The sequence below is a fragment of the Trachemys scripta genome, chromosome 1 (genome assembly GCF_013100865.1).
Source record: "Trachemys scripta elegans isolate TJP31775 chromosome 1, CAS_Tse_1.0, whole genome shotgun sequence".
Classification (NCBI taxonomy): domain Eukaryota; kingdom Metazoa; phylum Chordata; order Testudines; family Emydidae; genus Trachemys; species Trachemys scripta.
Window position 1 is genome coordinate 87,340,798 of NC_048298.1, and position 144,179 is coordinate 87,484,976.

A 144,179-nucleotide genomic window follows, 5' to 3' on the forward strand; every position below is an offset into this window, starting at 1 on the left:
ACTGTGTTTAGCTTGCCTTACCCAACAGAGGTATTATGTTGAGGCTTTATTAGTTATTTGTAGAGTATACTGAAATCTTCACATGGAAGATTGTATTTAAGTGTGATGTATTAAATAACTCCTTTCATTCCTTGATTTTAGACAGTGAACCTCTTACTTAAAATGGTGAGCAGTTAGTGAGTAGTCCCATTGACTTAATTCTATTTGTTTAACTGCTCACCAGTGTAAGAGCTTCAACAGGAGAGATTAAGGGAGGCCTACATCAGAATATCCCTTAGATCAGGGGTTCTCAAAATGGGGGTCATGACCCATTAAGGGTCCTGAGGTTATTATGTGGGGGTCATGAGCCACCCAACTCTGAAGGCAGTGCTGCCACCAGCAGCAGCGCAGAAGTAAGAGTGGCTGTCTGCTGTGAAAAGTGATATCGAGTTTCTTTGCACTCCCAGTATTAAACATTAACTATTTAAAAAAAAAAAAAAACCTTTTCTGCCTTTTCTGCTTATAACAATAATTCAATAAAAATGTGTTTTAGTCTTTATTTGAAAGTGGTGAGAAAAAGGTAAATTCATTTTAAACAACAGGGTTATAAATTTAGCATTTAAAATAATGTTAAATATAAAAATATGTTTTTAATTTCTAAGGGGTGGGGATCACATAGAGAGGCTTGCTTTGTGAAAGGGGTCACCAATATAACAAGTTTGAGAACCACTGCCATAGATCAGCAGTTAGAGCATTGTCCTGAGAAGTGAGAGACCCCAATTCAAATAATTTCTCCCCCACTGCCTAAGGCTTGAACCTAGGTCTCCCACATCCCAGGTTAGTATTCTGAACACGGGGCTAAAAGTTTTTGAGGTGGACATCGCCATCTTGTCCAGTGGCCAGATTTTGAATGGGACACAATTCAGTGGGCAGCCTCTGAGTACACCTACCAGGTTGGGCCCCACATGAAAGTTAAGCAGACAAACACTTATTTTCCACTGGTTCATGGATTGTGCTGGAGCTTAGGCATGAGATAGGCACCTGATCAGCTAGAGTTGGGCAGCAGTGTACCTGCTCACTGGCAGAAATTTAGGTGCCCAGGCATCGGTGCTGGAAGGGGGGGGGGCAGGAGGCCATAGCCCTCCCACTTTTTGCCATGGGCCCTCCCGCTCCCACCCGTCCTCTATCCTCTGGCCAGGCTGGCAGCTGGAGCCTGGCCTGGAAGCCCGGGGCAGTTGTTAAAGCTGTGCAGACCCTCCACCTGCCTGGGGGCGGGGGGTGCTGAGAGCAGCCCCTGGCCCACATCCCTGCCCCTGGGCCCCTGGCCCAAAGCAGGTGGAAGGTCCGCAGCTCCTCACAGCTGCCTGGCTCATACCATGGCTGGGCAGCAGCTCTGAGGCCCCAGCCAGAGTCAGGTCCGGGTCAGAGCCACATGGGGAGCCGTGAATCATCCACACACCCTGGGCAGGGGGCCCGCAGGGCCGATACACGGGCTGGGGACTACTCTTGGCCACCCCCATCCTGGGCAAGTGGAGGGTCCATGGCTCCTGGCCCGCTCCGGCTTCCGGCTTGGCCAAGGGCCATGACCCCCCTACTTTTGGGAAGGCTCTGCTGAGGCTGTGCCCAGGGAACTTTTACTGCAAAAATTAGGTGATGAGTCAACTAAGTGCCTGCAAGGTTAGGTGGCAGCCAAGTGGCAGTTATGTGGATCGCACTGGAGCCTAAACAGGGATTTAGGCATCCAAGTATCTTTGTGGATCTGGACATTATGAAATGTCCATCATTTAAGTAACTCAAAGCATTTTGCAAATCACTGTGAGAAAGGCATGAAAGAACTGTTTAAGAAGTTGGTAAACAGAGGCAAAAAGCAGTTGAGTGATTTTCCTAAAATCCCACAGCAAGTTGGTGTAGAGCTGGGAAAACAACTCAGCAGTTGAGTCCCGATTTCCTGCTCCATTTGCTCCCCAAAAGGTTGATTTGGATCCACTAATCTTTCTGGTTCTCATGGAGACAGCTTACAAATATTCACCTGAGCTTGTCCTTTCTCTGGGGGAGAACACTGCTCAATGCTTGTTCCTGCCCTAATAGCCCTCCTTATCTTGTTACCTGTTCAGTAGTTTGAATTGCTTTGGGGAATTAATGAAGTACTGGTAACAATTAAAGATGACATTGAAGAGGAAATAGCTAGCTCCTTAATAAGCAGTCTGTTCTGGTCTGAATGTGCCCAATTTTATTCTCATCTAGTTTCAAAAGCAGGATTGTGCCCGCTCACTACCTGCATAAGATCCCTGAAAGGGAAAACATCTATAATATAAATATATATTTTGTACAATGTGTTACTTACAGGCTTCAAGCAAGAATGTTAACAGCTTCTCTTTTAGAACTATTGCCTTTGTATTCAGAAGTTCCCATTTTCAAGTCTTTGCTGAAAAGGATTCCTCATCAAGGATAAACTCCTTATTCATGTTATAAATGGGTGTGGTGGCTACTTAAAACAAAACTGTGACTCATGAAAGTTTTGTTTAAAGCTTGACTGTGAATATAAATAAGACACAATAACCTGGCTTCAACATTTCGAAGACAGATCTGCAACCTAAGACTGCCTCCAGATGTGCTGGTCTGATAGAACAGCTTTTTATATCAGTCAGGCATCCCCTTCAGGCAAACTTCTTTAAAGAAACAGCGCAAATAAACAAAACAGCATTTAAGACAAAACTCCAGGGGACACAATCACTCCTGTCCCTGAAAATGACCTGGCATTTCTAAACTGCAAAATGACCAACTCTGACTCACCAATATGTAGATAGACAGCTCAGCTGCATTTTAGCACCACAGTAGTCACAATCAGCATTTTACAGGCATGTGTTGCTCAATGTAAATGTCTCTTTCAGCTAACCCAGCAGTTCTCAACAAGGAGTCTGGAGCTCCCTGGCTCAGGGGGACCATGAGCAGGTTTCAGAGGGTCCACCGAGCAGGGCCGGCATTAGACTCACGGTGTCCCAGGGCAGAAAGATGAAGCACCACCACCCAGGGCTGAAGCCTGGGTCCCTGAGCCTTGCCACCCAAGGCTGAAGCTGAAGCCTGAGCAACTTAGTTTCGCAGGGCCCCCTGTGGCACGGGTCCCCGGGCAATTGTCCTGCTTACTGCCCCATAACCCCGGCCCTGGCTTTTATATGCAGAAAAACAGTTGGTGAGGCCCAAGTCGGCCATGGAGTTTTTACAACATGTTGGGAGGCCTCAGAAAGAAAGAGAACCCCTAAGCTAGCCTGTTCATTGGAGGCTTTTTTTTAAAAACAATGTTTATCTTCTATGTTTTCAGGTTAGTGGGGTCTTCTCTTCAAAATCTTTTCTGTATTTTTCTTCTATGTCTTTCTTTTTGATTTTCCAAGTGATCTGTTCATAACCCTCAAAAGGAAACAACAAGCACCTTAATTAACAGGCCTGTTACATATCTTCAGTGATCTACAGTTCCCAGAAACAACAACCAAAAAAACCCCAACCCAACCGGTCATCACTTTTTACCATAGAGAGTTGTTTTGGTCTCCTGGAACTTATCCTTCATCAGTGGGAGAAATCCAACAGCAATAGTTACTTCTGTCACAGGCTTACCGTTTACCAGCAGGTTTGCCTCATATTTTGGGTGTTCCAAGACCATCAATGTGCAGTGCCTTCCCTGACTTCAGCAAAATGAAGCAGCTAAACATAAATACACTTCTAAAGGTAAAATGTGTTCTATAGCTACAGTACCTGTCTATGTATGAAAACTGCTGTTACTTGCAAAACTTCTCGTTGGTCACTGAAGATTTGAGCTCTAACCAGAAGCTGCCAAGTGGCTTCTGACCTTAGCCCAATGAGCCATAGGTCCAAACTTCCTCCTTCAAACAGTAAGGCTGTAACCAGATTACAGAATGCAAACCTTGTATGGGGGAGAGGGCTATGTTTCACAGCCACTGCCCTGAAATAGTGATTTTATTTGGACCAATACCCTCATTAAGTATATCTTTATTATACATGGCTAAATGCAGGTTTTCTGCACCTCCTCACTGTCGGGTATCTCTGCATCTATCTAGAATCCTTCTGAATTATTTTACTTCACCTTCATCAAAGAAATACCAGACAACTTTATATATTCATCTCAAAATTACTGTTCTTCTGAGGGCTGGTAAACTCTCTTCCTTCCTTATAATTTAACAGATGCCTCCTTCAAGAAGAGAACTTCAAACTCCCTCCAGAAGGTTTGCTCACTGCATTGGGTATTTAAGGCAAGGTCTACACTACCCGCCTGAATCGGCGGGTAGAAATCGACCTCTTGGGGATCGATTTATCACGTCCCATCGGGACGCAACAATCGATCCCCGAATCGGCGCTCTTACTCCACCAGCGGAGGTGGGAGTAAGCGCCGCCGACAGAAAGCTGCAGAAGTCGATTTTGCCGCCGTCCTCACAGCGGGGTAAGTCGGCTGCGATACGTCGAATTCAGCTACGCTATTCACGTAGCTGAATTTGCGTATCTTAAATCGACTCCCCCCTGTAGTGTAGATGTACCCTCAGTCTCTAAGTCTTATGCAGACAGGAAACCTTCAAAATAAAGAAGCAAAAAAGGGAATCTGTATTCTGTACTGGATCACTTAAACGTTGGTCTGAATGGTTGCATCCTGAGGAGAAAAAAAATAAATGGTCATGACATGTACATTTACTACACTTGTCTTTTAAAGTTTATGACCCTACAATGAATGTTTATCTTGAAACTTGCAAAGATAATGTATCCCGCAACAGGACTTTGACTCCAAAGAATAGAGTGGATGACAAAGCAGAAAACTCATAACTCACTTTGAGAGAGGCTTCTGATTCCTCTTTCCAAACTACTTTGTTGTATGGTAAACCGCCAGAATATCCTGCTGGTGCATTCAGACAAATCTCTGAAGACCAACAACAGCAAAAATGTTTGAATTGCCTTAAAGAATTGTGTTCTGTTTATATTTCATGCAACAACTGATTCCAATGACCACTCTTATTGCATCTGCTGCCATGTGTCTTCTTTTCAATCTCTGATCTAGATATACTATCCCTCAGCACTTCTGGGCTCTCTGATGATGCAATATTCTTAGGAAATTCTCTGGATAAATCCATTAATGAAACTATTAATCTGAAAAACCTTCAGATAATCTGAAAGACAAGAGAAGAACTTTCACTGTAGGCTTATACATAAGGTTCTGGCTTTAAGTTTGCACCATAAAACAATCCAGATTAAAAAAGAAATTGGTTTTTATCCAATAAACTCTGGAAATGGTGCACTTTGGAGGTGTGATTTCTAATGTGCACTAATGTGTTGCACATTAATTGGTCTACATAGACTCTGCTGGTATGCACTAAAGCACTACATTAAAGTGCACTAGGGAACATCTCAAAGAGATTACTCATTACAGTATATGATGCTGAAATAAGTAATAATATACATTACTCATTACCATATGTATAAAGAGAGCCCCACAAAACCCCAATTTTTGGACATCTATATAAAACTCAAAAATTGATAAAAAATAAATCCTGAAAAATGAAATGACTAAACCCCCCAAAACAGAAGTCCTATTTATACAAAAAGAGACCACTTTCCTTATCAGATAAGTTGACTTGTTCTTGGTAACTGCAATTTAAATCCAAAGAAAGATCCAGACCTAAGATTACAATTATCTAGTGCCAAAGGAATAAGGAAATATGTTGCTGCAATCTCACAATTTAAATTAGACATATACAACAAATAACAGTAAGCTTATCATGTAACGCAAGTCAAGAGGAGGAAAAATATAACCATGAAGACTGTGGCATAGGTGCTGACTCTGTGGGTGTTCCAGCGCCGGAGTACCAACGGAAAAAAACAAGTGGGTGCTCAGGACCCACCGATCAGCTACTCCCCTTTCCCTGCAGTGCCTCCCGCCTACCGGCAGGCCCTGCTAATCAACTCCTCCCCTATCTCGCCCAGGACCTCCCGCCTGCTGGTGATCAGCTGTTCAGCAGCACGCAGGAGACACTGGGGGAGGAGCGGGAGCAGGAAGAGGCAGGGTGGGGGTGGGGCTTGGGGAAGGGGCAGAGCAGGGGCGGGTCGAGCACCACCTGGGAACTCAGGAAGTCGCTGCCTCTGCCTGCCAGAACCTCGCAGGTAGAAGACTGCTACTTTCATTAAGGTCTGGGATGGCATAATTCAGAACAAGTGGTTGTTTGAGAATATTTACAAGAAGTAACTTCCTCTAACTAACTTTTCTGTAGTCCAATCACTTACCATTAACACTATTTCCTGTTTTCTCCTGTCAAAGAAACAAACATTCAGACACTGTACGCAAAATCTGGCCAGGGTGTATATGCAAATATGACTCTTTATACCCAACCTCCACATTGAACGCAAATTCAAGGTAGTTTTCCAGCTACTATGTATTGCTTAAAAATTTGAGCTGGTCTGCATTTATCATTTCTCTGAATGTCGAGAATCTAGATAGCCAGTTTACCAGTGATTTTTCTGCCTTCCGACCAACAACTTAGTTTTACAGTAGATAGCCTCCTAAGGGTTGTCTTCAAATTTGCAATACAAGTTGTGCCCATGCTCAACCTAGAGGATAGTATCCAAGTGTTCCTTTTTCTAAATAAAAATAATCTTCTGTTGGCTCTCACATCCTTGTCAAATTGAAAACAAGTATTCAGCAAAAGGGGTTCACAGCAGCTGGCTCAAAGTTCCATGGATCCCACACAAGACCTGTTACCTGAGCACCAAGTTCCTCCCTCAATAAGCTTCAGTGAAATATGGAGTTTAATCTCACAGAACCTAACCTACCCCTAAAATTTCAATCTGTCAGGGTCAGTAAATCTTGATTTGATGGTTTCCTATGCCCGTCCAGAGAGTAGAGCAGGGGTTCTCAAACTTCATTGCACAGTGCCCCCTTGCTGAGAACAATAATTGCTACACAACCCCTGGAGGGGGGACCAAAGCCTGAGCCCACCCAAGCCCTGCCATTCTGGGAGGGGGGGCCAAAACCAAAGCCCCACCCCTCTTGTGGGGGTGGGAGGAGGAAGGAGAAAGAGTCGAATCCCAAGGGCTTCAGCCCCAGGTGGGAGGCCTGTTACCTGAGGGGCCCCCCACACATACTCAGGGCTCAAGCCCTCGGGCTTCAGTCCTGGACCCCAGCAAGGCTAATGCCAGCCCTTGCCAACCCCATTAAAATGGGGTTGTGACCCACTTTGGGGTCCCGACCCACAGTTTGGGAACCACTGGAATAGAGCAATGCCATTTGACCCCATCAGATACAAGTTTCAAGAAAACAATAGAGGAAAAGTGATTTTACAAATCATATGTTTTATTCATTGTGGTGCCGGAGTCCAAACACAACTTGCTTTTATGAAAACCTGGACGAAAGCTGCAAGTTTTCAGGGCTGAGAAGTCCTCTTGGATAGCAACACTTGCCAAAGACTGCCAGGCTTCAAAGGGAAATCCTACATTTCTCAGAGTTACAGTCCATCAGCAGTGTTTTTCCTATTGCTTCTTTCTACTCAGAAACAAAGCAATGGCTTACACTTTCAAGTAAAAAAGTATGATTTGCACTATCTTTGCCAAGGCTATTTGAATTCAGATGAGAGAAAAAACAGTGGCTAATCTATGCAACTGAAAGACTATGAGGTGGGCTGAGCAGGAGGACAAGGGAAACTGAGAATTAAGTTCATCCTACACAACATCTTCAAAACATAGGACAAGCCACCCTGGCCCCATTTATCCAGAATAAGAACACATCATATGTTGTTCCACCCTGAAAAAGTGTATGGCTGATTGCCTCTTAAAAATCTACATTCAAGGCCTGGTCCACACTAATCCCCCACTTCGGACTAAGGTACGCAAATTCAGCTACGTTAATAACGTAGCTGAATTCTGAGTATCTTAGTCCGAACTTACCGCGGGTCCAGACGCGGCAGGCAGGCTCCCCTGTCGATGCCACGTACTCCTCTCACTGAGCTGAAGTACCGGCGTCGACGGCAAGCACTTCCGGGATCGATCCGGGATAGATTTATCGCGTCTAGACAAAACGCGATAAATCGATCCCAGAAAATCGATCGCTTACATCCGGACCAGGAAGTAAGTATAGACGTACCCTTAGACTCCTACTCCCCTTTCTCGGATTGCCAACATGGCAAACTTTTAAAACTTATTCTTAGTACAACTCTGTACCTATCTCCTGGGCCCTGGCTTTCCCTTTCCAGGATATGTCTATATCTAAGTGATGGTGACAATGAAGCTACAAAAAGTTCTTGGCAGGAATTGTATGGACACAAGATATTTTCATGCTTTGTTCCCTGTTAGTGATTTGAAAGGATTTGTGGGATTTAGCTTGTTTTTGTTTTGGCATACTTTTATGTCCCCACCAGGGCTGTCAGGATGCCCCCCACCCCACCCTGTAATAAGTGACTCTCTCTTTTCCTTGCTTTATTTCCATACTATCCCATGCTCTTGCTTACCCCCTTATACCAGCAGAGCTCAACGGCTATCAGGATCACAGAAATACAAAGCTGCAGGAAACCTTGAGAGGTCATCCACTCCATCCCAACACACTGAGGCAAGACCAATTATGCCTAGACCATCCCTAACAGATGTTTGTCTAACCTGTTCTTAAAAACCTCCAATAATGGGGATTCTACAACCTCCCTTGATAAGCTAGTCCAATACTTAACTAGTCTTATAGTTAGAATGTTTTTCCTAATATCTAAAATAAGAGTCCCATGCTGCAGGCTAAGCACATTAGTTCTTGCCCTACCTTCAGTGGACATGGAGAATAATTGATCACCATCTTCTCTATAATAGCCCTTAACATATTTGAAGACTTATCAGGTTCCTGCCCCCCAGTCTTCGTTTCTCAAGACTAAACATATCCCATTTTTTAAACCTTTCCTCATAGGTCAAGAGTTTTATCTTTTTTGTTGCTCTCCTCTGGACTCTCTCCAGTTTGTCTACAACTTTTCTAAAGTGTGGTACCCCAAACTGGACACAATCCTCCACCTGGGCCATCACCAATGCCACATAAAGTGGAACAATTACCTCCCATGTTTTACATACAACAGTCCTCTTAATACACAAGATATAGAATATTTGCTTTTTCTGAAACTGCATCACATTGTTACTCATAATCAATTTATGAGCTACTATAACTATGAGATTTCCTGCAGTGTTGCTGCTTACCCAATTATTTCCCATTCTGTATTTGTGCATTTTGATTTTTTCCTTCCTAAGTGTAGAACTTTGCACTTGTCTTTACTGAATTTTATCTTGTTGATTTCAGATCAATTCCCCAATATATCTAGGTCCTTTTGAATTCTAATTCTGTCCTCCAAAGTGCTTGGAATCCCTCCCAGTTGGGTGTCATTTGAAAATTTTATAAGCATATTCTCCACTCCATCATCTCAGTCATTAATAAACATATTGATTAGTTCTAGACACAGGACAGACTCCTGTGGAATCCTAGTAGATAGATATGTCTCTCCCATTTGACAGCAAACCACTGATAACTACTCTGAGTTCAGTTTTGCAAAGAATTTTGCACCCACTTTATAGTAATTTCATCTAGATCACATTTTCTTAGTTTGTTTATTAGAATGTCATGTACAATTGTGTCAAAAGCCTTACAAAAATCAAAATATATTTACACATAGTACTCCTGTCCCCCCCCCCATCCACTAGGCAAATAACCATGTCAAAGAAGGAAATTAAGTAGGTTTGGCATGATTTGTTCTTAATAAATCCATGTTAACTAGTATTTATCAACATTATAAATTAATCAATTTGTTCCAGTATCTTTCTGAGTATCAAAGACAGGCTGACTAGTTTATAATTCCCTGGGTTCTCTTTAGTCCTTTTTTAAATATAGGTACTTTGTTTGCTCTTCTCCAGTCCTCTAGCCTCTCATGCATGCTCCATGAATTTTCATAGATTCCAAGGCCAGAAGGGAACATTGTGATAATCTGGTCTGCCCTTATGTATAACACAGGCCACAGAACTTCCCCAAAATAATTCCTAGAACAGATCTTTTAGAAAAAATCCAATCTTGATTTTAAAATTGCCAGTGATGGAGAATCCATCATGAACCTTGCTAAATTGTTCCAATGGTTAATTACTCTGTTAAAAAATGTCCTATTTGAATTTGGCTGGCTTCAACTTCCAGCCATTGGATCTTGTTATACCTTTCTCTGCAAGACTGAAGAGCCCATTATTAAAAATTTGTTCCTCATGCAAGGAGATTTTAGTACTGGCACTATGAGACTGCTAGTACTCAAACTGAAGTATCCCAGGGTCACATAGCTTTTTTCCTACTCACTATCGAGAGGTGCATCAGGAGCTAGTCATCTTATTCCCTAGTGTTAACTGGTAGTCTGTAGCAGGCACCATTGTGTGCTTTATCTGTTTGGACATCAAGCCACAAGCATTTAAGATAATGTTCTTTAAAGTTATCAGAACCAGGCAATGCCCAGAGTGCCACTCCTGTTCCCCTTTTGCCCACTTGATCCCTAAATAGGTAATAGTCATTGATTTTTATCATTCCAGTTGTGCAAGTCATACCATCAAGTTTCAGTAATATTAACTATCTCAAACTTACCCTCATAAATGAGGAATTCCAAGTCTATTTATTTTACCCACGATCCTGGCATTGGTATATAGCCAACGAAAGAATTTATTTTCTTCATGCCCTCTGGTTCCTTGATTAATGTTCTCAACATTGTGATTCTGTGCTAAATAAGTGGGCATATTTTCCCTCTTTTTACCCTCCCCTTTTGTTATTAGTTTACAAAAGAGGAGGACAAAAAGGAGAAAGATATGAGTACTCATTCAGTTCTTGAAGGTAACTAATAGTCCCAAGATTGCTTCACATAGTTCCTTAAGTAAATCTGAGGTGGATTTCATCAGGGCCAGACCATTTGAATACATCTAATTTATCATAATATTTTAATCTGTTATTTCCCTCTTCTGGCTTGTGTTCCTTTTGTCTTATTGTTAACATTGTGTTAAACATCTAGTCATAACCTTTTTAGTGAAGACTGGGAAAAAAAATGGTATTAAACACATCAGCTTTCTTGGTGATGGTGTCATCCATTATTCACTCGCCTCTCCAGTGAAGTAAAGGCCTTACACTTTCCTTCCTCTTTCTCCTACTGTATTTTAGACTCACTTCTTATTGCCTTTTGTCCCTTGCTAGCTGTAACTGTCCCTTGCTGTGTCTTAGCCTTTCTGATTTTATCACTAAATCCATGTGCTAATCTTTTGTACTCCTGGCAATCTGTCCATGTTTCCACTTTTTGTAAGATTCTTTTTTGATTTTCCGGTTAATAAAGAGCTTCTGCTGCAGCCATATTGGTCTCATTCTCTCCTGTCTTTCCTCTACAGCGGGATACTTTCCTGTTTTGCCTTCAAAGATGACAGCTGAGCCCCCCTGGCTGGCTTGCGCCACGGGTAGGACTGGGCCCGGCACTCCTGGAGCAGGAGAAGGATTTTACTAAACCAAAATGTGCCGTCCCCAACGGGGCCGGGGCTCGCTGGGAGACCTCTGCTGGTGGCGCCGTGAGGAAGGCCCAATCCGGGCAGCTGAGTGAAGCGGGTCAGGACTCAGGAGCCAGCCCCTCCCCAACCGCGTCACACGCACCCGCACCGGACGGGCCCAGCCGCTGGGGTGGGCCCCGCTGCTCCCTGGGGAAGGGGGGGCGCCTCTGGCGGCCCGCCCGGCAGCTGGGCCCTGCGTTTCGCGCTGCAGCCCCGCCATGGGGGTCACGGCGCGGCCCAAGTCCGTGCCCCGCGCAGGCCTCGCGGTGAGGCGCCCCCGCCGTCCAGCTTGGCTCTGTGCAAAACCCCCACGCCGTGACCTCCGCACTCGTGGCCCTTTAAGAGCCTTACCGCAGGCAGCGTGCATATTTCCAAGGCAACTGTGGGCGGGAGCAGGCGTCAGCAGTGGGTGGGCGCTGGGGCTGCCGTGACGTAGCAGTCGATGAGCAATAACAACAGCGACGTGGGGCGGTTCGCCCGTGGCCCACGTCGTCTTGCGCATGCGCGGCCTAGCGGCCTGCTTCTATTTATGTGGGGGGGTTCCAAAATGGCGGCTGTGGTAGCAGCGAGGAGAACGTAGGGGGCAGCTCCGATCGGGTGGGGAGGGAGGGAGAGGGAGGAGGAGCCGGCGAGGGAGTGTCGCCGTACGGGTGAGGCGGGGGACCGGTGAGTGGGGGGGTGGGGGTCGGAGGATGGCGGAGCCGCGCCGGGTGCCGTTCATTAGTCTGGCACCCGTGAGGCGACGCGAGGCCGAGAGCCCGTCCCTGGAGCGCGAGCCCGGGGGCCGCGAGCCGGAGCAGCCGCTATTGCTAGGGCGCGAGGTGGTGCCGCCGCCGCCCGACCAACAGCACGAGCTCTCCCGGCCGGAGCCACAGGCTCAGTTGCCGCGCGAGACCAGCCCCCGGCCGGAACCACCGCGTGAGACCAGCCGGCCTGAGCAGCAGCGTGAGCCCCCCCGGCCGGAGCCGCCGCCGGCGCAACAGCAACAGCGCGAGAGCAGCCGGCAGGAGCCGCCGCCGCCGCAGGAGGCGCCACCGCCACGCCAGACGGTCCGCCTGGAGGTGGTGCTGAAGGACCCAACCGAGGAGAGCTGCGTGGAGTTCAGCTACCCCGAGCTGCTGCTGTGCGGGGAGCCGCGGGTACGGGACCCCAACTCCTCCCCGGGGAGCTGCGCACAGCGCCCGCCCCACAGACGCCCTCGGAGCGGGACCTGCTCCATCTCCCCGTCTGGCTCACAGCCGGCCGCGCCCGCAGCCTCTCGGCTCCGGCGGCGCAGATAAGGCGCTTGTTACTGAGCGACTTTTAGACGGGGCTGGGCTCCGCCGGAGTTGGATCGGGCAGCGCGCTGCTGAGGAGCCCAGTTGCCCTGCTCCTCTGCCGTGTGCCCTGTGCAGAGGACGGGGCTCCATCTCCGCACTTGCTGGCTGGTGTCTCAAGCACAAGTCCCCTCCTTAGGCTCCAATATGCTACCCCAGTGCGTGGGGGAAGCCTTGCTATTATTACGTGCCTCTCCCAGGTCTTTCTCCTTTGTGAGCGGGTCAAGTGTTGCCTTTCCTGCTGTTTTAAGCTCTGCCAAACAGCTGCAGAGTGAAACTGACAGCTCCTGTCAGGTCACAGTTGTCTGCAAGGTTTTCATCAGCAGGATGAAACTGAGTCAGGGCTGTGTGAAGTTCTTGGCTTGGCAAAAGTACAGTGTTAGCAGTAGCAGTGCTGGAGGCATGTGTCTGTAGACTCCGGCTTATTGGGAATGTTAGAACTGCTGAAAACTTCACTTAATGGGGGGAAAACCCTGAATTCTGGGGAAGGGGGGTCAAAACTGGTGGGGTAGACCCCTGAACTCCCCAAGAAAAGCTACTCATTTGGCACTGGTGAGTGGATTACAACAAAAGCTTTTGGATACAACTTTATGGGAAATAGGCAGCACCTGCTGCTCATCAGAGACCAGCATGTGGAGCAATGCTAAAGTAGATACTCTAGGCCTATCCTATTCTTTTCAGTTCTTGAGTGTTGAATGCTGCCCATCACCATAATATCTGAGCATTTTTTTGTATAATATGCTGGCAGTAGTGAAGTCGCTAGAGGACTCATAATTGTTGCTTTTCTTTTAGTATATAGAAAATTCTTGGGTATGTTTTCTCTTTTTTGGAGGGGGGGTGAGGAAAGGGGGTGGCTGACATCTTTCTGGTTATGGTGGATATATTGATTACAAAAGGCTTAAATGCCATTGTCCGTAGCACCATGAGACTTGAACATCCAGAGCATTGGATAGATAAGCCCCGTGCTCTCATTCAAAGCCTTTCAAGAAGGTCGTACTACAACCTTATATTCTACCTTCTTTGACCTTCTCCTCTGGAAGGAATAGCATCACTTTATCCTTGAAATATAGAGGGATTACAGAAAATCAACAATTTCACTCTTAATTATTTCTTTGGGATCTACTTCCCATAGTGAGATCCCTTCCTACAGCTACTTTGAGCATCCAGTGCCAGTTCAGGCTACTTAAATGGCTGGTCTGCCCATTGGTGGAAACCTGTATATTGCTTATGGGGCTGTATGGAATATTACAATACCAAATTGTTCACTGTTCCTGTATGAACCTTAAGGAGTGTTAGGAGAGGCAGTTGAAAATTGCTGTTAAATGTTTATAGGTTTTGTGTTTGTGGAGGTTGACTTCTTCCCAACTTTTCTTTAGTCCAGTTTTCCCTGAAGGTCTTAATATATTTAATTCTGGTAACATATAATATTCATATTTGGCTAGTAGGTAGTAATCTGATATACTTCATTTCCACATCTCTTTTCCCCTCTTCGGAAGCAAGAGAAGATGAAATATGAGTTTTGACCATTGTTAGTGGTTGTGCTGACAAGGGCCTTGCCTACACTAAAACCGTCGTATTGCTTTAACTATGCCAGTATAGTTAAAGTGTAAACTTCTGTTTGTATGCATATGGATATACTGGTTTTTAAAGCTTTCATCAGTATAGCTATTCCTCTAAGGGAATGGGAATAAGCTATACTAGTCTGAGTTCACCCTGGGGTAGAACTGGTATACCTAGACTCGTTTAAAAAACACATGCCCCCTCAGTGATAGTTATACCAGTACAACTTTCACATATAGACCAGTTAAAAAAATATTGGCAGGTTAGTGGATTTTAGTACCACTGGGATGAGAGGGAACATGTTTCACATTAGGTATTGGAAAAAACAAGAATTATACATGCTCTCATGTTTATCAATTCCCTGCAGAGTCCTACTTTATAATAACAGTCTTCATGACTTTCATGATGTCTTCTCTCCCCTGAACAGTGTGAAACCATCAAATGGTGAGATTTTTTCCATAAAGAGCCTCCATCCTTTTGAAGTATCAGAGGGGTAGCCGTGTTAGTCTGAATCTGTAAAAAGCAACAGAGGGTCCTGTGGCATCTGAAGAAGTGAGGTTCTTACCCACGAAAGCTTATGCTCCCAGTACTTCTGTTAGTCTCAAAGGTGCCACACATCCTTTTGAAGTGGTCCTTTGAATTTTCATTCCTCCCTTTCTCTTTTGAAATTGTTGAACAGTAGAGGCTTAAAAAAGAAGTGTTAAGGTAAAGACAGGAGTGAAAGTCTACTCCATTAAATGAGGATATCAAGAAAGGGAGAAAACACTTAATCCAGCCATATTATAGAGGCACAATTGTGAATCCGTAGCTACTAGTATTGAATTTTTCACTTAAAGCAGGGAGATATGAGACGAGAGGGTAGCCCTGCGAGATACAGGGGCCGTAGGCCTTGGGGTGGTGGTGATCTCTTTTGGCCCTGCTGTTTTTCAGTCTACTTCCCACTTTTCTGGATATGTTACAGATGCAATTTTTCAAAGCAAACTAAAATAACAGGGAAATGGCTTTCATGGTGTTTAAATGAGCGCCAAGTTTAAATGAGAACTGATGACATTTGTCGTGTGGAAGAACCACACTAACGTTTTGCCAGTTAATGCAATGAGGAAAATATCCTTATTAAATGAGCCTTAAGAACTAACACTCTTATCCTTTATGGCTCTTTCAATAGAATCTCTTTGGGTCTATTTCTTCCTTTCCAGCAGAGATTGAAAGTGTTATTGGCACTGTTGGCTTTTTTTTTTTTAAGTAGTAGTTTTAGCTTTTAGAATTTAGCATAATTTTTAGCAATACACCTCTACCTCGATATAACGCTGTCCTCGGGAGCCAAAAAATCTTACCGCGTTATAGGTGAAACCGCATTATATTGAACTTGCTTTGATCCACCGGAGTGCGCAGCCCCGCCCCTCAGAGCACTGCTTTACCGTGTTATATCCGAATTTGTGTTGTATCGGGTCGCATTATATTGAGGTAGAGGTGTATACCAGATTTTAAAATAAGGTCTTTATATAAACTTGTTGACTTTTACATGTTACTATTGCACAAAAGAAGATTTGTTTTTGAAAGCTTTTGTTTGCTCCCAACTTGCTTATAAGGAGTTGCTGAACAGTTTGGTGTTTTGTAACGAGATAGGGAGTATACCTTTCCATCTTACAGTATCTGATAGAACTGGAATAGCCTGAGAGGAATCCCCAAGAGACAGATAATTACTGCAAGAAGTGGAAGGATATTTCACAGTTTTGTCATACATATTTCCAAAGGAAGTTTTAGAACTTTTAAATGTCACTATAATAATTGACCCCTTGTTGGCAGACTCAGTGAAGAGCCCAAAAATTTAACGGCCATGAAGAATGAATTCCTCTTTCCAGCCTAAAGATGGGTTTCCCACCCCAAGTCAGAAACAGATGGCGGGTTTACATGGAAGAAATTTATGCTGCCCTTGCTCTGTTTTTCCCCTGGATAGATGGAGAAATTCATTTGTCAAGGCTTTTAGTTTGGGGCTGACAAGATGTGCTCTACTAACTCTTAAGTATGAAAGATTGTGGCATGTGATTAGCAGGATGTCTTGGTAAATTGCAGTAGTAATAGTTGTCCTTAAATGTTAAGAAGCCTGGGTATTAATAAACAAAAGTGATATTACAATCTAGTGTGGCTTTTAGGGTCCCAACAGGAGGAAGATTAACCTAGAAATAAAGGGCTGATGTATGCCAGTGTAAGATTGTGCTTGTTAAGTTGTTACCTCTGCTGCCAATGTTTTGTCTTCATGTAACATTTAAAGTATAAGATATATTCTCTAACTTAAGTATAGACCAGGATTTTTCCATTTAGGAATGAAAGTGACCAAGGGGTTAAATTTAGTTAATCCTGCAGTAAATTTTAGATACCATTACAGAATTTCTTAGATAAGTAATTTCTTCTACCCCTTCTCTAAGCACTTGGTTCAAAAGCCCTCTGAACTTTAGAAATGTGGGCCTTGCAGACCCACTTCACTGTGGCCCCATCACACTGAATTAGAGAATAGTTCACAATCCTTCATTGGGCTAGAATTGCAACTAGTTGGTCCTAGATTGGTCTTCCATGTCCTAATTAGAGTAGGTACTTATCCTTCTGTAAGTTTAGATTGTCACTAATTTTCTTATCCTGAAGTGCTAAAGTAAAACTAGAATAGAAAGGCCAGGCTCAGCAAAATTAGTTGGCATCCATTAAGGACTGCATTAGCCTGAAAAAACATTCTGTGGACCATTTTAGTATTTTTTGTTACAACTCCCCTATTCTATAGATGAAATCTTGTCTGAGGAAAGTAATCCGGCTTCCTTTGCTACCCCTTACTCCCGAACAAAAATCCTTATGTTCTTGTCTACAGGTCCCCCCTCGTCCCCCTCCCAGTCCTTACGTCAGTTTATCCATAGCTGGGTGAAAATGGCTTTTTTGAAACCAGTACCTCTTTCCTGCTTATTTGTACAGTGAGGTCATAATCTCTAGTTTGCATCATCCCTATGGCTGCCATAGCAGCAGATGTGGACAGTATGTACTGTGACTCCTTATTGTTTGAAGGAGCCAGGAGGAGCTGGTGAGAGAATGCAAAGGGAATTACCCTCTTTTCCATTTTGGCTACACTTTATTGAGCGTCATAGTTCTTTTGCATTGCTTCCATGCTGAAAACATACCAAATTCATCTTTTTATCATCACAAAATATCACATCCAAATGGTGTTGATAAACAATAAGAGAGTACATTTGGTTGGAGGTAATTCTTCCTTTTGTTGCTCCTCAAACAGCAGTTCTCCCATGTCTGCCAAATGCTGAGGTTTGCCAGGTAGGATAACTATTTGGGCAAATGGGTATACTGTACCTTGGAATATGCCTGATTTCAGATATGCCAGCAAAAGAGTTATGAACTGAAATATAGGATAGATGAGTAAAAGGGCAATTGTGTAGCTCTGACTGATCTGAATAGTTCTAACTCCTTTTTAATAGCTATTGGAATCAGAAAAGTTCATCTGTGTATATTGCTATTAGAACACAATTTGATATTAAATAAGGCTTCATTTCATCATGTCTTTCTGTGAAACAGAATGAATGTGTAATTTCCACCTCTCTTCTCTCAGAAGAAACCTACCCACTCAGAAGATCCATTTAATGATGAACAACGTGAGCGGTATGAGGTGGAAATGCTGGCCAAGAAATTTGAGGCAAAATATGTGAGTATTTTAGCAGAGCTACTGTAACATCCCATTTTTTAGTAATAACATTGGTTGCTAACATTTTCAGGGGTTTTTTGGGTATGGTTGCTACTCTGACTTCGCAGCTGCTTCTTATACCTATATCAGTCAAGTTTCTCATCTTATTTAATTTGCTCAGTTTGTAATGGACACACTTTGTCTGATAAGGCTACACTAATGAAAAAAACTCAACTAGCTATTATCTGTGCCTTGGAACATTCTTAGGTGAGTTCCCTAAGCAAATACCTGCACCTGTTATACAGTGGTTTGTACTCATGATAGATCTCTCAAGGGAAGAAGTCAGTTGCACTTCTTCAGTACTGGATGGGAAATCTCAGAGAAAAAACGTATGTGCTGCAGAATACAAGGATGGTGACAATAGATGGTACTCTTCTCTCTATATTTGTACCAGTGATGCAGACCGCTCTGCAAGAAGATTCTTTTCCCCATGCTATCATCACAGTCCACTTCTCCTAGTCTTCAGATGTGTCCGTCATTATTTAAAACCCCCCAAAAAACAAAAATTCGGATGGTGCAGTTTTTTGGATGAAAGATAAAAATGTAGGTACTGACCACTCTGGTTATCGTGATTAAGACCATGATTTTGCCACAGGTATTTGTATTAAAAGTCACTGACAGGATGCGGGCAATAAACAGTAAATCACAGAAATGTACACATACTAGTTCAGTTTTCACTAAATCAATACAGAAGCTTTTAAATTGTCTATTAAACATATAACTTTGACAAGATCTACTGACAAGATTAATTGTTAGAGGGTTCAAATGGTCATTTACTAACAGAGCTTTCCATGATTCTGAAAGCCGAAGCCTGTATCCTGCCGCTCTGGGCTAAAGCTAAAGCCTGAGCCCCGCTGCCTGTAACTTAGCTTGTTACCCAGTAATGCCCTGCTTGTTACTCACTAACGTTGGTCTCAGCAACAACAGTGCACAAACCGTTATTTTCAACACTTGTACTGCAGATGTTAAAGGAAATAAGTGATTTCTCCTCAAATCTAATGCTTTTATTGGAATTTTCAAGAACTCGTGGACATCTCTTAAAATCACCAAATCCGTGACCTCTGTGACAGAATCATAGCCTTACTCGTGATCTTTTTTCCTAACACTAGTTGTGTAAGCCCTATTTGATACCATATTCTTTTTTTTCCTGAATTGTTGTGTAGTAGTATTGGGCACTGTTAAATAGTTGGTACATTCTACTTCAAATGTAGATGCAGCAAGATAGAGCCATACTTGTTTTGGGATGCCTCTATTGGAATGTATAAAAGAAATTTCAGTCTTGAATGAGTTTTATCTGGCAGCTGCCACATCACAAAAAACTTGCAGGCTGCTGGGGACAAACACTAAAATAGTACTGAGAGTAATTTGAACAACACTGTGTAGTAATGTAAACAAGCCAGGGTGGATATCACCAAATCAGTGATTTAAAAAAAAATAAATTGAAATTGAAATCAAAATAATTTTTTTTACATAGGTTGTCATAATTTCACATCTGTAAAGGCCTAAATTTACTATAATCTATTAAAATCCCTTAAAAATATTAAGTAGTATATTTGGTGCTGAAATTTTCAAAGAAAGTCAAACCACTGAACTGGGGGAAGTCATGGGCTAAGCACCTGGAACCAGAGTTTGACGGCAGTAACTGCCGGTGCAGAGAATATTTTTCATTTCAGTTAATTCAATTAGTTTAGTTCAATGAGTAGTTCATTCAGAGTTGAAAAACTGATTGGGAATGAAAAACAAGGAAAGCTTGTTTCTTCTTCAAATGTGTGAATAAAAAGTAGGCATGAGAGGATGAGATCTGCTAGTTTCTAAAATCTTGAAGGATATGGTGACCAGAAACAATCACTAATTGCACTAATTTACTAATTGCAGATATTTTCTTTGTTTAATAAATCAGTGAGTTTTAAATGCAAAAGTTCTTTTGATTAAACTTGTTTCTTGTGTCTAGCACCTTTTAAGGTAATTATATTAACTAATAAAAAAACTAAATGCTGTTGTGCATTTTTTTATTTATTTCCAATTTCAATCCATAGCGAACTTGACAGAAATCATAAGTAAAAATTAATCATCTAGTAAATAAGAAATCGCCATTTACTAACATTAAAAAAAATTCAGAATCCAAATAAATATGTTAAGCTATGTAATCGCTTAAATAAATGTGTATAGAGTTTAGCCTCCTGGTTAATAAAAAAATTACTGAATTTAGTGTAAAAACTACATTTAGTTGCAAATAAGCATGTTTGAAATGGTCACCAATGAATGAGATGCAGCTTTTTCCTTAAGAAAATAGCTAAAAAGTACAAATGCGAAGCATGATTAAAATCAGTTTGTTTAAATCAATGTTCCCTGCTTGGTAATTCAAATCTTGATTGATTTATTTGAATTGCTTTGATTTTTAAATAGTCCACCGTGAAAAAAGCTTCCACTAATAAATGTCAAAGTAGAAACCAAGAGATGTTAGATAAGACCACACCCAGCCAGCTCCTTAAATTCACATGGATAGTCTTAGATGATACATTATGAGCTGGCAATAAAAACAAGTTAATCGAATTTAGAAGACTAACAGCCCTGGATATTGAAGTGTGGTGCCTTTCACTAACAAAAAGACTTTTGATATTAATGTCCCTATGTAAACTGATTTCTGACTTCTCTGGAATTTTTCCCATCCTATTAAGGAAACTTGCCTTTTTGATAGGAAAAATTCAGTCTATGATATCAATATATTATACAGAGATAATTGTGTTTTAGACACAATGCCTTAGACGTGTTATGGGGGATGAGATTGCTAATGAGGAGAGATGACATAGGTACGTAAAATGTCTGGTATAGAAAAAGGCAGTTGAATACTATTGTTTACCCTGTCTAATAATAAAAGAGCAAGATGGCACTTACTGAACTTGAGAAAAATTTAAAGTGTTAACAATATTTGTATACAGTATATCATTATCTTATGAAATGCATTTCCTTGGTAATGTCTTAAAATTTTTCGGAGAGACAATTTTTTTGTATTTAAAGGTGCAACTAAACTCCTATTCTAAGGTCAGTTTTCACCTCCCATTTCCCTTGTAACTTAAAAAAAAAAAAAAAAAAAAAAAAAAAAAGTTCACTCACAGTGAAGTAGAACTTTTTTCTGGTTTGTAGAGATTTAAAAACTAATTCTTTTTGGAAAATGAACTGGTTAATGTTTGTATATATTGAGAATGGAATTAAATGCTCTAATTGAGTGTTTATAGTGTCAGTCACTAAAGTATCCAGATCAGAGTTCCCCAAACTGTGGGACATGCTCCCCTAGGGGGCATGAAGGAATGTTCAGGGTGGGCACAGCGGGGCCTGGGCCAGCCCGTACAGGGAGTGGGGATGGAGCACCACCCAGCCCTGCTCTGCCCCCAGCTCTGCTCCAGCACCAGTCTGGGTCCGTGGCCCCAAACTGCAGCTTGGCCCCCGACCATGGCTCTGATAGATTCCATTACTGGTAAGAGGGGGCATGACAGAAAAAGTTTGGGGACCACTCATCTGGATGCTGTGTTTCACCGGAACACCCTGTTGATTCAGCTGGTAAATAGCCAGCATCAGAACCTTATGCATAGGCTAGTTTTCAAGCAGACTTGTGTGTGTAATATATATAAATAAATAAAAATCAGGCATAAGTCTCATTGAACCAAATGAAAAAGGGGAAGGGAAAAAGCATGCCAGTAGAAATTTTTTCCATAAATGTAGATGCATACTGTGAGCATTTGAACAGGGACACCTTTACATAGCTGCTCATTTGGTCAGGCAGAATTTTCTAGGTGGATTGACTCCTGCAAACATTAGACTTCAACACAAAAAGTATGCTCTGAATGGCCCCATTCTCCACTTGATCCATGCAGCCACTTCCCTTCCCTGACTAAATCAAGTCTATGGTCCGTGCTTCACATTACTATCTAAATGACCAATCCATGTAATTTTTCTAAGATCACGCTGAGCTTTCAAACACCACATAGATTACAGATGCTAGGAGGGAGAGTGGACCCAGAACCTTATTCTTTCTTCTGGATGTAGAGGCTTAAGTCACTTAAAAGGATGGAATCATCAGGCACAGTTCAACTCATTAAGTTTTGGGTGCATATTGTGCAATGAAGTATTTTCATTGTCTTTGTGTTCAAAATAATTCAATACATGGTTTTCTGCACATCACGTTTAATATGATGAAAAGACACAATTACACAGTGCATACTTTACTATGAAAAAAAGTAATGAACTGAAAGGTACTTGGTCCTTCCTCTTCAACTGCCACTGGTATCTGCAACTAAAACTGAATAGGCTTCTGATTCTGAAACTTACCTAAGCACTGTCTCTGTGCATCTTAAAAGCACCACGTTTATTTCCACATTGGTAGGTGGGGTCTCTTGAATAACTTCGATAAGAGACATAGACAATACCTTGAGTGATGTATATATCAGATTGAATTAGCTGAAATGGATGTAATCTTTGACTTTTTCAGTGAATGGCTTTGATTTGACTAGGGATTTTCTTTGACGTTGTTACTTGATTATTTTTGAAATGCAGCGGATTGTAATATGTTGCTACATCTTGTCTTTATTCGTACAGGTACAGATGATAAAGTTGCATGTGAAAAGGTGGAAGCTTTGATGTTTTTTTGGAAGTTTGGATGGCCAGCACCAATAATAGTCTTGGGGTACTAAGAGTTTTGGTTAGTGGCTCAGTGTTAGGACACTTCACTTCATTCCAACCCAAGAATCCACTTTCTGACAACTTAAGCCCAGGTTCACCTGGTTTGGATACATATGGTATCCACAAGCAGGTCTCAGACTCCAGTATCTCAGGTGGTGTCTACAAGTGGGTATTACAGTTGTGACTGCAGACCATCTGCAGCAGAGTGCGAGCATGCCCACGAGAAGCACTCTTTCCCTGGTAATATTGCTAGAGGACCATATTAAAATTACTGCCTGATAGCATTTCTCAGTGCAGTGATATAGCTGGCCTGGGTCTTAAGGAAAATGTTAGAGTTCTGTTAGTCCTTAACCAAGGCAGCTTCTATTTTCTCCTGTAAAAAGATATTTAAATTATGGGGACACACAAAGTAGTCATTCAAGCCCTGCTCCATATGTTTATCTATTGGCCTTGCTCCTGTTCGTTCTGTCAAGGGGGATGTTTATTTTATCATTGTTAGGGCATCCCTCAATCTACTTCCTTTCCAAAAGCAGAATTCTTCCATGAGAGTATTTTAGGGAAGGAAATGGTTGTCTACATGTATCAAATATAAATATTTAATCTGGAGACCTGAGTTCTGTTCCATACTCTGCCACAGACTTCCTGTGAGACCTTAGGTGAATCATTTAGTTCCTTTGTGCCTCAGTTTCCCATCCATAAAATGGTGGTAATACTTCCCTACCTCCGATGTTTTGTGAATATAAATATATTAAAGATTGTGAAGTGTTCCCATACTAGGGTAATTGGCTATATAGATATATACTAGGGTAATGAGCTATATAGATGTATATAATTCACGTGTAGTGACATGAAGTTATTCCAAGTTTGACCTGCTCTTTGAATGAAGGAGGTGTTGGGGAAGGTGTTACAAAATTAAACCAGGAAGCTCAAACCAAAAGCTAAATTTGCCCTTGTATATTTTTTCCTTAGTTGCCATTTGCTATTGAAAGGGATATGCTCAAGTCATCTTATTAAAAAAAAAAATTTTTTTAAAGACAAGAGGCTTTGTTCTTCACATTTGTGTTTGTCTGCCTGCAGCTATAATACTTTATGATGAGGGCTGTCAAGTGATTAAAAAAATTAATCTCGATTAATTGCGCTGTTGTTAATAGAATACCATTTATTTAAATATTTTGAATGTTTTCTACATTTTCAAATATATTGATTTCAATTACAACACAAAATGCAAAGTGTTCTCACTTTATATTTTTGATTACAAATATTTACTCTGTAAAAAACAAGAGATAGTATTTTTCAGTTCACCTACTACAAGTACTGTAGTGCAATCTCTTTATCATGAAAGTTGAGCTTACAGATGTAGAATTATGTTTAAAAACAAACAAACAAACCCAAAACTGCATTCAAAAAATAAAACAATGTAAAACTTTAAGGTCTAAAAGTCCACTCAGTCCTACTTCTTGGTCAGCCAATTGCTCAGACAAACAATTTTTTTACATTTGGAGGAGATAATGCTGCCCGCTTCTTGTTTACAATGTCACCTGAAAGTGAGAACAGGCAATCACATGGCACTGTTGTAGCCGGCATCGCAAGATATTTACGTGCCAGATGCGATAAAGATTCATATGTCCCTTCCTGCATAAACCACCATTTGGTCAATCTGATGTAAACTTTGTTCGTGGTTTCTGGTGTGGATGTTATAAAGAATTGCACGTCCAGCCAACTAATTTTTTGCATAAGTTAAAATGTAGCCATTGGATATTAATGGCTTTTTGGTTTCTATATTCACTAGTTCAGAGTTGTCCCAAGTGTCCAAGAGGTGAAAAACTCTATCTGATTAGTAGTCTCCTAAATTGAGCCATCCTTCCAGGGTTCCTGTTCCTGTTTCGCAGACTTCATTTGATACCAGAACAGTGTGATTCCCAGACTGGCTTACCACAGTTTTGTTTTCTTTGCAGGGTGGGAAGTGTCACAAGCATCGAAAGGATCGCTTGCAGGATCTGATCGATATAGGTTATGGCTACGATGAAACAGACCCTTTCATCGATAACTCTGAAGCTGTGAGTAAATCTCAGTTAAGCAGCAATAAAGATGTGATGCAGTACTTATTTCTAAGGAGGGTGAGGGGAACGTACTTTTTACTCTCTGCTGTGTGCATGGTATAAATCCAAAAGACAAATGACTTCAGGCACCCAAGAAACTATTATTATATTAATTTTATGGTCATTCACAGGCATCATTGCATCAGAAGATCAAAGGTTCACTGTAAATTAAAATAAGTTGTTTGCCTTGTTACTATCCCATAAATGATTAAAACCAGCGATTTTAAAAATCAAATTGACTTCCTTATTGATGCAATAGTTCACTTTATCATACTTCACTCAGCTTTGTTAGTGAAATTAGACTAGTTTTGTTTGACTAGGTCTCCCGTTCTGGCAAAGTGCTGGTATGTTTGGGTTTCCAACACTTCAGAAGAATGTTTAGGTTCTCCTCCAAAAACAATCACCTTGTTTTCATTAACTTTAAACATTTTGTTATTGAAATACAGTAACTCCTCACTTAAAGTCATCCCGGTTAATGTTTTTTCGTTGTTAGTTGCTGATCAGTTAGGGAACATGCTTGTTTAAAGTTGTGTAATGCTCCCTTATAACATTGTTTGGCAGCCGCCTGCTTTGTCCACTGCTTGTAGGAGGAGCAACCCGTTGGAGGTAGCTAGTGGGGGCTTGGAACCAGGGTGGACCGGCAGTCCCCCGTCAGCTCCTCTAAGTTCCCTGTGCAGCAGCTGCCCAGCAGGCTACCAATTGCCAGGCAGTTCAGCTGTCCCTCCCCCCACTGCCATGTGCTGCTCTTGCCTTCTGCCTTGGAGCTGCTCCCAGGAGCCTCCTGCTTGCTGTGCAGGGAAGCAGGATAGAGGGGGGGCTAATGTCAGGGTTTCCGCCTCCCCCTACCCTTGCTCCCCCCACCCCCCGCTTACTCCTTCTCCATATAGAGCAGGGTTGGGGACAGGACAAGGCTCAGGATGGAGAGAGCTTGCTGGCCACAGCTGCTGTCTCAACTTCCTGATTTTTTTTAAAGGCAATGTACTTAAAGTGGGGTCAGCATACTTAAAGGGGCAATGTGCATCTTTCTCCCACACACACAGGGTGTCTCTCTCTCTCTGTCTGCAATGCTGTCTCCCCTCCCTCCATTCGTGCTGCCTTGTAGAGTGTGAGGCTACATTAACAACAATGTGTTAACTCTTGAGGGCTCAGCCCAATGCTTGCTCATCATTTAGCAGTAAGGCATTCTCCAGGAAATATCCCACCCTCTTCCACCCTCTAACTTCACCACCTCAACCAAGCTTCACAATCATCATTGCTGTGTACAGTATTAGTACAGTATTAAATTTTTTGTTTAAAACTTATACTGTGTGTGTCCCTGGAACCTAACCCCTCCCCCCATTTACATTAATTCTTACGGGGAAATTGGATTTGCTTAACATCGTTTTGCTTAAAATTGCATTTTTTCAGGAACATAACTACAACGTTAAGTTACTGTAAGTACATAAGGAGTACTGGTGATAAGCAAATATGGTTTAACAGCAAGATTCAATAGCTTATTTAACCCAAACTTCAAAAACTGGACATCCAGTTGAAATGAAGTAAATAGAAGCATTAACTTAGTCCAGGTAAAATCTTAGATGGAAATTAGGCTATGGCCTAGTCTAGACCTAAAACTTAAGTCAGTCTAACTATGTTGCTCACAGTGTGTGAAAAATTCACACCATTGAGCCAACCTAAGCCCCGCTATACACACTGCTAGGTCAATGGAAGAATTTTTCTATCAACCTAGCTACTGCCTTTCGAGGGGGTGGATTTACTACAGTGACAGAAAAAACCCTTCTGTCACTGAAACAAGTGTCCATGCTGCTGTGTAGCACTTGTAGGGTAGACCTATCCTAAGAGGGTATTTGAAGAGAAGTTAGTCAGATATAAAAACAAATAGCAGGAAATTCTTTAACTATATCAGAAGCAGTAAACTTGTGCAGAATTCATTGAATATCAGGCAATTAAGGGAGCAAACACGCTGAGGGAAATTCTATTGCTTGGGATAAGTGAAGTGCTATCCAGGCAAGTAAAAATGTAGGGCTTCCTGCCTGTAGGACCAGGGCAATAGCAGTCGTCTGGGTGTAGGCTGGGTCGTATCAAGCCCAGCAGTATTGAGCTGCTATTCCTAGAGGAGGGTGGCCAGAAGGCTTGAGAGAGGATGGAGCAAAGAGAACTGAAGTGAGTCATAGCCAGAGGGAAGGAGAAGGAAATTGGACCCAAGAGAAGTGCATTGGTTGGCATATGTCATGCAAAGCCTCATTTGAATGTGATGTTGGTTAGTACTTTAATCAGAGGCAGAAATTATGTCTGGGCTTTTTAGTGATAGTTATGTGCTCAATGCAATTAGAATAGCTAGAAAGAAAAGGAACAATTGATTTTTTTTGTTTGAGGGCCATTGTGCATTCTCACTGAGCTGTGGAACTGCCTCGAATAGCAGTGTCTGTTGTAGGGTGCTCAGGAGATCTCATATGAGGATGACTTCATTGCCCTATTTAAAGGAGATCAGCCAGATCTCACCCACCTCTGTTCATTTGCTGCCACTACAGAGAGCAAACTGAACTCGCTTTCATTTCCTCAGGCTAGAACTTCCCTTAGTCTAGCTTGATATTTACAAGAAAATTGTTAATTTAGAGTAGCATAGAACAGTTTAGTGAAGACACCCTTCCCATGTCTTGGGAACCTGCCAGGTCCCAAACCAGGCTAAACTAAAAGTGACATGGAAGACCAAATCAGCATCATCTATTCAGATCCCAGTAACCTTGATGGTGATGCAGGCAGCCTACATTTTGGTGCCTACCCTCACTCAGCACCACTGCCCCTCTTCTCTGACACCAAACCTATCCTCCATTGCCCCTGTCTTGGCACTGAGATCCACTCAGAGGTCCATCTGGCTAAAAGGAAGGAGAAGAGGAAGCACATCTCCCCACAAGAGACATAAGCAGAAGAAAAGGAGGAAGTACTCTCTCTTGACTCCTGAGGGCCTGGAAGACACTTAAACAGTACTTAAACTGTCACCTCTTCTCCACATGCCACATCTCAGCACCGACTGGACTCCTCATTGCTTCAGATCCTAATAAAACTTTGACCTCTCTGTGCCCGAGTTGGGAATCCACCATGGAGGCTACTAGCTGCCCCACCGCATGGTTTGCTGCCTGACTTTGCTGACTTCTCCAATCTCAATCTGGAACTGCTGCAGGGTACCTTAGACTCCTTCAGAATTAAAACCAGAGGGTCCCCCAACTTGATCTCAAGATTCTGGTCCTCTTCCCTTGCCTCAGATCCAGACAGTCTTCACCTCGTCTTGTGGCCCTACATATGGGACTCCATGAAAGACCTGCTGGAGGCTGCAAGATCAACGCCGGCATAGACCTTCACACTGACATCAGTGCCAATACTTCTTTCAGCACTGTGTCCTCCTCTAGCATCAGTGCTTTTACTAGCTTCTCTCTTCCTCACTTGATGTCAATGCAATCTTCCTTGCTTTCAGCAGATTCCTCAGATCTGCAGGTAATCTGCCTATAATCTGAGAAATACAATGAGATTTCTTCAGAGGAAGCATATAAATTCTCTTTAGAGAAACATACAGCTGGCACCTCACTAGAGGATCAGATTAATGCTTCATCTCTTTTTCCCTTCTGACTAATAAATGTTCCAGAAACTATTGGGCAATGGCAAATATTACTCCAGCTAGCTGCAAGAAGGGGTCACAGCACTGGAGAAATCCTGTGATTTTCCCCCTGTTCAACATATTACAGATGCAGATTGGGGAGAAACTACCTCTCCCATTGGCTTCAGCCTTCTCAGTTCAGCCAAAAATACTTTTTTTATTTTTTTTTCTATTTTTTTTGTTTGGCCCTGCCTGTATCCAAGATAGCGATAGGATATACCCTGTACTAAAAGGTTTCAAAGTAGCAGCCGTGTTAATCTGTATCCACAAAAAGAACAGGAGTACTTGTGGCACCTTAGAGACTAACAAATGTATTTAAGCATAAGCTTTCGTGGGCTACAGCCCACTTCTTCAGATGCATAGAGTGGAACACACAGACAGAAGATATTTATACATAGAGAACATGAAAAGGTGGAAGTAGCCATACCAACTGTAAGAGGCCAATCAATTGAGATGAGCTATCAGTAGCAGCAGAAGAAAAAACTTTGAAGTGATAATCGAGATGACCCATAGAAGGTGTGAGGAGAACTTAACATGGGGGTGGTGAGGAAATTAAATTAGTGTAATGACCCAACCATTCCCAGTCTCTGTTTAGGCCTAAATTAATTGTCTAATTTGCATATTAATTCGAGTTCAGCAGTCTCTTTTTGGAGTCTGTTTTTTGAAGTTTTTTTGTTGCAAAACTGACACCTTCAAGTCTGTCACTGAGTGATTAGAGAGGTTGAAGTGTACTAAAAGACACTAGTTCCTGCTGCAGCATCCTTTGGCAAATTCCTTGATTGTATCTGCAATATAGGAGATTTAAGGGCAACAAGGCATCTTATAGGACACTTAAGTGCAAAACTCTGTCAGAGAGAGATGACATGGATGTTTTGGCAGGAGAGCTTACTTACCTGGTTAAATAGGCCTTTGAGTGGCCACCTATAAAGCTGTGTTGTCCCACTACAGTTTTATTTTGTTTGATGTCATAAGCCCCAGCCTTGAATCCTTGTTCAAGGAACAGAAGGAAGTGGCCCTACTCTGGTCCCCAATAGTTGTATGCTTGCTTGAAGAGCAGCCTAGGTTGCCTCAGATGCCAGTGCAAGAAAAATGACCATAGGAATGGCTCTTGGGAGGTACTTCTGGCTGAGGGCTTCTGGTCTCGTATCTGAATCCTGGGGTGGGGCTGGGGAATTCCCTTTTGAGGGCACTGCCACTTTTAGTGACAAAATGATGAAGACCCAGAGATGATCATGGCCACTCTCCACTCCCTGCAATTAACGCAGTCCTCTTCCTCAACTCTGAGGTTTTTCTAGCTGTCATTTTGCTTCCAAAGACAAGCTCCCAGGCAACACCAAGGGATACATCCCCAGAAGTGATATCAACCACCTCTTAAACCTGTTACTGACAAATAACCTCAGCAGTATAGAAGTAGGCTTCCTCCCTGTGCACCCTCACAACCATCAACATCAGCTTCTAAACAGCAATTTTGACTGTATGTTTGAGTCATGTACCGTGCCTCCAGTCTGCATCTCCTCTCCATATATTCACACTTTTGGACTTTGTCTTTCTGCAGCACCTGTTGCATGATTACTTCTGATTGCTGGTTACTGGACACCATTTATGACAGATTCCATCTAGTTACACACATGACCACCTTGCCACCCTCACCTTTCTCTTCAAACACCCATCCTATAAGAGAATCCTGGTGGAAGAAGTGGATTTCCTTTTCAAGAATTGAGTCAGAGAGGTGGGACACTGTGAACAGTGTCTGCAGGAAAACTCAGGGAAAGTGAGAATAAATCCTATTTCCTGATCCCCAACAAGAGCAACTTTCTGAGACCCATCCTTGACCTCAGAATCCAAAACGGATCTATAAAAGCATTCAAGTTCAGGATGCTCTCTAGGGGACATCTCTTCCTTATACCAGAGAATAGGTGTGCAGCCCTCAATTTAAAGGATGCCTGCTTTCATCTGGCAATCAAACATGCTCACATCAAGTATGAGAGATGGGTCACAAGATGCTAACAATTCAGAGGCCTGCCTTTTGACTTGTATACAGCCCCAACAAGTGCCTCGCAGTGGCTGGTGCACACCTCAGAAACCAAGGAATATTTGTCTACCCGTACTTCGATGACCGGCTCCTGAGGGCTAACTCACCGAAGGACCTCTCCTCAGAGATCACTACATGTGCAACTCCATCGAGTCTTTGGGACTGTTAACTGGAAGAAATTGACACTTCAACCTGTACGAAGAATCATTTTAATCAGAATGGTCTTGGACACCACTCAGGCCAGTGCCTTTCTTCCACAAGACAGTTTTCAAATTCTAGACACTTTGGCAATTCTCAGGGAATAACAAGTACGTAATACGTAAACTTTTTTCCCCTAACACTACTAGGCCTGATGGTTTCATCACTCTGTCACACCCTTTGCTTGTCTGAACATGAGACTTTTACACCACTGGCCATGCCAAATGTACAGTCTTCAAAGGAGACTATTCTCAAGTGCTCCAGTAGCTTCATTAGTGGGAACAGACAATACTGCAATACAAATAATTCACAGGGACTACTGTCCTTCAGGGGATACCTTTTGCTCTCCCCTCCCTTAACATCATAATCCTCACCAATTCCTCCAATCTGGTCTGGGGTGTGCATTACCAAAACTGCCAAGGACATAGGCCAGGAAACACTTGAGTCTACACTTCTTATCAAGATACTGGAACTTAGGTCAGCTTGGTGGGCCCTCAAAGCCTTTCAGCTATCTCTGCAGCACTGTGTAGTATGCGTGCTTACAGACAATACAACTGTCCTGTATCACAGCAGCAAATAGGGAGGAGTATATTTGTAGCTCTCTTCTTGCTTCCACAAATATCTTTGGCTGTGGTGTATCCAAAGCCATTCAGTAGCTCTTTGCCTTGCAGGCGAGGCGAACGTGTGGGCAGACTTGCTTAGCAGGAAGTCTCAGGACACTGGCTCTGCTGCATTCAAGGATGGCTTGTATTGATGATCCTGAGACTGGGCTACACCCCGCTGGAGAAGCGGGACCTTGCCGCTGCCCCCAGGCCGGGACTCGCCCAAGCATCGCGGGACAGGATCGCCTCACCTAGGGTCGCACACCCAGCCAGGCATGCTTTTTGAAAAGCTAGAAAGTGCTTTGTTGGAGTTCATATTGGTACTGAAAGACAATCCTGGCCATTATTTTTGAAAACTTATCCTTAGGGGCAGCAAACCTGAAAAGTAAATATTTCTGGATCTTTAGAGCTATAACTGCAGAACAATCAGATCTACGTACTTGAAGCTGCCAGATTACCAGGCTATGGCAACTACCAGTCACATGGTTTCAATTTCTTGACTCCATACAGTGGGCTAATGATTGTGAAGTAGGTCTAAGACTGACAAAAATTACAGATATTGAGAGAGGAGGTAAAGGAGAATGTGCTATATCAGTGGTTAACTCTGTAGTTACACCTGAATATTATCAAGCTTACAACAAATGACATTTCATGTGCATGTTTAATAAAACCTTTTAACCACTAAGCCCACCTGCATCTCAGGATAAGTTGTGCTTGATGGAAATGTGTTCTCATTGTCCTACAGCACTGTAGTGGAAGAACATGGATTTTCCACAATGAGCTTAACAAAAACAAACCCCTGTGTCTATATATACACCAAACCATCTCCAGGACTTAACACAGATGTGACTGTATAATTCAGTGTGAATGTTTCTGCCCTGTCAGTCTTTTTTCTACTGGCTTGAAGCTGGAGTGAGGGATACAAGTAAAATATTTGTGGACACAACAAATGGTAGTATTAGTAAAAGGCTGAATTAGTGTTCCTACCTATGACCAGATCTAGATTTCAAAACCAAATGGACATCCATAATATTTAGGTATTTGAATTTTTATTTAGGCTGCATTAGAATTGAGACTATGGTAGTTCTCTTACATAAAGAGACAAACCTAAATATTTCTGACTGAGATTCAGACATGCTAAACATAAGAACAAAAGTAAGGAGCCCTTCCACAATAGTCCAAAACAGAATGACTAGAGTGCATGATTGTCTAAAGAACTGCCTTTAGACAGTCATAACAGCAATTGATTTCATTTTTAACTTTTGAGAATGAGTCCGCAACCCAAGAGAGGGACAACCTTTCTTAAGGCTGGCCACACTGGGTCAAACCAGTGATCCATCAAGCCCAGTATGTTGTCTTTTGACAGTGGCTGGTGCCAGATGCTTCAGAAGAAGTGAACAGAACAGGGCAATATACCTAGTGATCCATCCCTTCTTGTCCAGTCCCTGTTTCTAGTAGTTAGAGGTTTGGGGACACACAGAGCATAGGGTTGTGTCCCTGATCTTGGGTAATAACCATTAATGGACCTATCCTCCATGAACTTACATAATTCTTTTTTGAACCCAGTTATACTTTAGGCATTCAAAACATTCCCTGGCAATGAGTTTCTACAGGTTGACTGTGCGAAGTATTTCCTTTTGTTTGTTTTAAACCTGCTGCCTATTAATTTCATTGGTTGACCGCTGATTTGTGTGTTATGTGAAGGGGTAAATAATACTTCCTCCACACCATTTATGATTTTATAGACCTCTATCGTGTCCCTCCTACTAGCCATCTCTCTTCTAAACTGAACAGTCCCAATCTTATTAATCTTTCTGCATATGGAAGCTGTTCCATAGCCCTAATAATTTTTGTTGCCATCTCTGTACTTTTTCCAATTCTAATACATCTTTTTTGAGATGGGGCAACCAGAACTACACACAGTATTCAAGATGTGGGCATACCATGGATTTATATAGTGGCATTATATTTTCTGTCTTATCTATCCCTTTCCTAATGGTTCCTAACATTGCTTTTTTGATTGCTGCTGTACATTGAGTAGATATTTTCAGAGAACTATCCTCTATGACTCCAAGATCTTTCTTGAGTGGTAACAGCTGATTTATACTCCCATCATTTTGGAAAACACAATCTCAACTATACATACAATGTGCATTACTTTGCATTTATCAACATTGAATTTCATCTGCCATTTTGTTGCTCTGTCGCTCAGTTTTGTGAGATCTCTTTGCAACTCTTCTCAGTCTTCTTTGGACTTAATTATCTTGAGTAATTTTGTATCATCTGCAAACTTTGCCACCCTACTGTTTACCCTTTTCCAAATAATGTATGAATATGTTGAACCTCACTGGTTCCAGTATTGATCCTTGGGGGACCCTGCTATTTACCTCTTTCCATTTAGAAAATGGACCATGTATTCCTACCCTTTGTTTCTTGTCTTTTCAACCAGTAACTGATCCACGAGAGGACCTTCCCTCTTATCTCATCATTCATTTCTTTGCTTAAGAGCCTTTGATGAGGGATCTTGTCAGAGGCTTTCTGAAAGTCCAGGTACACTATATCCACTGGATCACCCTTGTCCACATGTTTGTTCACCCCCACAAAGAATTCTAATAGATTGGTGAGGCATGATTTCCCTTTACAAGAGCTGTGTTGACTCTTCCCCAACAAATCATGTTCATCTATATAATAATTCTGTTCTTTACTATAGTTTTAACCAGTTTGCCTGGTACTGAATTTAAACTTAACAGCCTGTAATTGCCAGGATCGCCTTTGGAGCATTTTTAAAATTTTGGTGTCACGTTAGCTATCCTCCTGTCATGTGATACATGCTGACTTAAGCAAAAGGTTGCATACCACAGTAGTAGTTCTGCAATTTCATATTTGAGTTCCTTCAGAACTCTTGAGTGAATACCATGAAGTCCTGGTGATTTATTACTGTTCAGTTTATCAATTTTGTTCCAAAACCACTGCTACTGATAGCTCAATCTGGGACAGGGCCTCATATTTCCTCCCTAAAAAGAATGGCTCAGGAGTGGGAATCTCCCTCACATCCTCTGCAGTGAAGATTGATACAAAGAATTCATGTAGCTTCTCTGCAACGGCCTTGTCTTCCTTGAGTGCTTCTTTAGCATCTTGATTGTCCAGTGGCCCCACTGATTTTTGGCAGGCTTCCTGCTTCTGATGTACTTAAAAATTAACGGCTTTTTTTTTTTTTTTTTTAGTATTTTGCTAGTTGCTCTTAATCTTTCTCATCAGTCAGCCATATCTGAAGTTTTAGCTTCTATGGTCCTGTGATAAGAATTTTCCCCCTAGCCTAACAGCAAATAAAGAGGATTAGGACATTTCAAAGAAATCATTCAGCTTCTTTGCATTAGGAACAAGGAGGAACAAATTGATATTATTACTATTTATTCATCCTTCATTGTTCTGTTCTTGATTTATTTCCCCTCCTCATTTTATATCCTTTCATGAAGTGATCTCATATGCTCATATCTTCAGTTGCCATCTCTATCCCAGTGACTCACGTTCACTTGTTTGCTCCATCTGTTCAATTCTGGATCTTGGCCTGTCCCCAACATTTCCTCTTATTGGTGTGTCTCAGCTCAAGCTGACATAGCCAAAGAGCAATTCCTTTTCTTTCTTGAGAGCCATCACTTTCTCCATTTCTTTCATATTTGACAAGCACCAATCTCCCTGTTGCTTAGGCCTGTATCTTTGAGGTCACCTTTGATTTTTCCATCTCCTATGCCTCATACTGCTAAGGCACATCCAAATGCTGTCTCTTGTTCTTTCAAAATAGTTCAATAATCCATTTGTCTCTATCCATACACTGCAGTTGTGATAGTTCTTGTAATCTTTTCTTGTAGGTATTGTAAATGTCTTCTCTCTGGACTCCTAGTCACAGGTGTTGTATAGATTTCCCATTCTTTGACCATTCCCCATAAAAAATGCTGTCACCAGAATCTTATTTCTCACCCCTCAAGCTGACCATTTCATCCCTTCACTCCCTCTTCCGCTTCATCAATCTTAAGATGTTTGTCTCATTTTCATTGTCCTGGATAGCTCAGTGGTTTGAGCATTGGCCTGCTAAACCAAGGGTTGTGAGTTCAATCCTTGAGGGGGCCACTTAGGGATCTGGAGCAAAAATCAGTACTTGGCCCTGCTAGTGAAGGCAGGGGGCTGGACTCGATGACCTTTCAGGGTCCCTTCCTGTTCTGTGAGATAGGTATATCTCCATATATTGTTATATTATTTCATGCTGCGCTCAATGCCCCACTCTTCCAGTCCTCTTGCAAGCACTTCTTTCATGACATTCTGTGGAATGTTGTTCCTGAGTGAATCAACAAGACTGCTGCTACTCTGTGTTCAGAGCCTTCTTGAACGTACACTGCTAGCAAAATATCTACAAGAAATTGACTGAGTGAGGGTAAACAGAGTAGGAATAAATCTATAGTTACCAACATGGCCTGTCAAGGATGGTCTGGGTGTACTTGGTCCTGCCTCAGCTCAGGGAGCTGGACTTGACTCCTCAAGGTTCCTTACAGTCCTACATTTAGATGATTATAGTGCATAAGGTTAATTTTGAGGTGGTATAGTGTTTTATGCTACCATTGGTGGTATGTGACACATTCATGAGCTAGGAATGGTAAGGTGGTAACTTTTGCAGATGACCATTCTGTAGGCTACTTGAGAAGATAGTGAGGCATTTCAGATGCCAGTTGAATGGGCAACATGATGGTAGATGGTATTTAATGTTGACAAAGTAAAGCACGGTGGAAGTAATTATATGAATTATTCAGAGACACTGCTGAGTTCTAATTAAGTGAAATTACACAAGAAGACATCCTGTGTTTCACTGAGCTGTCTGCAATGATACCAACGCTACATTGAGCAGAGGTTCAAAAAAAGCAAATAAAATATTAAAAGTATAATACTGAAAATATTGTAACACTGAATATATTATAAAACCCCTACATAAATTGATTATAAATATTATAAAGCTTATACGTAAATTCATGGACCCCCCTTTACTTGCAATGTTCTGTTCTATCTAGTCACCTTATCTCAAAATATATATCACAAATAAAGGGTCTAGGAAGAGGTGATGAAAATAATTAGAGGCATGGAAAGATAAGGACCATTTAAAGATAAATTGAGAGAGGATCATGTTAGAGGCATGCAAAAAAAAAATGAATGGTATAGAGAAGGTAAATTGGGCATTCTTTCTCATACTAGAAAAATAAGGGTGAATTCTGTGAAATTGAAATGCAAACACATTAAAAATTGATAAATGGAGATATTTTTATTCAACTTACAATAAATCTGTGGAGTCTGTGGCTAGTGGATCTTGGTGAGGCCAAGATCTTAGTAGGATTTTGAAAAAATCCAGGTATATTAAATATTAAACCTGCATACTGCAGCATGTAAGTCACCCAGTAACTGATGGAGTTGTGAAGAAATATTCTATGTTGACCTTTGGGTGATTATTCAGTAACTGTCTGCTACATGGTTTCATGTACCGTCATCTGAACCTTCTGGTAACACTGGTCTACAATTTTTGAGAACTCGTCTGCTTCAGAGATAAAATGTGCTATTTATTATGTATTTTGATGTGCTGTATTCAAATATGACAATTAAAACAACTGGCTACTGTTTCTAAGATATTTAAGTTTTTACATTTTATGTCTATGTATATTGTGTAGATAGTAGTGTTTTAATCATAGGGTGACCAGACGTCCCGATTTTGTCGGGACTGTCCCGATATTTGCTCGTTTGTCCCGCGTCCCGACCAATGTTTGGTCGGGACACTGGACAAACAAGCAATTTTTGCCCTCCGCTCTGGCTCGCGCCCCCTCCCTCGCCCCAACTCCGCCCCCTCCTTCCCCCATTGGATAGCTCCCCAAATCCTCGGCCTGGCCCCACCCCCTCAACTGCCCCATTGGATCCCTCCCCAAATCCCCGCCTCTTTCCGAAGCACGCCGCATTCCTGCTCCCTCCCAGGCAAGCGCTGGAGGGAGGAGGCCCGGGGACAGCGGGGTGAGTCCGGCCTGGCCCTGGCCCAATCGCAGGCAGGAGGGTGGGGGGTATCTGCAGGGGGGCAGCCCCGGGTCCAGCCTGGGGAACCGACTCCCTACGCGCCCATGGGTGGGGGGGCAGCAGCTGTCCGCGTGGGGACTCTGGTTCCTCGGGGCTTCACCTCCGCCACGTGCGCTCCGGCCCCGGAGGGGTGTAGTTGGCGCTGGGTGCCAGGCAGATGCCTCTGCCTGACACGCGGCGAGGGAGAGGCGGAGTAGCAGCTGGAAGGGCCGGTCGGGCTGCGGCTCCGCCGCGGTGCTGGGGATAATTAGAGTCTGTCTGCCTCCGGGGGGCGGGGCGGGGGGAGCAGTGCATGCCTGGCTGGGTGTGCGACCCTAGGTGAGGCGATCCTGTCCCGCGATGCTTGGGCGAGTCCCGGCCTGGGGGCAGCGGCAAGGTCCCGCTTCTCCAGCGGGGTGTAGCCCAGTCTCAGGATCATCAATACAAGCCATCCTTGAATGCAGCAGAGCCAGTGTGCTATTTCACAGATGGGCCCAACCAATAATTATTACCACTCCCTGAAGCCTGCCAGGGAAGGGGCTGCCACACGCTGGTGCGCCCGCGGCCAGCCCAGGACGGTCTCCGCGCAGGGACTTGGCGGGGGTGCTCCCCCTGTCCGTGCCCATCTCCGCGGCATTGGGCTCCGGGCGGGGGTTGTTGCATCCCGGGACCCGGGGGCCGCTGTTTACCAGCACCAGCCTAGGCGCTTCCCGCTTGTTCGTGCTTTTTTTTTTTTTCTCCCTACCGGCTTTTTTATTTTTTGGCTCTGCCCCCTTCTCCCGCCCCCTCCCCCCCACCCCCCCGATATTTCGCCTCTCTGATCTGGTCACCCTATTTAATCATAAATTGTAAACCTAGGTCTTTTCCTGTGTTTGGTTGCTTTATATGATAATATTTCACCTGTCCTGTTTATGTAACACTTTAAAAATCAGCAAAAGGGTTATATAAATAAAATTTATTATGAAACAAAAGGCAAAAAACTATTATGTACATAGTTTAGTCCTATTCAGTGTCTACTCGGCGCTTCTTGGCTTGTCCCTTGTATTCATTAAATAGAGCATCTCTTGTCACTGTCCAGCAATAGTCTGCAAGCATTGATGGGCTCCATTTGCCCTGATAGCGTTTCTCCATTGTTGCAATGTCCCGGTGAAATCGCTCGCAGTGCTCGTCGCTCACTGCTCCGCAGTTTGGTGGAAAAAATCTAAATGAGAGTGCAAAAAATGTATCTTTAGTGACATGTTGCAACCAAGGCTTTTGTATGTCTTGAGGAGGTTTTCCACCAACAACCTGTAGTTGTCTGCCTTGTTGTTTCCGAGAAAATTTATTGCCGCTAACTGGAAGGCTTTCCATGCCGTCTTTTCCTTGCCACGCAGTGCATGGTCAAATGCATCATCTCAAAGAAGCTCACGAATCTGAGGACCAACAAAGACACCTTCCTTTTATCTTAGCTTCACTTAACCTTGGAAATTTTCCACAGAGGTACTTGAAAGCTGCTTGTGTTTGTCAATGGCCTTGACAAAGTTCTTCATCAGACCCAGCTTGATGTGTAAGGGTGGTAACAAAATCTTCCTTGATTCAACAAGGGGTGGATGCTGAACACTTTTCCTCCCAGGCTCCAGTGACTGTCGGAGTGGCCAATCTTTCTTGATGTAGTGGGAATATCTTGCACGACTATCCCATTCGCAGAGAAAACAGCAGTACTTTGTGTATCCAGTCTGCAGACCAAGCAAGAGAGCAACAACCTTCAAATCGCCACAAAGCTGCCACTGATGTTGGTCATAGTTTATGCACCTCAAAAGTTGTTTCATGTTGTCATAGGTTTCCTTCATCTGGACTGCATGACCAACTGGAATTGATGGCAAAACATTGCTATTATGCAGGAAAACAGCTTTAAGACTCGTCTTTGATAAATCAATGAACAGTCTCCACTCACCTGGATCGTGAACGATGTTGAGGGCTGCCATCACACCATTGATGTTGTTGCAGGCTACAAGATCACCTTCCATGAAGAAGAATGGGACAAGATCCTTTTGACGGTCACGGAACATGCCAGGAGATTCCACTGCTGTAGTCTGGAACCCAACAGCTCTACCTTACTCTTGGGTAGTTCCAAATCCATGACAAGGTCATTCAGTTCACCTTGTGTTATGAGGAGTGGTTCAGAGGAGGAGGATGGGAGAAAATGTGGGTCCTGTGACACTGATGGTTCAGGACCAGAAGTTTCATCCCCTTCCTCTTCCTCGTCTGACTCAAGTGAGGAGAATGATTCTGGGGTGCATCAGGAACTGGCAGTCCTTCTCCATGGGGTACTGGGTGTATAGCTGATGGAATGTTTGGATAATGCACAGTCCACTTTTTCTTCTTTGACACACCTTTCCCAACTGGAGGCACCATGCAGAAGTAACAATTGCTGGTATGATCTGTTGGCTCTCTCCAAATCATTGGCACTGCAAAAGGCATAGATTTCCTTTTCCTGTTCAACCACTGGCGAAGATTTATTGCACAAGTGTTGCAGCATATGTGGGGGGGCCCACCTCTTGTCCTGATCTCCAATTTTGCAGCCAAAATAAAGGTGATGCAAAAGTCACTTCACCACAAACATAGCAGAAGTTATCTGCACTGTTCACACAAGTACGAGGCATCTCTGCTCACTTTGGCGAAACAGAAATGTGTCCCTTTGCAAAATCAAACACTGACAAATAAGAGAGCACGACACTGTATGACTTCTAGAGCTGATATAGGGCAATTTGTTCAGCAGAGTGATGTAACTTCGTTATGATTGCATCATCCATGACTTCTAGGAATAACATGATGCAATTCATATCATATGTGACGCAATACCAGCTTCAGATTGCATCATTCATTGTTTTGCCTAAAAAGCAAGTACTGTCCAAACCCAGTCATAGATTTATTCATAGATCCAGTCAAAGATGTATTTTAGTCATTTCTGGTTTAAATTGAGATCCTTTCCCTTTATAACTCACTTATCCTCCGCCATTCCCAAGTCAAGGGTCGTATATACTGACCCAATAGCATATCTTGAAAACTAGAGCCAATCAACAATTTTAAGCATCATTTTCGTTCTCAGTGACCCAGAATTAGTAAAGTTTGACTACATTTATTTCAGAAGCATTTTGGCTGTAGAGCAGTGTAATAGACACTGTCAGTGACAGAATATTGAGCTAGATGGACCACTGTTATTACATCTCCTAACAGGTGGTGTTTTTTGGTGTGCCACTGCTTCCACTCCATGGATAGTGTGTTATCAACAGTGTGGTGACCCTAGCCTTCTCCCAAATATGAATTTTTATTAGTTTGCTTCAAAAGCAGTGGATTGGTACTGTGACACTAGCACTCCACAGCCTTGACAAATAACTTGCTAGATTTCAAATCATAAATATACCAATGCTGCTGAAAAGTTATGTAAGGTGTTTGCGTTTAATACCTCATGTTCAGAGACTGTATTTAAGTAAGTGAATTGTTTCCTATTAATAAGGTGATAGATGTTGGTTAATTACCCGACTCTTCTATTTCCTGCCCAGTATGATGAATTGGTTCCTGCATCTCTGACAACCAAATATGGGGGATTTTACATCAACACAGGAACACTGCAATTCCGCCAGGCATCTGATTCAGAGGATGAAGACTTTGCAGAGGACAAAAAGCACAGGCCACCTAAAGTAAGTGATCTTAGTTTCTCTTCCTCCTGGAATTTATGGCTGATTTGAAAATTAGGAAAGCTTCGTAATCTGGGTACAACAAAATGAGAAGACTGAAAGCTTGCTGATAAAGAGAGATAGGTGATGTAGGGGTGAAAGTGGGCCGGTACGGCACACCGGTAAGAAGCCGGTACCAGCCCGTACCCAGCCGATGTTAAAGCGCTGCTGTGGCAAAGGACTCTCCGACAGGTACTACCAACTGCGGGGGGCAAAAGGGGAAGGTGCCCCGGGGCTGGCGATTTAAAAAGGCCCCTCCCGGCCTTGATCCGCCAAAGTGCGCAGCCCCGCCCCCCCCGGAGCACTGCTTTACTGCATTCTATTCGAATTCGTGTTATATCGGGTCGCATTATATCTGGGTAGAGGTGTATCTTGCTGCTCACGTATAAGGGGCTGGGACGTCACAAGGTTTCCTAACATAAATAACCTGAGATTTCTGCAGGCTATCCAGCCTTCAAAAGCTACACAGCGGTTTAAAGCTGGCAAACAAATTGGACCCTTACCATTTTAAAAAACTTGTTGAAGTCTGCTCGTGTTATTTCGATAAAAACCAATATCGCCATATAAAAGAAAGTTCAATGTGAATTCCTCAAGATAACATTTACAATTTCATGAAATTTTGCAAGATTAAAATTGTTCCTAATGCCTAAAAAAGTCTTGAAAAAGTTCCCAAAATATTTCTCTTGAATATGTTACTTAAATGTAGTTCTGTTCTGAAAAGTGACTGCTTTTTATTAAAATTTACACTGTCTGTTTCTGTCTCTGGCTGGTTATAACTCATTCTAGAATCTGTTTATACTACCCGTTGGACGGGGCCAATGAGATTGCATGAGTTCTGTGTCCTTCCTAGAATTTTCCATCTTCTCTGATGTTGTTGCCTGCTGCTGGAATTTTTCTTTACTTGGCAGAACAGTTGAGGAACCAGACATAATGTCTTTTCCAAGGCTGTTGTTGAATACATTCAATTATGTATCTTTTTAATTTTAAAAAAATACTTTGTTAATATTCAAGTATTGCCATACACTCCAATAGCACAAGGGTGGAACCTTATTCACATAGCTGGAGTAGCGTAACATAGGTCGACTTTACCCATGTAGTGAAGACAAGCCCTTAGTCTAAGAACACTTATGTCTAATTTGTCATCTGACGTGGTGAGAAGCAAAAAGAAAGTACATAAGAAAATATGTAATTGAGGCCTTGAGCTCTTGGTGGGCTAAACAGGTGAAGGAGTGCCCTTCACACTTTTTTTTTTTTTTTAAATACAGTTGCTTAATAGTGATGATGTCAGATCTGAATTGCTAGACATGAGGCTGAAGCACTTATTATTGTATAAAAACATTGTAGAGCAGAGGTAACGCTATCACTTTTTTGGTTCTTTAGGTATCCAAACTAAAAGAAGGAGAGGACCGTGGGATTAAGAAGCGGAAGCGGAAAGAGGAGGGCACAGAGAAGGAGAAAAAGCCTCGGAAAATGAAAGTTCCTAAGCAGCTGGGGTAGGTCGGTCTGTCAGGTTTTTAAAGGCGAGGGCACCTCACTGCAACAAGAGAAGCAATAGCTTAATGTCCCCTCATCCCCTGTTCAGTTCATTTGCCAGTCTTGACTTTTTTGCTGAATATAGTTAAACATAAATAGGGTAGGTAGAATTTGAGTTTTTAATTTTGAGGGATATGGATTTTTTTTAAAAGCTTTTTTTAGATTTTTATCTATTTAAATTTTCACAGCTGTGGAAAATTATGGAAGGGGTCAAACAATTATTTAATGACAGATGGTGAGATTCAAAAAAGTTAATGCTTTATCACTGTTGGGGAAAAAATTGTTAACATCACATGTCAAAATATACAAAGGAAATATCCTTAAATCAGACTTTAATAAGTTCACAAACTTTATTTTTCTTACTTTGCCTATCTGAATTTCCATTATTATAGATAGAAATATTTTTTTGTGGGTTTGTGTATGGAGAAATCGACGTTGGCTGACACTTACCGATAAAAATCTAATCCTTCCAAGCCTAAATGTAAAGTTGTGACATGTGACTTTCAAAAGAACAGTGAGGGAGTGGGATAGAAGTAGGATCAGTCTATTGTACTAAAAATGGATATATGTTGCTGTTTTAAGGCTAGGGTAGTGGTGTGTGTCTGGGTGTTAGTGGTACAGCCTTTATATAAGATTTTTCAGTCCCTATCCGGGGACTTCCAGGCGTTAGCACAATAATGGAGTTTATATCATACTTCCCAATTTAAAACTACTTTTTCAGGGGCTTAAAATAATGTGACCATGAATTTTGTAAAAATTGTTCTGGGCTGCAGTTTTACAAACAATATCTCTGCTCAATTAGTCAAGTTTGATTTATAAATTTTACTTTTACCATTCTTATTTAAAAAAACAAACAAACCAAAAACTTGTGTGGAGAAAGTCAGTTGCCTAAAGTTGGAAGGAAACCCAAGTGTGACAAGATTAAAATGCAAGTTTGAGACTGTTCCTCTCAGTAATAGCTGAAACTTAAGAAAACAGAAATTTGTCATGTAATTAGTCTATAATAGAATATGATGTTGGGTTTATTTTAGTTGCTTGGGTAACTAAATGGGCACTGATCTAGTTTTCTGTCCAAAATTTTATTTTCCTTTTGAAGAAGAGTGGGAGAGAATTTTACAAAATGTAATATGGACAAAAATGTTTTCACTTAAATAAGAAAATTAATGGATATTTTTCCTCTACATTTATACTGCAATATTGTCAACCGAGATAATATTAGTGTATGCGAATCAGAAAGTGAAAACATGCAGGCTAGCGTGTCACTGAACAAACTGAAGCTTCCATCCTGCAAAGACTTATGCATGTTCTTAATTTTACACACTTTGAATAGTCCCATTGATTTCCATGGGACTACTCACTAGTGCATAAAGTTAAGCATGCGCACAAGTCTTTGTTGGTTGGAGGCTTCAGTTTTTAATTTCTGGCCCATCACTCTGCTTCACTTGTGAAAATTTGAATAGCTTTAATTGTTTTAATAATCTAAAGTGGTGATATTAATCAGAAGTACCGTATATACTCATTCATAAGCCAAATTTTTTTTAGTGAAAAAGGGACGCACCAGAGAAGGGGGTCAGCTTATGAACGGGTATAGAGAGGGAGAGGTAGGACACAGCCCCTCCTCCCAACAGAGGGAGCAAGGAGAGGCAGCACAGTCAGCAGAGACAGAAGGGAAGAGGTGGGGCCAGAGTCTCTCCGCTTCTGGCCACCACTCTGCCCTTTCCCCAACCTCCAAAGCAGCTGCAGCTGTGCCACTCGGCCCTGCCCCCCAGAGCAGGCTGTGGCCGCACCACCCGGCCCGGAACGTGCTGCAGCCATGCCGTCCAGTCTGGCCTGCCAGAGCAGGTTGCAGCCGCGCTGCCCAGCCTGCCGGAGCAGCTCCAGCCAGGTCAGAGACATCCTCCCCAGATAAGGTGGGAAGGGATGGGAGGGGAGAGTGTGGGGGTCCTAGGCTAGGGGTGGGGTCATGTGGAGGGTGGTCACAGGGGTTACTCCCCTGACTCCAAGCTTCTTCCCCTCCCTGCTCCCCCCCCCCCCCCCCCCCCCCACACACACACAAATTTTCCCCACCAGTTGCTGTCCTGGCCCGTCAGGGTAAGCAGCTGGTGCGCTGGGACACTTTGTTTACTTAGGTTTACCTCCGTGCCTGCGGACGCTCAAGGTAAACAAACCATCTCGGCCCCCCCAGCAGCTTGTCCTGATGGCTCGGGAGCCAAAGTTTGCTGACCCTTGAATTATAGGGTCGGCTTATGAATGGGTTATAAAAATTTTCCATTTTTACTTATCCATCTTTGTGGGGGTCGGCTTATAAACGAACCGGCTTATGATCGAGTATATACGGTATATGTATTACTCAAGGTATTAAAGGCTTGCAAAATGAGGCCTTTAAGTTCACAGATTTGTTCTTTTTGGATGAAGAACTTTAAGTAGTTATGTAGAATGGAAGTTTTGGACATAGGACATTTTTTAAAATGCCAGTATATTGCTATCATAATTCTACAATTCTCATCTTCAGTATTCTTTCAGCATGATTTTTATCATAAGGAATTTAAGCAGTCTTCTACAAGATGAAATCTTAAATCTGAAGTATCAGAGGGGTAGCCGTGTTAGTCTGAATCTGTAAAAAGCAACAGAGGGTCCTGTGGCACCTTTGAGCCCAACAGAAGTATTGGGAGCATAAGCTATCGTGGGTAAGAACCTCACTTCTTCAGATGCAAGTAATGGAAATCTCCAGAGGCAGGTATAAATCAGTGTGGAGATAACGAGGTTAGTTCAATCAGGGAGGGTGAGGTGCTCTGCTAGCAGTTGAGGTGTGAACACCAAGGGAGGAGAAACTGTTTCTGTAGTTGGATAGCCATTCACAGTCTTTGTTTAATCCTGATCTGATGGTGTCAAATTTGCAAATGAACTGGAGCTCAGCAGTTTCCCTTTGGAGTCTGGTCCTGAAGTTTTTTTGCTGTAAGATGGCTACCTTTACATCTGCTATTGTGTGGCCAAGGAGGTTGAAGTGTTCTCCTACAGGTTTTTGTATATTGCCATTCCTGATATGACTTGTGTCCATTTATCCTCTTGCGTAGTGACTGTCCAGTTTGGCCAATGTACATAGCAGAGGGGCATTGCTGGCATATATAACATTGGTGGACGTGCAGGTGAATGAGCCAGTGATGTTGTAGCTGATCTGGTTAGGTCCTGTGATGGTGTTGCTGGTGTAGATATGTGGGCAGAGTTGGCATCGAGATTTGTTGCATGGGTTGGTTCCTGAGTTAGAGTTGTTATGGTGCGATGCGTGGTTGCTGGTGAGAATATGCTTAAGGTTGGCAGGTTGTCTGTGGGCGAGGACTGGCCTGCCTCCCAAGGTCTGTGAAAGTGAGAGATCATTGTCCTGGATGGGTTGTAGATCACTGATGATGCGTTGGAGAGGTCTAAGCTGAGGACTGTAGGTGATGGCCAGTGGAGTTCTGTTGGTTTCTCTTCTGGGCCTGTCTTGTAGCAGGAGGCTTCTGGGTACACGTCTGGCTCTGTTGATTTGTTTCTTTATTTCCTTGTGTGGGTATCGTAGTTTTGAGAATGCTTGGTGAAGATCTTGTAGGTGTTGGTCTCTTTCTGAGGGGTTGGAGCAGATGCGATTGTACCTCAGTGCTTGGCTGTAGACGATGGATCGTATGGTGTGACCGGGGTGGAAGCTGGAGGCATGAAGGTAGGCGTAGCGGTCGGTGGGTTTTCGGTATAGGGTGGTGTTAATGTGGCCATCGCTTATTTGTACGGTGGTGTCTAGGAAGTGGACCTCCCGTGTAGATTGGTCCAGGCTGAGGTTGACGGTGGGGTGGAAGCTGTTGAAAGCATGGTGGAATTCTTCCAGGGTCTCCTTCCCATGGGACTAGATGATGAAGATGTCATCAATATAGCGTAGGTAGAGAAGGGGCATGAGTGGACGAGAGCTGAGGAAGCGTTGTTCCAGGTCAGCCATAAAAATGTTGGCATATTGTGGGGCCATGCGGGTGCCTATAGCGGTGCCACTGGTCTGGAGGTATATATTGTCACCAAATTTGAAATAATTGTGCGTGAGGATAAAGTCACAGAGCTCAGTAATAAGTTGTGCTGTGTCATCATCAGGGATACTGTTCCTGACAGCTTGTATTCCATCAGTATGTGGGATGTTTGTGTAGAGAGCCTCTACATCCATGGTGGCTAGGATGGTGTTTTCTGGGAGGTCACCAATGCATTGTAGTTTTCTCAGGAAATCTGTGGTGTCACGGAGATAGCTGGGAGTGCTGGTGGCGTAGGGTCTGAGTAGGGAGTCCACATATCCAGACAGTCCTTCAGTGAGAGTGCCAATGCCCGAGATGATGGGGCGTCCAGGATTTCCAGGTTTGTGGATCTTAGGTAGTAGATAGAATAACCCCGGTCGGGGCTCTAAGGGTAGGTTGATTTGTTCCTGTGTTAGTGTATGCTCCCAATACTTCTGTTAGTCTCAAAGGTGCCACAGGACCCTCTGTTGCTTAAATCTGAAGAGTGATGTAAACCTAGGTGGTGTATATACATATACTTGTGTAATTGTCTCATCCATTAATATCTGCTTTTGTATACCATGGTGATAGGGTTTTCAGAGAGCCTAATGTACACAGACAAATATAGAAATAGAGTTATGACACTCTCTGTGCTGTTAGTCCAAAAAGGAGTTTGTTACATGCTATACTAATAGCGCCATCTTTAGCTAAGGTTACACAGCCATTTTGATTATAAAGACCCTGTTTTCAATTGCTTAGTTATAAGTATGCCAAATTTTAGCCATATGGGCTGAAATTTCCCATGCTGGGTGCCTTCCTCCGGCTGGCTTTTTTGTTTGTTTAAGTTTCAGCAAAAATGGTTCAGTAGTTTGTGAAAATAAGATTAGGAAAAAGTAAGTGGTTTTGCCCGTGTTAAAATCAAATCCAAAAACTGTGTCATTGAGAAGTTTAGTGCCACCATGCTTTGGAACAGTGGCTGACAATTTGTCATCCTGGCCTTGGACGTGTCTTTCACTGTTCCTGTGATTAAACCACACACATTTGTCCAAGTTCTAAAGATCTGGAAAAAAAAATCTCAATTCATACATGCTCAATAGAGTCTTGTTGGAGTTTGGCAGCTAAATTCTACAGAGCGGCAGTGACTGAGCAAGACTTACTCTGCAGTTGCTACTTCTGGCTGCAGTGGCACTGAACAGATGACTTCAAAAAAGGGAGACTGTCTCTTTATAGTCTGTGTTCCCATTGTTGGGACTTGAGCAGCAAGGAGGAAAAAGCCTTCTGACTTGAATGCAGAGGGGATGAGAACTGGACCTGGGATGGGTGGCAGTAGAGGGAGTAGATTGGGACAAGAGGCTGGGGGGAGACTGGGGCTGAGATAGAACTGTAGAAGTAAGAGCTTGCCTTGTGGGGGAGGGAGACTGGAATTGGGAGCCAGCTGTGGGGAAGGGAAATGTGGGCATGAGAAAGGATTGGGAACCAGTTTAGGGGGAAGACTAGGATTCAGAGCCATTGCAGCAAGGAAGAGAGATCACATGAGGAGGCAGTGGTAGGTTGGGGGCTAGGACTGGCTAGGTAAGGAAGTAAGGAGACTGGAGTGAAGAGCCTGGGGAGGGAAACTGGGAGTGGGAGCTGAGGTGGAGGAGTGAAGACTCAGACATGCTGTTCAGAGGGGAGGCTAGTACTTGCTAGGTGAGAAGACTGAGACTGTGCTGAGAAGCTAGAGGGAGGATACTTATACAAAGAGCTGGGGGGAGGTCAAAGAGAAGATTGGGATAGGTATAACTTGGAGAGCTTGGGGCAGAAGGAGTGAGGCTTGAGGGGACCATTAGAGTGCACTCCCCTCCAGAACCTGGAATGTAACCCAAAATTCCCAAACCTTCCATTACCTCTGCTGTCAGCAAATATCTGTGAACTGTATTAGCAGTGTTTCTTATCCACTTCTAGTGGCTGGTCCATATACATGATGACAATCTGATAGTGCTATCAGTAACTCTGTTAGCTTAAGTGGCAGAGATGTGTGTTGTGAATCTAAAGCAGGGGTTGGCAACGTTCGGCACGTGGCTCATCAGGGTAAGCACCCTGGCGGGCTGGGCCAGTTTTATTTACCCGCTGACGCGGCAGGTTCGGCCGATCGCGGCCCCCACTGGCCGCGGTTCGCCGTCCCGGGCCAATGGGGGCGGCGAGAAGCCGCGGCCAGCACATCGCTCGCCTGCACTGCATCTTGCATCTGAAAAAGTGAGGTTCTTACCCACGAAAGCTTATGCTCCCAATACTTCTGTTAGTCTTAAAGGTACTACAGGACCCTCTGTTCCTTGTCCATATGTGTTATGCCTTTAGTTACGTGATCACATATTATATGACTTTGTAAATGACTGGAGCATCGCTACTGTGACGCCAATTTTTAAAAAGGGGTCCACAGGTGATCCCGGTAATCACAGGTCAGTAAGCCTGACTTCAGTACCAGGCAGACTGGTTGAAACAATAGTAAAGAACAGAATTGTCAGACACATACATGAACATGATTTGTTGGGGAAGAGTCAACTTGATTTTTATAAAGGAAAATCATGCCTCACCGATCTACTAGAATTCTTTAAGGGGGTCAACAAGCATGTGGACAAGGAGGATCCAGTGGATATAGTGTACTTAGATTTTCAGAAAGCCTTTGACAAGGTCTCTCACCAAGGGTTCTGAAGCAAAGTAAGCTGTCATGGGATAAGAGGGAAGGTCCTCTCATGGATCGGTAACTGGTTAAAAGATAGGAGACAAAGAGTAGGAATAAATTATCAGTTTTCAGAATGGTGAGAAGTAAATAGTGGTGTCCTCCAGGAGTCTGTACTGGGACCAGTACTATTCAATGTATTCAGAAATGATCTAGAAAAAGGGGTAAACAGTGAGGTTGCAAAATTTGCAGATGACACAAAACTATTCAAGATAGTTAAGTCAAAAGCAGACTGCAAAGAGCTACAAAGGGATCTCACAAAACTGGCTGACTCGGCAACAAAATGGCAGCTGAAATTCAATGTTGATAAATGCAAAGTAATGCACATTGGAAAACATAATCCCAACTGTACATATAAAATGATGGGGTCTAATTTAGCTATTACCACTCAGGAAAGTGATCTTGGAGTCATTGTGGATAGTTCGCTGAAAACATCCACTCTGTGTTTAGCGGCAGTCAAAAAAGTGAACAGATGTTGGGAATCATTAAGAAAGAGGTAGATAAGAGAAAATATCATATTGCCTCTCTATAGATCCATGTTATGCCCACATCTTGAATACTGCATGCAGATGTGGTTGCCCCATCTCAAAAAAGATATATTAGAATTGGAAAAGGTTCAGAAAAGAGCCACAAAAATGATTAGGATAGGTGAAGAAATTAATAAGACTGGGACTTTTCAGATTGGAAAAGAAATGATTAAGGGGGATATGATAGAGGTCTATAAAATCACGACTGGTATGGAGAAAGTAAATAAGGAAGTATTATTTACTCCTTCTCATAACACAAGAACTAGGGGTCACCAAATGAAATTAATAGGCAGCAGGTTTAAAACAAACAAAAGGAAGTATTTCTTCACACAATGCACAGTCAACCTGTGTGGAACTCCTTGCCAGAGGATGTTGTGAAGGCCAAGACCATAACAGGGTTCAAAAAAGAACTAGATAAATTCATGGAGGATAGGTTCATCAATAGCTATTAGCCAGGATGGGCAGGCATGGTGTCTCTAGCCTCTGTTTGCCAGAAGCTGGGAATGGGTGACAGGGGATGGATCACTTGATGAGTACCTATTCTGTTCATTCTCTCTGTTGAAAGACAGGATACTGGGCTAGATGGATCTTTGGTCTGACCCAGTATGGCCGTTCTTATGTATGATTAGTAGACCATATATAGCTATAAAGCAGAATAATGTTTTGTGCATCTACTTTACAAGTCTCAATAATGCATTATAGTGGCTGTTGTCATTGAGATAAAACTTCTTATGGATGGGAAGGTTGTTTTGAGTTTCTTCTGTCCCCACCTTCAGAGCAGCAATACGGATGCAAAGTTGAGACTGGATTGTTGCTCAGACAGAAATTTGCAGTCTAGGTAGGTGTACATTAACGAATTGCATGGAGAAGGCATGTCTATTCTGCCCTGCATGTTGGAGTAAGGGGATGCGAATAGCAGTGTATACCAAAAAGCTGTGCTTTATCTCTCCTATGAGGATGCTGTGGGTGCAATCTTAAAGGTCCTGAGTTCACACTAATACAGATGTGAGTTCATGCCCACAGCATCTCCATGGGGGAGTTACAGAGTCGCACTTTGGTACATACTGCTATTCACATCTCTTTAGTCTGAACGGTGGGGCATTATAGACATGCCTGAAGTTTGGCATCAAAATTGTATACCTTAGCTGGTGATTTCCACAGTTTATTTTTTATAATAATTGTTCTCTGTAGTAGCACTTCCAACCATAACTGTTAGCTAATGAAGTTCTTGTTTGGGAAACCCATGGTTTTGCATTAGTAATTTAATGTTTAAATATCCGTAGTAATGCCACAAAACCTTGAGCAGGGAAGAGAGAAGCAGGAGAAATTAAGTACAATAGAACCTCAGAGTTACGCACACCAGAGTTATGAACTGACCATTCAACCACACACCTCATTTGGAACTGGAAGTATACAATTAGGCAGCAGCAGAGACAAAAAAAAAGCAAACACAGTACAGTACTGTGTTAAATTTAAGCTACTAAAAAAAATAAAAGGGAAAGCAGCATTTTTCTTCGCATAGTAAAGTGTCAAAGTTGTATTATGTCAGTGTTCAGTTGTAAACTTTTGAAAGAACAGTCATAATGTTTTTTCAGAGTTACAAACATTTGAGTTATGAACAACCCCTGTTCACAAGCTGTTTGTAACTCTGAAGTTCTACCAGGGAGGGAGAGGAATTATTTCAGCTCAGTACTAATGTGGACACGAGAATGAATGGATATAAACTGGCCGTGGGGAAGTTTAGGCTTGAAATTAGACGAAGGTTTCTGACCGTCAGGTGAAATATTGGAACAGCCTTCCGAGGGAAACGGTTGGGGCAAAGGACCTGTCTGGTTTTAAGATTAAGCTAGATAAGTTTATGGAGGGAATGGTTTAATGGGATAACATGATTTTAGTCAAATGAACAGCGTGCCATCGCTGGTAAATAGTAGCAATGGCCAATGAGGGTCTGGCTGGAGAATCTTGCCTACATGCTCGGGGTTCTACTGATCGCCATATTTGGGGTCGGGAAGGAATTTTCCTCCAGGGTAGATTGGCAGAGGCCCTGGAGGTTTTTCGCCTTCCTCCGCAGCATGGGGCAGGGGTCTCTAGCTGGAGGATTCTCTGCTACTTGAAGTCTCTAAACCACAGGATTTGGGGACTTCAACAGCAGAGTCAAGGGAAAGGGTTGGGACCGCTTTGTGGCCTGCATCATGCGGGAGGTCAGACTAGATGATCATAATGGTCCCTTCTGACCTTAAAGTCTATGAGTCTGAGTCTACTGTATGCAAAAGGAGCCTGGAGTCCATGAAGATCAGCACCTCTCCTCTGCCCAGGGCCCCTTACCAGCAATATTTTCTCTTCTCTTTTCTCTTCTTCTCTTTTCCCTTCCCTCTTTTTCATGCCATGAAGTCTCCTTCCCATCCTTAGTCTCCTTTTTTTTCATTTTGCCCGTCTCTTTGTGCCCTTGCTTTCATTTGCTCCATTCACATTTGTTAATGGCAGGTGCCCACAGAGGCGTGCAGTGAGAAAGGAAACTATATAGAAAGTGTTGCTAGAAAGGTAAGGTGGAAAGCAGTATTGTTGCTCTTTATGCCTACAGTCTCCTCCTCCCCGCATTTCTCCATGCCTCTCCTATACCATTCCCTGTAGTTTTCTAACTGTGTATATCATCATCAGATTTCATGTGTAAGGATTTCAGTGCTGAATGTTTCAGTGCTTGAAGTGCTGTGATACTCAGGCATTCATGCACTAGTGAAATCCTAACATGTTAAATGTAGCGTTTGAGCGCCAACTTCAAGTAACTCATTGATGTTGAGCTCTAAGATGATACTGAATTCCAGGTTGATAATGCCAAATAAGACAGCATTTGAGGCACTTGCAGCATGTTCTTTTCTAATGCAGACTTTTCTTCTCTGATTCTTCATTTTCTCACTGTAGTGTATTCCTTTTTACACCTATTCCTTTTTACTTCTGCTATATGTTGTCATTCCTTTATTTATCTCCTAGTCTACTATTTTTCATCTTTTCACCATGTTTCTTCTTGTGTACGTCTTCTGTTTGCTCCCTGCCACTCCACCTGCCCTTCTTTCCACAACTAGACTCTCCTGTCCTGCCTGCTCCCGTTACATTTCATAACCGCATCAGGTTTCCCTTCTCAGTAAATCTCTGTTAACCTCTTCAGTCCCTACCTTCCTGCTCCAGGCATCCATCCTATCCAGTCTTCCTACCAATGCAGGCTTTGTTAGTTGAGACTTAAAAATATGTATCCAGTGGGACAGTGTCATGTTTTCTGTTATCTGATCGTGGAGAACTTTTTATAGTCCTCTAAAATCTTAAATATTTGTAATAAACAGAGTAACTAAACTATCTTTTAGTTTGATCCTTCCTATTCTCTCTGGATAGTACATAAAGATAAAGATTCTTAGATTGACTCTTGGTAAATTCTCCATGAACTAAAACTGACCTGTTTGTGAGTGTCTAAGAATTAACTCTGAAAACCTGCTATTGCTTATAACGTGCTAAAAAATAATGAGAAATCGAGGAAATATATAGGAACTTTATTTTGATTGAGTAGGATATAAACATTAATTCTACACTTTCAAAATTCTTAGGAAACATTTCTGCCATACGATAGTTAAACATACCAAATCAAAAGCAAACTGGTCACCATTCAAATGTTTGGAAGGCAATACAGAAAATAGCTTTAGAATATAAGTTTAGACTCTTGTCTTAACTATGGCGTCTACTGATTCCTCCATAATTTGCTCTTCACCATTCATTAGGATAAGTTTTACTTTGTTAATACTGTATTGTGTGCAGGATTTACTAGTGGTGGATGATGAAGAGATGGGCAGCATGGAAAAGGAGCAGTTTGGTTGGCAACGAGGTCTATAATGTTTTGATAGGGTAAAAATCTCATGGTGCATGCATGCAAGGCTGACTTTGCTCTTCTTCCCCACTGGTTATTTTTGACCTGTTGTGAATTCCCATATGCTTGCAGAAAGTGACTTTGGCATTGGCAGTTGTATGCGTTCTAACAAAAGTTTCCATTCTCTGCAGAGTAATGGCTTTAAATTCACACAAATCTGAAAAGAAGAAGAAGAAGTTATACAAGGACTCGCTTTCTTTGGCAGCCATGATCCGGAAGTTCCAAAAGGAGAAGGAAGCCCTGAGGAAGAAAGAATCCAATCCAGAACCCCCAGTGACTATTGCCACCTCCACCCCTAGTAAAGTCCCTTCCTCCTCTGCTACCACAGGAAATGATGTCTCAGACTTGAACCTCAGGGTTACCGATCCTGTCCTCTCCATTTTTGGTAGCACAAATGAGCATGAGCTCCTGCAGGAAACCGAAAGTGCCCTGGAGATTCTGGGAGAGATTGACTTTGACAAGCTGCTTGACGGCACCTCTAATGGCAGCCCAGTGTCTGAGCCATCAGGAGAGAATGGAAGTGCCACTCAGCCAACCAACACCTCTCAGGTCATGACACCAAAGCAGGTGCCTGCCCTCCCAGAAGGCCTGCCTGTCCTTCTTGAAAAGCGCATTGGAGACCTACGAATAGTAAGTGTAAACTCATTGGTAGGGGATTGCATTCAGGGACCCTTGAGAGCCGAGAGGAATAGTTACAGTCTAAGCTGCGATGTCATATCCTTTAAATGCTGGTAGAAATATCAGGAAGGGATTATAATTGTTTGGTTCACCCCCAGGGACTGAGAGTAAGATTAAGTTGATGAAACTAAGCAAAGATGATGTAGGTTGAATATAAAGGAAATATATGCCAGAAACAAGATCTATTGTTTAGTTTATTTCACCTCACAATAGCTTGTGGAATGCTTTCCATAGGGAAGTAGTGGGAACATCATTGCTTGAACTAAAATGACTAGACAAAACAGTTGAATATTCTGTACAGAAAAATCCAGCACTAGTGAGGTTTGGGCTTGGATAGTCTAGATGACTTAATAAATCTTTTCCATCTTTAACTCCTAATTCCTTGCTCATTTATTTTGCTAATAATGTCTTTTTATTCCTGCCCTTCTTGCCAAGTTCAATCAGGAAGGAGTAAACCTGTGATATTTTTAAAGAGACTTTCCCACTTTGCGTCAGGGAGAGACACTTGAAAATATGTCCTTTCAGTTTCAGTGGTAATTTTTAGAACTTTGACTCTTTTGCTAATTTTAATGATTTCTGAACATTTTCGTTTGTAGAGGTAGGAAGGAGGACAGAATCCAAGTTCATTCACAAAGATACTGTCAGGTTTAAAATCTTTGAGGATTTAGTTTTTTTAAAATCTAAGTTATTTTATTGTCACCTTAATCTTATTGAAACTGAAAGTATTAATTTTTTCACCATGCTGCTTATTTACTATGTGCATATCAATTTGAAGGATGAAAAATAAACTAGTCAGTTTTTCTTTGGGTGATTACATGTCCATTCCACTTCAGGGGTGCGCGCACCCAGTGCACGGTCAATTTTTTCTGTCAAGGATACCCATTGAGGCGGCACATGCATCCCCAGCTACCCTGCACTGCTGCATGGTAGTATAGAGGGTGAGGCTGTCCCTGACCTCCCCCTCCTCAGTACCTTACTGCCCATGACAGTTGTCATGCAATTGCAAGTTTTGTCCTTCTATTTATATATAACTTGTCCCCATTTTTATTAATTTAGTAGTTTATAGTGTTAGCGATGGTTATAAGTTTTACTTTTAAATGTTTTTCAAAAACTTCAGTTCCCATTACTGGGAACCATACTAGGGCATGTCTTAGTCACTAGGATTTAAGCCCTGCTGCTCCTGCAAGGAGCTGATGCCACTGAGTGACTTGCATTCCTGTTGCCTGAAACATCTTGGGGAGTTGCACTTCAGGGGTCAGTCTCAATTTTGTAGGGACTTTAAACCTAGAACCAAGAAAGACAGGACAGGTAGACTTAAATTTCTCCTTATGGAAGAAGCGCTGTACCGTCCTGCTTCGAATGGATGCTGAGTGTTTTGGCTTCAGTGAGGAGCACTCGATCTGTATTGTCTGAGTCTCTGCACTGGTCACCTTTCCCAGTGCTGAGGAAGCAACATCACAGGTCTGCCTCCAAAGGGAGAGGGAGAATCCGTGGCACTGAAGTTCAGCAGGCATGCAGATAATGGAAGTAAAGAGCACTCGAAGCTGAGACACTCCATGAGGAAATCATCTGCTCAGGCAGGATTGTCGAATCTGGCACAGGCACTGTCGCATCAAGCCCCTGAAGTGGCACTGTGAAGCTCCTCTGTGCTGTCTGTATTGACCCATCAACCAGAGGCAATCTTGGTGCCATCAACTCCAGTGGCTTATACTGCTGCAAGTGACTTATTGAGCCTCTCGGTACCATTGTCTCAGGTGGTGTAGGAGACCTCTTATCTGGTACCAAAGACCACAGGTCAAACTTTGCCAGCTACTACAATACAGACTTTGGTACCCTGGGCGCCTCTGGATATCCAAGAGCCTCATTGTGTGGTGCCATCAAGAGGGAAGCTGGAGATGATTTCTCTGGTACCATCATCCCAGGACTTCCAATGCTGATCACCAGCACGAACATGAACAGCGCCTCCCTTCCATCTTGGTCAGAAGAGACTGATTCCTCTTTGGACTTTGAGGTCATGTCCTGTATTTCTTCATTCCCCTCTGAGATCTTAACGCCCTGGTACCCAGAGCAGGGTTTGTCCTGACTGACATGGCCTGGAAGTAATTAGGCTCCTGGACCTAACCAATTGCTGTTTTGGAACCCTTGAGAATTTCCGCCTACTTCCAGGTCCTTTCCATGCCCACTCCATTCCGCTTCATCAAGTAAGGTCAAGTACCATCCCACCAAGGAGAGCATGCCTGGTATCAGGCTCAGTACCATGGAGGAGGATGTTGCTCAGGGGAATCTTCCTTTTGAAAAGCCAGGGGAGGGTCTACCTCAGCCAATTTTGGCTTCATCCTGTGCATCTCCTGATGAAGGAGTGGTTTCAGAGGATTAGTCACCCCCATCTGTTGACTATTTGGCCCATCAAGACCTTTTAAAAAGAGTGGCTTCCACCTTGAATATCCAGGTGGAAGAAGTTTGAGTCATCCCATAGGCTGATTGACATTTTAGCTACTGCAGGACCTTCTTGGGTGGTGCTTCCAATTAATGAAGTTATTGTGGAGCCCACCAAGGTTTGGTAGCAAACTCTGTCTTCCCTTCCTCCCACAGGAAAGCTGGCTAAGTACAAACCCTTCAAATATGTATGGAGAGGTGTGTGTGGGAGTGGGGGTTGTTTTTCCTCCTCCTCAACCAGCTTTGACCCTGGTTACAGATGCTTCCGTCCTCAGCTGGGTTCCCTGCAGGTGCATGGTTTGTGGTCTACACAGGATTTGACTCTGCATACAAATGACAGAGAATTAAGGGCCATTCAGCTGGCTCATTGAGCCTTCCATTCCCATACCAAGGGAAGAAATCTGTGTATACTTACAGACAATATGGCAGCTACATTTTATGTGAACAGGCAAGGAGGGGCATGCTCAACTCTATGCCTAGAGGCAATCAACCTGTGGGACTTTTCCATCACCAATTAAATCAACCTCAAAACCTCTCACCTTCCATGCATGAAGGACCAGTTAAGCAGATTGTTTTACCAACCACCATGAGTGATCTCTGTCTAGGCATTTCCAAGTCCATTTTCTAACTGTGGGGGACTCCCCAGGTAGACCTCTTTGCAACGAAAGTTAATAGGCAGTGTCATCAGTTTTGCTCTCAACAAGATCACAGCCTGGAGTCTCAGACACTTTTCTGTTACCCTAGACAAACCTGATTTTGTACACATTTCCTCCAGTTCCACTCTTTCTCAGAGTATTGTTAAAAATTAGATAGGACCATACAATGGATCAGACTTATAGCTCCAAGTTGGCCTTGGCAACACTGGTTTTCCACTTGATCAAAGTTAGTCACTCTGCCAGCAGACCCACATCTAATCTCTGTGGAACACAGTCACCTCCTCCATTCCAAACTGTGGGCCCTCCACGTGACAGACTGGATCGCTCTGTGGCTAACCTCCTAGGAAGAGGCTTGTGCAAGAGGAGTTAAGATATGCTTTTAAATCATAGAAAATAATCCACTGGGTATATTTACTTAGCCGAGCGGAAGGGATTCTCCATCTTGTCCCAGCAGAAATCTGTTTTCCAGATCCGGTTACCAATGCATCATATTCTGGATTATCTATTATCCCTAAAACATTTGTTTAATCAATCAAAGTCCATTTAGCAACTATTTTGGCTTTTCACCCTCTGATAATCATTGTCTTTTCCAGCTCTATTGCAATTAAGTTTTTGAAGGCTCTGGAGAGGTTGTACCCACTTGAACTTGGTGTTGTCAAAACTAATGGGTGCTCCCATTGAACCTTTAGTTATATTTTCCTTGCTATATATCTCAGTGAATGTAGCCTTTTTGGTGGCAATCACCTCAGCCAGCAGATTGGGTTAATTATGTATTCTAATGAGGTGGGTGACATCTTTTATTGGACCAATTTCTGTTGGTGTGGGACACAAGCTTTCGAAAGTTTGTCTCTCTCTCTCTCCAATAGAAGTTGGTCCAATAAAAGATATTGCGTCACCCATTTTGTGTGTCTAACGTCCTCGGACCAACATGGCTACAACAACACTGCATATGTACTTTTTCTGGTCCTCTATACGTGATCTACAAGGACAAGGTTTACATGCATTCACATCCAAAGTTTCTTAGAAAGGTAGGGTCTCACTTGCATGTCAATCAATCAATATACCTATTTTCTTTCTTTCTGAAGCCTCATGCTCATAAGGACGAGGAGAGACATCACATTTTAAATGTCAGGAGAGCATTAGGTTTCTATTTGGACCGGACCGAATAGTTTAAATCATCATAATTGTTTGTGGCAGTTGCTACTGTCAGAATAATACATTGACTATGGAAATAGATTGGAGAACATTTTTCATTTTTTTAAAAAATTGACATTCTCTATATAGTCAATTCACAACTGCTGTGTGATTATCACATTATCTGTAGTCTCACATATTGGAATGATATCACACTTGCACAATGCTCCAGGCATTCACAAGCGCATCCTTTTTCAGTATCCTAACATGCTGAAAATAGCAGTGAAGATGCAGCAGTATGGGTTAGCAACGCATGTACCCCGGGTCTCCAGGCCACCTTGTACAGCCTGTGCTAAAGCCCATGCCACTGTGTCTTCACTCTTATTTTAGTCTCTTACCCACATTAGCTTTAATCTAGCTATGCTTACCAGAGCTGCCAATCATACCTTCAATTTCAGTGTAGACTGAGAGCAGTGGGAAGGAGTAGAAGTCCATCTTCCCTCCCACTCCCCGTAGGGCTAGGAAGATACAGGAACAGAAGGAGGGAGCACAGATAGGATCTCCACTCCATAAAACCAAAGCTGGAGAGAACACTGGACAGCACCGTAGAGGAGGAAGTGGATGTGGCTCCTTGTCTACATGATTCCTTCACAGGGGCTCCATCAGGAGCAGTGGAGATAGGTCCTCTTAGGAAGGCAGAGGATTTGCAGCAGGAACCAGTAATCCTAGGGAGGAAGAGAATCCTTAATGAACTGAGAGGAGGGATTTCACTGTTGCTTCAACTGTTGGTATAATTTATTGAGTCATGTTTTTTCCTTCAGGTGAACCACTGTCCCAGTATGATTTTATTTTTTATTTTTTTTACGGGGGAGGATATCACTGCTGGTGGAATCTTTTGGAGGAGACATTAAAACAGAGGTCCTAATAACTTTTCATTGAAAGGTCCTGTGGCACTTTTAGCAAGAATGGGGTACTAACCCCAGAGACCTGACCACATTCTAAATTGAATGATGGTTTTCCTATTTGCGCTTCTCCTGCAGTTTCAATTGGATATAGTAATATTCTTCACTTCCTGTTCTAAATAGTCATGTAGTGGTTTTGTATTTCACTGTTACGGTGGGTGTATTTCAGGACAGGGTGATATAAGGCCATAAAGGTAGTTTGTATATTATTTAAGTCTGTAAAGATCTTTAGGGTAAAATGTGCTATAAATCGCTTGGTATTTTTATTGCTCTCCTTCCAGGCTGCCAAGCTGTTCGATGAAGAAGGCAGGAAGAAATTCTTCACACAGGATATGAACAATATTCTGCTGGAGTAAGTGTTCACCTCTTCAGTTCTGTATGTTTTGGGATGTTATCTTTAAATTACTCCTACAAAGACCTAAAGGAAACTAAACCAGTGGGGAAGACAAATTAATCTAAGCCAGTTAGTGACCAGCTGAAAATCTGTACAGGTGACAAGAAGTTCCAATACAGAGATGCATCTGTATGGTTTATCCAGTGTAAAATATTTTTCAGTGCCCTTGGCCTTGAGTTTGTTAGCAGAGTTCTGTGGAAGTGTGCACATCACTTCCCTACAGTCCCATGTTTTCATAAAATGAAATAATTTCAGATTTTATTAAGAAGGAAAAACCCAGCCCATTCTAATTCTCTAATCTTTGCAACCTGGTGTCTGGTGTGGGAAGGTGATTTTTGTTTGGGGTGTTTTTGTATGGTGGGGAGGGTCTTATATGATCATAGTGTAGGTTGAAAAAGAAATATTTTAGAAAATGTTGTCAGATTATTTCTGAATAAATGTAACAGCCACAGTTGATTCATTCATTGCATGAAATTGGCAGAGTAATTGCAAATATGAATGGTATACAAAACCATGTTTAGTATTGCCAGGGTAATATGCATCATATTTGTCTGAATGTACTCTCATTGTTAGCTAATGGACTTTCATCTCTCTCTGCAAAAATTTGTCTTACTGACACACCTATAGAAAAACACTCCACCCTCAATGTGTGTTTGTATGCATAACTAGAGTATTTAATGTATGTAAAGCTCCTTAGGTTTCTGCATAGTTTCCATCCTCACCCAGGATTGCCTCACTAGTTAGCTATCTCTTGTTTGTTTGTTTTGGTCAGTATTGAGCTGCAGTTACAGGAGATGAGTCCTATCGTCCGTCACAACGTGTACTCCCATCTTGAGGCTTTTGTGCCATGCAATAAGGACACACTGATAAAGCGTCTGAAGAAATTACACCTCAATGTCCAGGTAAAAGGGGAAGAGAGTGGCTTCTGCAGGAGTCATGTATGTAACAGTAAGAGCAGGGTCTGAGAGACTGAAAGCAAAGCTAGTTTGCCAGGTATATCAAGACCTTTATGGCGATGGACCTGCTTCATCTTGAAGGCTAGATGAGATTAGAAGTCAAGAAGGCTTTGGCTGTGCCTGGTTTCTAGCTCTGTTCTATTGGCAGATTACACAGTTAATAACACACAATGGATGGACACACAAATTGGGGTACCTGATTGTACAAAATTCCATGCAAATCAGTCATTATCATAACAGGAGGTTAGCCAATTTAACCCTTTTTGTGAGTCTGAATATGCTGCTTTCATAGAATCATAGGGTTAGAAAGGACTGCAAGAATCATCTAGTTTAACCCCCTTTTGTACTTATTATGACTGTTAGGTGATTTTTGTGCTCCATTTTCACAGTTGCTTTGCTTTTAAATATGCGTGTTTATATTTTCCTTTTGAAGATGAGTAAATGAAGGTATTTTGTGATCTATGATTGAATAGTAAAGCTGCCCTGGTGGTCTGTTCAATGCATTGCTACTTGTGTGAGTAGTTAGAGTAGGTGGAGGAGGAACTCGGGACCACACTTTGTTCAGAGCCTGGAAGTGTTCCATGGAGGCAAAAGGCTTATCACCTGTGTGGTATGGGGGAGGGGCGGGGGCAGGAGAAGGAGTAGACAGTGCCACATGTTGCATGCTACAACGTCCTCTTGCTGGTTGTAGGAATCTTGTTAAAGTCGTTCTTGGCAAATGGTTGCAGTGGCCAGGGATAAAATAATTAAGAGCACGGAAAATGGTAGGTGCATAATATAATATCAGCTTAACATTTGCTGGAGTTTTTTTGCTATGAAGATGATCATTCCTCAAAATTTGGCAGTCTTGCATATTGCCCGAATGGCTTGTGTACAACTGGGAATTTTTGGCCACCTTAATTTTAAATTACTTACTGGCAAGTGTTGGTACCCACTTCAGTCCATTTTTCTTACTTTTCTATCAAACTCTTTTAGCCCCTTTTTGGTAAAAAAGGGTCATCTGAAGAGACCAGGAAGTAATGCTGTGAGAAATGCATAAAGATAGAAATGTTTTTCTTTTTAGATACTTGCCTTTTTTTGGTCTTTTGGTTCAAGAACATCTCAGCTGTATTATCAATTAAACAGTATACTATCGTTTTGTATCATTGTTAACCATAATGTGGTAGTTCAGTGCCATTTTCGAGAACCATGTTGGAATTTCCCATGCTTTTTTGTTACTGCCATTAAGCAGGTATTGCTTGAACTGTTTCTAAAGTTTCCATATGCTTTGATGGGAATATTGATTAGAAATCACTCTTAATGCTTGATTGCAATCTCTGAGCAGCAGCTCATAAAACATCTTGGGTATGTCCTTTCCAGTGCATGTACCAAGATTACTTTGGTGTTTTTGCCCCTTCCAGGATGACCGTTTGAGGGAACCGCTGCAAAAGCTGAGACTGGCTGTCAGCAATGTCATGCCTGAACAATTATTCAAGTATCAGGAAGACTGTCAGGCTCGCAATCAAGCCAAGAATGCAAAGTGTGTACTTTTGAAGTCGGGATATTTGTATTTGGTGAGGGGATTCATGCAGGAAACATAGGTTAAATTTCCATGTTTCTCAATTCTGGCGTATAAATACTGCAAAGGCAATGTACTCAGACCATATAGGGGTGTAAAAGGACATTGGGACAGTGCAAAGTACTCATTGATTCCTTCAGCTAATTAAGTAACACTGTCAATTAACTCTGAAAAGAATTCCCATTAAGTGACTTTGAAGTAAGATCTTAAGGATGGGAGGAAAAGGAGGCTGTAACATATCAAGAGTGGGAAACAAGAAGAAGATGGTATTGAGATGTATTTTTTTACGTTCTTGATTATTTTTGTCCTGATTATTAAAACTGTTACCTCTTCACTGCATGAGGGAAACTGATTTGGGCTTGGGGTTGGGTATAGGAGTAAGAATTGACTGGTGAGCATCCTCCATCTGTCATTGCATTCACAACACTAGACTGGCAATGAGCAGGCCTGAAGGAGTCTACACAACTTCCCCTGCCAGCCAGAGGTGGTGAGAGTCACATGGAGAGATGGGGTGGGAGAGTCTTGTTTGCCTCTTTGGGAACGGTGTAATGAGAACTTTAGGGCTGTGCCCCAATTTGTACAGCCTGGTAAGAGAGAATTCATGCCTTTCTTAGGGGAATACATCATGTGTCTGTGTCTTTAAGTCCTAATTCTCTCACAAAAAAAATTGTTCTAGATTGCAAGCAGAAGATGAACGAGAGAAAAATGGGTCAGAGGAAGATGATGATGAGAAGCCAGGAAAGAGGATTGTTGGGCCGAGAAAGAAATTCCACTGGGATGATACAGTGAGGTGTGACATAACATTGCCCCTTTTCACCTTGCAGAAGTTTTTTAACCTGCCTGTGGGGACGCTGAGCCACAGCACCATCTAATAAACAATCCCAGTCAGAAACAAACTCGATAGAGATTTGGGAAAGGGACAGGGGCAATTATAAATGGCTTTATAAAAAAGATAGGTATGAAGGAAGGCATCTCAGTTTCCCATGCAGCTTTGTTTCTGAAACTTGAGGGGTGAGGGACCTTAATCCTCACTCTAGTCCCTTTATCCCACATAAAAATGCTGAAGCAGTATAAAAGGCCATCAGTTGCGTAAAATCCTGTATCCGGCCAAAGGGAGGATATCCCTGATTCAGGAATTTCAGAAGACAGTTGAAAGGCTGCATCCCAAGGACTCACCTTAAAAACTTTAATATAAGAGGATGTGCTGGGGGTGGGCCGCATTACATAGCACTTTTGAGATTCTGGACAGCACCTGGAACCTCACCTGACATACTGATGACTTGTCTGCTCCAGGAAATTTAACAGTTACTGAAAATTGTTTGCTTTTTAGCAAATGGATCTCACTAAATCAGTATTTAAAAATGTTATATCTCCCAGTTTAGGCAAGACTTAAATTCACTTCAGAGCAGAAACTAGCATTAGTGAAAGGTGCTGGATTTGCAGCTCTTGGACACTGATGAGGTCTTTGCCCATCTACATCTATGGCCAATATATCACAAGCTGACCTAGAGAGACTACCTCTAGGGTCAAGAAAGGAGTTCAGTTTTTGTCCCATTCATTCAGTCTGTCCACCAAGGCCTAAAAAGCAATTTTTCTGGTATAGTTCAGTGTCAGGTGCTTTAGTGACAGTAAAAAGACAAGGTCCTTGCCCAGATGAGCTTGCAGTTTCAATAAACAATGTACTGTGATGTGGAATATGGTGTATCAATAGAGCTTTTAGGCATCCTCTGTTCTAAGAAGAAATTGGAGCCGTGACAAACCAGGTGTGGGAGAACGTTCCAGACATGGGGATGTCATATAAAAGAGGACATGTTGTCAAGAACTGGAGGGCACAGAGGGCAGAGGGTGTTAGTCATAAGTCAGGCTGTATGTCTGTCACGGAGTCCGTGACTTCTGCAGTGGCACTCCGGGGCTGCCTGAGCAGATCAGGCAGCCCCTGGGCCAGTCGCACCAGCTGCTGTTGGGGCAGTCTTGGGCTACCACGCTCCCTCCACCCCCAGCAGCAGCAGTTTGGGTGTGGGAGGGGGCTCAGGGCTGGGGCAGAGGGTTGGGGTGTGGAGCGGCACTTACCTTCAGGGCGGCTCCCTGGAAGCGGCCGGCATGTCCCTGCAGTTCCTAGGCAGAGGGATCTGGGGGCTCTGCACACTGCCCCTGTCTGCAGGCACCACCCATGCAGTTCCCACTGGCTGCGGTTCCCGGCCGGTCAGGGCTGCGGAGCCAGAGCTTGTGGCTAGGGCAGCATGTGGAGCCCCCTTGGCCTTCCCTCCCCCTAGGAGCTGCAGGGATATGCTGTCCGCTTCCAGGGAGCTGCGTGGAGCCAGGTAAGGAGCCTGCCAGCCCCACCAGCCCTCCCCTCTCAGCACCAGCAGGGGTCTTGGGCTGCATGCCCCCGCCCTGCCCCCGTGATGGGCCTAGGCCGCCCTCCGGCCCAAGTTTTAGTTAGGGGTATATAGTACAAGTCATGGACAGGTCACGGGCCGTGAATTTTTGTTTACTGTCCATGACTTTTACTCAAAATACCCCGGACTAAAACATAGCCTTAGTCATAAAGCCTGGACGGAATTAAGAGGAAAGTGGAGAGGTGGGTCATCAATATTAGTTACAATGGTTGTCTTTTACATTAGTATCTTTCCTACAAAAGTGGACTGAGACTCATGAGCTCTTTTCACAGAGGGCAGTGAACAGCCCATTACATGGCAACAACTCTTCCATTCCTCAGTCTCTTTCTGATGAGCATTCAAATTGACTTTTTTGCAATTCATTATATGGTTCATGCCTGGCTTCTCTCTCTTTCTCCACAGGGCTTTGTTGTGTAACCTTGTCAAGATCAAGCTGGGATGCTATGAGCTAGAGCCAAATAGAAGTCAGTCTCCTGAGGATTACCTCAAGACCTTTATGGAGACAGAGGTGAAACCACTTTGGCCTAAAGGCTGGATGCAGGCTAGGTAAGCTACTTGCTTAGTATCTCCGAATGCCACTGTGTAACAGCTTCTTGAGTCTCACTTAGGGTGACATGCTTCTACAGACTGTTGGTATAAAGGACACTGTCATAATTTTAAAATACTGTAAATATCCTGTTACTGATAATATTTTAGGTCATTGAAGCTGAAAATTTAAAAACATCTAACTTTCATCACTGATGCAGTTTTTTTTTGCATTTCACCTGGTTTGAACAATGTAGCTACTTCAGGTTTGCTCCTTTGCTCTTTTATACTAACATGATGCTATAATTTTTAGGTTCCCTTATGGCAGTGGTTCTCAAACTTTTGTACTGATGACAACTTTCAAATAGCAAGCCTCTGAATGCGACCCCCCCCCTTATAAATTAAAAACACTTTTTTATATTTTTAACACCATTATAAATGCTGGATGCAAAGTGGGGTTTGGGGTGGAAGCTGACAGCTTGTGACCCGCCCATGTAACAATCTCGCGACCCCCTGAGGGGTCCCAACTCCCAGTTTGAGAACCCCTAACTTATGGGGAATGTTTTGGTAAAGCATCTCCTAATTGAAATGAAATGTTCCTACAAATATTTTAGTTGTTCTGTAAGTCTCCTCTAAATATACTTAAATATTGTGCCACACTACGTGACAGTGTCCCTTTAGAGAGTGGCTGGCAGGCATCTTTCACCTTACCTTGTTAAAGTAGTGAAGGTCACCGTAAAGTGACCAGCTGTGCTTTAAACTGTGCCAGTTGAACTGGAACATAGTTGTAGGAAAATTGACAGATTTTACAATTTAAATTTGTTTCTGTATTTACATAGAATCTTGAGGGCTGGAAGAAGAGTGCTTTTAGCGGAGGGTTACTCTCTCTGGTGGTCTGCCAGAGATGGAGTTTACTAACCTTCAGAGCATGGTCCAAGGCGCATCTTTTTGGGGAAATACAGGAGATTATGGAAAAAGAACAGGAGTACTTGTGGCACCTTAGAGACTAACAAATTTATTAGAGCATAAGCTTTCGTGGACTACAGCCCACTTCTTCGGATGCATATAGAATGGAACATATATTGAGGAGATATATATACACACATACAGAGAGCATGAACAGGTGGGAGATTATGGGTGATTGCTGGGGAGACTTTTCCTGTGATGGTTTGGGTGATATAGGAAGTGGAGCTGTCTGTGTAATCTCTGACCAATTTAACATGTGACTAGATTATGATTTTAATTTGTCAGTGCTCTGATACTATAGCGAGAGTGCACAGAACATTTTATTAATAATCCTTTGTACTTTTACAGTAACTCCTCACTTAACATTGTAGTTATGTTCCTGAAAAAATTGACTTTAAGTGAAACGATGTTAAGCGAATCCAATTTCCCCATAAGAATTAATGTAAATAGGGGGGTTAGGTTCCAGGGCAGCTTCTCCTACTCTGCAAGCACCAGGGGTGGGGGGGCTCAACCCTCAGCCCGCCCACTCCATCCCTTCCCCCAAGCCCCCACCCTTGACCTGCCTCTTCTCTCCCCCCCCCCACCTCCTCCCCCTTTACTTCACACACTGCATCCTGGCTCCTCCCCCCTCCCTCTCCTCTCCTCCCCTCCCTTCTAAACCCTTTGTTCAGGAGGCGAGGAAGGGAGGAGGCATGCTGAGTCCTGGCTCCTCCCACCTCCCTCCTGCCCGGGGCAATCAGCTGGCTGGCCGCATTTGGGAGGCAGGGGAGGGAGGGGGAGCCTGCGCGCCGAGTCCTCGCTCCTCCCCCCTCCTTCCTGCCTCCAAAACGCCACAAGCCAGCTGATTGCCATGGGCAGGAGGCGGGGGGAGGAGGGAGAAGGCGCTGATCCGCGGGGTTTGCCAGCGGGCGGGAGGCACTTGGGGGAGGGCAGGGGTGTAGGGAGGCTGCCAGCTGTGGAGAAAGCAGGCAGCCAAACAACGTAAGTGTGGAGCATTGCACAACTTTAAATGAGTATGTTCCCTAATTGATCAGCAATGTAACAACGAAACAGTGTTAAGCGGGACGACTTTAAGTGGGGAGTTACTGTATTTCTAAACTGCTCCTGCTAAGGCGCTTTGGATGATGTGCAATGACATAAGTAAAGTACAACAATTTCTTAATCTTGTTAAAATTCAAATAAACCAGTGAACCAAGGATAATACAGAAGGGGAAAGTAGGAGGGACGTAATAATGAGGCTAAAATGCAAGTTTGAAATAAAGTCCTAAGGTGTTTCAAAAATAGGAAGAGGTGAACGGAGTCCGATGGCAAAGAGGTGAGTGAATTCCATACTTTAGGGCCCATCAAAGAAAAGGCATAATTGCTTGCGAATTCTAAGACATAATTAATCTGGGAAGGATAAGATTTTTGTCAGTAAATGTCAATAAATGTTGATTTCCCCATACATAAAAAACAATGAAAAATATTTCCATAGATGATGATGAAAATTTACAGATAGGAAAAGAAAAATGTTGCATGAGAACTTTTTAGAGTCAAAATCCAGTTATTTAGACTTCAGAATTAGGCTTGTTACAAATGGACTAGCAAATGAATAGTAAAAACGTATATGTTTTGTTGATTTAAGGATATTTACTTTGTATATTTTGACATATGATGTTGACAATTTGTTTTAACATTGATAATGCTTTAACTTTTTGAATCTCATCATCTACTCTCATTAAATAACTGACAGCCCCCCCATAACTTTCTGCAACTGTGAACATTTAAATCGATAAAAAGCTTAAAAAATGAATTATGCCACGCTTAAACATAATAGTTGGAGTCCTAAAAGTGGATGGTGTCAGAGTTTTGACGATGGTCTGAGACTCAAAGAGGAGGTCCTGAGTGTAGCCAAAAGGCAACACTACTTACGACTGAAATAAATAACCAACCAACAAGCTTATAACCTGTCTACCATTGCATAGCAGCCAATGTAAAGAATACAAAGGAGGGTGTAATGATTTTCTTTAACCAGTGAGTAAATGGACAAAAACTTTCATGTTCACATGAGTATGTCTGTTATTACTATTATTAATGTGTTTATTATTTATATAGTGATGTAAATATATTTGTCTCTTTACAAACAATGACGCACGTGCCCTGTCCTGGAGCGTTTACAATCTAAGATAGATAAGACACAGGACAACAGTTTAGGTAAGAGAGGGTCAGGAGAGATTATTGGTGAGGAAAATGAAGTACCTGAGTGCTGTTGCAGGGTCATCCTAGGATAAATTAAAGTGAAACCTGTGCATACTTTGCTACTGAAAACATTATACCGCATATGGCTTTCGATGGGATGAATGTGTGAAAAGTGTCTTCAAGATTTTTAATCTTATTACCTCCAGATGAGTGGTTTCAACAAGTTGGGCTATGAAGGAGAAGAATAGTCTCATCTAAATTACTTCTGCCCAACAACAAGATTTCTGTTTTATCAGAGTTAAGGACTAAGCAGTTTTATATATCCATCTGGTAATTACGTGACAGAAAAATAACTTGCTGAGTCTACAGAGCAAGACATACGTAATTATATATCCACATACTGATACAATTGTATCCTATGTTTAGAGGCTATTTCACCAAGAGAGCTCATGTATACTGAAAAATGTGGAAGATATGTGGTATACATCAGGGATGTTTCCTATCAAATCAGACATGACCGTTTTCCATCACTATTAAATATGACTCCTGGGTAGTCCTAGAACACATCAGCAAAGTTTTAGTCGCCAAACAGCCTACTTTCAGTCATATCAAAATTGCTGAGAGGTCCAGCATGCCCATCTGACCCTGCTCTAAAACCAGCAGAATATTCTCAATCATGGTTTCAACTCCAGAAAAAGAATGGGCCAATCTACCCAGGTTGTCGTTAATTTTAAGTTTGCCTATAAACCTGAATAGCAATTTTCTCAATAGCTAAAATGGAGAAATTAGATTGGCCGGTTGACAGTCACTCCAGCATCAGATGGTACCTTCTTGAGGAAGGGATGGGCCTCCATGTGTTTGAGGGTGACCAGCACGCATAATTAAGCATGTTGTTGATAATGGTACCATATACACACTATTTGCTATAGCCAGCCAGGTTGAATGATGGACACAGTTCTCAATGAAAAAAGAACAGGAGTACTTGTGGCACCTGAGAGACTAACAAATTTATTAGAGCATAAGCTTTCGTGGACTACAGCCCACTTCTTCGGATGCCCACAGTTCTCAATGGTGAGTCTTAATGAGCCCAGAAGACCACAGGTATCCCCAGCTTCCCAACATGTACACAGGAAGAAACAGTGCAATCAGAGAGTACAGAAAGACCAGCCTGAAGCCAGTCCTATCTACAAACATCATAGCATACTTGACTGTAGGAACCACAAACTAGACACAAGAGTTCATGATGTGTCTGTCTCTGAGGATAAGGAACATTTTTGTGCTGTCCTATCTTTTATGTATACCCCATAAATTCCTTGTACAGGAAATAATCTGACTTCAGGATGCTTCCCTGCCATCATCTCTAATCTCTGCCCCAGCTGCTTCAGCTCCCACAGATGGAACCGTGGTGATCTCTGAGCACAAGAGACAACCAAGTTTATATAAGTAAAGCAGTCTAAAGCTGCTTAACACAGATGGTAATAGCAGTGGCTGAGCTAATTGATTTCTTCCAACACTCCTGAAAGGGAAAGTTGAGCATTTCTTTACACCAGTTAGCAGGAGACAATCCGTCAGTCTGAGGGGCCATGGAGGAATGAAAATACTCTGGTGTGGCATAGCTCCTGCACTGAAACGTGAGGTGGTAATGCAGTTCAGCAAGATGACCGAATACCCAAAATAGACAAGATCCAAAGACAGGTATATGGTTGTCCTTATGGGAATGCACTTATATTTCTGTCCAAAAATCTGTTTTCTAAACATTAATCATCACCCCTGTGAAATAGGAAATGTCCATATTTTATTGATGGGGAACCTGAGGCACAGAAATGCTAAGTGACTTGCCAAAGGTTTTGCAGCAAGCCAGTGAAAGAGACAAGAAGAGAACTTCGGTCTCTTGACTCCCAGTTGCCTGCTATAATTACCAGTCCATGGAGAAGAAAAGCTAAGGCAAAGCAGGATAAATTGATCTTGTGACCTGTGTTCCATTGCAGTGACATTATAAGAGAGAGAATAACTGATGTAGACTTGATCATTATTATGTGTGATTCATGCTGTTGTGACAGCTTGACTTTTGAATGTTGTGCCATTTTTGATGCATCACATTCTGATTGGCTTGTATTTCAATTAATTGAGCTATAAAAAATCATTTTAGGGGAAGACAATGGTGTATGCAAATAAGGTTTTGGAATGATGCTGGCAGATTTTTTTTTTTTTACTACATCTGATGGACTGGTCAGCAGTCAAGCTATAGTATATTCTAATGGGTATAGTAAACAAATTTGTGCGAACAAAAATTCGATTCAGCTGTGTAGGTGATAAAATTGTGCAATTTGCTACTGCCCTGCAAGATCAGTATCTATCTGTACAATTTCTGGAGTATTGGCAAGGCTGTACATAGTGACTAGGAAGAGGAAGAAATTTTAATATAACTTTTTACAGAAACTGTTTTCTTTAAGTAAAAATAGGCATCAGCAGACTCCAGAGAAAGTACTTTGTAGACCTTTGTATTTAGAAAGCTGTCCATGGAACCTTTTAATCTAAAGGTGTACATGGGAAGGAAAAAGTGAGGGGAGGGAGGGTTCCTGTTGTCTGACAATGGTGAAGATGACCTCTAACAAACCATATACTGTCGTGTAAATAAGCAGTTAGCACTTAACATGTGCAGTATCTCTTTTATTAACCAGCCTGCCTATTTGATGTGCTTGTAATTATTCTCGGTATGTTCCATTATTTATACCATTTTTTAGCTTTGGATTGGTGTTTGTTCAGCAGCAGGAACTATATAAACTAGAAATTAATGAGGCACTTTATGTTGAATCATGGATGGATGGATAAGCATGTAACATTTCAGATGAGAATGGTTTGATAATACAAACAAGAGGTCTGAAATATCTAGATTCTGTGGAATGACAGGTTCAGCTCAGGTCATTCTGTGGAATGACAGGTTCTTTGCTCTTATGAACTAAATAATACATTGAATTCCCTGTAGTTTACTGCATGCAGGGAGAGTGTCAGAGGAAACATTCAAATCAATGTCTCGTCTGTTCTGCCTGGACACTTAAGATCTCCTGGCATTTGGTTAGTAGGCTACCCCAGTGTCATTGGCCAAAACCTGTCAACACTCCCCTATCCCATCCCACTGTCATGTGATGTGCTATATGCCATCTGCCTTACTCCACCTCAGGGGTTATATTTCATTGGTGTGCATGTGTATAGATAAAGTGCTTTGGGATCCTTCAGGATGAAAGGCATTATATGAATGTAAAATATTCTTGATAAACAGTCAGTTTACTGATAGCTTTTTTTCTTCAGCTGGATCACACCCCCTCCCCCCAATTGAGTGTTGTGGATGGGATGCAGAAAGTGTGGTGGTGTTTGTTTGTTTTTTCATCATTTTAAGGCTTTCATCTTTCTTGGGCGGGATTTTGCAGTTAGTGTTCTGGCACAGCTGTTGTGGGAGCCCTGCTGCAGCCTGTGCATATAATTTGAACTACATAGAGTTCTTTTTGAGTGTCTTAAACTGAATATTCTCTTTAGCTTAAACTTTTATATATTGTTGAGCACAGTATTTGTGCTCAGAAAATTCAATATTTCCAGTTCATTTTTTTTGCTTTAGAATTTATGCTGCCCTATCATTTGAGTATTGTCTCTAATTTCAGTTCCCTTAATATAGACCCATTACTTTGCGTCTTTAGAGCCTTGTAATTTCCACCCCAGATTCCAGGTTGTTGGTGGTTGGTGTCTCTCTCAGTGGAGGAAAGGATCTTAAGATAAAGAAAGGGCACAGGGAGGAGATTGAGGAGAGGTAAAACTGTTTGAAGAAGATAGTAGTAATTAAGCAGAACAAAACAAACTTGTAGAGGAGGAAGTTCATGTTCTCCCTGGATTGTCTTTATTGGCATTCAGTGGCTTGGGAGCAGGAACAGTGGATGGGATGTGAGACAAGGTTGAAGAATGGTAAAATTGATGGAAATGAAAGGGAGTGTAGGACTATAGAGCAGCTGTGAGAATGAAGTCAAAAGAATTAACAATGGAATTGAGTAAAGGAAGGTGTTTGGAGCTGTAATGAAAAGATACTTGGGAGAGTTTTCATATGGGATTTGAGAGTTTCCTTATGGGATTTATGAAATCCTGCTCTTGGACCTGCCTCATGCTTCAATGCCTCATATATACTAGGAAACAAGTTTTTCTGCTTTGGTGTACCTCTACAGCAGGGATCGGCAAACTTTGGCACGCGGCTCGCCAGGGTAACCACTGCGGGAAGCTGCGTGGGCCGAGGGATATGCTGGCCGCTGCTTCCCGCAGCCCCCATTGGCCTGGAGCGGCAAGCCACGGCCAGTGGGAGCTGCGATCGGCCGAACCTGCGGCTGCAGCAGATAAACAAACTGGCCTGGCCCGGCCCGCCAGGGTGCTTACCCTGGCGAGCCGCATGCCAAAGGTTGCCGATCCCTGCTCTACAGGGTGCTACCAACGGTGGAAGCTATTTAGACTGCTGTTCAGGATTAGGTGAAATGGTGGGTAAGCTGCCTGATGATGGAAGCAGTGCAGAAGAATGCTTCATTGTCCTAGTGTAAATGCCTTGCCTAGAGGGGGCGGTGGGGTGGGAGGGAAAGGAGAAGGGACTGTAATTCACCTCTGATGCAGCTCCATCAATGGTAGCAACAGTGGAAGTTCTAGTGTAGACAGCATGTAGGTATTTTTACCACTGTGTTGTTCAACCTGTCTCAGAGCAGGATCTGATGACAAGGTAATAACACCTGAACCCTATCTACATTAAAACATCCACTGTTGCTATCATTGGTAGATCTGTACTTGTTGACTCCATTGATGAATTTTGGACAATGTCGAAGCAGCCTAAGTGATGTCATTGTGTGTAGCAATTTTTTGGTATTCTGTACATGATGCTGAGATGTTTGGGAGCTAGCATGTCTTTTGGATTCTGCTTTTCTCCTCCCTCATGGTAAGGAAATTATGGTGTGTAGACCCTTGCAGTGCCAGAAATTAATTTAAATCAAGGACCATGGTGTTGCCCCATTACAGTATGTTGAAATATTGATGGGATTTTTTGGTTGTATGTTGCACTGAGAGCCTTGGCAAGGGGAGGGGGACATTTAAAATATGATACTTCTATCCCATTGAAGGTAATACTTGTCTACATTGCTTTCTGCCAGCTCAGTAGTTATCTGTATTGAATATGAATTGTAATCTGTTTTGCAGCATTCTTCTGTTCATGGTTGACTGTTTGTTTTTAACTATACCAGGACAACCATACAAATAAACTGCTTGCTTCGTGCTTAGGGGGCAGATAAACAAATGGCCTATCTGAAAATCCAGTGGTAGATGAGTTGCTAGTAACCATGTCATGGTTGCTCATGTAGAATCACTGTATGTCTTTCTCTTTCTCCCTCTCTCTCTCTTTCAGGATGCTCTTTAAAGAAAGCCGAAGTGTTCACAATCATCTCACTTCTGCTCCGTGAGTACAAAGCTGGCACCTGCTGGTATCCCTTCCTTGTGCTTCAGTTGTCTGGGTAGCTGTGGCAAGCCTTGTGTGTTGCTCTGTTCCTTAGGAGTTCAGACAGATTCTGGCTTATTTTCACTGCTTTTACCTCCTGCTTTTTGTTTGTTTGTTTTTGCTTGAGGAGCTTTAGAATACACCAGGATTTTTTCTTTTAATGATTTAACTCTCTGACCTACCATTTTGGTGTTCTTGAGGCACTGTGGTTTGCATAATTCAAGCGTGAAGTGGTTAAAAAGCTGAAACAGATATTAATACTGGTATAACGCCTTTCATCCAAGGATTTCAAAGTGATTTATAAATCCTAAGCTTCGCACCATCTTTGGCAAATAGGTATTATAGCATGTGGGTATTTCTTTCACTCTTTCTCTCTCCGCTCCACTCCACAAAAACACATCTACTAAGATATCCACTCTGATTTGAATGAAAATCTACCTTCCCTAGACCTCAAACACTGCTGCTCTTGTCTGTGAGGAGTAGTTGTAGTTCAAACAGAAATGGAATAGTCATTTGTAACTTTGAGCACCAAGCAAATTGTAACTCCTGTAATAACCAAAAAAAAAAACCCCAACAATTCTATGTTAATCTTACAAATAGTAACAGACTAATGGTCCATCAAGTATAGTATCCTGTTTCAGAGAAGTGCATAAAAACAGTACAGTGCACTAAACTATTTAATACTTTTGAGGAAATGAAAGGGCAAAGGTATGTGTGTGGAGGAGGATGCAGGTAGGAGTATGGTACTCCTCAGACTTTGCAGCTGAGGATTATTAGCCCTTATTGTTGTTGTTTGAGCTGGTATAATGGCAGGTACTATTCATATTCATTTAAATGTTTAACTTTTTTGCATCTTACTAAAGTGGTTGCCTCAATAATATCACAGAGTTCCAAAAGTTAATTATCAACATGTTGCCATTTTATTAGCTAATCACACAGAAATTCAGTCTTTATTGCTCTTTTGTCCTTTTTAATATTTATTTTTCCTTTATGATTTGATAACAAAATACAGATGTGAAAACATTCAGGACACCCAGATCCCATAGGTTGTTCTCAAATCTAATAGCAGGTGTATGAGGCACTTTTATCTATGTAATAAGATTTCATGGTTGACTCAGATATTAGGCTTCAAAGTGACAATATGAAGTGACGGAAACCGCTACAAGCATGTTTGAGAGTTTTTTATTCAGAATATCACCAGGTTAGATCATCATTAGGATTTGCAGTCTATTACCATCCAATTCACAAATTTTCAGTCATTTTGACTTTACAAACTAAACCCATGCAACAGCAAAGCATGTATCTATGCCACGTCAAGAGTTCTAGACCATTGTGATAGCAGTGGTAACTCAACCAATCACCATCCTTACTGTATATCTAATTTGCATGCAACAGTTTCCTTGATCGCATGAGGGAGACTGCACATTGGTGGATTACTTCTTCCAACTGCCACACCTGTAGAACAGCACAGGCTTTCAGTACGGGTATAACTATCATAGATCACTCCAGATTGCACAATGCTATAGCTATTACCCAGTAGGCAAACACAGTTGTGACTGAAATAGGAGTTTACATTAAACAGTGTAGTCTCTCTTATTATTTGGAATAAAAATATTCTTTGCCTCAAAAGGGCAAAATGAGCCTCTCTTTTAACTTGGTGTATATGAGGCAGAATTGATAGTCAGCAAGCATATCAGATGCATCTAAGGAAGCACAGGGAAGCATGACAAGCATGATATTGCACTACATATTATCTCTGCTTCCTCCTTTTTGCCCGTTCCCTCCCATCCTTAACTGAACTTTTGTCTCAAGGACCTTTGCAGTTTAAATTGGGGGTAGGAATAGTCTTCTGTAGTCCAGTCAACTTGTTGCTCTGATTACGTCTTCTAGAATTATTAACCCTCTGTCTTTTCTCTTGATTTGTGTGTGTGTGTCTTTCCTGCTTTAGGGCAAAGAAGAAGGTGATTCTGGCACCTAAACCCAAAGTGAAGGTAAATATTGCAGCCACCCATGCAAACGTTCAGGAAGTGATGTTGAACATGGTGCATGGTAAAAATTTTCCTTTTTCCTAGCTAAATCACTAGAACTGGTTGAAAACTTTCCAAAAGAACAGTTTTCCATCTGAAAATGCTGACTTCATGAAATCAAAATGTTTCATGGGAACATTCATTTTCTGTAGAAAATTTCAACAAAATCAAACTTAACATTAAGGTCAAAGTTTTGCTTCAGCTTATTATATTATGAATTATAATATATAACAAAAGTCTGTTTTGACATAAATTATAAATGAAAGTCGAAACAAAGTGTAAAAGAAATGTATAATTTCAGTAAGATCAAACTAAAATATTTCAGAATAGTTCATTTCTCAAAAAATACTGAGATTTCAACTCAAATTTTGGAATCTCAGAATTTCCTATGGGCTAGAAATTCCATTTTTTGACCAGCTCTTTTTATCACACACTTGATCCAGGTTCTTTGAGCGGACCCATTTGGTAACCTTCCTAAAAGAGCATATGCACATTTTTTTAAAAAAATCTGCCTCCTGTTCGTTGTGACCTCTCAAGTATTTGGCTTCATGGCGCTGTTGGCAAGGAGGAAATATAGTGGAATCCAGTTAACATCAGTTTGCACAATGGAATCTTTGATGACATACTAAACCATTTAGCATGAATAGTTACTCACTTTAGAGACTTATGCCATAGGCTTTAAAGTGGGTAATATACCATTTGGCTTTATTATAATTTTAAGTTATAAAGACATTAAAAATGGACTGTAAGAAGGTACTAAATGCATTAAAGTAATACACATTTTTTTAAAAAATGCATGTGCTTTGGTGACTTCATTTTCGTTTTAAATTAGGTCATAGCACTGGAAAATTTTGCATATTTGGGTGGTAAGTTCAGTGTAGTAAGCTGATGTAGCCTCTAACTAGGCTTACTATTTCCTCTGAGTTCCATTATAGTTATGGTTGAGCTCAGATTTGCCTTAACTTTCAGCATATTGAAGACTAGCTCCGTAAGCCTCTATAATACAGTTTACTCTCCTTTACTGTGATATTCCAAGTGGAACTACAGCTCTAGGTCTTGTTCCTGTGAGCAACACTAGGTATACTGCTAACATACTCCAGGAGTATGGGGGCCTGGTACAGTAGATCATGTTGTCACTTTGTTACATTATATACACAGGTCTGCATTTGACTGAAACTACCCATTTTAAAATGTTGCATTCTAGAACCACTTCCTTGCTGCACCATCTCTGCCTGTGTGTGTTCAGTCACGCAGGCAGAGAAAGGTGGGACAGTCTGTCACAATGTAAAACCTTAATGATGCCTAGATATTAAGGGGTGAGTGCCTTAATATACTAAATGTCAGTTTCTTTATAGGTCTTTTCCAAACCCTGACCCAGATCCTCAAAAGGTATTTAGGCATCTAACTCCCATTGTAATCAATGGGAGTTAGGCATCTAAATACCTTGGACTCTGTTCATAGCATGACCGTTATCTGGGATTTTGCGTCAAGATGGCATGGAGGCCATTCCCAATGCCTTACCACTTAATTCACATATTTACATTCAGTATACTTAATATGATTGCTTGTACTGCATAATACCTGTTCCTCATAACTGAATATGGTGTTCTCCCCTTCCTGGACCCTACTACCTGGTGAACAAGGTATTCTGTACTGCAGCATCTAGGTATCAGATAATGCTGAGACTATATTTAAAGGAAAAATACAACAGTAGAGCTATGCTTCTGGATTTGCAGAATGATAGCATTGCACTAAAGTTGCGTTGATCTACTTTGGAGAGGGCATTGTGACTTCCTAATGTTTTTTCTCTATTTTTATCCCATACCCCGCCACCCCCCACCAGGACTCCAGTCCAAAGAAAGAGCAGAAAGCCTGTACATCTTTGGTGACTTCAGCTTGTATTACTAATTCCAGCGCACCTATCAGTACAGTAGCTAGCTCTATCTGTACATCAGCTCCAGAGACTATCTGTTTGGATGACTCACTGGATGAAGACCTCTCTTTCCACCCACCCTCTTTGGATTCTATATCTGATGCTTTGGCAGTTATCAACAATGGAGCCAAGATCTCGCCCGTGGGGTCCACCATAGACGCACCAACCTCAAGACCTCGTCCTGGGCTGAGAGAAGAGAAGCTAGCAAGCATCATGAGTAAGTTGCCTCTAGCAACTTCAAAGAAGGTAGAGCCAACTCAGACTCCACATTCATCAAGTCTTATCGCTGGTCACACAGGACCAGTACCAAAGAAACCCCAGGACTTAGTTCACACGGGCATCTCTTCAGGCCTTATTGCTGGCTCTTCAATTCAAAACCCTAAGGTTTCCTTGGAACCTTTGCCAGCCAAGCTACTTCAGCAAGGACTACAGAGGTCAAGCCAGATCCAAGCTGCTTCCTCTTCGCAGACCCATATTTCTTCTTCCTCCAAGGCCCAAGCAGCTACTTCTTCCTCCTCCTCCTCCTCTCAGAGGTGCAAGGATGCTGCTATCCTGGTATCCTCGTCAGAGGGCCAAGGTGGTTCTTCCTCAACATTACAAGTGACAAAGGTGCACCAGCATTCGGCAGTCCAACAGAAATACGTGTCTCCTCTACAAGCAACTATTAGTAAGTCACAGACCAATCCAGTGGTGAAACTGAGTAGCAATCCCAAGCTCTCCTGTTCATCCCCAGTCATCAAGAGTCCAGATAAGCCAGTAATGTACCGCCTTCCTTTGTCTAACCCCTCATCTGGAAGTGGTTCTCAAGTATCCCACCCTCTAGTTTCTCGGACAACATCCAGCACCTCTACCTCTAGTAACTGTTATGCCAAGGCTATGGTGTCGCAGGGTTCTTCCCATGGTTTCAAGCCTCCCTTCTCCATGGCTGCCTCTCCTAAACCTGCTGCCTCTCCCAAGCCCACTTCATCAAAACCTTCTGTCACACCCAAGCCCACAGCATCACCTAAATTTCCATCTAAATCAACCTCATCCTCCAGGCCCACAACATCACCCACTTCTTCCAATTCAAGTGCACTAGTACCCCAGAGTAGTCACTCCAGTAGCAGCCCCCTTCATAAACAGCCCAGTGGAGTAAATATCAGCAGGCAGTCTCCCACAATGAATTTGCTGCCATCTAGTCGCACCACAGGCCTTCAGCCTGCAAAGAACCCTCAGGCCTCTTCAAAGTTGCCCAACTCTTCTCCCTCTGGGACTATTGGCAAAAATAACTTGAGTGGAGTCGCAATGAATGTACCTGCTAGCAGAGGCAGTAACCCTAATTCAAGCGGAGCAAGTAGGACTAGTCTCTCTGGGGGAGCAGGAAGTGGAACACAGGGTGCTACTAAACAGTTGTCGACACCACACAGACCATCTTCTGCCTCAGGGTCTCCAGTTGTAGCAGCCAGCGTGCAGGTATGTATCTAATGAGACTCAATTGTGGGACTCATAATGAGATTTATTTTGAAGTTTCTTTTTGTCACTATCCTTTCTCATAAATGTGATTGAAGATTGGTCATGAACATGTTTTCACTAAATCTTTCTAATGCATGTGCTGAAATGGTTTCACACTGGTGAAAGGGGTGTTTCCTCACAGGGGCAGGGTTCCAACTGACCTTAGGGTTCGGGAGGGAAGGAATTTTCATCACAACGTATATTAGCAGGTCTGTGGTGTAAGGGAGCAGAGTTTGTCTTCTCTAGAACACTGAGAAGAGAGATGTTCGATTCTGTGGACTACAACTACTTAATGGTATTTCTGGAGATTGCAGTGGGATCAAGCATTGGTAAACTGAGGCCATTCCTGTCTACATCTTCTGTGTTTGATTTCCTTTATTGTAATGGCACTATAAAGAAGCATGTCAAGTACATCTGCTGCCACTCTTCCAGGATTGACTTGCACAATGAGAATTAAGTTGTGTAGGGTTAGAATAGCAAGCGTGACCTCTGTTAAATTGATGGATAACCAGCATAGTTTTAATATTTATGCTAATACACCTCTACCCCGATATAACGCGACCCAATATAACATGAATTCGGATATAACGCGGTAAAGCAGTGCTCCTGGGGGGCGGGGCTGCACACTCCGGTGGATCAAAGCAAGTTCGATATAATGCGGTTTCACCTATAACGCGGTCAGATTTTTTGGCTCCCGAGGACAGCGTTCTATCGAGGTAGAGGTGTACATAGTATTGTTTATGCTATGGAATACTTTCAGAAGGAATATGAAAGCCCAGGAGTACACATATATCCTGGAAATGAACTAAGTAGAAAGGGCTTGGGCAAGATTTGCTTGTACATGAATAAAAACAGCCCATGTAAGATTAGCCTTCATAGTTGCTCATATGAAATAGAATTTGAAAATATGCCTTGGCCAGACTTGACGAAGCTCTGGTACCACTAACCAGGGAAGAGAATTTACAATTTCCAGAGTATTCTGTTCCACTTCGTAGGAATAATTAGGTTACTGGCAGGTTTGGGCAAAACAGATTCTCAGATTAATCATCTCTCCAGATCTGAGATTTTCAGTTCTCAGGTTAACATTTGAGTAAAGCTAGAATGGAAATAACTACCTTTTGTTAACATATTGTTCTCCACATTCTTATCCATAGGCTATCGTTTATGCTTTTACAATTTTGCGTGACAAATTCATGGCACACATCTTTCCTCTACTATCCCTGCTGCACTGAAGAAAGTAGGAAATAATAGACCCTGTGATCATGTAATTAAACACTGTATCATAATGCATATGCACAACTGTGCTGACTTAAAGGCTAGGTCTACACTACGGGGTGGGGGGGTCAACCTAAGATGCGCAACTTCAGCTACGTGAATAGCGTAGCTGAAGTTGCGTATTTTAGGTTGACTTACCTGGCTGTGAGGACGGCGGCGAGTCGACCACTGCCGCACCGCCGTCGACTCCGCTTCCGCCTCTTGCTGCGGTGGATTTCCGGAGTCGACGGCAGAGCCATCGGGGATTGATTTTATCGCGTCTTCACTAGATGAGATAAGTCAATCCCCAATAGATAGATTACTACCCGCCGATCCGGCGGGTAGTGAAGATGTGCCCAAGTTGCATAGACAACCATAAATTTGACTTTTTCTAACTTCTTGAGAGCTTGATTTTGCAACCTAAATATTAATCCTTTAACATGACTTTTTGTATGTAGTGTCCTAGATTTTTTTTAAAAGAAAAAAGCAAAAACAGATATTATGTACATCTGTAATGGCCTCCTTCATAATGCATCAGCAGCAGGATTTGAACCCTAAATCTGTGCTGCAGTGCTAAAGACTTGTAGCATTGACAGGTCTCACTATATTAGCTGGCAGCAAGAAAAGTCTGTTTATGCCACAGTAAGAAGGGATTTACAGGCACCATAAGCTGAGTTTGGAGGTTTATGGGGGAGTCTGGCCCACTTTTTTTTTTTCTTCCTGCTTGAGGAGTTGGGGGAGCTCCTGCCCCATGTGGTGCCCCCACCAAGGAAGGTGGATGTGATGCTGGGGCCATTCACTGAGTTTGAGGATTATGGTTCATAGATAAGGCCAGAAGGTACTATTTTGATAATCTAGTCTGGCCATAGGATTTCAAACAGGAATTAATTAAAGAATTATATAAGGTGGGTGCATAACTGGCTGGATAACCGTACTCAGAGAGTTGTTATTAATGGTTCCCAATCTTGCTGGAAAGGCATAACAAGTGGGGTACCGCAGGGGTCTGTTTTGGGACCGGCTCTGTTCAATATCTTCATCAACGACTTAGATATTGGCATAGAAAGTATGCTTATTAAGTTTGCGGATGATACCAAACTGGGAGGGATTGCAGCTGCTTTGGAGGACAGGGTCATAATTCAAAATGATCTGGACAAATTGGAGAAATGGTCTGAATTAAACAGGATGAAGTTTAACAAATACAAATGCAAAGCGCTCCTCTTAGGAAGAAAAACTCAGTTTCACACATACAGAATGGGAAGAGACTGTCTAGGAAGGAGTACGGCAGAAAGGGATCTAGGGGTTATAGTGGACCACAAGCTAAATATGAGTCAACCGTGTGATGCTGTTGCAAAAAAAGCAAACATGATTCTGGGATGTATTAACAGGTGTGTTGTGAGCAAGACACGAGAAGTCATTCTTCCGCTCTACTCTGCTCTGGTTAGGCCTCAGCTGGAGTATTGTGTCCAGTTCTGGGCACCGCATTTTAAAAAAGATGTGGAGAAATTGGAAAGGGTCCAGAGAAGAGTAACAAGAATGATTAAAGGTCTTGAGAACATGACTTATGAAGGAAGGCTGAAAGAACTGGGTTTGTTTAGTTTGGAAAAGAGAAGACTGAGCGGGGACATGATAGCAGTTTTCAGGTATTTAAAAGGGTGTCATAAGGAGGAGGAAGAAAACTTGTTCACCTTAGCCTCTAAGGATAGAACAAGAAGCAATGGGTTTAAACTGCAGCAAGGGAGGTCTAGGTTGGACATTAGGAAAAAGTTCCTAACTGTCAGGGTGGTTAAACACTGGAATAAATTGCCTAGGGAGGTTGTGGAATCTCCATCTCTGGAGATATTTAAGAGTAGGTTAGATAAATGTCTATCAGGGATGGTCTAGACAGTATTTGGTCCTGCCATGCGGGCAGGGGACTGGACTCGATGACCTCTCGAGGTCCCTTCCAGTTCTAGAATCTATGAATCTATGAATTAGACTATCTTTAAAAAAATAAAAAATCCAATCTTGGTTTAAAAATTTCCAGATTTTCACAACCCCTTGCTAAGTTATCCCAATAGTTCATTACACTCACTGTTAAAAACTTGTGCCGCATTTCTGGACTGAATTTGTTTAGTTTCCAGCTATTCGATTTTGTTTTACCTTTGTCTGCTAGATTGAAGAGGCCCCTATTATCAAAGTTTTCTTTCCCATAGGTACTCATACACTATGATCAACTCACACCTGAACCTTCTCTCTGATAAATTAGATTGAGCTCAAGTCTTTCTCTATATGCATATTTTCTAATCCTTTAATTGTTTTTGTGGCTCTTATCTGAACCCTCTCCAATGTCGTCCTTGAATTCTGGACACACTGTTTTGGTAGCAGTCATACCTGTTCTGAATTCAGAGTTAATATAACGTCTCTACTCCTACTCAGTATTCACTGTTTATACATCCAAAGATCACATTAACCCTTTTGGCCATAATGTTACACTAGGAGCTCATGTGTAACTGATTATTTCCATGATCCCCTAGTCTCTTTCAGAGAAACTGTTTGCCAGAATAGATGCTCCTTCCTGTAAGTATGGTCTGCATTCTTTGTTCTTAGATGTATGATTTTACGTTTGGTTATTGAAATGCATGTTTTGCTTTCTTCCAACTTTCCAAACAATCCAGATTGCTCAGTATCTGTGTATCTGTATCCTTTTCATTATGTACCACTCACAAAGTTTTTCTGTCATCTGCAAACTTTGTCAGTAATGGTTGTATGCAGGTCATTGATAGAATAATTAAATAATAAAAGACCAAGAACTGATCCCTATGGCACCCAACTAAAAACACACCTGCTCAGTGGCTCCCTGTTTAAAATTACATTTTGAGACCTGTCACCCCATTTTTAATGTTTAATGTGTGCCATGTTGATTTTTGCATAGTTGTAGTTTCTTACTCAAAATGTCATGTGGTACTCAGTCAAATGCCTTTAGAGGTCTATTATGTCCACATCATTACCTTTATCAACCAAACTTCTAAGCTTATCAGAAAAAGAGATTGTTATTTTGACAAGATCTATTTTCCATTATATTACTCTTTTAATTCTTTATTAATTGAGTCCTGTGTTGGTTATTCCATTTTTTTGTCTGGAATTGATGTCGGGTTGACAGGCCTAAGATTACTCAAGTCATTGTGTTTACCCTTTTAAAATATTGGCACAATAGCTTTCTTTCAGTACTTTGGAACTTTCCCACTGTTCCAAGACAATCAACTTACTGACAATCAACATTAATGGTGCATTCAGCTCCTCAGACAGCTCTTTGAAAACTCTTGGATGCACAATATCTAGACCTGCAGATTTAAAAATGCCTCAAGTAGCTGCTGTTTTAACTTCTGAGTTACTGCTGGAATAAGTATTTTATAATCATATGATATGAACAAATCATCTGTATTTGGGGAAAAGCCAGAACAGAAATATTTATTGGACACTTCTGCCTCTTCTGCATTATTTTTGGCATTTCTACCATTTCCATTTAGTAATGGACCAATACTATTATTAGGATTCCTTTTGTTCCTAATATATTTTTAAAAATACACACAAAACCCCCAAACCACCTCTTCCTTACTATCTTTATCTCTGCTGGCCATTGATTTCTATCTTGTGTGCTTTTTGCTTTCCTTATTTTTCTACAGTATTTTCTACAGTGTTCTTCTACAGTTCCTATTGTCTAATTTATATTCATTGCTATCAGCATCTTCTTTTTTCCATTTATTTTATATTATAGCTGCTTTCACTTCCCCTATAAGCCAGGTTAACCAACGTAGTCCTTTTTTTCCCCCCCTTCCCCTCTCTATTTGTGGATTTGGGGGGCATTTAATAAAATGTTCTTAAAATGGTTCCCAATTATCATTCACATTTTTCTCTAAAAATTTTTCTTCCAGTGATTTGGGTCATAATTGTTTTCAGATTTGTGAATTGGCCTTTTAAAGCACCCAGTATTTGTATTAATGGTTTTTGGACTCCTTTCTGTTTGCACATAAAAATACAACTCTCTCAAGTCATGATCACTTTCACCTAAGCAACCACTAGGTTTTATTTCTGTGATCAATTCCACTTTATCTGTCAAGATGAGGTTTAATATAGAATTGCCCCATGTTAGATGCAACAGATTTTGAGTTAAGAAATTGTAATATTTAATTTTAGAAATTCCTAGAATGTTTTAGTACTAGCCATATAGTAGGGCCACCTTACCCGTTCTGGTTTCAGACTAGCTGCTACTTCTGTTTCTCTTTTCAGTTTCCCCAGTAACTTCAACATAACATTTCATGTATTGAGTAAGAGCCCTTCTTGGGGTCTGTGTTTATTAACTAAGTTTTCAAAGAAGCATGAACTCCTACCCAGTCTTCCTCGCTTGCTCACAATCGTTGGTGCAGGGTTTGTAGTCCTGTCTTTGCTGAGGCTATCCTCTAGCAGACTTGCTCTCTATGCTCAAATTTTCCTTGCTGGCTTCCTGCAGGCCCCAGGCCCTCTGCCTGGGAGCTACAGAGACCCTCTGTGTTAGAGCTGCTTATTCAGCCTTGCTGCTCCTTTGACTCTCTAGCGAGCAGCCATGCCCAGGGCTTTCTGCCTGATGTCTTTCCTTCTCTTCCCTTTGGCTTTCCACAGGCTTCTGTTTTATCTCCACCTGATTTAACCACATGACCTACTTGTCATGTGACTGTCCAAAGCCTTGCCCATCCCAAGGCAAGCTCTCAATATCTACCAGAACCTCATTTCCATTGACACTAGACAGTTTGCTTCTCTGCCTGCAGTATCTTTAATATTCTAGGCTGCCTCACATTTTCTTGATGCTATGTGCAAATAGGCAGGGCTTACAGTCACTGTTCATATAGGGCAAACCCATCTTCCATGTCCCACTTGCTCACAATCAGTGCACTCAATTGGCAGTGCCCATGCCTTCTTTCCTTTCTGTATCTATGGCAGTTGACCCACTCTAGTTGCTGGACCTCCTTGATGCTGCTATTGCCTGGATGCTTTGAAAAACTGAAATCAAAACTCCCACAGATAATGCTGCCTCTCCATATGCTGGCTCAAGAGGGTGAATGTCTCACCATCGATGAAGGTCTTGGTGCCTACAGTTTTACCACACTCCATAAGATGTTTCAATGCTCTGATCTTTCTTTCCTGTAACCCTGGGTGGCCAAACTTACTGACCCTCTGAGCTGCATACGACAATCTTCAGAAGTTCGAGAGCCTGCCAGGGCTTGGGACTTCAGTCCTGCTCCTGCTGAAGCACTGAGCCCCGGCAGGCACACCCTGCGGTGCTGAAGCCTCGAGAACCCCTCCTCGCTGTGCAGAAGCCAGAGACAACGTGGCAGCGGGGGTGGCACATGGGGTCACATGCCCACCCAAATTTTTACCAGGCCTCACTCAGTCACATGCTGCCACCAGGCCCCCTCCCTGCATAGCAGCTGCTGGAGCTGGGCAAGCTGGGAACGATGGCCGTGGGGAGAGGCAGTGTCAAACTGATGGGAGCTGCTGCCTCTCCTCGCAGAGTTAAAGCAGTGGTCCACCTCTGCAGCTCCCAGCTGTTAGCTCTGTGTGAAGAAGCAATGGCAAATGCCTGGGAGTTGCAGGGAGGAACCACGGAGGGTAAGAGGAGGTGTGTGCCTGTGGAGGGCGTGACTCAAGCTGCTGGGGGGTGAGGGTGCCTACTGAGAGTTGAGGAGCAGAAACTTCTGCCAGAAATGACTAGTCCCGCCATCCTGCTGCAGGGCAGAAGCCCTGAACTCCCCCCTCCCCCCAGTCTGATACCCAGAGAATGGGGGGCTGGGGGGCTCCATGAGCTGCACTTTGACTGTAAAGGAGTCACAGTTTGGCCACCCCTGCTCTAACCAGTTCTCTTCTCTGCTTGGTGTCCTTTGCCTAAGCCTGCAGCTGCTCTGCTTTCCCTATGAGCTTTCTAAGCTTGCTATGTTCAGCTTCCAGCTTAAGCTTCTTGTCCTCTCCTGTTCATAGAGCCTCCTCTTGGTTTTTCTATCCAGTCCCCTCTCTCCACCCTTGGTTAGAGAAGGCCCCTTTTTCGCCTGCTGTGTTGCTTCTGCCAGCAGGTTATAGAGTTTCCCCATTTTCACCTCTCTGCCTGGGGATTTATTTCCTTTTATCTTACCATATTCACAGGTCTTCAAGGGGAAGACCCTCCTGAAGTAGTGATCCACGTTTCCAGACCTGAAACATTCAAACAGCCCCTTACCCCTCTATGTCTCTGCCTTTCAGTGCCTCTGCTTCTTATATATGTCCCTGAGGTTGTTTTTCCTGAGCCCACTCCCAGTGTTCGCACTGCCACCCAGGGCACTCAAACCTCTGATTTACAGGTTTTCTACCTCTGAAACACACCAGGACATTCGTCTCCTGCTGGTGACATTGGTGTTCCTGTCATAGCTCCTGGGTACCAGCCATGCATCTTCCTGCTTCTGTTGGCTCTCCAGGAGTTGTAGAATGTCCTCCATCCTTTTCTTTTTACTAAAAGGGGTTTGTCAGATTAATTCTGCAAACTACACCAGTTGTAGCAGCACTGCCTTACCCAGTCTGGCTTTGGGGTAGCCATTGCCTTGGTTTCCCCTCACTCAGGTTGCATCTCCCTACCTCCACCCTGGATTGTTTGCTGCAATGACTCGGCCCTCCAAATGAGTAAGGTGCACTTTTTCTTTAATGACTTATTTGGAGTGCCAAGTCACTACAGCAAACAGTCCAGACTGGAGGTCGGAATACAAAAGTCTTCCACCCCAGACCCTGAGGGTCTGTCTTCAAGTTTTAGACACTCTTCAGCCCACCCTTTGGGCCCAGCTTTTAGTACTTCCCAAGTGCTGCTCAGTCTCTCCCTGAGCTCTTTCTCGGCTCTTTGGAGTCTCTCCTTGCTCTCTATTGAGCAGCAGCTCCCAGGGCTTTCTAACTGAAATCTTTTCTTCTCTTCTCTTTGGCTCTGCACAGGATTCTGTTCTCCAGGTATATGTCAAGGTGAATCCCACTGTAGGCATACATGCACTCCATTAGCAGTGTCTGTCTGGGGTTGCACATGCACCCTGAGCTGAACTGCCTCATGCTCCCACACAAGGGCATAAAGGGTGGGGCAGCTGCGACCATCCTTCAGCTCCCTTTTAGCACCCACAGCAGCGAGACTGAATCTAGCGCCGTCCTATCTGCTGATAACTCTAGCATGGTTTCATCAAAACTTCTGAAAAATTCCAAAGCAACCTTTAAAACTTTACTTTTAACCTTTTGGGCTCTTTTATCTTTGTCCAAATTGAAATCCTTTGACTAGAACCCCTTCTGTAGATTGCCTTGTATAAGATGGAAGAATCAAAATTAGTGGGCTTCAAGCCCTGCCATTGTGTGACAGATTTATCCCACTTAAAGATGAGCACTACAGGTGCCTCCTTTTGCCTGGGTGAATCCTACATCCCAAGAAAATCTTGGGACATACAGCTTAAGCTTCATCTCTTAGAACAACCTAGGAGGATGGCATCAGACCCAGAAAATCCAGGCTCAGGAACCAGCCAAACCTGCACCAACCAGGGCTCCAATGAGTAGGCAGGTGACACCCCCTAAGACTTCAGCAGAGACAGCCACACTGAGCAAAGAAAACGCACTGACAGCAACATAGATATTGAGGCCATAGATATCTAAGGCATTGCCTCAGATGTTGAAACAGATCACTGTCAGATGCTGCCCAGAACATCTGGGTAGGAGTTTGAGGAAGAGCTCTGTCTCCTCCCATGCCATGCAGAGAGGCATCAGAAGGTATTGTTGAATAAATCTTCCGAAGCTCAGGACCGAAGAATAATGTGTGAGAGCAAACTGCATTGTAGCAGACTCCTTTGATACCAGACCCAGTACCAGAGGCCCCATTGCCGGCATCAATCCCAGAACTGGGGAAATGAGTAGTGGAAACAGTCATTGACATAAAGATACCTACAAGTACAGACAAGAGCTCTGGCATTGACAGGGCTATACTGTTCAGTTACTCCTCCTCATCGGAGCACACTTTTTCTCACACACCAAGAAGAGAGTCATGTCCCATACCATCCCTGAGTGGCATTACCAGGAGAGTTCTTCTGTCTATCAATCACCCTCCTACCTGTATGGTATGCTTCCATTACCTTTCTGGGGCTACTGGGTTCAGTCTTCCCATTCCTTGAGGAGCCACTTTCCCCCTTCAAGAGAGAAACGATCATCTCCCTCCACTACAGCTTCATTGACAAGGCACCAGACACCAGAATACCCAGAAGAATGGGACCTGAATGCAGAGACCCACTAACACCCAGTGTTGCCTCCTAAAGACCTCTTCTCATTGCCTGATGAGGCAGTTGCCTTGGCACCAATACAGACATTGGAAAATATTAAAGCATTTCAGGGGCTCCTATTACAATTTGAAGACATATTGAAGATGGAGATTTTGGTCACGTCGGAGAAGTATCACAGACTATTCAACATCCTATCAGCTGCAGGCCCTGCCCAAATTGCTATCCCTATAAACGAGGGATTACTAGACTAAACTAAAGCTCTATGCAAACACCAGCCATTGTACCATGACAAAATGTATTGAAAAAGGATACCAGGTGTCACTCTCCAGGTGTGAGTATTTTTATTCGCACTCCCTCCCTGTTTCTCTAGTAGTCTCCCCCGCCCAAGAGAAATTACATTTGGTCAAGAACACACCAATAGATAAAGATCCCAAACAATTGTATCTGTTCAGGAGAAAGTCCTACACCTCAACATTACTCCAGCTGTGTGTGGCCACTTGCCAAGCACTCCTAGTTAAATAAGACAGTGCATTACACTTACTGAGACATTCCAGGAGCCTTTTACAAACAGAAGTGGCCTTGTTTCTCTGGGTAGGAGCCATAGAAGAGGTGCTTCAGGAATAAAGGGGAAGATGCTTCTCTGCTGGGTATTTCTTCATTCCAAAGAAGAAAGGAGGACTTTGTCCTAATTTAGCCTTCAGGAGACTGAACAAATGCATAAGTCACCTCAGATTCAGGCTTGTAACACCTCCATTATTCTATTTCTCCGAGCTCAAGACTGGTTCATGACTCTTGACTTGCATGATACATACTTCCATGTTGCTATTCGCTCAGTTTGCAGAAGTGTCAAAGATTTATGGTGGTACTCAAACATTAGTAATACAGAGTTCTACCTTTTGGACTCTCCACAAGACTGCAACTATTCACCAAGTGCCTGGCAGTAGTATCAGCACATCTGAGGAGGTAGGGACTTCATATCTACCCATACCTGGACAACAGGCTCAGGGGAAAGCCCCAGGATGAGGCAGACAGCCATGGAGTAAGTTGTTTATCCCTAGTCTCTCTATTAAGGCTCCTGGTGAACTGTGAAAAATTGCAAATCTCACCACCATAGGCGACAGAATTCATAGGAGCACTACTTGACGTGCAGGCAGCATGAGCATACCTGCTGGAAGACAGATTCAGGTCCCTTTTACATGAGACAAGGGTGAGACCATCTATGACAGTTCACACATGCCTAGCACTTCTAGGACACATGCCAGTGTATACTTAATGTGATGTCACTTTCCAGACTTAGCCTGTGCTGTAACAACCACAGGCAAAGAACAGTGTACTCCCTAGACAAACACCATACTTACGGATTAGTTACAGTACCACCCGCAGTCTGCTAGAACTTACCGTGACTGTGAAGAATTAACTGTCCTTTTCAGCCCCTTCCTTGACAGTGACGCTTATTATGGATGCCTTAGGGACAGGTTGGGCTGACCACCAGAATCACCTCCAAATATGAGAAGTGTAGTTCCCAAATCATCTGAAATTAAACATAGAATCATAGAATATCAGGGTTGGAAGGGACCTCAAGAGGTCATCTAGTCCAACCCCCTGCTCAAAGCCAGACCAATCCCCCCAGGAATGATCTAGCACTAAGGGCCATCAGGCTAGCCAGTATTGTGTTCCTACCTGGAACTCTGTAGTGCAGATCCTGATAGGTGATGCATGGAGGTATTGTCTATCACTAGTTCTTCATCCCCCAGGGGTCAACATTTCAGATTTCTTGAGCAGAAACATGGTAACCAACCATTAGTGGTCACTGCAGAAATCCAGCCTGGACTGATATTCTGGAGGTGGTGTACCCTGATCATAGACCTATTCACCTTAGCAGAGAATGCCAAATGTGAAGCCTTTTGCTCTAGGGGGCAACATGAGTATAGGATCTCTGCCAGACACTTCTCTTTGAGTGGTCTCATGCTCTCCTCTGTGCCTTCCCACTGATTCCCCTGATCCCCAGGATAATATCCAAGATCAGATGGGACAAGGTCACTGTCATGATAGCCCCGTGCTGGCCAAGACAGTTTTGGCAATCACACTTACACTAGATGTCCAGCCAAGCTCCCATTTGCCTCCCCTCTTACCCAGATATAGTATCTAGGGTGTCAGATGCTGCATCTGGACCCACAATTGCTGGATCTGACAGCTTGGATGCTGGCTAGATGAGTATCACTGACAGGGAATGCTCCAGACAGGTGCAAGAGAGTCTTGTGCAGAGCAGGAAGGCTTCCACAGGAAGAACCTACTCTCTGAAATGGAAACATTTTTTTGGTTTGGTTTGGTTTTTATTTAATATGGCCAACTTAGAACTATGTGAATCTGGTCAAAGCCCCAATCCCATGATCCTGTACTATGTGCTACTTTTGAAACAGTCAGGGCTGACATTTCACTCTCTCAAAGTCCATCTAGCAGCAATATCTGTGCATCTTGCACCAGTTCAGTCACATTCTGTTTACGCTCACCCCAGAAAAAAGAACAGGAGTACTTCGGATGCATCCGAAGAAGTGGGCTGTAGTCCACGAAAGCTTATGCTCTAATAAATTTGTTAGTCTCTAAAGTGCCACAAGTACTCCTGGTCTTTTTGCGGATACAGACTAACACGGCTGCTACTCTGATACCTCTCACCCCAGAGTGTCTAGAGTCTTCAAGAGCCTTCTCCATGCCTGCCCTCCAGTTAGAGACACGTTCCTTCCTGGAACCTCAGTGTTATCCTCTTGTAGCTCATGGAGCCTCTCTCCAAATCTCTATCAGAATGTTCAGTGTACCACCTTACCATCAAGATGGTCTTTCTAGTCACCATTATGTCAACATAGGATCAGTGATATTCAAGCCCTTATGGCTGGACTGCCGTGTATGTCATATCACCATCATTTCCCTGTGAAGAGAACAAAGCCCAAGTTCATTCCCAAGTTTGAAGATTTCACCTGAATCAGACTATCAGTCACCTTACCAGACTTCTTTTGAAAACTACTCTCCTCTCCAGGAGAAAAAGTCCATACCCTGGACACTTCCAAAGCCCTACTCTACTATCTAGACAGGACTGAGCCCTTAGCTCTCCTCCTTGTCTTTGTGGCCATATCAGGTATATCAAATGGCCCAGTTAATCTCTTCTCAGCTACTTTCCAAGTTGATTACACAGTGTACTTCCACCTGTTACCAGCTCTGCCTCTGAATGTCAAGGCTCATTCCACCAGAACATAGGGGACCTCATCAGTCTGCTTCAGAAATGTGCCAATTTCACAGATTTGTAAGGCAGCTATGTGATGTAACACACTGGCCTTCATTAAACATTATGCACTTCATATGGCAGCTAGGGCAGATGTCAAGTTCAGAAGACCCAGAACGTCTATCTTTAAATCTTTATTTGATTAACAGAACTGATAGTCCTCTTAGCCATGCAGAGGAGAATACTGCTTTCCAGGCCACCTACAATGGGATCTACACTGACACACATTTGATGAGGAAAATACTGTTATTCAACCTACATAACTGGTTCTTTGAGGTATTGTAGTCAGTGTGGATTCCACAATTAGCCCTCCATCCCTGCTTTTCTGAGTCCTCAGCTGCACAGGCTTTGAATTGTGAGAGAAGGAGGATTGCAGCCATCCTCCTCTTTTATGCACTTGTGCAGGAGTATGAGGAGACTCCAGGCATGTGCACAGCCCCAGCAGATGCTACTAATGAAAGGAATTCAGTCTCATGTATGAGCGGCACATGTGCAACTACAATGGGATCCACACTGACTACAACATCTCAAAGAACTACAGTTTCTATAGTGTAAGTAACGTATTTATCTCGACCTCAAAGGACTGATTTAGACCCATGATCTGCCTGTCGTGTGACTTTGCTAATCTTTTCCACCTGGGGAGATGAGCAAAGTTTCACAGTTGGGGCTGGTTTCATCTCCTTTAAAAGACCACTTATTCTGCTATGGGCATCATGAGACTGTAAATACATGTCACTCAGATTGAGATCCACCATAATAATTCAGCTTTCTTTCCAACACAGTATAGATAATGCTTACGGAGCCAGTCAAGGGTTCTCTAGTGTGATTTTGGTGGTCTGTAGGAAACCACAACTAGTACCCCATCTTGTGCTTTATCTTTTAGGATATTGATCTGTAAGCATTCCAGATCATTTTCTTCTAAGTTGTCAATGACTCAAAAACAGTTAATGCCATTTTTGACCCCCTCCCCTTTTGTCCAATCAGTGCTCCATAAATAGTTTATAACCATTGATTTTAACATTCAATTATGTGAATCTTCCCACCAGGTTTGAGCACTACCAACTAGGCTGAATTTATGCTCATAAATGTTTAAATTCTGATTTCTCTTATTACCAGATTCCTAACATTGGTAAACATATGCAATTAAATCATTTTCTTTCTTCATGTCCATGGGCCAGGGAGGAGCCTGGCTCAGTGCTCAAGTAGCACCCAACCATTCCCGTTTGGTTTGTGTTGTTGCTGCTGCTTGATGGCAGCATGAACCCAGCTCTCTAGAATGGTTCTTAAGTTATGTTTTAGTGTGCTATCAAAATTTTTCTGAGGAGTGTAAGTGACAGAAGGGAAATGGTCATTTTAATAGCTTACATCTCAGTTAAAACTGAATGAATTTTGTGAGACAAAGAAAACAGACTTTTCTATCGCGAGGGCTTTCTCCCTGCCAAATTTGTAAAGGCCTGATGCAAATAATGGAGGTATTAGAACTTCTTTAAAAAGTTGAAAGTTTTATAATTTAAAGCCAGGTAACCTAATACTGGGGTCACTACTAGCTCCTCTTTTAATGAATATCCCATTTAAGAAAATGTCATGCAGCTGTTTGAAAAATAGTACCAACAAAAAACCAATTGCTTGTGCTCTCTGACTCAGTAGAAGCAATTAACTAACACTGTTATTAGTTGCATTAAACCCCAGTTGAGAATTGTAGGATTGGATTATATGTATGAGCGCACTTTTTTTTGCTCTGTTGGAATTGATGTTAATACACAAAGAAGCAAACAAATAGTTAATTTCCAAGTCAACTAAAAATATGGGAAAGGAGGACAAAGGAGCATTTATTTTCAGCATTCTAAGAGAATTGGTAACACTTACAATGGAAAATTAAAATGTAAAGTGTTCAGTGTGTTTTCTCAGAATGATAAATTCCAGAATAAAAATAAACTATTGAAAGGCTTGTGAAAAAGTAGCGTGCCATACAAAATTGAATTAGTGGTCCATGTATGAGGCCCTGTGCAGATACACAATTTATATCCATAATGCTGCGAGACTTTAGTGACAATGAGAGAGACCAGGAGGGCCATGGCCAGCAATCAGGCCAGGAACTGCAGAGGCGAAAGCAGCAGCATGTCAGGCCACTGCTTGCAGGAGCAAGCACCTAGCCCAGACAGCTCCTCCAGCGTGGCTGTGCTGCCCTCAGCCCTGCCGACTGGGGTGGGCACCAGGCTCACTGATAGCTATTCCTCGTCATGCTGATATGTGCAAGAGGCTCGCACACTCCCGGAAAGGAGACCTGTCCACACTAGTATCGATCTTTGGGGACTTACTGATTAAACGTTGGCCATAGCAAAGAGTAAGAGTTTATTCTTACTGTTCATATTTGTTTCTTAGCCTTCCCTACATTCAGAGTTTCTCCAATTTAACTTTAACTAAAGGTGTGATTTTAAACAGATGCAGCTTTTAATATAGATAAGGATTTAGCCAATTTCTAATGCCTGAGAGTACTTTTACAATGTACGCTGTGGCTACTTAAAGCTTTTTTGAAATTCCAAAGGCTTTTTAAATTCCAAATAAACTGTCAACTGGTTTTCTTTTATTCACTGTTTTTGCAACACACATGAAGAATTTCTGTAGATTGGGAAGGCATGACATCTTTAAGGAAGCTGTGCTGGCCTGTTCCTTCATAGATGAATTTGATAAGTGTTTAATAATTCTCTTTTAAATTATCTTTCCAACCAAGTTGCCTGGTACTGAAGTAAGGCTCACTGTTCTGTAACTTCTAGGATGATATCTAATATCTTTTTCTTAATTATAGGTGCAACATTTACTATCTTCCATTCCTCAGGTATAGTTGCTCATTTGGATGAGATTGCATATTTTTGTTAACCACGTAGCCACTTCATTCTGATGTTCTTTCAGAATCGGTGGATATACACTATCTGATCCTGTAGACTTCTTGTTTAATTTATCAGTGTATTCAGGTGTCTCCTCTTTTGATACTTCAATCTCTGACAGTGCTTCATCTTTATTACTGGGAATGGGGGGAGGCATCTCCCAAACATCCTCCATGCTGAAAACGGGAGAGAAATCATTTAGCTTTTCTACAATGTCGTCCTCTTCTCTAATTAATAAGAAACCTAGATGATAGATTTTTAAATATATGTATGTCTTTTCTTCTTCTCCCTTGTGTCAGATGGGAATACCTACATTACACTGTCTGGGTTCTGGAAACTTCCTCTTTAAACCCTCCACATCCCCCTGCCCTACTATTGTTGCCTGCCCTTTTATTGCTTTATATCTATTTACATTCACAACAACATTTTGGTCTTGTAGAACTCTATTTGATTGCAGGAATTGCTGTTGGGTGATGTGAGGCATTGTCCTCTATCCCCACCCCACTCACAGATCCTTTTGGTCCATGGAAATCCTCATTTAATAAAGGCGATTGTGTGTTTGAGATGTGTATTACTTGTAAGACTTTTAAGCTCTATTGCAGACTCCCCAGGCTAATGTTTTCCACATCAAACACACTCTGGCCCTTACCTTTGGGTCTGTCCAAGGAGCACTCTGTGAAAATCAGGGTAGGGACAAGGGTAGCTTTGTACTCCCCGCCCTAACCATCAGGCACCAGTCCAGTCCCCAACATACACGTTCTAATTTACTCCAGCAGCCAGGGTCCTCAACAACCATAATTGTGTTGTCAGCTTTCACAATTGTTTCGCAAATCTCACAGTATTCGGTATTTTACTTAAAGCTCCAGTTCCTGGAGTCATGTTATTACATAAAAATCTCAGCTTACATTTTTTTAAGCAAGTTTCTAGCCTTCATGTTGGTGGAGAAAAGCTTAAAAATGTGACCCATGTGTAACCTAAAGGCTCAGAAATCAGAAAGTGAAGAAAAATAAACAGATTTTTAAGCCAACCTCATAATTTGAATCATAGGCATAATGGAACACTGGCCATGCCCCTGTCCCAGTGTCCAGAAGGAAGATAGTGGCTCTATGCCAAGCGAGATTCCCCCAACGTTGGGGTGATGGGCCAACATGTGGCTGGTTAACCTATCTTTAAGGGCTGTTTTGCACTGCCAGAGAGGCACAGAGTATCCCTAATGCACCAGAAGTGGAGAATCATGCCCACTGTATCCAAAATGAAGGATGATGATGTTTTATTTCCAAAGGTTTGTAGGGAGGAGGAAATGAAACCAAAACCTGCATTCTTTGAGTGATGGTCCCTATTATGTATCTCGATTGTAGGTGCGCATGCATGCCATGCACCAGAGACAGTAGGTTTTCGTAGCAGTCTCCATTGACCTGCTCACGTGTAACCTTGTGCTCACAGCCAAGGTTATGATAAGCCATACAGGTTGATGCCTCTCCAGTTCCCTCTTACTGCCACATGGCTGGAGTTAAAATCCCTGTTCCTCTGCGATCTTAGTGTTTACACTAAGAGAACTTTTATTCTACCGCCTATATAGTTCTTCTTTGTTGTTTTTTGTAGTGTAGATAGTTTTACGTAATTCTGATAGTTACTTAGTGATAGTTTTCCCTGGTTGGCGTCTGACCTCGACGACGTCCTCCTCCTCCTCCTCCCATGGACTATGCCTTCCAATCCTGGGTTTAAGAACTGTGTTTCCTGCCCTCGCTCGTTCTCCATGAATGATGAGCACCAACACTGTCTGTGCTGCCTCAGGGAAACCCATATTGCTGTTTGCTTTTCCCGCCACAGAGCTGGGAGGTGCAACAACTTCACTTCAGAAAGCACCTCAGGGAGGAGGCCACAGCAGCTGGCTGTGGACACTGCCGTGTACTGTACTGTACTACAAGCTGCGTTTCCTCCTGCATCCATGTATCCACCTCCACACTGATTACTGCTCGCTACTCACCCACGATTGGAATACGTACAAGGACCATCACTCGAAGAAGAAGAAGAGGTTACTTACCTGAAACTGGAGGTTCATCGAGATGTGTGGTCCCTATTTGTATTCCAATAACTGCCCTCCATCCCCTCTGCTGTGGACTAAAGTTATCAGTGGTAAAAGGGTCACTGGAGAGGCGTTGACCCGCACGGCCTGTTATAACCTTGGCTGGGAGCACAAGGAGACACATGACGTGTGGGTCAACAGAAAAACCCTCTGGCGCATGGCCTGCACGCACATCCACAATTGGAATACAAATAGGGACCACACATCTCGAAGAACCTCCAGTTACAGGTAAGTAACCTCCTCTTATTCATTAACTCATCCAGCCAGTATAAACTTGCAGCACTTACAAACCAGCCAGCAAGCCAACTGTTCAAGTCTGCTTTGAAAGTGTGAACAAAGAAATCCTTTTAAACAAACTGCCGTTGTGTACCCATGGTATTGATCAGAGTGCTCTGAGAAAGTTTGTTGTGTTTTAATGTCACATCCGTAGAACCTCAAGCAGCAGTTTATTTGAAATTTTTAAAGATGCACTAAAATCCTTCTCCCAGCTTTCAAAATAGCTTTATTTTTTCTGTTTAGTCACCCTCTTGCAAGCTTGAAACTGACATTTTCCCTTATTGTTCTCAGTGATTTATTCTGATGTATGCACTCTGGTTGTAGTGTAATACTTGGGAGTGCTGGTGCTGTATGGGTTTTTTTGCTTAGTTTTACCATATGGCTTTTACCCCTTCCATCTTATGCTGTAATCTCCTCAGATGTAAACCAAAATGGTCGTACCTGATCAGAGTTTGCATTAGAAACTTCCAAAGAGGAGACCGAGCAACTCATTTTTGGGAGACTGTGTGATCTAGTGGATAAAACACTTAAACTGGGACATGGAAGACCTGTGTTCCATTTCCGGTTCTGCCACTGGCTTGCTGAGTAGACCTGATACCTCCTTTTGTAAATTGCTTTGAGATCTACAGATGAAAAGCATTTATATAAGAGCAAAATACAGTTATTAATTTTTATTAAAGAATACCCAGGCTTCTGTAAATAAAAGGTATTCATGATTTAGTGAATGATATTCTTCCCACTGAGCTGTTACTGTACCAATAGCACAGTATCCTGTTGTGAGGTGCTGGGTTTCTGTCAAAGTGTCATCTTTAGAATGAGATGTAAAATAGAATGCTTGACCACTCATCGCAGTTAAAGATTCCATGCTACTTTTGGAAGAGTAGGGACAATGGCTCTGGTTATTTGGCCAAATTCCAATTAGGGTAATTGCATTCTGCCTACCTAAACCAAAAATTAGTCCTACAGTTACACCTAGAAAGATTCTTTACTTCCTATTAAACAGCTGCAGCATTTTATAACATATGACTTGTGGGGATGGGTATATATGCTATCTGTCATAAGCAGCAATACGCTTTTTAAAACATGCTGTTTATTGCACCTCAAATCAAGAAAACCATATACAACCTTGTATAACGCCAACTAATCAAAGCATGTATTATGTATGTGTACAGGATGTACACAAAGTATTAAAGGCTTCAGTTCCCCGACACATGCACTTTTGTTAAAGTACAGTGCAAGTAAAAATACACATAATCTACTGAAATGCACATGAAGCAGACAGGAGCTTGATTATTAAGGTTTTCTCTACAGATGAACAGAAAGTAAACTGTCTGACACTCAATTTATCTGTCTCAGAAGGATAAGGAGCTGATTGAGTCGACTTAGAATATGAACCTGTGATTCCTGGAAGAATAGGTATTTCATACTTGATACTTTCTCCATTAAGCTATTACCTGCAGAAGGCTGGAAGTTTTATTTCTGTGGAATGTCTTTTCCAATTAATGGAACATCCAGCCACATAGCATAACTACATTGGCTTGATTTTTTCCCCCTTAAAATGTAAAATAGTAAATTATGACCATTTGAATGTCAACATAGTAACTGCAACCTTCTCTCCAGCTTGTCAGACTTGGATATCTTCCTGTTCCAGTTAATCTAAAATGCAGTTTCCTTTTCCTGACCATGTTTCTTGCTTCTCAAATTTCTGCATTTTCCTGCTATATAGTTCCTGCTATTTTCCTGTATGAAGTTCAAGCTTCTCTTCACCTTTATGGTTCTCAATAATTTCACCCTGGTCATTTTTTTGCCTTCATCTCCTTCCACTACCTTCTTTGCTGCTTTCTGCACCACCTGATAGGTCTGAAATACCTTTCCCATTAATAAACAATAATCTCCCCTCAACTTCTGTATCAAGAAAGTACTAAAGCCAACTGTGTCTCCTCCCCTGTCTTGTTTTCACTTGTGCCTTTAGTTGATGAGCTCTTTGGTAGAGGAATGTTATGTTTGGCAGTGACCCATTTATAGTAATATTTAAAGGATGAACACAACTAGGTTTCAGAATAATAATGTGGATTATTTTGCTGTGGTGGTGGTTCAGTCTGTCTGTAGATTCAGGACAGAATTGCCATTCACATTGGGAAGGTTTTCTTCACAATGAAGGAAGCTAGTAACTTGTTTTAAATGAAAGTTTATATTTTATAATAACCCCCAGCCCCTTAAAACAACCACCCAGCAATGAGTGATACCAGAAAGTTGACAGTGGTTCAAGCACCTTCGTACCTTATGGGTTTGATCGTTCTGATTATTTTAGCTTCTCCAGATTAAGTATGGAGGTTTGTCTCCTTTGTCCAACCAAGCTGTTGTTGAGAATATCAAAGTTTTCTTGTATGATCAAGCTGAGATCAAGTGGGGGGAAAAAAGCAATGTAATTGTCTTGAACTCTGTCCTTAGTGGTCCACGTTACATACACAATCCTGTACTGATCCATCAGATCAGACAGGGTGTTCGATTGACAACGGTAATTGAAGTAACTTAGACTTCTGAACGGTATTTGACTTGATATCACGACATTTTGATTAAAAAAAATTAGCACTATACAAAACCAATCCCATACATATTTAATGGATTAATAACATGTTAACTGATGGCTCTCAAAGGAATTGAAAATGGGGAATCGGAGTCCAATGGCAATAATTCTAGTGGAGTCCCATAGGAATCTGTCTTTGGTCCAATTCTATGCACAAGAACGTAAGAATGGCCATACTGGGTCAGACTAGTGGTACATATAGCCCAGTGTTATGTCTTCCAACAGTGGACAGTGCCAGGTGCTTCAGAGGGAGTGAACAGGACAATTTTAGAGATCCATCCCATTGTCTAGTCCTAGCTTCTAGCAGCCAGAGGTTTAGGGACACCCAGAGAATGGGGTTGTGTCCCTGACCATCTTGGCTAGAAGCCATTGATGGCCCTATCCTCCATAAGCTTACATAATCGTTTTTTTAACCCAGTTTTACTTTTGGCTTTCACAACATCCCCTGTCAGAGTTCCACAGGTTGACTGTGTGTTGTGTGAAGAAGTACTTCATTAGGTTTGTTTTAAATCTGCCGCTTTATTAATTTCCTTAGGTGACGTCAGGGGTAAATAACACTTTCTCCACATTTCATGATTTTTATAGACCTCTATCATATTCCCCTTCAGTCATCTCTTTTTCCAAACTGACCAGTCCCCCAGTCTTTTTAAACTCTCCTTATATGGAAGCTGTTCCATACTCCTAATCATTTTTGTTGCCCTTTTCTGTATTTTTTCCAATTCTAATATCTTTTTTAGGATGGGACGACCAGAACTGCACACAGTATTCAAGGAGTGTGCATACCAAGGAGTTATTTAATGGCATGGATATTTTCTGTCTTATTATCTATTCCTTTCCTAATGGTTCCTAACGTTCTGTTAACTTTTTTGACTGCCACTGTACATTGAGCAAATGTTTTCAAAGAACTAGCCACAATGACTCCAAGATCTTCCTTGAGTGTTGACAACTAATTTAGATCCCATCATGTTGTATGTTTAGTTGGAATTGTTTTCCAGTGTGCATTATTTTGCATTTATCAGCATTGAATTTCATCTGCCATGTTGTTCCCAGTCACCCAGTTTTGTGAGATCCCTTTGTAACTCTTTGCAGTCTGCTTTGGATTTAACTATCTTGAGTAAGTATTCAATATCTTTATCAATGATCTGGAAGAAAACTTCATTGTTGGTAAAGTTTGTAAATGACACTAAAATCAGTGGAGCAGTAAATAATGGGGACAGGTTAGTTCTTTAGAGCAATGTGGATTGCATGGTAAGCTGGGCTCACTCAAACGTGTTTGCAGCTAAATCCATGCAGGAACAAAGAATATAGGTCACACTTATAGGATGGGAAAATGTATTTTGGGTGCCTGTGATTTGAAGAAAAGGACTTCAGGGTCATGGTGGATAACCAACTGAATGCGAGCTCACAATGCAATGCAGCTACTTAGAAAGCAAAGGCAATCCTTGGCTGCATATGCAGGGGAATATTGAGTAGAGTAGGAAGAGATGTATGGCATTCGTGAGACCATTTCTGGAGTACTGTGTTCAGTTCTGTGTCCATGCTTCAAAAAAGGCAAATTGGAAATGATTCAGAAAAGAGCTACAAGAACAATTCAAGGTCTGGAAAATCTGTTTTATGGTGGGACATTAATGATCAATCTATTTAGCTTATCCAAGAGACGGTTGGATCCGGATAACTTGATCACTGTCTAGCTATCTTCATGGGGAGAAGATTTCTGATAGTTGAAGGCTTTTTAATCTAGCAGACAAGGCATAAAAAGATCAAATGGCTGGAAGCTGAAGCTCGACAAATTCAGATTTGAAGTGAGGCACAAAATTTTAAGTTAGCGTAATTAGCCATTGGTGGATTCTCTGTTGCTTGAAGTAACTAAATCAAGACAGAATATCCTTCTAAAAGATGATGTGGCTGAACCAGAAGATATAGGTTTGATGCAGGAATCAGTTGGTGAAATTTTATGGCCTGCGTTGTGCAGGATGTCAGCACAGATCAAAAAATATGGTCTTTATGGCCATAAAATCTATGGCAATGGTGGTGTTGGCACCTAGCAGCCATCTTTGAAAAGTAATTTTTCTTCTCTGAATGGTTGCTCATGTCCCTTCCATCTTAGGTGTGTGTGCACCACGTGCCCCATTGCTGGAGATTTTTCTCTTGTATCCATTGGGCCGCTCTAGCCCCCTCTGGAGCTGCACGCTTATGCGCTGGTATAAGGGGTGCTGCTGGCCCTGCACCCTCGCAGTTTCTTCTTACCACCCGTGGTGGTCGTTGGAACAGTCCTTCTTACTTCAGAAAGGCTTCTTCCTAGTGGTTTTCAGACTTTTTCTACATTTGTGGTTGTCATAGTGTAGTGTATATAGTTTCAAGAAGTTTTAGTGTATATATTTAGTGTGACTAGTTAGTTCCTATTGTAGAGGGACTTCTTCGCCTCAGAGGCTGGGCCTGCCTCAATCCCCATGCTTCAAGCCTTGTGCCTCTTGTGGCAAGCCTATGTCCGTGAGTGACCTGCACTCCAGCTGCTTAAAGTGCCTGGGCAACACTCGTGTGAAGAACAGGTACCAGATCTGTTGGGACTTCAGATGCTGCACCAAGAAAGAGGGGGACATCAGACTGAAGGCTATCCTCATGGAAGCTGCCCTCAGACCGGTCTCAAAGCCAAGCTGCTCCAATTTGGCGCCGAGTACTTTGGCGTCGATGTGAAGTGCTTCCCCGGCACTGAGCTCTTCCCGTCACCATTCTCCATCTCCAGTGCTGAGGAAGAAACATAAGAAGCAGCACACTGAGAGGGCGCTCATTGGTGCAGAAGAGTGGCAAGTGGCGAGATCAGAGTTTAGTGAGACCCATACTGGGCCACTCTTCTACCCCCGGACCAACGCCGAGGGCATTGAACCTGGTGCGGGACCCTACATAGACACAAGGAAGCCACCATGGTGCTAACGGACTGATGGTACCATCAACCCCAGAGGCTTTTCAGGCGGCTAGGGACCTTCTCTCTCTTCCGGTTTCGCCAACCCCAGTGGGGCACCTACCAGCTCCAGTGTCTGGAAGCAGGAGGGAACAGGGTGCGTCAGGCACCTTGCTGGCACTGGGTCCCGCAGCACCATCTAGGAGCAAGCCCTACCTGATCCCAGCATCCCTATTTCTGGCATGCCACCAGTCCCCAGATCCCTGGCACCATATAGAGGCAGAAGTGGGTAGCACTCCACCGTTGTCGCCGAGAGAAGAATCCTCTTCGGAGTCCAAAGGGAACCTTATGTACCGCCGCAAGCCACCAACAGTACACAGCCTACTCTCCACCAAGCTTCAGTGCCAATCTTTCAAAGCTGAAGCTAGTCCAAAATAATGGCAGCCTGATTATTAAGTGGAGATAGCTTGTCCTACTGCTGCTTCATGAGCTGCTGTTGGTTTTGACCTTTTAAAGCTGTAAATGGCTTGGGTCTGAGTTACCAGAGGTCACCTCTTTCATTGGGCCTTGCAGCTGTAGGTGAGATCAGAGGCACTTGAGCTGGAACTCTCTCTGTATATGTCTTCAGTCCCGGAATGTTCTTCCCTGCCCTTTACTCTGCCAGAGCCTGGATTTGTTTACTTTTGAATGTGCTGGAAAGCTTGTCTCCGTTTCTCAGACGTTTCACAAGAAAACAGTTGGAAGAGATTAGTCATAAAGTTTAAGGTCAGAAGGGATCACCAGATGATCTAGCCTGACCTCCTATATATCACAGGCCACCAGCACTAACACACTAAAGCCAACAACCAAAATTAGACCAAGTATTACAGCCCACAGGAGACTGTGTGCCAGAGGCAGAGAATAGAAGGGACTGAGGTACACTAATGCCTAAAGCCTGTGCAATGGCAGGGAATTATCATATGACTTCTGTGTCTTTGCAGAATTGGTAACTATAATGAGCTGGACAGTTGCTGGTATTTAGATGGCAGGCTAATTAATGCATTTTGGAGGGTATTGAAACCTGAATATTCTTGGCTCTTCTTGCTTCCAACCTGGAGATGAAATTAACACAAATGTAATTTGGATATCAAATGGTATGCAGATTATATTTTCTCTGAGCAAGATTTTTTTTTTCCTGCCTTCCTTCTGAAATTCTCATTAGTGTGATTATGGCCACTTATTTGCAGTGCCATGTATCTCTTGAAATTGAGCCATTTTTAAATAGAGTTGTGGCTTTCAGGATTCCTTATTGTAAGTATCTTGTTATGAAATCAAAAAGCTGTACTCAGTGTTTTCAAAGTATATGTTTTGAAGGGGAAGAGGTTCCATGCCTCCAAAAATTTCAGAGCTACCTTACTAAATTAAAAATAACAATGCAAAAAATTAATGGAAAATTTTCTTCTTTAGAGCTCTGAGTAATCTCCTCGTGTACAACCAACAAAGAAATGGTGTTATGCCTAGACTGAAGGCAATCATAGGGTGACCAGATGTCCCGATTTTATAGGTACAGTCCCGATTTTGGGGGCTTTTTCTTATATAGGCACCTATTACCCCCATCCCGATTTTTCACACTTGCCCTCTGGTCACCCTTCAATCACAAGAGATGAACAAGAATGTCATTATGCCTGAATCTTATAAAAGTGAAAACTGTGCTTATGTAACAAGCCAACAATGTGAAGAAAAACTCAAACATTAATAGCAGATACTTTTAAGGAGTTCAGCTTGGTATTTTAAGGAACACCAGATATAACAAAAACATTCCAATTCTTTAAATTCTGTTAACTTTCTATTCTTGGTTTTGTCCCAGTAGGGCCTTGCTTGTAAACTCCTCGGATCAGGAACTGATGGTTTTTTCTCTATTTGTACAGCACCTAGCACAGTGGAGTCCTGGTCCATGACTAGGGCTCCTAGGTGCTACAGTTATACTTTTAAAAATTTGTTATTATTTGTAACCCCTGTCTCTGTACAGTCAACAGCAGGAGCATCGTTACTGGCAAATGCCTCACCTCTGACTCTTATGACATCACCCCTGTCTGTAACCAATCAGAATGTGACGTCTGCACCATTGACCCCTTTTGGGATGCTGGGTGGCCTTGTTCCTGTGACTGTACCCTTCCAATTTCCCTTGGAGCTGCTTGGCTTTGGGACGGACACAGCTGGAGTAACAACCACCTCGGGATCTACCTCAGCGGCTTTCCACCACAGCCTAGCTCAAAGTAAGTGAAACTAGTTATTCACACTGCAATCTAATTCAGCGGTAACTGCATCCTTCCTTACTTCATACTTTGCAAACTCAAATTGGGAAGGAAGTGATGGAAACACCATTGCCTGAGTTCCTTTAAAGTTGGACTGGGCAAAGTACAGTGTTATAATGTATTATATAATAGTCACAATTTTCTTCAAGAAGATGACCAGCACTAACATGTTCATAGTATACAGTAGGATTTGAACTTGCTTTTTGTATTCGTTTGTCCCACCTTTTTAGAAGAGAGAGCACAGTTTTATTAGAGCAGTTTCTGTGCTATAAGTTTTACAAAGCAATGAATCAAAAGACTGGTAATGCAAAGACACTTGGTCAAGGTCACAGCTATGCTCCCCTCAGTAGCTGCTCACACAGAGCCTCTGATACTAGAACCATTTTTAACTGCAAAGGGGAATATTGACCAGGACAGGATTGATTATCTCCTAGTGTAGAAAAAGCCTTTAGATTTTCCACTTGGATTATTATTGGAGGCAATAGGACCTTTCTGTGTACTGAAATAGTCCAAAGGATTGCATTTCTAACATGCCCCCTGCTCGGGTACTGAATAAAACACATGACTGAATGGACCAACTTTTGGTGATGTTAACCCATTGGCCCTTTATTCCACATGTGATAGTGCTATCATGTAATTCTTGATATCTCATTTAAGGTTTGGAATCTGGCTTAAAACAAGTAATGCGAATGTGCTGATGTGCATATACTTATTTATGTAGTGCCCTTCAATATAGCTCTGAAAATAAGAGGCTGCTTTTTTTAAACATGACCGCCTTCTTGTATACATTGGGTTTGAATTCCTGCTTTTTTCCCTCAATCTTTTCATTTCATTCAGATTTACTGAAGGGTTTGCAGCCAGGTGCCCAGCATGCAGCGACGCTGTCTCATTCACCTCTGCCTGCTCACTTGCAGCAAGCTTACACAGGTAAGGAAATCCTTTCCCCTCCTTCATTTCTCAGAAGTTAAAATCCTAAAGGGCAAATTTATCTTTTTGGCCTGAGAATTTATCTGGGCTTCAGCTTCCTTGCTGGGGACCAGATTGATGATGATCTGAAGATAACTAAGACAACAAAGGAAGTGGCTGGAATGTTCAGGTTGCAGTAATGGCAAATGGTGCACATGCTATTGCAGTTTTATGTGTGGAAGTGGAATGGTGGGTCTTTCATGCATAAGTTGTCACTGCCATTGCCTCAAAAGGTCAAAAATCTTGGAGGTAGTGAACTTTCTTGCACTGGAAGCTAGAGACCTAAGATTGCAATGAAATAAAATTATTAATACCCAGTAAATAATTATTTTTTTGGTTACAAGATGAATGAGGGACTTACTTGAGGAGCTATTCTTCCCCTTTGGAGGTGATGCTGAACTTCCATTTACCAGCTTCTTGATTTTTCTTTAATTCCTTTGTATATGTACAACACCTCATACTTTCAATAGGACGAGCAGGTTGAAAATTCCTGACAGATTAGCTCAGACAAATATTGTCCCTTCTGAGAGGATTAGTTTATTGGGTTTTTTTGTTTTGTTTTGTTTTTTAAGGCAGTATGGTCTAGAGCAGCGGTTCTCAAACTGTGGGTTGCGACCCCGTTTTAATGGGATCGCCAGGGCTGCCATTAGACTTGCTGGGGCTCAAGGTCAAACCCTGAGCCCCACCTCCTGGGGCTTGGGCTTTGGCTTCAACCCTGGGCAGCAGGGCTCAGATTACTGACCCCCAACCCAGGACTGAAGCCCTTCGGCTTTGGCCGCCCCCCCTGCCCATGACAGTGGGGCTTGAGTGGGCTCAGGCTTCAGTACCCCCTCCTGGGGTCATGTAATAATTTTTTTGTCAGAAGGGGGTTGTGGTGCAATAAAGTTTGAGCACCCTGGTCTAAAGCAGTGGTTCTCCATCTTTTTTGGACTATGTGACAGGGTGCTGGGCAGGAACTGCTGAGCCAGCCCTCTGTCATGCCAGCTCCAATTAAGGGAGGTAAATTGGAGCTGGCTAGAGAAACCTGTGTCTGATTGGCAAAGGGGAAACAGCTGCCAGCCTATTAGCCTGTGGCTATATACAGGCTCAGGGGAAGGACAGATGGAAGGAAGGGGGGAAGCCAGAGAGGGGTAGCTCTTCCCTTGTGGGTGCTGAGGCTAAGGCGTCCTCAAGGCTGAAAACCCCAAGCTGTATAGGGTGAGAAGGTGGTGGGATTGCACCCTGTAAATAAACTGCACCAGTGATTGCTGAACCTAAGGGTCTCTGAGTGGTTTTTGGATCAGAGCAGAGGCAGGACCAAGGAGGGCCCTGCTTTGCCCTGTTACAGTCCACAAGCTCAGTATGGCTGAAAAATCATTCCACAGTTGTAAAGGATTGTGCAGTTTAGGACATGGAATTTCCTTGGCTACTTCATGAGTTGTGGCTCAAACAGGAAGTGGGGGTCTGAAGTGGGCAGAGTGGAGCTGGGGGTGTTCTTTACTCCACCCACACAATGCTCAGATCCAAGGGTTTTAGGAAGTGCTGTTTCAAGAGCCCGTGAAAACAGTTCAACCTTTCTTAATCAACTGTTTGCAATAAGTTCCATAGGTTGATTTTTATATGCTTTATTGCAAAGAGTGCTAGAGAGACCTGAGGGTTAGATTTAGCACTCTCCCAAACAACAATTTAGCTGTTACTTCAAGAAAGAATAGTGTTTTCTGCTGAGTGTTAAGCATCAACTATTATAATGTAAATTAAATAAGCTGGTGAGAAGATAATAAGGGAATCCGCCACCCCACGAAGACGGCACATTTTAGTAGTGTTTGAGTTTGGCATCCCCACTTTAAATTTATTTTTAAAAAACAAATAGAAACCGCCCACATCCTGTAGACAACTTACCAGTCAGTCACAGCCTTTGGTGCAAAGTACGTTCATTTACTGCATGTCACAGTTGTGCATTCTCACTAGCTGCTGGAATTCACCTATTCAGGGCATCCAACAGTATTCTGCAGTGCAGGTTGCTTTATTTATAGTGTAACTCACATAATCACAAGAGAACTTTATACCTGTTTCTTTGTTCCTCTTCTTTCCCCCTTCTACCCCCACCCCCAAATTCCAGATGGAGGCCAAAGTAAAGGGGACACTAAGTTACAGCGGAAAACCCAGTGACTTCTGGATGAGCACGGGAGCATGAAGCGGTTCTGATTGGCTGATGGAATCTGCCCGGTTGGGAAAGTGCTTACATGGTCACAGGGCTGCTGTTTCTGTCAATGTTTACATACTCTGATCCCAAGCACTGTGGTGAGAGGAAAGAAGAAAAAGAAAATACTTGATCAAATAGAGGAGGAAAAGGAGGAAAGGCTTTCATGCAGATTGATCAGAGTTTGAGCTTACCTAAAGAAACTCAGCCTTTTAAAATCTATTCTGACTGGCAAGTTTCAGTTGTCAAACCCACAGTGGCACAATGTTTACTTTCTGGGTAATGCCTAATGATAAGGAAGAAGCATGAAGAGAGATGGAGTAAATTTCTCCATCTATCCTGGGAGGTAGGACGCTATCCACTTTAACAATTTGAAGGTCCTTGCAAAAGAATATAAATGGGCCCTGAGTGTATCATCTGGTTGTGGACCATATGTAGTGCAGACCAGAGATGGTCTCTGCTTGGGCACTCTGTGGCATAAATAAGAATAAACTTTCCACAGATAGTTTCTGATACAGACATTTGTCCAACATTACCTCTTTGGAAAAGCCTAATGAATACAGGCCCTGTTTGGTTTTGTTGGTCCTGTGGCTAAAGCAGTCTCATTACTCCCCAGGCAGAGCTCCCTTTCAAAGAGAGAATCCTGTTGGAGAGGCAGGAGAAGAGTAAAGAGGGGTTTCCATTAGTCTCTACTCCCAATTTAATTTTAGCATAAAGTGATTGGTATTTAAAGAAAAAAAATTCTGTCTTTTTTTACATAAAATGGAATCTAAATTTTGTTTCAGATCAGACAGCATTCTTATCTCCCCACACATAATTTTTTTGGAAGATGAACACTATGGTTTTCCACCCTTAAACTTGCTTCATTTCTTCAATAGGTTCTCCTTGTATATTTCTATTTACAGTGTAGAATCTACATCCTTCATAAAACACAAGGGCACTTCCTCATCCCTGCTGGCTCCGTTCTCTCTTCCATCCAACTACTTTCAAAAGCTAGACATGGTAGTAAACCCTTCAGCTAAGGAGAACTGGATGACACTTACTTCAGAGCCAAGTTATACTGCTTCAAGCATTAGCCAAAGAGGAATAATTCAAAAATGACCTGGGGTGCCTTTTCTCCTCCTGGGGCTGAATGTGTTGTCTCTTTAGCATTCCCGCCTTTGCTGGCCTGGGGTACTCATGACCTGAACTCTGCCCTGCATGGTAATACAAGACAGCAAGGCTGGCTTTCATTTTTGGATAGCAATATATTGGGTAGTCCATTTGTATATTTAGGAAACATTTAGCACACATTGCACTTTTGACAATAGGACAGAAGAGGTTCTTAGATTAAAACTTTATTGTTGAGTCCCATCTTTCTATAAGTGGAAAGAGAAGCATGGCAGAAATTGCAACGTAAAAGTAAGAAAGTATGGGATCTTCTGATCTGGAATATCACAATTTCTGATTTGAGGCCCTTTCTCTTGCAAATCCAGTATATCCCTGTGATCAAAGATACTGGAATTCTAGTCTGTCTTGAACTTTCCAGTAGTTCTGATCTGAGATTGTACTTATGACTGATGGTCACCTCACACCTTCCAAGTACAAACTTTGACCTCTGGCTATTAAATCTCTAGTGTTTTTGCTAGACCAACTTTTAGCTTTCCATTTTCTTTGACATGTGAACTATTTTTCTTAAGACCAGACAACAATTCTTTTTTCTATTTAGATCTCTTTAATTTTATATATATAAATTATATATAAACATGAATTTAAAATAATATATATTGTATATATCATATAAAAATAAATAAATGTTGGGTTGAGCCCAGCAATAAAGGATTTTGCACAAGGAATTTCTGTAAATGACAGATTGAACCAAAATAAGATCCGTTAGGTTTTGAATTTCACCCCTGTGGCACTAGGCAAATTGTGTTTTTCTGCTAATGCAAATGTTCTGTAGGTGGCATGTTGGCTAGACAAAATTACATCTCTTAGCATCAAGGTTAATTTCAAAAAGGGTGTATATATTCATACAGACCCTGGCATTCCTACTCAGATGAAAATTCTCCAAGGCATAAGATTCCATTAACTATTCCAAGGGTAGCATCTAAGTTTTGCTTTTGTGTGATCTTTTACCCCAGGAAGGGAGGAAGGAAGCAGATTCTGTGAGGCCAGAATTCTTTGACCTATGCCAAACATACCACACACTTCTAATAATGCATGTAGCTGAGGGGGTGAAGAGGAGGGCCACCCAGCAGCAATATGTGGAAAAGACTCCCACCCCAAGAGAACTCTGCCCTTTTCTATACGTCCTCCCTCAAGGTGTCTCACTCATATTGCCATCCTTTACTTTCATACTTTTTTTTTTTTTTTTAAGTGAAATTCTAGATCTAGTGACAAGTACACAGTTGACAGTCCTGGAGATTAGAGCCCTTTATCCGTACAGCACAGACAATGACAGCACAAGTTTCCTTCTCCCCATCCCGCAAGTGTGCCTCATTTCCAAGGTATTATCTCTAGGATTGAGAGGGGAGTTCAGTCTTCACAGCCCATTCAATTGTTGGCTTGTTTTCTGAGAATGGTAACAAGAAGGTATATTAGTACTAGTTTTGGAAATAGTCGTGTGATGTGAAACTGCACTGAGGTCCCAAACTCACTTCATATAGGCCACTGAAACAGTTCTTGGAGTATAACTATTTCTAGTCAGTACCAGTCTGGTGGGCCACTTTGGAATCAGTTGACCCAAAGGAGAAAGATTTTGTATTCCAACCCCTTCTCTATTCTCCACTTGCTCAACTCAGAACGGCGAGGTCAAAAGATAACTACAGAGTAATTCCTGGGATTGCAGAACAGGGGAGCATGTGAAGGATATCTGCAACATCCCAATGCAAAATTAGACTAATACACTTTACTACTCCTTGCACAGCAACTTGTTGTTTAAGCTGTTTTTCATGAGTTACTACTTTTTAAGGGCCTTTGGTAATGTGTATAAGCTGTTGTACATACTAAATAACCCTCAGTATTCACAAGCAATAAGAGCCAGTTGAGCTGTCTTTCTGGGCAGCCAACCTTAATTTGGGGATTGTATGTGAGCTGAAGTATCAAGCTCACTCTGAACCTCAAATAATTCAAGCAATAATTTCAAACACAGGTTTTAGATGCTAAAAACCCTTTGGGTAATGCCTTCTGCTACATGTTCCAAAGCTCCAAAAGGCATAGGTAGCAATTTTAAATCCTCTGGGAACTTTGCAAAGAATAGAGAAAGGAGCTAGGCTAGGTGAACCACAAGCTGCAAAATTTCTAATCATTTGGATCATTATTGCTGTGTTCTCCACCTCCCCAAGATAGATGTTGATGGCCTAAATTGTTGTTTTTTGCCCATCATTCTCTATTAGTTTGCTGTTAAAATGCATTAGTAATACTGAGTCACAAAGTCATGAGTGGATGCTGTGGGTTTAACATCTGTTTTCAGCTAATCAGAAGTGACTTTTAATTACTTGGGTTCTGCTTTTTGTTTGAATCCTGTCAAGGCTGTTTGGTGCATAGATTTTGGGTGAAGCAGGCACACAGGGTCTTGTTCCTTTCCCCCACTCCAACTGCCTGACACTTCCTCCACACTCCTCCTCCACTTGGTCCAGGACACTTGAGGACATGAAAGCAGAGAAATCCTGCAACTCTCCCAAGCTGCCATCAGTTGTGCAAACCATAACCTTCTGGGGGTTGTCTCTTAGGACTCCAACTAACTTTATCACATTTGCTGCTACATTTGTAAAATGAACTTTTGGCTGTATTTATTAGCGAATTTTAATCTAGTTTACAGTTCGTTTTTGGAGTAGTTTTGCCCACAGATGGATTAGGAGTGATGGGGTGTTTTGATTTTTTTTTTTTGAGTGCTTTGTTAAAGGCACAGTGATCCCTCGTCTATTATTTTAGTTTTGGACTTTCTTTGAAGATTGAATTGCAGGAAAAAGCAAAACCTGCAGTCAAGCAAAGCTCTGGAAGGTTTACACCCCGGACTCCAGCTCCCCATTTTTTGCTGAGATGGGGATCACAATAGGGACACTTGCTGTTTTGTTTTCTTAAAATGAACCAGAAGGTAAATGTGGTAGGTAAATGACTGGTTAATTAACACTTTATGCAATTTTAATTTTATAGAAGTTTAAAAATAAAAGTTGGTAGATTCTGATTGGTCCTAGCTCTGGTGAAATGGCTGTTACCCCTCCATGACTTACTTGATTCAGGCCTTTGTCCTTTGTTTAAGTGCCTTTTCTTTATTTTATTTCCCCCTCTCCCTTCCTTTAAACTGTTCTCAGAGATCCTAAAGTGCTGGGAGGCATTTGGGAGAAAAATCTTAAACTTGCCAAGAAGACTTTATGCTGTTATACTATTTTCCCTTTTGTAAAAAGTGTGTGTGTGTGTGTGTGATAAGTTATAGCTGCTGTACCATGGCATTCATTCTGTATGCTCTCTCTCACACACAAAGCAGTATTCCTAAGAATCCTATTGTACTTCTGAAAGGTGGACATTTGGGCACAGATGACAGTATAGTAAGCCGTGTGTGTGAGAGAGATAGAGGAGTTGGTTAGCGGGAAAGGAATGTGATGCATTTCCCTTTGGAGGTCTGTTTGAATCTTGTTTAGATCGCAAATGAAATTAGTTTGGTAGTCTGTCTGTCTGTCTACCTGTAAGTATTAGTCTGTCTCTCATAACCACTCCTAGAGTTTGGCACAATTCCCCACAACTGATAGTCCTTTTAGTAGAGGAGACTGCTAAAATACTAGGTTGAAACAAGTCTGAATTGAGATGTATTACAGGGAAGCTTGCATGGTGCTATCCACATCTGCCCGACAATAGTCATTCTATCACTCTCTAGCTTAAATGAGTACTTACATTCACCAAAGTTGTGCCACTTTCTCGCATGCAATAGAAGAATGGAGTGGGCTTCCTTATATTGTTCTCAGCAAATTAGTCGCAGTAAAACCTTGCTATAATCCACAAACTGCTTAAATCACACACCAGAAAAAGTGCATTTTTCCAGCTCTCAGCAAAGATTGGAGTGAGGTGTCTTCTTGTTGAAACTTCATTATTTGTAGAAGATCTACTAATTAGCAGTATAAATAATTACAATACATCTTAACTACAGTGATCAAACTAAATGAACTTATCTGTTTTATTTGTTAAATTTTGCTTGTTATATAATAAGCAATCTACTAATAGGTGTCCAAGTGATTTAATGCAAATTAGCAAGGTTTTACTGTATGCTGAAAATAATTGAACAAATGTCTAGCTTGCATTTCTATAAAAACTTTCAGAGAAATCAGTGTTGACTACTCAAAAGCAAATGTTGACTAATGCTGAATGTTGCTCAACCTACAATAACAAACATAAATAGGCTATGGTGGTTCTGTGAAGTATTTCTACTAGGTAGTGACAGGCTTGGTCTGGCTGCAATATGGAGGGGGAAAGAGTGGGCTTTCCCCTTCCAGAAACCAGATCAAGGTTTGAGAACTTCCCTCCCTAATTAGGAGCAGAGTTAATCTAGAAAGCAAGGTGGGCTGTCAAGTACCAGGGTTTGGTTTTGTGAGAGAACATAGGGTATGGCTGTAATTTTAGTTTTTAACCTTACCTGAAAGCTTTTTTTAACCTGTTGAAAATCATGAATGTATCTATATAAATTAGTGATTCTGCCAGCACAAAGCAGCCCCAAAGCTGGCTTACCCAACTTTCCTGAGACCCAGCAATTTCTGGCTGTTAACATAGCCCCTTGGGGTTATGGGTAGGTGAAGTAACATAGAGAACCTATGAATCTGCTCCAAGGGACCAGCCTGGCATGCAGCTGTCCCAGGATTGGGGGGAAACACAAAGGTGCTCTCCAGCCATGTGTGCACGCCCTACCTGAGTTGTGCTGTGCTCTCCTTAGCTGAGGCAAAGGATGTCTGTCTACATTTTTAGTATCCAACATGTGATAACTGTAACTCTATAGAGCAACTCTTAGAATGAAGAAAATATTTTTTCCTACTTATTCCATCTTTCTAGAAATGAATTGCAGCTTCTCCTTTTCTCTCACCACCCCCTTCTGGCTGTAAAGCAGTAAGCTGCTAATAAATTTTTATTACTAATGAAAGTGTCCAGTACAAGTGGGGTACACTACCTTTGGTTAACTTTGACAGTGTTCTTGACTGCCTAACAAAAGAAAGGATGTGAGAGGGGAAGATCTGTTGTCCAACCAAAACAAGTTGGGAGATACTACCAAGTTTAAGATAAACCAAATAGCTGATGACACCCAGAGCTTATTTGGGACTGATTAGCTTCCACCTATGGGGGGGGGAAAAACTGTTTTGTGTTCTCAGCTTTTTCCAGATAAGGCCTTAGTTTATTAGTAGTCATGAATATCAACTATGCAGATGAGTATTCTTTACATGTTCCAGTGTTATGTACACTCCTCACCCTGCCCCCATTAACAAATGTTAAACTTCTACCCAAAGAAACACGACATAGTTTTTGAATGTCTGTACTACAAAAAAGTATTTTTTTCTAACAGGGAAAATGAACTTTGTATTCAAAAAGAAAAAAGAAAAAAAGAGAAAAAAACCCATTCTCTGGTGCAAACTCTAGTGTCAGAAGTGTAATGAAATGGCTTTTGAAGGGAGACTAGGTTTGATTCTGAGAGCTTTTTAGATAGTTGCACAATATTCAGCTCTGCAGAACTGGACCAAGAAGCCACAGCAATCTGAAGTAATTCTGATGTATAGATTACACTTTTGGGTGGGTGAGGGATTGATTTCCTGTACCCTTCCTACCACCGAAATATAGGATTTAGTAAATGCAATGTTTAGTGAACTGACTGCTTCTAATTAAGGGGAGATTTTAGCTAGTCAGTGGCTGGATCTCTTATAGATGGAATCTCTTCTAAATAGAGGCAGAATTGGGATCCCCACTGTCTTCTCATCCACTGCTCAGTGTTGCACTTGTTACAGCAGAACAATCCAGCTCAGAGGCAAGAGCTGTAATGAGTCTGTTTTAAAGTCAGTATTTCTATCTTGCTGTAGCAATTTGTGCAATTTTCTTGCATACATTCTCAAGGTTTAGTCTGGGATTTGTTTCTCTCCAGAATATTTATTTAGGACTATTGATTTAAAGAAGTAATATACATTACACTATTAATTAATTATTCCTCTCTACTTCCCCCCAAAAAGTCTCTGCTGAGCATTGTTATATTTTAGCAGTTAAATTAGTCCCCTTTCTATGTGATTTTTCTCCCTCTTTCAGCCTCCTTTCCCCAAGGGTTGGGGGTCAAATGCATTTTGTGGTTAAGTAATCCTTAGAATGCTGGCAATTTCTAGGCTACCAGTTAAAGATGCTTACTATAGGAGGGTATCTGTTGTTCTAATTTAAAGAAAGAGAGAAAGCACTGTACTAGAACTCTTCCTTGTGAGCAGACATGGGCGAGTCCTTTTACCTCTGCCTAGTGAAGGGATTTGCTCAAAGCAGAGCTTCCAAGCTTAAAAGCTGCTTATTCTAATTGCAGCAAGAGTCCTCTCAGTGAAAGGGTTTAGGCTGCAGTATCCTATTTGCTGTTTCATTAAAAAATATATGAAAGAGTTAACCAGCTTAATTCTACTTGGCTGGCTGGTGCTCTTGAGAATGTAGATTATGTAAAGTGAGGGGCTGAGGGCCCTTTAGATGGGTACTTTCCTGACTGTCATTGCCAAGTTTAGAACAAAAAATTAGCAGGCGAGTGCTTATTGTGCCTCAACTAAACTTAAAAAGAAACTGTCAGTATACAGACTTTTGTGATCCTCCTTAATACCAAGAAAGGGAATGTACAACTCCTGTGCGATGGCAGACCTATTTGAAGTGGGGATTCTGTGATTTTTTTTTTTTTCTTCATTTTATTCCACCCGAATTCACATGTCTACTTGCTCCTTAGTACCTGCTTACTTCAGAACATGGGGAAAAGCCCTTGGCTTGGTGAAAGGAGAGCGGGCCCGTGTGCTTACCTGATGAACTCCCCTGTGAAATGCTTCCCCCATGTGACAATAAGCATGTATAGCAGCCCTTGAGGAGAGGGGCCTGAATAACCAAATCCAGCTACTTATTGGTGATGGGTGCCAATTACTTTGTTTTTTTGTTTTTTTTTTTTACAAAGATGCGTTCCACTAACTTAAAGGGATACTGTATTTTTAAACAAGTGATTTTTGATTTCTCTCTCCTTATAAAACTGGACCTGAATACAAGTTTTGAGTTGATTTTTTTTTTGTAATAATCTCAGGACCTGAAAGATTGTAGCATTTAGTGTGTCTTAAAAATTATGTACTGTACCAGCCATGGATTTTGTAAATACACTTGTCTCCCTTTTTTCTATTATTTTAGTTTAAAAAAAAAAAAAAAAAAGTGTGTAAGGCTCTTTGCCAGAGGAACTGGTGCCTGCCTAATTTCCATCCTGAACTGGAGCAGGAAAATGGGGAAGCTGCTGCCACAAAAGTCTGCACCAGTTCCAAATGTGTATGCTTGCTGATCAGTTTAATACATCCTAGCCATTTAACTGGGAAGCTAGAGTTTCCTGTGTGTATTCCCAACTGTGGTTGGCAGCGCTTTGGCCACCTGGGAAGTTCCTGATAAAACTCTTCACCTTGATACTGTGATGTTTTCGCTTTCCTCCCAAATATTCAGGTTTATTGTCCTGCATTTTGCAGGACAGTTTGGATTTTTTTGACAGGTCGCATATCTGACATTCTGCAAGAATAGCTGGTGGAACATAATTATTTTTATCATGCTTTGGTCCCACAGGATAAAATAGCAAAGAAGGCAATGCTATCCCATAACCACATATGTGCACTCACTCTTGCAGATCTCAGTGTGGTAACTGAACCTGCCTCACAGGTCCCAAACATGTTCTGTCCCTCCCTACTTTCACTATCCTAAATAGGGTGCTGAGATTTTTTGGCAATAGGCTTGCTCTGAGATTCCAAGTGTAGTTAGCAGGCCTGTGTTCTAAAGTAAGAGCCTTATTCAATTGAGTGTAAATGTTTCCTGTCCTTAATGGGGACAGGGTTCTTTTTCATGAGTGTATTTTTCTTTTGTATGTGTCACGTGTCTGTGCTGTATTAAATAAAGAGGAATGTACATATTAGCACTGTGTGTGTGGTTGTGAGATAGATAACTTCGCAGCATCACAAAGACTGGCAATTTATATCTATCTAAGTTCTGCTCTAGCTGCCTTCATTCCAACTGTTGGTTGAAATAAGTTACAGTTCCAGCAGAGACCCGTTGTCAGGTAACATGATCAATCCCCCACTGGTTGGGGAAGAACATATATTGTTTCAGTAAGACGCCTCATCTTCAGCCTGCAAGCAGCAATAATGGGACAGAGCATGAGGAAGAGTCATAGCTGGGGGGGGGGGGGGGGGAGTAGCTAGGATTAAATAAACGTGGGATGTTGTTAAACTACGTCTTATCTTCCCCATCCCACCCCCACAATACACTACCTCCCCTGAAACGGCCAGGGCTGGTTCTGCATACGGCGGTGGTGCTGGGTCAATAGGGCGTGTTCTCAACTTTGCTCCAGCCCCCTAGTTTGTATCTAATCTGCTCGTTTCTGACAGTGCAGAGCTCTGCACTGAACTTTGATTGGCCCATTCGTTTTAGCGCAACTGGCTTGCGACTGCAGACGGGCGAGTCTTAATTTAGCCGGGGACAATGTTGGCCCAGGTTTGGTTGACCACATAACCCCCAACCCCACGTGTCAGAAGCTGCTGACGGTGCACCAGAAAACTCAGTCCGCCCGGGCCAGGGATCGGCGTGTGTTGGTAGGAACTGAGCAGCGGTACCTGCTCTCCACCGGCACAAGGCGCCACTTGCTCCCCCTATGAGTCCCCCAGTATATGGCAGCCTGGCGCGGCGCCGAGCGGGGGCCGGGCATGATCTCACGGCCGCGGCGGTGAGCGGCCTGGCACGCAGCCTCCTTAATTCAACGTGGCGGCTAGGTTCTAAGGCCACGTGCGCCCCCAGCGCCATCATCGCCCGACCGTACTCACCGTCTTCGGGTAAAACTACACTTCCCAGGGTTCCGTGCGGGGAGAACTGCCATGCCCATGAGTAGTGCGCCACGCTGGTGCGCAGACACGATAAGTCCCAGAAGGCTGTGCGCACAGCTGCATGTCTACAGTTGACAAGAGGGTGGGGGAGGGTGGTAATAGATTGACCAATCGGTGTTCGTTAAAGGGAGGGAGGTCGGATTTAGGGAGAAATGAGCGAATGAAGAACACGTTTTTGCGGTAGCCCCAGTGGCCTAATGGATAAGGCATTGGCCTCCTAAGCCAGGGATTGTGGGTTCGAGTCCCATCTGGGGTGAAGAGAATTTTTTCCCCTTCCCCCAACTATTTATCCGTGTGACGCGAATTGATTCTCAGTCGGATTTTACTCAGGACAGGTCTTTCCACACTGTGCTTCAACTCGAGGGTGGACTGAAGTCACTGGAGGTGACTTGTTCCCAAGATAGCCTTATGCATAACTCTGAACACTTGACGTGAGATGAGTTGAAGGGTAACAGCTCATCCTCCCAGCTGAGTGTCTTTGATTGACTGCCCCACAGTGCGGGGAGGAACCACACTCCTATGTTATTGAACCTAATCAACATACAGTTTTATCAACTCCAAGCCTTTAAATATCATGCGTTTGGCTTCAAAATTATGAGACTTTAATAAACGTGTTTTTTTATTTACCCACATCCCAGAAAGCAAATAAAAATAACCCAAAATTTCTTATTTTAAAGTCTCATGATTTTTTTAATGCTTGGGGTTGATAATATTATATGGCAATCAGGTTCAATAAGATAAGAGTCCTCTGGTTGCCCACCCCCTCCCCCACTCTGGGAACATAGCTTTTGGCAGATACAGCAAAATGAGTTGGTTGGTTCATTAACAAGTGGAAGACAAAATATATGGCTCTCAATGTCACAAAAGTAACCATTAGACTGGATGAAGAACCCCTAGAACAAAGTGGGCAAACTTTTTGGCCCAAGGGCCACATCTGGGAATAGAAATTGTGTGGTGGGCCATGAATACTCAAAAAATTGATTGGGGGTGCAGGCTCTGAGATGGGGCCAGAAATTAGGAGTTCAGGGTGCTTGAGGCTGTGGATTGGGGGAAGGGCTCCACTAGGGGGTGGGCTCTGGGGTGGGGCTGGGGATAAGGAGTTTGGAGTGTAGGAGGGTGCTCTGGGCTGGGATCGATGGGTTTGGAGGGCAGAAGGGGATCAGGGCTGGGGTAAAGGCACGAGAGGCTCAGGAGTGCAGGCTCCGGGCGGTACTTACCTAAGGCAGCTCCTGAAAGCAGCGGCATGTCAGGTCTCTGGCTCCTATGTAAAGGTGCAGCAAGATGGCTCTGCACGCTGCCGCATCTGCAGGCACTGGCCCTGCAGCTCCCATTGGTTGTGGTTCCTGGCCAAAGGGAGCTGCGGGGGCCATGCTTGGGGCAGGGGCAGCATGCAGAGCAGAGCACCCTGCCTGCCCCTATGCATAGGAGCAGGGCCGACTTTAGGAAGTGCGGGGCCCGATTCGAACAGTGTTGATGGGGCCCCGGCAGGGATGACTAAAAAAAAACCCACGTAAAAAAACACGTGGGGCTTGTACTCACCGGGCGGCGCTCCTAGTCTTCGGGTCTTTCACTCGCTCTGGGTCTTCGGCGGCACTGAAGGACCTGCTGCCGAAGTGCTGCCAAAGACCCGGAGCGAGTGAAGGACCCGCTGCCGAAGTGCCGCCAAAGACCCGGAGCGCCACCAGGTGAGCAAAAATTAAAAAGGAGCCTCTAGCCAGGGAAGGGATTCTCGGCCACTTCTTTCTCCCCTCCCCTCCGGCGGCCCTGCCACTGGGCGCGGGGCCCGATTCGGGGGAATTGGTGGAATTGGCCTAAAGCCGGCCCTGCATAGGAGCTGGAGAAGGGCCATGCCGCTGCTTCCAGGAGCCGTGTGGAGCGGTCCCCGACCCTTCTCCCCAGCTGGAGTGCCGGAGTGGGTCAAGCCCCAGGCCCCGCTCTTCAGCAGGAGCTTGAGGCCCGGATTAAAACGGCTGGTGGGCCAGATCCAGCTTGCAGGCGGCAGTTTGCCCACGCCTGCACTAGAAGAAGTAAGTTACTTTACCTAGCTAAGGAGTGAGATGTGTAATGATGATGACACCATGCTATTTGTCACACAACAAATATAAAAAAACACCAAAAATGTTCATAAACTTGAAAAGATTTGAAAAAGTAACATGATTGGCCCTCACACAAAAATACATTGCTGTTTTTTAATGCTAGCATCTTGCATCATGGAAATCTACAGAAGTTGATATAAAAATCAACTCATAGTAAATGCCTATGGAAGATCTTCAAAGTCCATTGGAAAGAGTTTCTTGCAACATCAGAAACTCATAAGTAGAACAATCTAACTGTGGCATGAAGACAATGGACATATTTAGGACACATATTAAGAATGACAACAACATGACTTCCATGGCAAGTGATCATATGAACAGGCCACTTAGAGAAACATTATACAGACCAACTGAAAAAGAAGCCAAATACATCAACATGACACTCAGAAGCCTGAACAGACCAGCACAAGAAAGAAAAGGCAGAAAATGATGAATGTCTTGTGCTCCAGAGGATGAAGGGGAGAGGTGTATACTTTTGTTTGTCTGGTTGAGAGGGAGGGGGAGTGATATTGTTGTTTGGGGGGAGTTGGTGGTGGTGGGATTTTTTAGCTTTTAGGATTCATGTTTTTGAGGTTTTCTCCACTACCTAAGAAATAGAAACTTTAAATTAAGCTGAGAGGCTCATGTACTCATTTGACTCCAGTGGTTGGGCTCATACAAAAACAGATAGCAAAATTCAAAATAAAATAAGTTAGTAACACTAGCTTGTGAGCACTGAGCTGCACACCAGGTTGTTGCTGTAGATCGGCTCACAAGGCCCTAGGACTGCAAACATTCATTTGTTATTAAAGTGCTACTCATCAGTCCTAAGACTCCAGGCATTCAAAATACAGCAAAGGAGGCTTAAAAATAGCTCAGATGCCTAAAGCTCAAGTAAAACACACAAGGAAAAGTGCAAGTCACTTGTTTAGCCTGGATTAATATATTCCTGGTCTCCTGCCCAGCCTGAGTAGGTAGCCCAACTAAGTGTCCGTCTCAGCTTGTCACTCGCCAGCCTGCTAGAGCCATTTCTCTGTGTACGGGTAGGGTCATGTGGCGGGTTGGGTTTGTGTGTCCACTCTCCGTTTTATTCATAATTTGTTATGGGCTAATTTCCCTCCGGCTCAGAGGGGGAGCCCGGGGAGCTTGGCAAGTATCACAAACTACCCAGAGTTGCGTGTGCCCCGCGGTGGGACGGTAAATGCACCAGGCCCTGCAGCTAACACAGGGAAGTGGGGCGGTGCCTGGGACTTAGCGACTGACAAAGGGCGCCGGGCCCGGCGGGATGTCTGGGCACCGGGCACCCCGGCGCGGGACCAGCCCGCACCCGCAAGGCCCGGGTGTGCGACTCCCCGTGGACGGGACACGCGCACTGGCGGCGCAGGGACCCGACAGCGCTGTGGGACAGCGGCCCCCAGTCCCTACTCGGGCCACAAACGGGGCGCGGGGGGGGCACTAAATGCGCGGGGAACGAAGGTCGCTGGGGCTGGAGGCAGAGACCGGGCCAGAAACTCCGCCCCGCAGCCAGCGCGACTCCCCGACGCCCCTTCCCTCCATTGCCAATCCGCCTCGGTGCTCGATAGCCCGCCCTGCCAGCGCGTTTGGTGGGCGCGATCATGCAACTCGGCCCTCTATAGCGCATCCTGGCGGTATCTTTCCTGAGGGCGATTTGCCGGCTTGTGCAGCGCCTGCTCTCTCCAGTCGCTCTCCCTGACCGCGATGAATAATTCAGCGCCCGATTGCGCCGCCTCCCCGGGTTTATTTCAGTTTTTTTTTAGCGCTCGATTGCTTTCCCCTAATTGGGGAGTGGGCGGGGGTCTGCGCTATGTGTCTGCTTCCCATTGGCTGATTGGTGAGGCGGCTGCACCCCATTGGCTGAGGGCACGGAGAGACGGGCGCTGAGGGGGAAGATCAAGAAGATGGCGTCTCTGGGCTCGCCGCTCCGTACCCTGCGGAGCCTCCTTCGGGAGCTGCGCTACCTGAGCGCCCAGGCGGGCCGCCCCTACCGGGACATGGCGGCCTATCAGCACCTCAGGGAGGCCTTCCGCGCCCACCGGGTACGGGCGGGACGCCGCTGGCCGAGCCACCCCCTCCCCCCGCTGCAGGAAGCTGCCGGCAACACCCCCGTGGCTCCGCCCCTCCCGCGTGGCTGGGGAGCCGCGTTAAGCTCCACGCGGCGCTCAGAGTCAGTCCCTCGCCCCCAGCAGCCCGGGCCGGGCGCGGCTCTCTGCTGCCCCCTGCAGTTGGAGCCTGGCCGGGGCTCCGCCGCCGCGTCCCTCGCCTTGCGCACAGTCGGGCTGCGCTCTTCGGCCGGGGGCCTCACCCCGGGCCCTGGTTTGCCGGTCACCCGAGCCGGCTACTCGGGCGAGGCCTCCGTGGAGCTGAGTTGACACAACAGCCCCGCCGCTGCAGGAGCCGGACGCTGGCTGCGCAGCGCTAAGCGGAGCGAGCACGTGGCGCGCAGCCAGCCCCTGGGTGCCGGTTTTATACACGCCCTTCCCTTGGTGGGGGAGGTTGAAGCCAGAAAGGTCACTGCGTGTCTTGAACAGCAGGGGCCCGTTAGCTTGTCTGCCTGCCGGGTATGTGCTAAGCCTGTTGTTCGGCTTCCTCCTGTCTACAGGTCACCAGTGAGAAACTCTGCAGGGCGCAGCACGAGCTGCATTTCCAGGCTGCTACTTATCTCTGTCTTCTGCGCAGTGTCCGTGAACACCTAGCGCTTCACCAGGTATACCACGCCAGAGGAGAGCGCTCCACTGAGGAAGCTGCTGGCCTTGTGGGCCTTAAACTGCCTCAACAGCCAGGAGGGAAAGGATGGGATCCATAGGAATGGAAGAGTTCACTAGAATGGTTTCAGAGTGGTAGCCGAGTTAGACTTTTGCTTTGTTACAATTCCTATTTATTGTTAAATAAAAATCAGTTTATTGAAACTTTATTTAGGTTTCCTTGCTTAGGTTTTCTGTTATTCTTAGGCTTAGATTCTCACCTGAAGGAGACACAATCTTATCAGATGCTAGTTTCTGATTTGACAGACAAGGTCCAGGGAAACAGGGCAAAACTCTTCCCCTGACATGAGTGCTGATTTGACTCATTTTCTAGAAACTTTCCTGAATCTCTGGATAAGACTGTGCGGCTCTAATGTTACCTAGATCCTTCAAACAGTTATTTTCTAGCTGTCCTCTATGTAGTAATTGGCCGTTTTAAGAGTGAAGACAGCTTGTAAGAAAAATACCAGAGGATTCCTAATGAGCACAAGACCGCAGATCTGTGCTTAATCTGAAAGATTTTACTAGCACCTACCACCACAGTAGCCAATGCAATAGTAATTCAGAGAGAAGAGCACCACCTACCGAATCATCAATTTCTACCGTAGCTGGGTTTTTTTAATTTCTTCAGGGAATAGAATTGGGTTTTTTCTAATGCCTTCAATACGTTGTATATCTTAATTGTTTCACAAAAGAGACCTGAGGGACACTAAAAAGTGACAGAGTCCTGTGGCACCTTATAGACTAACAGACATAGTGGAGCATAAGCTTTCGTGGGTGAATACTCACTTCGTCAGTAGTACATCTCACGTAGAAAGGTCCCGAGCCATTTAGGGGTTAAATCAAACTACTTAAAAGTCATGAGGTAGCCAATGCATGTCCCAGAGAACAGATGTAATGTACTCACAGAGCTGTTTTATTTAACAAGTCAGCTGCTGCATTCTTGTCTAGTTTCATTTTCTAAATGGATTTACCGTAAAGCCTTATGCCAAGCTCATTGTGGTAGTCTGATTTAGAGATGACAAATCACTCCAGCCAGGTCTGAATCTATAAGGAAATGTTGCAATCTCTGGGCCAAAGGCACATGGAAAGGAGCACTCCAGGTTGCTTCTATCTGATTCTATGAAAACAGTTGGAGTTTAGCTATCCCCACCCTTCAAAAGGTTCCAGGGTTTGGGAGGGTTCGAGCATCATTGGAGCCAAATGGGGGTGGATATAACCTCCACTAACTCCTCAAGATGCTTTCCCCTGCCCAGCATAATCATTTGGATTTTATCAGGACCACTATAGGCTGTTAAAAGCCAAGATGGATATACGCTGGGAATTGAAATGAGTAATGTGATTGATTTCCACAGCACTATTAAGTGTGCCTCACTGCTGGGTCCAGCGAACATGATGAAAGGTAGCTGTACTATGCGCATCTTCCTTGTCAGATTCAAAAGCTTGTTGACAATGTAAAATTACCAGATAGCAATGTAAATTAGCTGAATGAGTGTGAGACAAATTGATGATGCTTCATAAACAGTGTGGTAGAAAAGCAGAGTGTGTTGAGGTTAAAACCTAGTACTACTAACTAGCACTAAGCACTGGCTCCCTGGGCCAACCACCTTTTCCTTTCTAGCACGTCAACCTAGTTTTTCCTCCTGTGGGGGTGGTCCTTCATAAACCTCTTGAAACCCTCCATACACAAACATATAAATATACATGTTATTCCCAGCTTTACTTCCCCATTGTTGTAGTGATGACCCTGTCTCCAGCTGAGAAGGGGGGTGGAGGGGAGATTTCCCTTCCTAATTTGGTTATTTTTGAACAATACAACATACTTTTCCCCCTTTCAACTCAAACTTTTATCAAGAACTTCAAATCTGTTTTTTGTTTTACATTTTGGTTCAGTACTAGCCATGTGTAAAACTATTTTAATGTGTTCCTGGACACAGACAGAAGAGTCTTTGGCTCTCTTGGGACTTGTAGAAATCAGTGGCTCTTTTGGGACACTAGATGGCAACATCGTTCTAGGGATTGGGTAACTGGGAGGTTTGTGAGTTTGGATGAATAGCCATTGCAGAGTTATTTTTTTTTTATACTGGAGATCTCTTTGGTTTGAGCTAATTCCAAGAGCTCTTATATCATTGCTCTGAAAACGTAAGAAGCAGATCCAGCCCATTGGTCTTGCCAGTTATACCCACAGGGACCTCAATTTTAGCGGAGGGGTTTCTGAAGAGCTGCTGTTATGACAGTTATCTTTCTACCTGCACTGCCATAATTTCATTCTGCATTTTAACATGATCTCTGTCTGAACTTACCCTGCCATGAAAAGGGGAACCTTAAGGTGATGCTCAATTCCATCCAAACAAAGGAGCTCAGAGGGGAAAAAAAAACAGTAACTTGTAAAAAAAAAAAAAAAAAGTATTTGCTCAGGCATATATTGTTGCAGGTGGTTTGACACACTATGCATTCACACTCACCCCACACAATTCCAGTCAAGTATACTTTATTGGCATTAAAGTTATACAAATATTACCACACTGTAAAAGGCAAAACAAAAGTGTGTCTCTCGCAGACGTAGATGCATCAGTCCATAAGCCAGGCAACTTTTTGGTACCATGGGATGGACAAATTCACATTTTCTTATTTTTTAAGGTCCATGCATACACATTACAAAAATAGGTGTTTGACCTTTATGCATGGTAGTTTAAAGATGGAATTGTATGATTTCCAAGGAAACTATGCATGTAAGGATAGACATTGGGTGAAAAACAGATATGGGCCATATTTTGACTAAAAATGAATACATCTTCACTCGATCTTGGGTAATTTTGATCCATTAAAATAATGAAAACTATGCTCCGTTGCCATGGCAACCACTAACAACCTAACCTGGGGGGAGGGGATCCACACCATGCTTCATGTGAAAACATGATTCTACAGGCATTAAAATAATTATTTTTAAACTTACATCTTAGGTCACACTACTTTACTGTATACAACTACCTACACATTGATTTTATGTATTTTCCCTCTGTTTGCTTTAGATTTGACTGTTAAGTGGTTCCTGAATGAACAATGGAATCTGATTTAGAAGTTCCCAGAAAGGGTCCATGAACAGAGCAAAGATCTAAAAACATGAGTGATATGTGATGTAGATGCTCTTTTCACAGAACTGACCAAACCAAGAGACTTGGAATCATGGACAAATCTTTTAAGAGCCATAGAGATCCAAAAATGTGCTACCATTATGCAATATAAAGACATCAATGAAGTACCCAACGTATTTTACCATCTGTGATAGGGTGTACAAACCCCACATTGAGCAACAATGGCTTAAGGGCTCATTTTGGAGTGGTAGGGCCCGGGCTCCCCTCCCCACAACCCCCTTGGCAGTCCAGGGTTGAGGCCGTGACCACTAGGCCACTCTTCACTCAGGGTCTGGTTGGGGAGACCATTACACCATCTCAATTGTTGAAAGATCACACATACAAGAAAACTTTGCAACAGCTTGAAAAACAAGCAGAACCTTGCAACGACAGTGAAGAAATTGGCCATAAATTGCACAAATCAATAAGGTGAATGGGCTCATCATCCACCAGAGCGTATAGAAAAAGTCTATATATTCTGTGACAAAGTATTCACGAATGTGAAAGGGACCAAGTTCGAAGAGCCACTGTGTCTAGCAGTAGATCTCAGGTCAGATAGGAATGTGTGGAAAAGAGCAAAATAGACAAATTTCAGAGTAGCAGCCGTGTTAGTCTGTATCTGCAAAAAGAACAGGGAGTACTTGTGGCACCTTAGAGACTAACAAATTTATTAGAGCATAAGCTTTCGTGGACTACAGCCCACTTCTTCGGATGCATATAGAGTGGAATAAATATTGAGGAGATATATATACACACATACAGAGAGCATAAACAGGTGGGAGTTGTTTCACCAACTCTGAGGGGCCAATTAAGTAAGAGAAAAAAAACGTTTGAAGTGATAATCAAGATAGCCAGTACTGGGCTATCTTGATTATCACTTCAAACGTTTTTTTTCTTCAAAAGTTTTTTCTCTTACTTAATTGGCCCCTCAGAGTTGGTGAGACAACTCCCACCTGTTTATGCTCTCTGTATGTGTGTATATATATATATATATATATATATATCCTCAATATTTATTCCACTCTATATGCATCCGAAGAAGTGGGCTGTAGTCCACGAAAGCTTATGCTCTAATAAATTTGTTAGTCTCTAAGGTGCCACAAGTACTCCCTGTTCTTTTTGCAAAATAGACAAAGATATTGGCAGTTACATCAAGAGAGCTGGTAGCAGCAGAGGCACATTATCACAATCTTGTTTTGGAGCCTACACAAGATCAACAGAAAAGCACAAGCGTCATTAAGGTGAAGATGATAGCATATACTCTATGAAAAAAAAACCAGTATATGATAGGTTATTCAGTTATATCCATGCTGATTTATTTTCAAAGTCTTGTTTTGTATCAATGGTGAATCTCACACAGAAATTTGTGGCCAATATGAGCTATCTTGATATTAAAAAATATCAAGCCACAAACAAAGAAACCCATTCAGAGAAAATTAGAAGCAGGCTTCAGTAACAGCCTGGAGATTGTATTAAATAATCACAAACTTGTGCTGATACCAAACAACCTAAGGCAATATTAGATTCTCCCTGACTAAGAATGGCCTCTGAGCTGGATTCACTTTTCTCAGAAGAGCCTGATCAGGTCTTGAAGCCATGTACCATGAACAGATGACTGGATTTGAAGAAACCCAACACTGAACAAGTATAGCCTCCACCACCAGAGAGGCATGATAATGATTACACCCTAATGCCAAAATCTCACGGACTTCCTCAAGATGTTGTTAGCAGGGGACAAAAACGAAACTATAACAGCCTCACAAATTCAAAGATTCATACAGTCCTTTTCCCAAGATTTTATATATGCCATTAGTGAAGGTGTGCTGAAACTTGCCACGCATATCCTATTACCATGAGCAGTGAAATCCCTTGTGACGGGTTGGGTCACAGAGACCCCCTTGGGACTGTCACCTGATGTGCTGAGACTACCTCTGAGCCCATTTTTCTGGCCAGCTTCTGGCTTCAGAACCCTGTCTTGTTGAGTCAGACACGCCAGTCTGCTCCAACACAAACCCAGGGTCTGAACCACACGCCCCAAAGCTGCAGATTTAACTGAAAACAGCTTAATAAGTGCTCCTGTCCCCAGCACCCAGACACCCAACTCCCAGTGGGATCCAAACCCCAAATAAATCCATTTTACTCTGTATAAATCTTATACAGGGTAAACTCATAAATTGTCCGCCCTCTATAACACTGATAGAGAGATGGAGCAAACAGCTGTTTGCTCCCCCAGGCATTAATTACTTACTCTGGGTCAATAAGCAAAAGTGATTTTATTAAGTATAAAAAGTAGGATTTAAGTGGTCCAAGTGATGACATCTTCATCATCTGGACACATGGGAAGGAGGCCCTTGAGGAATTCCACCAGGATTTCAACAATTTCCACCCCACCATCAACCTCAACCTGGACCAGTCCACACAAGAGGTCCACTTCTTAGACACTACAGTGTTAATAAGCGATGGTCACATAAACACCACCCTATACGGGAAACCTACTGACCACTCTACTTACCTACATGCCTCCAGCTTTCATCCAGACCACATCACATGATCCATTGTCTGCAGCCAAGCTCTAAGATACAACCGCATTTGCTCCAATCCCTCAGACAGTGACAAACACCTACAGGACCTCTATCAAGCATTCTTAAAACTACAATACCCACCTGGTGAAGTGAAGGAACAGATTGACAGAGCCAGAAGGGTACCCAGAAGTCACCTACTACAAGACAGGCCCAACAAAGAAAGTAACAGAACGCCACTAGCCATCACCTACAGCCCCCAACTAAAACCTCTCTAGTGCATTATCAATGATCTCAACCTATCCTGAAGGACGATCCCTCACTCTTACAGGCCAGTCCTTGCTTACAGACAGCCCCCCAACCTGAAGCAAATACTCACCAGCAACTACACACCATACAACAAAAACAACAACCCAGGAACCAAACCCTACAACAAACCCCGGTGCCAACTCTGTCCACATATCTGTTCAAGGGACACCATCATAGGACCTAACCACATCAACCACACCAGTGGGGGCTCGTTCACCTGCACATCTACTAATGTGATATATGCCATCACGTGCCAGCAATGCCCCTCTCCCATGTACATTGGCCAAACTGGACAATCTCTATGCAAAAGAATAAATGGACACAAATCTGACATCAGGAATTATAACATTCAAAAAACAGTAGGAGAACATTTCAGTCTCCCTGGTCACTCAATAACAGACCTAAAAGTGGCAATTCTTCAACAACAAAAACTTCAAAAACAGACTCCAACATGAAACTGCAGAACTGGAATTAATTTGCAAACTGGACACCATCAAATTAGACCTGAATAAAGACTGGGAATGGTTGGGTCATTACCAAACCTAATTTCCCCGATACTAATTTCCCCCTACTGTTACTCACACCTTCTTGTCAACTGTTTGAAATGGGCCACTCTCATTACCACTACAAAAGTTATTTTCCCTCCCTTAGTATGCTGCTGTTAATTGAATTGTCTCGTTAGACTGACCTCCCACTTGGTAAGGCAACTCCCATTTTTAATGTACTGTGTATTTATACCTGCTTCTGTATTTTCCATTCTTTGCATCTGATGAAGTGGTTTCTAGCCCACGAAAGCTTATGCCCAAATAAATTTGTTAGTCTCTAAGGTGCCACAAGGACTCCTTGTTATTTTAGACAGAACAAAGTAAGTTACCAAACAAAATGAAACAAAACAAGCAAGTCTAAGCCTAATACATTTAAGAAACTGAATGCAGGTAAATCTCACCCTCAGAGAAGTTCCAATAAGCTTATTTCACAAACTAGACTGCTTTCTAGTCTGGGCCCAATCCTTTCTCCTGGGACAGTTCTTTTTCCAGCTCAGGTGGTAGCTAGAGGATTTCTCATGACTGCAGCACCCTTTGTTCTGTTCCACCCCCTTTTATAGCTTTGGCACAAGGCGGGAATCCTTTGTCTCTCTGGATCCCCACCCCTCCTTCTAAATGGAAAACCACCAGGTCACATGTCCTGTGAGACCCCAAGCCTTCATTATTCCTGGCCTGATTCACAGGAAGGCTTGCAAGTAAACAGAGCCATTTACAACCAATTGTTCTAGTTGATGGGAGCCATCAAGATTCCAAACCACCATTGGTGGCCCACACTTTGCATAATTACAATAGACAGAGGTATGTTTCATATTTCTAGTTTCATATACAAGAATGATACATTTATACAAATTGGATGACCACACTCAGTAGATTATCAGCTTTGTAATGATACTTTACAAGAAACCTTTTGCATGAAGGATATTCCAGTTACATTATATTCACACTCATTAGCATATTTTCATAAAATCATATGGAGTGCAATGTCACACCCTCCTCCTGAATTTACTGCAAGAGACTTGGACGCTGTCTGTGCCCGAGGCAGTACACCTAAAATTCCTCTTTGGGCTCCCCTCTGGGGCAGACACTGTGTCCCCCAAAAGGAAAAGAGACCCTGATCCAGCTAACAGCTATGACAGACCCTTCACTGGCCAGCAAAATCCACCCCCCCCCCCCTTTTACTCAGGTTGGGCTTGCTTCCAGCTACAGAGTCCTTGGGGTCTGTTCCCACTCCAGCAGTCACCAGGACCCCAACTTCCACCTTCAGGATACATGTCTCTTTGCACCTCTTCTACTTCATTACAGCCAGTTCATGCTTTTGGGTTTCAATTTGTGCTTGTCTCTGGGCCTCAATTTCTTTGTAGTTTAAGTCCAGGGCTTGCTGGTGGGCAGCCTTTTGTGCTTCAATTTGAGCCTGTTTCTGGGCATCAAATTCTTTGTTTTTTTAAGTCCAGGGCTTTCTGGCTTTCTCTTTCCTCCTTAGCAATTTGTAACCTGTGCAGTTTTAGCTTCTTCTGAACTTTACTCTTACCTATTTTGCTGATTTTTCTACCTCTATTTTCCTTACCCGAAATAAGCAAACAGAAAATAAACCAGTAACCACTTTGTTTGTTCTCCAGCCACTTTGTTTGTTCTCCAGCACACTCAAAAGTCACTTAAAATCACTACCAGTGTCTGAAAGCAATCAGCTGTGCACAGAGCCTACCAACTACGCCACTGTGACGGGTTCAGTCACAGAAACTCCCTCAAGACTGATGCTAGATGTACTGGGATACCACCAAGAACAAACCCCCCTGCCAGAGAAGGCTTCCCTCCACTCCTGTCTTGCTGAGTAAGACACTCCAGTCAGCTACAACACAGATCCAGAGGTTGGGCCATGACCTCCTGCAGTTTACTGACACTGAGATCCACACATCTTAAAGGCTTCTTAGTTAACAGAGACTTTCCCAACACCCAGTATTCAGTCTTTTTGGGAGCCTAAACCCCAAATAAATCCATTTCACTCTGTATCAAGTTTATACAGGGTAAACTCATAAACTGTCCACCCTCTATAACACTGATAGAGAGATGGAGCAAACAGCTGTTTGCTCCCCAAGATATTAATTACTTACTCTGGGTTAACTAATAAGCAAAAGTGATTTTATTAAGTATAAAAAGTAGGATTTAAGTGGTTACAAGTAATAACAGACAGAACAAAGTAAGTTACCAAGCAAAATGAAACAAAACATGCAAGTCTAAGCCTAATACATTAAAAAACTGATTGCAGATAAAATCTCACCCCCAGAGATGTTCCAATAAACTTCTTTCACAGACTAGACTCTTTCCTAGTCTGGGTCCAGCAAGCACTCACACCCCTGTAGTTACTGTCCTTTATTGCAGTTTCTTTCAGGCATTTCTTTGGGGTGGAGAGGCCATCTCTTAAGTCAGCTGAAGACAAAATGGAGAGGCTTCCAGGGCCTTTTATATTCTCTCTCTTGTGGGCGGAAACCCCTTTGTTCTTCTGTGCAAAGTCACAGCAACAAGATGGAGTTTGTAGCCACCTGGGCAAGTCACATGTCCATGAATGATTCAGCTTTTTGCAGGCTGACGCCATTGTTTACATGTTAGTTTGAACATTCCCAGGAAAGCTCAGACGTGGATTGGCGTCTCCCAAAGTCCATTGTCAGTTAAGTGTTTCTTGATTGGGCACTTACTGAGAATAGTCCTTTTTCAAGAAGCTGACCAAATGCTTCACTGAGGCTACTTAGGCCTTGGCTTCACTTGCATCTGTACAGCTCTGTGAGTTAAACCTGACTTCGAACAGCTGAGTAGGGAAAGCGCTGCAGTCTGTCCATACTGACAGCTGCCCAGCGCACTGTCATGGCCACATTTGCAGCATTTGCTGCGCCATTGGGAGCAGTGCATTATGGGCAGCTATCCCACAGAGCACCTCTTCCTAGTCTGGCGCCGTGGGTTGTGGGAAGGGGGCGTGGGTGCGGGGCATTCTGGGTCCTGTCCCAACCCCCCGTGATGCATCGCTTTACATCCCAGAAATCCCTTTGTTTCCATCCACCTTTGGCGCCATCTTTCAACGGTTTCTATGCAGCGCGATCTGTTGTCTGCGGGAAATGGAGCCCGAACTGCTGAGGTGTATGCTGACTTATCTTGCCAGCACGTCACGTCTGGCTTTCAAACTATTCTTTAAGATCCAAAGTGACAGTGAGAGTGAGGAGTCCGATGATGCTATCGAGCTGCGTAACGTGTACGACATGAAATTGCTTGTGGCATTCATGGACATGTTCAGCACCGTGGAACGCCGCTTTTGGGCTCGAGAAACAAGCACCAAGTGGTGGGATCACATCGTCATGGAAGTCTGGGATGACGAGCAGTGGCTGCAGAACTTTCGGATGAGAAAAGCCACTTTCATGGGACTGTGTGAAGAGCTCGCCCCTACCCTGCGGCACAAGGACACGAGATTGAGAGCTGCCCTGCCAGTAGAGAAGCGGCTGGCTATTCCAATCTGGAAGCTGGCAACTCCAGACAGCTACCGGTCGGTCGCAAACCAGTTTGGAGTGAGAAAGTCGACTGCTGGAATCATGTTGATGCAAGTTTGCAGGGCCATTAATCGCATCCTACTCAGAAGAACTGTGACTCTGGGTAACGTGCAGGAAATAGTGGATGGCTTTGCACAAATGGGGTTCCCTAACTGTGGAGGGGCGATAGATGGGATGCACATTCCTACTCTGGCACCACCCCACCTAGAATCCAAGTACATTAATCGGAAGGGGTATTTCTCTATGGTCCTCAGGGTGCTTGTGGATCACCATGGGTATTTCATTGACATTAACACAGGCTGGCCCGGAAAGGTGCATGACGCACACATCTTTCAGAACACTTGGCTGTTCAGAAGATGCAGGCTGGGACTTTTTTCCCAGAGCGGAAGATCACGGTAGGGGAAGTCAAAATGCCCATTGTGATCCTTGGAGATCCTGCTTACCCGTTAATGCCGTGGCTCATGAAACCCTACACAGGGAGCCTTGACAGCAGCAAGGAACGGTTCAACTACAGGCTGAGCCAGTGCCAAATGATTGTGGAGTGTGCCTTTGGCCATTTAAAGGGCCGCTGGCGATCTCTGTATGGGAAGCTGGACTTGGCCGAAAACAGCATCCCCGCGGTTATATCCGCGTGCTGTGCCCTCCATAATATTTGTGAAGGGAAGCGTGAAAGCTTCACTCAGGCATGGACCTCCGAGGTTGAACACCTGGAGACTGAATTTGCACAGCCAGAGAGCAGGGCTATTACAGGAGCGCAGCCCGGGGCTGCAAGGATTAGGGATGCCTTGAAGGAGCAATTTGAGGCTGAAAACCAGCAGTGATATCGGGTGCTCTGCATGGGAGTGAAGTGCAGTAGTTCCAATCTTTAGGAATCAGTGTTTGCTAAGCAGACAAGCAGACTTGCAGTGCCTGTTTAGTTCCTGGGCTAAGGAGTCTTTTACTTTATGTAATAATAAAGAATGTTTTCAAAGCCAAAAAATCCATTTATTGAAAAGAATCAAGGGGGTGGAGAGGGGAACAGTACAATCACAGATTCGTGTATGTCCTGTCTGGTGTGCTGTGCAGTAAGTGCTGCACTTCAGGACAGCTATACTGCATGGTGATGGGGGTTGAGTGCAGAGGGTAAGGGTCATGGTTTTCAGGGCTGGGTGCTGAAGATACTGGTGTTGGAGGCAGCTGGTGGTGTGAAGAACACGGAAGTTGGGGAAAGTGGGTTGGAGGTGACAGTGGGGCACAACGGAAAGAGTTTTGGGACAAGGGCTGTAGGGGAGGGGGTGTCGTTTGCAGTACTGCTCCTTCTGCATGGCTACGAGCTCCTGGATAGCCTCTGCTTGGCCCTCCAGGATGCTTATGAGCCGATCCGTGCTTTGCCGCCAGTGCGCTGCGTTTTCCTGGCGGATCCTGCTTTCTCTCTCCTTCCAGTTCTGTGCTTCTTTAATAGATTGCCTCATCACTTCTTGCAGCATGTCTTCTTTGCTTTTTCGTGATCTCTTCCGGAGTCTTTGCAGCCTCTGAGCAGGTGATAAGAGGGACGGCTGAGGTCTCAAGGTTGTTGCAGCTGTATAGGCAAAATGCAACATTTAACAAAGGCAGCATTGTTTATACCAGACAGAGTAATGATTCCCCCCGCACTAAAGGAATAGAAAACACACAGGGTCTACACAATAGCATAATTTTCCCGTCCGAAACAGAGCACACATATCCCACGGGAGCCTCAAAATGGTGAGTAAGGGGGACTGATTGTTTCAGGGCTGTACTGTCTTCTGGGTTTCTGTGCCTTGGGGAGAGCCAACAGCTTCAGGGGGCAGCTACACTGAACACTGTCCCAACATTTTCCACAGGAGTTCGTCCTGGACGATATCTCGCTGCTGAGGGTGACCTGGGAAGCAAGGGAGGGTCTTCTACTGCAATGCGGCTTCCGCCCTGGCCCATATGCAGCTTGCCTGTGTGCAGCAATGGTCCCCCTGCCCCTCGCGGCACAGTGGCGTGGACACGTTAGCCTGGCTGGGACAAGGATCACGGTTGCTCTCCCTATAAACCTGCGCAAGCACATTGCACACGTTCTGGATGAGACATTGAAGGAGATTACCGAGGTCGATTACCGCAATGTGATAAACCACATCAATGCACTATTCTGCATCTAGGCATGCATGCCTCACCCTCCTCTCCCAAAGAGCCCGCACCGAAAAAATTCTTTCCCGAAAAAAAAACACTTACCAGGAACCTGCTCTTTTGTTTGTCCTCCACCAAGTACCAGCTGTTGTGACTGGCTACCATCCTCCTGGCTCGAGAAGAGCTCCTTGCTGCATGGCTCCAGGGGTTCTGGGGGTGTCTCCATCCGGCCCACCACCCTCACTTCCGTTTTCCTCCTCCTGCCCCCACTGGCTCTGAAGTGTCCATGGTGGTGCTTGGAACGGAGGTGGGGTTAACCCCAAGTATTGCATCCAGCTCTTTGCAGAATCGGCAGATCACAGGGGGAGCACCCGAGCAGCTGTTTGCGTCGCAAGCTTTGCGGTAGGCACTCTGCAGTTCCTTCACTTTAATCGTGCACTGCAGGTTGTCCTGGTCATGGCTCCTTTCCATCATGTCCTTTGATACTTTCCCAAAGGTATCGTAATTCCTACGGCTGGAGCGCAGCTGGGACTGGACAGCTTCCTCCCCGAAACACTGATGAGGTCCAGCAACTCGCCATTGCTCCATGTTGGGGCTTGCTTGGCACGTGGAGGCATGGTCACTTGGAAAGATTCGCTGATAGCACTCCATGCCATGCCTGGCTGAGCAAACAGGAAGGGGATTTTTAAAATTCCCGGGGAATGTAAAGGGTGGGTCACATGGTTGGTTACCTGAGGCCAGGGCAGTAGAGTTTGAACTGATAACCAGAGTGGCTAGAACAGGCATTGTGGGATACTGCCGAATACTTCCGGAGGCCAGTCACAGCGCATTGGGCGGCTACACTGGTGTTGCAGCGCTGCAGCGCAATACACGCTACTTCTCTCGGGGACGTGGAGTACATGCAGCGCTGCAACCACAGAGATACAGCGCTGCAAATGCCTTGCCAGTGTGGACGGGGAGTGAGTTACAGTGCTGGGGGCGGCTTTACAGCGCTGCAACTCGCAAGTGTAGCCAAGGCCTTAGAATCAAACACATTGAGATACAAGTACATAGCCAATATTCATAACGTCAAATACAACAATGATACACACATATAGACCGCGTAATCATAACCAGCAAACTACAACTTTTCCATAGACACCCCACTTGATCTCCTCTGTACAAGACCTGGTGCAACCATAGGACCCTGGTTGCAACAATGATTTATACAGTCACAGTTCATGTCAATAATGTCACATCCCCCTCAGCCAACAGGTATATCACATAGTCAGCTGAATGAAATGAAATGGACACAACCCCTTGTCTACAGAAGCGGGTTAATGAGGATGAATCAGGTGTGGCAATACCATTCAGCATTCTGCCCTTCATCCCCACATCTTTGGCATATGATAACATCAACAGACTTGAGGAGATATTCAGTGCAGGGACATCACCAAATAATTGGTATAGCAGTGCAGCCTCAGATACCCATTGTTACAGAACCCAAGAAGCCCCTAAGAGCAGAGAAAGTAAATTGAGTTTTTCCAATATTTGTATTATTGTGGGCTTGATATGTCACTTGCCAATGTAGTTATGGCAGAACATACAATAACATTAGAAACATGGAAAAAGCTTCAAAAACACGAAAAGAAACATTTCTATTACATTATGTGGTATTTAGATGTCAGGAGTGGTTTAATTATCTATTTTGTAGATTGAAATTAATGCCCTTAACCGGCTATCAAAATGCAACTGTTTGATTATATTTTATTCAACACCTTCATTAGCAAACGAAGTGTGTTTCCTTTCACTGAAGTCCTTATTCAACAAAAATCTGCATATTAAGAATATTTTCAAAAAAACCCTGATGGCTAACCAAAAACAACCACCAGGCTCTGGTCTACTGAACTACTCTGTAAGAAAGTCCACCATAACTTTTCATCGTCCGTTGACACAGAGCTATTCACAATACAGGAGGAGATTTTGCCCATCCAATGCAGTATTCTGTCGGTTTAGCTCAGACTACACCAGGCGTGTTCGAGCGGCTCGGGCGGGCCATTGCGGGGACCGCGCAGCTGCTCTACGCTCCCGAGGTAGAACGCGGATTGTACTAGTCTTGGACGGGGTGGGGGGAAGGGAGAGGTTCTTCAGTATTTATCGAAAGGGAAATGCAACGATTGGGTTCGCCCGACTCGGGGGGGAGGGTAGAGAGGACGTCACACAGAAAGAGAACGAAAGCCCCGTGTCCAATCAGCACGCGCGCTAGCCCAGCCAGACGAAAGGTTCTAGAGTCCAATCAGGAAACGCGGAGCCGCTTGTGTCACAGACAGATATATGTCTACTCGCCCAACCAGCGGGTGATCAACCTGATAGCGCTGACGTCGAAAGGGGCGGGACTGGAGAGAGCGCGCGCGCTGCGCGGCTTTCCGTTACCGCTGGCGCGCGCGTGTGTAACAAGCGTGAAGGGTCGCGCGCGGGGAAAGCGAAGTCGCGAGACCGAGAGCAGCGCGAAGCAGTTTCCCGCTTTGCCCTTCGGCCCGAACCGCGAACGTGAGGCGGAGGCGCCATCGTAGCTCTCACCGGCCGCGGAGAGAGGCTCCGCCCGGACCCGTAAGGGGGGCGAGCGCAGCGTCGGGCCCGAAGCGCTGTAGGCCGCTGTCGGCGGAGCTCACCCAGACTCCGCCGGCTCGGCCGGGCCCCGCGCGCTCAGGATGTCGGCGCAGGCCCAGATGCGCGCCATGCTGGACCAGCTCATGGGCACGTCCCGGGACGGTAAGTGCCACCCGGCCGGGGGGCGGGGCTGCTGCCCCCTGCGGTCACAGCCAGGGGCAACGGTTGGGAAGAGCGAGCGAGCTAGGCTGGCAGCGATGATTGGCAGGACGAGCGCCAGCTTCCCCCTGCCACTCGGGGCGGGGCTAGGGGGTTAAAGGGCGGCGGCGGCGCACAGGGCCGGTCGGAGGCGGTTACACGCTGTGTGAGGGGCGCGGGCGGGGCTGGCGCTACGGCGAACTCCTGGCGCAGCTCGCCGGAGTCGCGACGCCGCTGCCGCCGCCGCAAGAACCGGGATGCGAGTCTGTATGAAACCCCCATTGCCCGCGGCCCCGCCCGCCCTAGCTCGAGCCCTGCAGCCGCGGGCTCCCGGCTCCCCGGTCAGGTGGTGGAAAAATCCTAACTTCGTCTTGTTGGTCGGCGCAGGCCTGTCTTCCGGGCCGGCAGAGTCCGCGACCAGCCGGGGAGCACGCCGCCCTCCGAGCCGCCCCGCGCGCACAGCAGAGGACCCCCCCGCCCCCGCCAAGTCACAGATAAACACTTGTAAATCCTTCCTCGTAGCTTGTGGTACTGAGACACCGCAGTTTGCCTTGTTCGGACAGGAGAAATTAGCTTTTCAAATCGTCAGGTGCAGAGCCATGGCGGGAGGTATAATAGTCTGTCCGCCGCAAGTCTGACCCAAACCATCATTTCAATCAACAGGCGGGAATGATGATCACTTTTGAAAGTGAGAATAAAGTTAATAAAATTTACTCCAGCGGGGCTGAGGCATCGCCATTAGAGCTGTTCAGAAAGTAAGATGGGTAAAAGGGAAGATTAGTGTATGCAGGCTGATCCTACAGGAGATAGACTAGACTGTAGAAGGACCTTTCCAGTGCTACCATTTGGCATTCTTGCTATTCAGTTTTCCTTTTATTAAAACAACTTATTAATAACAAGCTGACACAACATTGCATTGTCATTGAGACATAGTTTAGATATTTTAAATGTTCTATGCAATACTGTTGAGAATGTATCAGACAGAGCATGAGCTTGACCTTCAGGCCACATTGGCAAATCTTACCTGTTTTCCCAGACTCTTTCTGTCAAGGGTATATTGATTGAGAAATGATTGCATAGGGGCTCAGCTTTTAAGCATTTCTCATTAATGCTGTTTGTCTTAAAAAAAAAAAAAAAAAGTGGATTGGTAGTAGAGTATGCCATAATTTAAAAAACCAGTGCTGTGATGGTAGCATAAAACTGGATTAATTAACACAGCTATGACCTAGAGTGAAACTGCTCTGGAGGTGTGGGAAAATTAAGTCATATTTAATACAACTTCGTAAAGATTTACAAATGAAGATGCTTTAAATATAGGCAACTAAATAAGTGGTATGATTTTCAGAGGTGCTGAAGTAAATGAAAGCTGCAGATTTAGGTGCCTAACTTTAGGTACTTACATTTGAAAATGTTGGCCATTTTATTGCTCCTTTTGAACCTTTCCCAGCTTCTAGCAAACTGAGGCTAGGGACACCATCCTTAGATTAAGTAGTACTAATTTAGAGAGAAGGCAGAGGTTATATGTCTATAATACATATAACATCCTGGGGGAAAATGAAGGTATATCAAGCATATCTCTTGGCATAGTAAATTATGGAAGTACATTTTTGCATAGTGTTAAGTAAAACAGTCTCTTCCTGAATTTAGTGGTATGTATGTTATGGTAACTTTGAGAATTCTGTTTCATATTTTCTTTTTTCTGGAAATACATATCTCACAGTTTTGTTACATGTCTGTTAATTTACTTGCATGCCTTTTTTTCCTTTGCATATGCTGTTTTCAATCTCAAAACAGTAATTGGGATGAGAGGATCAGCATCCAATTCTAACTTGAGTACTTCAAAACTTGCTAATAAAAGGGAGAGTGTGGGAGGCCCTCAGATTGATAACACTTAGCCCTGAGCTTATTAAATTGACTTTTTTTTTTTTTACATTCGATAGACACAGTTCTTTTAAAGGGTTTAACAAGAAGTAGTGTCAGACATGTACTACCGTTAGGTAGTAGCTTTGTCCTGACAGTAAGCACTCTTTACTATTTTTAAACTGAAATATATTTGAAAATAAAGACCTTTAACTAAAATTGGCAGTGACCATGTATGCTCAGTGTCAGGATGTTAAGACCAGTTTTCATTTTGCTTTACTACTGCTTACTAACAGAACTCTAGTATTTACTTAGTAGGCAGTAACATTTTATTTAAATGTTAAATAGTTCAATAGTAAGACAAGGTAGAAACTTATCTTCCAATCTCTTATTGATCTGTCATTCCCATCCCGCACATCATGTTGTTGAGATTACTTCATTTAATACTTGCAGGAAGTACAAATTTAAATTTTTAATTATTTTCAACATTTCACATACATGCTTGTGATCCTGTAAACACTCAGTATAAGGTATTGAGCAAATGGAGCCTGACTTCTTTCTAAGGTGAAGTGACACAGCAAGTTGTAGTCATATAGTTCAGGATATGGCATTTATTTTGTATGCAAATAACCTGACAGATGATGATAAAAGTCAAAGTTGAGTAGTCTGTTGATGAGGCTTATATGAGGAAAATCAGGGATTTAAAAAAAAATTAAGTGATGTAGAAGAAACTTAAAATGAGTTGAATAAAGTAATCTTTACAGTTGTATAGGTTACTTGTCTAGTTTTAGATCATGAGCATTTATAAGAACTGGAATCTAAGTGGAAGCAGAGTACAGACTAAGATGTGGAATTGTCTGTTAATGGAAAACAAAACCTTTTCTAAACATAACATCTGTTAGGATTCTCACCACCTCAGCATGAGACACTGAAGACTTCTTAAGCTCTTGAATACATTTAGTCCATATGTACATCATTGGTGGGGAGAATAGGCCAGCAGTTCTAGTGCTGGGTGCATCCCATCCTATTTAGTTTATTGCCTTTGGAGCATTCAGTTCAATTCCTGAACTGTGGTCCACAAAGGACCTCTCCAGTCATTGCACCAGCTCTTTTCCCCTGATTCCTGGAAACACACACAATATTTCGTAGTAAAGTCTTTGGCTTCCATTCTAGTCCAACTCTCTTAAATTTTGTCTTTTGCACCAGCTATATCAACACTTCAATCAATGCTTACCCATGGTCTTTGCCTATTTGTCTCTCTGCACTTCAACACCTCTGAAGCAGCTTTGCTTGTGTCTCATATTTTAGGCACTTGTTGTTTAGTGTCAGTGCCAGTGGTTTTCTTGGAATTTGGAGCCTGTCTTTAGCACCCTGCAGTGCTCTGGTGCATCATTTGAGCCTCGTATCTCCTGGTGGTATTTTTGTTTTTTTTTTCTTCTGAAGGACATATAGGGAGCCAGGAAGACCACTCACAAGCTTCATACCACATCCTTGCAACAGGACTATTAATGACAAATGAGCATATCGGTTGCATTGTCTGTGCATAGAGTCAACCACAATGTTAAGGAGTACCAGATATATTGGCAGATGTCACCTTGGGCTCTAAGAAAACATGAAGAATGTCTCTAATGCATCCTCCAGGCAACTCCAGAAACTCATGTACATTTGACATGAGTCTGGGCCAGAGTGCTTCAAAGGGTAAATCTGAGGCTTCTTCCTTGAAGTTAGCTGAGACATCTGAGTCGTTTGACTTTATGTCTGTCTGTCTGCCAGTCCTTTTTGGCTCAAATGTAGCACTTCTGTGATCAGCTCAGTGAAGCAGCCTAGTCATTGAAGTGTCCCATATCATCACCTTGGAATACAAGTACCCTACAAGCCTTGTCTCTGCCATATGCTGGAAACCTCAGTTTTTCGAAGTCTGTGATACTGAGCTCCAGTCAACTCATGAAGTATTAGAAGAAAATCAGTAGCTCTCTGACATATTGCTGATGCCAGACTTCAGACAAGATGTCTTGAACTCCATCTATGCTCATGTTCTTGAGGTGGAGTTGGTGATTCAGTGATCCATTATATGTTTGGATTTGATATCCAATATAGAATGGACAGCAAGCTCTTCAGCCTCAATCACCTCTGATCCAAGACATACATTATCACTAAATCAGTCATTGAATTCCAATATGCAGATAACTGGGCCCTGTGTGCCCACTCGGAAGACTATCTTAAAAAAAATCTGAGGCTTACAACCAACTCGGCCTCTCACACAACATCAAGAAAATTAAAGTATTCCTCCAACTAGCTCTGCATCACCAGGATCCTGCTCCATAATTCAGATCAATGAAGAGACCCTGGAGAACATCAAGCACTCCCTTTACCTTGGTAGCTATCTGTCACAGAAAGTTGACGTTAACAAGGAAATTCAACACCGCCTTCCATGCACCAGTGCAGCTTTCGGATGTTTGAGAAAACATGTCTTCAAAGATTGTGACATCAAGAATCAAACCAAGCTTCTTGTGTACCAGGCCGTTTTTATCCCAGCTCTCTTGTATTGTGCTGAAACCTGAGCCATGTACAGTGGACACCTCAAGGTTCTTGAATGATACCATCAATGGTGCATCCGCAGGATCTTCTGAATCAAGTGGGATGACTGACACATCTATGTCCATGTTCTGTCCCAAGCCAAAACCTCCAGCATTGAAGCTTTGATCATCCACCATCACCTCCATTGGTCTGGTTATGTTCTTCAAATGTCAGAAAATCAACTCCCAAAGCAAGTCATGTTCCCACAACTAAGCCATGGCCAACAGACGAGGGCTGGGCAAAGAAAGCACTTCAGAGACACCCTCAAAGCCAGCATGAAGAAGTATTGACATAAACTCCTGGGAAACCCAAGCCCTGGACCGACCAAAATGGAAAAGGACCTTGTGGCAAGGACCCCAGTATTTTGAGATCCAACTGAGACAAGAGGAATTGGGTAAACAGGAAAGGAGGAAAGAATGCCCTGCAGCCCAACTCAACAATCCAGATCTACCCCTTCCATTGGGAAATGTCTGTCCCGGTTGTGACAAGATCTGTGGATCCTGGATTGGTCTCATTAGCCACCTGCAGATCCACCAGTGATAACTGGTGACCATTTTATGGAAGACAGTCATTCTCAAACTCCAAGGGATCACTGATGACATGTTTGCCAAATCAGCCAGATCACTGCAGATCCTCTGTGAGGCTACCATGAGGTCTCTAGTACCAGCTTCAAACCATTTCTTTATCCCTGGGTTGTGAACAATCAGAGTTCTCTGTGTAGGTGGGTATGTTTTGTATTGTGGCTAGTGCTCTCAATGCACAAAAGTTCCAGCTTTGACACTATAGCTTCAGGTATCTCTTGCACTTGGGGCTACAAGAAAGTTGGTGCTTTCCAAGGCAGTTTCATGGTCACCTTGAACACATGCATTCTGAGAGTTGTTCAGTGCAGCTACAAGTTCAGGTTTTCAGAAAACTATCCAGATCGCTTCTCCTCTGTCCCTACCCTACTGAGAATATGTCATGCACCTTATCAGGAAGAGATGCTGCAAGAAATCTAGTACTTCCTGACAGAGCCAGTGAGCCCATGTTCTTAGTTGCTACCCTGAACAAGGGGGTCAAATAAGTACCTAGCTACACAGTTGTGGCTGTTGCTTTGTAGTACGCATGGTGCATCTCCACGTGACAACTTCAGTGGACCCTGAAATCCCAGAGAAAACAAGTGTCATAGAGTCTCTCTTACATTGTATTCCGGTAACTGCCAATTCAACGCAAACCATCCTG

The 144,179-nt window shown here is 43.2% G+C and overlaps 2 protein-coding genes, 1 long non-coding RNA gene and 1 other non-coding gene across 12 annotated transcripts in view; 3 read left to right on the forward strand and 1 right to left on the reverse strand.

Annotated features, from left to right (window-relative positions):
• Positions 1–4,466: 4,466 nt before the first annotated feature.
• LOC117879518 lies at positions 4,467–11,665 on the reverse strand. The gene is made up of 3 exons (XR_004646290.1): positions 10,601–11,665; positions 4,809–5,144; positions 4,467–4,633 (listed from the first exon to the last, which is right to left on the reverse strand). It is a non-coding gene; the product is annotated as an uncharacterized LOC117879518 (long non-coding RNA).
• Positions 11,666–12,230: 565 nt separating this feature from the next.
• Positions 12,231–117,784, forward strand: UBN2 (ubinuclein 2). 3 transcript variants are annotated; one of them, XM_034774776.1, is made up of 17 exons: positions 12,231–12,677; positions 18,016–18,108; positions 24,780–24,881; positions 41,028–41,165; positions 42,582–42,694; positions 54,026–54,524; positions 60,042–60,112; positions 60,927–61,056; positions 62,511–62,629; positions 63,345–63,458; positions 65,470–65,613; positions 74,156–74,206; positions 76,194–76,236; positions 78,116–79,657; positions 105,239–105,485; positions 106,362–106,451; positions 108,589–117,784. In XM_034774776.1, the coding sequence occupies exons 1-17, from the start codon at positions 12,231–12,233 to the stop codon at positions 108,636–108,638; spliced, it is 3,993 nt and encodes a 1,330-aa protein (XP_034630667.1). In that variant the 3' UTR covers positions 108,639–117,784. The 3 variants fall into 3 exon arrangements, with proteins under 3 accessions (XP_034630667.1, XP_034630681.1, XP_034630673.1); XM_034774790.1 differs by having other exon boundaries at positions 105,317–105,485; XM_034774782.1 differs by having other exon boundaries at positions 18,019–18,108.
• Positions 117,785–118,931: 1,147 nt separating this feature from the next.
• On the forward strand, positions 118,932–119,004 carry TRNAR-CCU. The gene has a single exon. It is a non-coding gene; the product is annotated as a tRNA-Arg (tRNA).
• A 3,676-nt stretch (positions 119,005–122,680) lies between these two features.
• Positions 122,681–144,179, forward strand: part of LOC117879544 (putative RNA-binding protein Luc7-like 2) — a 73,690-nt gene continuing 52,191 nt past the window's right edge. For 3 of the 7 annotated variants that reach the window (XM_034774801.1, XM_034774809.1, XM_034774819.1), the window contains exon 1: positions 138,746–138,867. In XM_034774801.1, the coding sequence (XP_034630692.1) occupies positions 138,779–138,867 (89 nt within the window). In that variant the 5' untranslated portion in view covers positions 138,746–138,778. Of the gene's footprint in view, positions 122,881–123,443; positions 123,682–126,617; positions 138,486–138,745; positions 138,868–144,179 lie in introns of those variants that run through there. The other 4 variants (XM_034774833.1, XM_034774840.1, XM_034774847.1 and 1 more) reach the window with 3 other exon arrangements.

Excerpts from the sequence above, each read along its gene's own strand:
- UBN2 (XM_034774776.1), top strand. The coding sequence starts at position 12,231 with ATGGCGGAGCCGCGCCGGGTGCCGTTCATTAGTCTGGCACCCGTGAGG. Across the intron at positions 61,057-62,510 it reads AATTACACCTCAATGTCCAG|GATGACCGTTTGAGGGAACC; the intron begins GTAAAAGGGGAA and ends TGCCCCTTCCAG. Across the intron at positions 62,630-63,344 it reads AATCAAGCCAAGAATGCAAA|ATTGCAAGCAGAAGATGAAC; the intron begins GTGTGTACTTTT and ends AAATTGTTCTAG.